At 35.3% G+C, this 144179-nt stretch overlaps 6 protein-coding genes and 1 long non-coding RNA gene across 9 annotated transcripts; 5 read left to right on the forward strand and 2 right to left on the reverse strand.

The window, feature by feature from the left end:
- Positions 1 to 30900: 30900 nt before the first annotated feature.
- Positions 30901 to 111504, reverse strand: LOC115715630 (transcription factor SPEECHLESS). 2 transcript variants are annotated; one of them, XM_030644289.2, is made up of 3 exons: positions 110634 to 111504; positions 109992 to 110540; positions 30901 to 31159 (listed from the first exon to the last, which is right to left on the reverse strand). In XM_030644289.2, exons 1-3 carry the CDS (start codon positions 111093 to 111095, stop codon positions 31094 to 31096), a joined length of 1077 nt encoding a protein of 358 aa, XP_030500149.2. In that variant the 5' UTR covers positions 111096 to 111504; the 3' UTR covers positions 30901 to 31093. The 2 variants fall into 2 exon arrangements, with proteins under 2 accessions (XP_030500149.2, XP_030500148.2); XM_030644288.2 differs by lacking the exon at positions 30901 to 31159 and adding an exon at positions 108619 to 108840.
- On the forward strand, positions 66882 to 68743 carry LOC133038536 (uncharacterized). Its single transcript, XR_009688057.1, has 3 exons — positions 66882 to 67210; positions 67857 to 67920; positions 68316 to 68743. It is a non-coding gene; the product is annotated as an uncharacterized LOC133038536 (long non-coding RNA).
- LOC115717653 (uncharacterized) lies at positions 77822 to 80182 on the forward strand. Its single transcript, XM_030646635.2, has 2 exons — positions 77822 to 77989; positions 78361 to 80182. Exon 2 carries the CDS (start codon positions 78371 to 78373, stop codon positions 80180 to 80182), a length of 1812 nt encoding a protein of 603 aa, XP_030502495.2. The 5' UTR covers positions 77822 to 77989; positions 78361 to 78370.
- LOC115719920 (uncharacterized) lies at positions 80591 to 85578 on the forward strand. Its single transcript, XM_061116001.1, has 10 exons — positions 80591 to 81809; positions 81894 to 82252; positions 82334 to 82759; positions 82840 to 83343; positions 83425 to 83712; positions 83796 to 84127; positions 84201 to 84377; positions 84459 to 84569; positions 84987 to 85158; positions 85334 to 85578. Exons 1-10 carry the CDS (start codon positions 81788 to 81790, stop codon positions 85433 to 85435), a joined length of 2493 nt encoding a protein of 830 aa, XP_060971984.1. The 5' UTR covers positions 80591 to 81787; the 3' UTR covers positions 85436 to 85578.
- Positions 111505 to 118921: 7417 nt separating the features above from the next.
- On the reverse strand, positions 118922 to 120091 carry LOC115717496 (uncharacterized). The gene is made up of 2 exons (XM_030646482.2): positions 119803 to 120091; positions 118922 to 119670 (listed from the first exon to the last, which is right to left on the reverse strand). The coding sequence occupies exons 1-2, from the start codon at positions 120089 to 120091 to the stop codon at positions 118922 to 118924; spliced, it is 1038 nt and encodes a 345-aa protein (XP_030502342.2).
- Positions 120092 to 130108: 10017 nt separating this feature from the next.
- Positions 130109 to 133512, forward strand: LOC115715582 (uncharacterized). Of its 2 annotated transcripts, none has more exons than XM_030644220.2 (4): positions 130109 to 130339; positions 130724 to 131311; positions 131699 to 132785; positions 133068 to 133512. In XM_030644220.2, exons 2-4 carry the CDS (start codon positions 130780 to 130782, stop codon positions 133249 to 133251), a joined length of 1803 nt encoding a protein of 600 aa, XP_030500080.2. In that variant the 5' UTR covers positions 130109 to 130339; positions 130724 to 130779; the 3' UTR covers positions 133252 to 133512. The 2 variants fall into 2 exon arrangements, with proteins under 2 accessions (XP_030500080.2, XP_060971302.1); XM_061115319.1 differs by having other exon boundaries at positions 130153 to 130339; positions 130746 to 131311.
- Positions 133513 to 141162: 7650 nt separating this feature from the next.
- LOC133037783 (arabinogalactan protein 41) lies at positions 141163 to 142531 on the forward strand. The gene is made up of 2 exons (XM_061115320.1): positions 141163 to 141445; positions 142224 to 142531. Exons 1-2 carry the CDS (start codon positions 141316 to 141318, stop codon positions 142295 to 142297), a joined length of 204 nt encoding a protein of 67 aa, XP_060971303.1. The 5' UTR covers positions 141163 to 141315; the 3' UTR covers positions 142298 to 142531.
- Positions 142532 to 144179: the final 1648 nt, after the last annotated feature.

Raw genomic sequence — 144179 nt, forward strand, 5'->3', positions numbered from 1 at the left:
TATGGCCAATAATCTTAATTTTCTATACAATACAAGCCACAGCCTCATATATGAATAACAAATTTTTATATTTGTATATGTTGCCTCAGATTTTTCCCAAAATACATGGCAACGGCTGCATGTGGCACGTGGATTTCAAGAACACCTCACCCACGAAAAATTGGCTAAGTCATGAATAGAAAGGAAAGTGCATCTTAAGGAGTGAGCCCCCAGAGAGGAGCATAAGGCACGCCTTTATTCTCCGGGAGCTAGAAATATAACAACGCATCTCCGAGAGAAGAAGAGCTCGTTTGAACAGTCATTTCACATTTAATGCGGCATGGGAGAAACGTATCAGAACCCCCATAAAAGGATTCGACAGATGGCGTAAGCCTCTTTTACGGTGATTACACGATAATCAACGAGTCTAGTGACGACTCCATTATGAAGAATCACATCAATCAAGGAAGGATAAAGATTACTTTCACCTAATCGCTAAGATACCTACAGCATAGGTCATGTATGTCCTATTGTATATCTAATAGGAATTTGTGTCCCTAAGGGGCTGACACTTAAAGACAAGTGATCCCTTTCTAGTGATCCTTACAAAACTCTATAAATACCCCAAAAATAGATGGGAAAGGGTCGATCGATCGATTGAGGAATCAAAGGGAGTAAAGAAGAGAGAGAGAGATTCACCAAGAACATTCTCTGTATAAGAACTCTCATAAATAACAAAGACTCGTGGACTACGGCTTGTTAATGCCTGAACCACGTAAAAATCACCTGCATTAATTATTCCGTAGCTCTCCTCATTATATCATTTCATTGGTTGCCAAAAACCTTGGTCAATATTTTGGTACTTTTATTGAGAGCTGAAGGAAGCATCGTTAAAAAGACAACAGTCAAAGAGTCAGAGGAACAATGGTGGAGGCTCGAAACAATACATGTTAGTTCCGTCCTCCCTAGGATGCTCAAAACCCAGAAGGCGAAGAAAGTGGCCTCACAAGTAAATGTTGGCTCTGAGGAACGAGATGAGGCGACCGATGAGGAATATGAAGAAAACTTCGAAGGGTACGACACATACGACGAAGGTAGCTATACTGAATTGCTGGTCCGGAGGCAAAAGGCGGGTGATGATGAAGCCGAACTTGCCACCCAAAAAGAGTAGAATAAGCGGATGCAAGAGGTAATGGTCGCCATGCAAAAAGCCATGGAAACAGCGGGGGATACATATACACCCCAAGGCCATCCCAGTGGGACCCGAGGAAACACCAGATGAATCCTCACCAAGTACTCAGAAGCCCAAGACCAGGGAACCAAGCCCTATAAGGTATCCTTCTGAGGAAAACCTTGCGAAAAATCCAACTTCGATCCCAGGGAGAAAGAAGAAGGCGCAGGATCTGCGAAAGGTCCGCTCAAATTTCCAAAAAGGGAAAGAGCCGCAGAGGGGTAAGCTCCCTCAAGCGAGTCTTGGCCCTCAGGATCGAGAGGACTGAAAGAGCGAATCCGTGCACCAAGAGCCCAGGGAGAGAGGGAGGAAAAACCGAAGGTACCCTCTAGCTGACCTAAGATAAAAAATTAATGAAAAGCATGGTGACTTAAGATACCATCTTGAAAAGAAGAAACACGCATTACCAATCTATGGAGACACGTTGAACGAGGGAATCCTGGCTGAGTTGGCAATACTACGCAAAGACATTGCTAGGGTCTCCCAGAGATATAAAAAGGGATGACTCGGACTCTGTCTACGAGGACCAGGAACCGTGCGCCCGGCACATATTGGATGTAGAAATCCCCAAGAAGTTTAAGATGCCCGAAATGTCAACTTACACCGGAGATTCGGACCCCACCAATCATTTGTCCCTATTTAACCGAGTGATGACTGTCATGAGGGTCAGAAATGATGCAAAGTATTTATGCTTTCCACTGACGCTGAGCGGTTCTGCTGAAGAATGGTTCAAGAAGTTGGAACCAGGATCAGTGGACTGTTGGAATAAGCTACAAGTCAGTTTTCGAAGATAATTTGTCGCGACAAGAAAAATTAACCTTGAAGTCAGCGCCATGACTAATATAAAACAATTGCCTTCAGAAACTCTAAAGAACTTTGTAAAGATATTCAAAGAAGAGGCTTCAAAGACCAAGAAGGTAGACGACGGACAACAGCTGGCCCTCCTCCAAGCTGGGATCTGCACGGGGACTCCTTTCTGGAATGAACTACAACAAGAAGGAGCAGCTAATCTCCAAGATTTCCATAATAGGGTCCAAAAGTACATCAACTTGGAAGAAGCCCAAATAGTGGCTTACGGAGGATACTACCCGACCGAAGTATCAAGATATGCACCTGGAGCACAGCTCCTGGGAGCCCCGTCTCCGGCCACTCCTCAAATGAGCAGAAAACAATTCTCTGCTACCCCAGGATATAATCAAAGCCTCGCCCTGGCTCCTGCATCATCACACTTTGGGGCACCCATGGGCAATCCCTCGGGGATGAGTGTCCAAACCCTGTCCCAATGTGCACCTGCCACCAACCTGGCAAGACCTCCTAACAGCTCCCGGAGCAAAAGGTCTTCAAAGGGCAGTACCCGGACTGAGGATAAGCGACAGCGAAGGGAGTATACCCCTCAATACACTCAATATAAGGAGCTCACGGATACGCTGGAACGTGTATATTTTTCCACCCGACAGAATACGCATTACCGGAAGCCTCCTCCACTGTATAGGGATAGCTCCCAGAGGGATCCCAATAAAAGGTGTGAGTATCACAACGACATTGGTCACAACACCAATCAGTGCAAAAACCTAAAAGACGAAATCGAGTACCTAATCCGATTAGGTCATATGTATGAATGGATCAAGAACAAATTACCCCATCTAAACCTACCTTCGGCAGGAGGCCCTTTACCTCAGGGAGGACCAGGCAGTATGCCCGAAGAACAAGTACCTGGAGTACCCCCTGGAGGAGCACTCTCATAACAGGTGCCCGAATTACCACTACGGTCAGATGGGAGAGTGACCATGATCTTCGGTGGGCCTCATATCGGAGGAACCACCAGAAATGTGTTAAAGCGCTACGCGGGGCCATAAAACACGATGAAGTATGGGAAGTCACTCAACTCCCAGCATAAAGGCCCCGACTCATGGACCAACCCATCACTTTCACAGAAGACGATGCAAAATCGGTGCGCTTCCCTCACCACGATCCTCTGGTTATAGAAACTCCCATCACCAACAAGGTCGTGGCAAGAATACTGGTGGATAACGGGAGCTCTGTGAATCTATTGTTCAAAGAAGCCTTCATGGCCATAGGGCTCACGCACAGGGATCTGTCGCCCAGCGGCTCCCAGCTCACAGGATTTAACGGAACAACGCTCATCCCAATGGGAAAGGTAAGGCTTCCTGTCACCCTATGCCCAGACACCCCACAAAGCACTTTCAAGTACTGCACCTTTGTGGTAGTAGATTACCCAAAAGCGTACAATGCCATCCTTTGCCGGCTGGTCTTGGTTGATTTTGGAGCGATCATCTCCATCCGGCACCTATGCCTCAAATTCCCTACCCAAGAAGCCGGAGTGGGAACGGTGAGGGGAAACGAAGGAGAGGCGAGGTAATGCTACAACGTTGCAATGCACCTGTCAGTATTGGTGGTGCACAGGGGTGAAGAGCCAAGATTGATGGAACAAGACGAGTTGGATCCCCGCGTGGGATCCAAAACAGCTGTAGAACCTATGGAAGACACCGAGGAAGTGAGCGTGTGTGACCTCGACTCCACTAAAGTTATCCGCCTAGGAAAGAACTTGGAGGCAGAGGAAAGAAGCACGATCATTGAAACATTAAAGGCAGTCATAGATGTTTTTGCGTGGTGCCAGGGGAATATGACCGACATAAGAACCCATGTGATCACCCATATCCTAAATGTTAACCCAGACATGCCTCCGGTGCAACAATAGAGACGTCCTCTTGATCTAGTAAAAGCAGACGCCATAGAGAAAGAGGTGGATAAGCTACTAACCAATGGCCTAATCAGGGACGTGTACTACCCAAAATGGCTGGCTAATCCGGTGTTGGTACCCAAACCAAATGGGACGTGGCGTTTTTGCATAGATTTCACTGATCTTAACACGAGCTTCCCAAAAGATTGCTTCCCTTTACCTCGAATTGATCAAATGGTGGATGCCACCTCAGGATTCAAGCTACTATCCTTCATGGACGGCTACTCCGGGTACAACCAGATGAAGATGCATGTCGCAGATCAAGAATGTACTAGCTTCAGGACTGACAAGGGAGTATACTGTTACCTGGTCATGCCCTTCGGATTAAAAAACACCAGTGCAACTTATCAAAGAATGCTTAACTTAATGTTTAAAGGCCTCCTTGGAAGAAATATAAAGGTATACGTAGACGACATGCTAGTTAAATCTAAGACATGCATGGGCCATGCCAATGATCTCACGAAGTGCTTCGAAGTAGTCTGAATGTACGGGATGAAGCTTAATCCTAAGAAGTGTACCTTTGGCGTCAAATCGAGAAATTTTTTAGGATTTATCATCAGCCAATGAAGGATAGAGGCAAACCTCGAAAAAATTCAGGCCTTACTGAGCATGCCTTCCCCCAAGAAACACAAAGATGTGCACAGTTTGACTGGGAAGGTTGCCGCCCTAAGCCGATTCATTTTCCGGTCAACCGACAAGTGCATCCTATTCTTTAATATTTTGAAGAAATGTCAAAAATTTGAGTGGACTGAAGAATGCGAGGAGGCATTCAAAAAACTAAAAGAGCACATGGCCAAACCACCGGTACTGTCAAAACCGCTTCACAAAGAAGACTTGTTATTATACTTGGCCGTCTCTGAAAACGCTTACAGTGCGGCCTTGGTCCGGGAAGAGGACAAGGTCCAGCATTCGGTGTACTATGTTAGTAAGCGCATGACAGGAGCCCAGACGTGGTATCCCTTAATCGAGAAACTAGTTTTTTGCCTCCTTATGGCTTCAAAGGAAATTAAGACCCTACTTCTAGGCCCATCCCATTAAGGTACTTACAAATCCACTTCGACAAGTCTTGCAGAAACCCGAAGCCTCAAGAAGACTCCTTAAATAGGCCATGGAATTGAGCCAGTTCGATATACACTACGCCCCGCGTATTTCCATAAAAGGACAAGCCCTGGCGAACTTCATAACAGAATGTAATGAAGTAGAGGCCAGCTCCAATATGCTAGCCCCGCGAATGCCGGCATGGAAAGTGTTCGTTGATGGGGCGTCAAATGAAAATGGATCCGGCGCCGGGATAGCAATGATATCGCCAGACGGACTCCGGCTCCAGGCCGCCCTATGCTTCGCATTTCCAGCTTCCAACAACGAAGCCGAATACGAAGCACTAATCGCAGGACTAAGATTGGCCAAAGCTGTGGGGCTACAAGGGTAGAAGTCTTCAGTGATTCACAGTTAATGGTCAATCATGTATTAGGAGAATACCAAACGCGTGGAGAAAAAATGGCCACTTACGTAGCGATTGTCAAAGAACTGCTCCATGACTTCACAGAATACAAAGTGGAAAGAATCCCATGAGAAAAGAACGCTCACGCAGACTGTCTGGCCAAGCTAGCCTCGGACAGTGAAATAGAAAAACTGAGGGTGGTACCCATCGAACACCTCACGGTGCCAAGCATCAAAGCCAAAGAAATGGTAGCTACTAACGAGCAAGGACCGAGTTGGATGGACTCCATCATCAAATACGTAACGAAAGGAGAATTGTCTCAAGAAAGGCCTGTATCCAAGAGGTTATAGTATCAGGCACATCGATACGTAATGATGGACAATATCCTTTACCTGAGAGGGCTCAGCATGCCGTACTTAAGGTGTGTGTCGGACTCTGAAGCTAGACGGATCATGCAGGAGGTCCATGAAGGGTTTTGTAGAGATCACACCGGAGGTCCGAGTCTCTCAAAGAAAATATTGAGACAAGGATACTTTTGGCCAACAATGAAGAAAGATTGTGTAGACTATGTCCTAAAATGTGATTCATGCCAAAAATTTGCGAACATACCGAGAGCCCCACCCAACAAAATTACACTAATGACTAGCCCCTCGCCCTTCGCGGTGTGGGGGATAGATCTCATTGGGTCCTAACCAACGGGAAAGGGAGGGGTAAAGTATGCCACAGTGCTCGTAGACTACTTCACAAAGTGAACGGAGGTCGAGCCTATGAAGACCATAACTGCTAAGAAAGCATTAGACTTTGTTATCAAAAATATCGTGTGTCGATATGGCTTGCCTCATAAAATAGTCTCAGACAACGGAAAGCAGGTTAACTACGAAGAATTCACATATTTCTGCAACCACCACAGAGTCGTCAAAAGCTTCTCCACGGTTGCAAGACCTCAAACAAATGGACAGGCAGAGGTTGTCAACAAAATACTAAAAGTCACCCTAAAGAAAAAGCTACTGGCTTGCAAAAATAACTGGCTCGAAGAACTGCCACGATTATTATGGGCCTACCGGACCACTCCAAGAACCACAACTGGACACTCCCCATTCTCGATGGTGTACGAATGCGAAGCTATGGTACCAGTGGAAACCTTGTTCCCATCCCACAGAAGGGCAACATATGATCCGGCAACAAACAAAGCCTTACTACAAGAAGCGCTGGATCAAATATACGAGCTCCAGGATGAGTCTCAGGTACGAATGGCAGCTTACCAAAGAAAGGTGGCTAAATACATCAACGCCTAGGTCAAAGATAGAAAATTCACCATTGGCGAATTAGTCCTACAACGGGTCTTTCCAGCCACTCAAGAACCTGGAGTGGGGGTACTTGGGCCAAATTGGGAAGGACTGTATGAAATTGAGGATGAAATCGGCTTTGAGACCTATAAGCTAAAGAGAATGGACGGATCCATAGTGTCTAGGGCCTAGAATGATGACCACCTCCGAAAATACTATAAATAGTTAAAAGAAAAGTTTATATTCTGTAAAAGAACCTGTGCCGGACAAATGTATGCAACCTCTTATGTGATTTTTAAAGACTAAGTGACCTAAAAATTTCTTTTCATGTCACTTAGAGGGGTATTAAGGCATATCATATGGGCAAGAAATAGGATAAATATAAACAGGATGAACATAAGAAAAGTAAAAGGCTAAATAATCCAAAGATATACCAAAAAAGAAAAGGGCCTGGGGCCGGGACATAAAATGTCTCCCCTTAAAAAGAAAATAGAATTGTTTTATAAGAAAGGGGAAGGATAAAATAAAGAAACAAGCGAATCACTTAGTCAACCCGGGGAGGAAGACGAGGACCCCTAAGTTCCTCCAAAAAAGCCTCAAGTTTCTTGTTCTTCTCCCAGAAACGGGCCAATACTTCCTCAGGATTAGGGTAGAAAGGGAGATGAGGTTCGAAGTTGTTAGCTTTCCAGCACATGAACACACCGTCATCAAAACGCTTTAGACAGTGTTGACAAGTGACTTGGGCCAGCAGAGCATCCCTCTTTACTTTAGCTGCTTCCTTCCGAGCCTGCTCCCTGAACTCATGGAGCTCCTATACTTCAACAGTCAAGCTAGATGTTGTTTCCAAATCAGCCCAGTGCAGCTCCTCCAAAGATTTTAGCTCGACAGTGAGTTCTTTAACTTCTTCCTTGGAATCTCGAAGATTCCTCCTTGCTGCAGCAACAACCTCATCCCTTGCCTTCAATTCCTCTGGTGGTTCTTCTCCATAAGGGCCTCCTTTTTTTGGGCTTCATCACAGATTGCCTTCTTCTGCTCCTCCGACTCCCAGAGACTATTCATCGCCTCCTCCATACCACCAAATTCAGACATAGTATGTCCATGATCAATTAACGTATTGGAGAGACGACTGGCCTCTACTGCAATCTAGCAGTCAACAAAAAAAAAATAACATATCATTAGAACCCTTGATTTGGTACATGAGGTTAGTAGAAGCGCAGGCCGCATATCTCTTCATGGGCAGTTGGGTCAGGCTGGCAACAAAGTGGCTCATCATCTTCGGGGCAAAAGGAGCTAGGCTAGGTCCCACAAAGCGTTTAAACCAGTCGGTCAAGGGATCTAAATTCAAATCCCAGACATTTTTGGCGTATTCACTTTGGACAGATCCATCCTGGGCATCCTTTAGTAATTTCTTCAGAGCCTCCGCCTCCGCGTTCCCTTGGTATGCTCCTCCAAGTCATAGTTGTACTTAGCAATCCAAAGCTGAACCCTTTCCTCATCAGGATGAACAGGAGTCAAGACAATACCCGGAGGCACATGATACTCATCCACCTCGGAAGGAATCCCCGAGTCAGCGCTGGGAGCTGGAGTATCCACTCTCCTCGATTTCTTAACAGCCTTTTTCTCCACCATTTTGCCTTTACACTTGCGGTCCAGGGAAGGGATGATCTCTCCTTCTTCCTCTTTTCATCAATAGGGATGACTTGGTCCTCGAGAACGCTGTCAGGATATCTCCTGGGAGTCACCACTACGTCGCATGACTCGGGCAGACCAGCCTCAGAACAATAGGTATAGGCAAGATGGTCGAGGAGGTCCTCCATTGGCTTCGCTGCTTAAGGAATAAACGAAGAAGTCAGAACATTGCCAAAAAAACCATGCGTGCAAGAATAACATAATGAGACTAATTCTACCCTGGTGATCTAATTCTTTCATAGCGAAGGTATATATTAAAAGGCTGGTGTAGTCGTCCCTTAGAAAGCTATCCGAGGGGAGGAACCAACTGGATGTCAGGTAAGCGGAATGATCCAAGAAGATAGGAACAGGAGGACCGAAACCCATCCGGGACCGGCTTATGAAATGATTAAGGTTGGAAAAATAAAAACTTTTGGCGTTATAACCCCATCGTGAATGGGGCATTTGAAATTTATGCAACCGATCATCAAATTCCACTGGCCTACAACCAAAGTAATCTTGAACAGAAGGAACGTGATGAATAGTCAATGGAGACTAACAAGTTAAGGAAGTGCTGACATCAGGAGCCTCAGAGTTAGGAACCGGGAAAGGGAATTTAGGCTGGGAGGACGCTTGTTCTTTCCCAGCTTCAACCCGGAGGATCCTGCTTGAGGCAGTTTGGGCATTGATGTAGGCCAACTCTTGTTCCTTCTTGAATAGGTATTTACTGTATTTGTCTTCCGCAGAGGATCAAGATGATATCCTCTCGAAGCACCTTCTCGGTCTTGGGGTTGCGGACATTAGGGCAAAGAACTTTGGATAAGTTGAAATCTTCTACCGACTGGCTTTTGGAAATCAACTTAGCCCTCCTGCAGTTAGCAGACGTGACCAAGTCCCCAACATTCAACTCATCCTTATCATAATTGGCGAAAACTTTCGCACGTTGAAGGAAGAGTTGGGTAGGAGCAATACGGTGCATAGGAGGGGCCCTAACCCACTCGGTGAGAAACTCTAGAAGCTCGACGACTTTGAAGCTGGAAGAGAAGAAGAATCGGTGACGCTACTCCTTTACATTCTTCTAAAAGTTGTAAGGCACCAGACCTTCATTGGCAGAATGGGCCTGGAGCTTGAAAAATCCATCTTTAAGTTTGTCCCCCTTCTTGGGGACAGATAAAAGTTCATAAAAGTATAAAATTTCAGCCGGACTGGGCGGGGCCCAATTCTTGGCAACACAAAAAATGTACAAGCCTGAAAGCAGGCGGTAACCTTGGGGAATAAGTTGGGCATCTCTTCGTCCCTCAGGAGGCGATGAAAAACCTCAGCCGCGGAAGGCTTGATCCCGACGACAGTAACAATCTTCTCCAATTGATGAGCGCATGTCAAGGTCGAGTGTAACTCGTCTGCCTCCCAGCTAGTGGACGGGCAAGTGTATTTCTCGTGGACTACCGAACCTTTCATTACTTCCTCCAAGGTGGCCAGTTTCTTGGGTACCTTATTTGAAGATTTTGCTTCGATTGAAGTAGGGGCAGACATGGTCTGGGTTTGATGAAGTTCTAAAATCTCTTCGTCAAAGCCAAAGAAATCGTGATCGTGAAGGTCGCGGAGAAACTCACTCATCTGAAAAAGAAATCTAGCAGTTAGCCCCCAAACCAAACCCTAAAATAAAAGAGGGGAATGGGGGTCCCCTAACTGCTGGAAGGAGGTCCCCTCCGGATGTCTGCCAAAGATGAGAAATCTAGAGATTCTCCTAGGCAAACATCGGGTGCAAATATCCAAAAGGAAATAATAAATAAAAAAAGAGAGGTGAGGAAAAAGGGAAGAAAAAGACAAAATCATGAAAATCGCTTCACACTCTCGACGGTCCCAAGGTGAAGAAACCAGTTTTTGGCCCTAAAAGGAAAACGACAGTAAACGCACAAAAAACTATGGAATACGACGGTCTTCACCATGACCATCATATATACCACAAAAATCAAGTACGATTTAAACGAGGACGCTGTTCTAAGTTTTGCCCTAACATGCATGTAGATAAATACTAAGATAAAGTACATTGAGAGATTTACACAATGGTGATGGGCGAGAAGTTGATGTGGTCTGATGGTAAAACTTGGACAGGAAACGATGGAGGAATATCAGTAAGAAGTCGATGATTTCTAGAATTTTTTTTCAAATGTGCTATCTGAGTCGAAATGGCAGAGTGGTGAAAGTAACCCAGCAAAGAGAAAGTGCTGGCTTTTATAGGATAGAGAGGGTGCAAGGCAGCTGTGATCAGGCCTCATCGTATGATGGGAATTGGTATCGATTCGCATTTTGTGATCCAATGAATGGGATGAATGGGTGTAACGAGGAGAAAGGGCGGTTAAAACATTTGCGCACCTCTCTGACACCAGCATTAAACGTCCAGGTCTATCAATAGATAGAAAGCGAATCGTTACCTGCAAAAAAAAGATAAATATCAATGATGACGGTCATAAATGCAACCCACGCGCCTAGGGCACGTGCCACTGTATTTATAAAAGAGACCGCAGGTCGCGTACAAGCCTCATTTACCATTTAGTAAATGAGACTTGGGGGTAAATGTTGCCTCGGATTTATCCCGAAATATGTGGCAATGGCTGCATGTGGCACGTGGATTTCAAGAACACCTCACCCACGAAAAATTTGCTAAGTCATGAATAGACAGGAAAGTGCATCTCAAGGAGTGAGCCCCCGGAGAGGAGCATAAGGCACACCTTTATTCTCCAGAAGCTAGAAATATAACAACGCATCTCTGGGAGTAGAAGAGCCCGTTCGAGGAGTCATTTCACATTTAATGCGGCATGGGGGAAACGTATCAGAACCCATATAAAAGGATTTAACAGATGGTGTAAGCCTCTTTTACGGCGATTACACGATAATCAACGAGTCTAGTGACGACTCCGTTATGAAGAATCACATCAATCAAGGAAGGATAAAGATTACTTTCACCTAATCCCTAAGATACCTGCTGCATAGGTCATGTATGTCCTATTGTATATCTGCTAGGAATTTGTGTAAGGGGCTGACACCAGGGCCGTCTTAAGGTTATGAGAGGCCTAGGGCGAAATTTGAAACGAGACCTTTTCTTTTTATAAAAATTTAAAATAAATTTTAATTAAATTTTAACACAATATTAATTTTTTTTTTATCTCTATGTAATAAATAATTTTTTGCAACATAAACTAACTCGATCAAGTAATATTTAATTACTAAGAACATTTCTATGAAAGTGCTATATATTTTAGCACATTTGAAAGAAAAAATAAATGTTTAAATTATATATATTTTAAAAAAATAGATAATAAATATATATTTTATTTATTATTAATATTATCAATAAAAATGTAAAGTGAAAGAACTTCTATATATTTTTTATACTATTCAATATAAATATTTTGAGTTGACTAAGGGAGGGATCGAACCCTTAACCTCGCTTCCCCAAAGAGCCCGACTTACCATTTGTGCTTTTTGTTTTTCATGTAAACATTGAGTTAAATATTTATATATTATATGTTTTTTTTATATGTATATATATATATATATAACAATTTCAATTTTTTCGGGGCCTTCGAAATTGTGGGGCCTGGGGTCGAGGCCCTGGTTGCCCCACCCTCTGGCCGGCCCTGGCTGACACTTAAAGACAAGTGATTCCTTGCTAGTGATCCTTACAAAACTCTATAAATACCCCAAAAACAGATGGAAAAGGGGTCGATCGATCGATTGAGGAATCAAAAGGAGTAAAGAAGAGAGAGAGAGAGATTCACCAAGAACATTCTCTATATAAGAATTCTCATAAATAACAAAGACTCGTGGACTACGACTCATTAATGCTTGAACCACGTAAAAATCACCTTCATTAATTATTCCATAGCTCTCCTGATTATATTATTTAATTGGTTACCGAAAATCTCGATCAACAGTATATAAATTATTCAATATAAAATATCAATAATTCAAGTATATATTAAAATGTTCAATTAATATTTATAATCAAAATGTCTTTACATAGGATATAAACTCTAATACTACTATTGTCGGTGAATCCTCTATCTCATTGCCATTATACCACTGCGAGAAAAATTATTAAACCACATCACACCAACCACACTATCTTAAGCTCAACCACTGCCTTTGAATATCTCCTCTTGATCTTGAATAACTTAACCACATTATAATGTTTTTGGTTTGATATGTTATTTTGAAATAATATTGGATTTGTGATATTTGAGCTGGATGTATAATTTAATGGATAGAAGCTAACATAACTAAAGTATCAAAGATATAGAAAAATGTAACCAATTTAAACTAGTTAAAAAAGGTTTGACACAATTGATTTATTATTATTGCCTGAAATATCTATTCCAATTAGTGTTTCCTAAATTTGTTTGAAGTGGGATGTATAAGCTTTGAAACTCATTCAAATCAAGCAATACTTGATGAGATTCTTGAAGGAAATTAGTAATTTTTAGAGAGCAAGAAAGAAAGAGGTTTTAAATCTCAACCAATATAAGATTATAGCATTAAGTTTGGCCTCAATAAAATTTGTATTATATAGAAACTAGTAGTGAATATTAGTCATGCGCCATGGTGTTTAGTACTAATATATATAACATGAACGAGGTGGGTTTATATGTACCTTCTCACACAGGTCACACCCGAGTTTATACTAACAAACTCGGCCAATGTGCCCCTTAATTACTGAAGCTCCAAATTTTTGAGAAACAATACATAGTGATCTCTACTTGTTTATCAAAAATAATACATGTATAGTCTATACACCATTAATTTTGAAGAAAACTATGTTGTTGATTAAAATTAACATCAAAATTGCGTGCTTCAAGTAAATTAAACAAGAAAAAAGTGTACAGCAACATCCATACGCCTCTGTACAATTTTAAATTCATGACGACACATACGTAAAGTTATCTATCAAATAATATTAAACACAAACCCATATATACGTATAGGTTTGGCGAACTATATATATGATAATAATTGTCATAAATTTGAGAGGGTAGCTAATATATTAGTGATGAGTTTTACTGCTTCTGAAGAACCTAAGCCTAGAGAAGGTCCAGCACCCTAGACTAGTATTATACTGAATTCCTTTTGGACCCGGCCTATGTATGTATACTCTTATTCTTTTTGTACCCTATATAATATATATACCATACTATAATACTACATAGCCCTAGTTTGCTATTAACTACATATTTTATTCTTCTGTGCGCCCTTTATATACTACATACTACAGGCTTCTCATCAGTGGACTAATTTGTGAGACAGCTACTGTTATATACTTATAACACAATTAAGAAGATCGATCCAGAATAGAAATTATTACTTAATTAATAACAGAGAGGAGACATAGCCTGCTATACCTGCAACTATAGTGCCCACTGCTTCAGACAGCCTCTCTGCAAACACAATCATCTACGATTTCATCTACTCTATCATAATACTCGACCATCGAAAACCTATTGGGTTTTATTTTTCAAAATTAATGATCGAACCCTCCTTGGTTGATCCAAACAAACTCTTTTAGAGGCAGAGTGCAAGACAGATGGAATAGAGCGAATTATCTCCTCTAGAGGTGTCGACACCCTGAGTACCTTCGTTTGGGATGATTGTTGCAAAGTGGCTCCTCAGCTCCATTTTCTTACTCATTGGTTTCAGATGAGGCAGCACCCAGTCTGCCAACCATTTACCGTCCTTCTTGATGGCTTTTTTGATCTCGTTTGCCACGATTTCAATTATGGCTTCCTTGACCTCCGCAAAATCCTTAGCAATGTCACGAGAAATGTATGGGTCGATGCTTTGATGCAAAGCGATCAGTCCTGTAAATAACTAATTTCTGTTATTACTGTTTATAACTGTATTGCTTAGGTAGTTAGTTAGTTAGTTCCTTTCTTTTCTCTCTGTATTAAAATTCTCTCTATAAATAAGATTGTAAGTCTAGTTGTTGATAAGCTTTTGCTTTTGGCTAATCTCAATTAGCTCTGTTTTTCATTCTTTCTCTGGTTCTATGTTCTTACATGGTATCAACCGCCATTGACTGCCGTCAATGTCTTCGACAACTGATCCTGCAACTGTGGCTCCTGCCACTGCTCCAATGGCTTCTGCCAATCAATCCGCTGCTACTGCACTCCCTCAAACCCCATGGAATCCGTTTTCAAATTCTCTTACTGCTTCCCTCACTTTGAAACTTGATAGATTCAATTTTCTCTCATGGAAATCTCAAGTCGTTCCAACTGTGATTGGACACGATCTTGATGATATCCTCTTCACTGGCGTTCCCCCACCCCGTAATCTTGTTACTGGTGCCCCCAATCTTGCGTATACTCAATGGCGAAAGAAAGACCAGCTCCTTCTCTCCTGGCTACGCTCATCTATGACTGAAAGTGTTCTTGCTTCTGTGGCAAATTATCAAAGCTCGTTCGCTGTGTGGCAAGCATTAGAACAAAAGTTTGCAAGTCAAACCAGAGCTCGTCTTCTTCAGCTCAAAGGGCAGTTCTCCCACATTCACAAGGGAAGTCTTTCAATTTCTGAATATATAGATAAAGTCCAATCTATTTCTGATGCTCTTCATATTGCTGGATCACCTGTTAATGACCAAGATTTGGTTTTACAACTTTTAAATGGTCTAGGACCAGATTATGATTCAGTTGTCTCAGGTATAACATCAAGAAGTGATGTTCTTACCATTGAAGAAGTTCAAGCCCTTCTTCTTGCTCATGAGAGTCGGCTTGAACATCATCAATCTATGACAGATCTTGCTGTCAAAATGCAAGCCAATCTCAGACTTGGCAATGGGAGATCAGGAGGTGCTCGACCAAATGCCACTTACAAAAATTTCACTGATTCTACCAACTCGACTACTGGCCGAGGCAGGGGATATCCTAGGTACAATCAGCAAAGAGTTATTTGCCAAGTTTGCCTTCGATCTGGACACACAGCCCCAATTTGCCACTATAGATTCGACAAAAACTGAGTTGTTCCAAGAAACAATCAGCCACCAAGAGCACATCTCACTGAAGTTGAATTCGACTATGATCCTCAAGCCTATTCCACCACTCTTGTTCAAGATTTTGGTGATGATTCTTGTTGGTATGCAGATACAGGAGCTACTGCTCATGTCACATTTGATGCCAACAATCTGGACAGTTCTCAACAATACTCTGGTTCTGAGACTCTAGCCGTGGGGGATGGTAAGAAACTTCTCATTTCTCAAATTGGTCATTCTACTATCCCTTCCTTTAATCCCTCTCATCCCCTTCAATTACAATCTGTTTTACAAGTACCTTCCATTACTAAAAACCTTGTCAGTATATCTAAACTTGTTGATGATAATGACATCTTTCTTGAGTTTCACAAACACTGTTGTTTTGTTAAGGACAAACACACAGGGGCACCTCTCCTCAAAGGAAAGCGTAAAAATGGACTTTACATGCTTAGTGAAGGACATGGCTCTTGCACTTTACCTCTACAATGTTATCACACTTCTCTACCCCCTTCTTGGTTGTCCTCTAGCAATAATTCTTGTACTGATATACAAACAGATTGTATTTCTCACTATTCTCATGTACCTGAATGTAATAATCTTGATATGAATAAAAAGAATTCATCTCTTTTTGATCATTCTGTTTTTCATTCCACTACTTCTCATGATATTAATGTTTGGCATTGCAAATTGGGTCATCCCTCCACATCTACCCTTGTCAAACTTCTGCCCTCATTACCTCATACTGGTTCTGTCAAAACATTGCAATTTTGCAATGCTTGTCACCAAGGCAAAAGTCACAAGTTGCCTTTTCCTATATCCACAACCCGTGCTAGTCAACCTCTTGAGCTAATTCACACCGATTTATGGGGTCCATCACATATTCCATCTAAAGATGGCTTTAAATATTACATTCACTTTATTGATGATCATAGTCGATTCACATGGATATATCCCCTCACCTTAAAATCCCAAGCTCTTGAGATGTTTCTTAAATTCAAAAGCATGGCTGAAAAGCAATTTGGTCTTCCAATTAAAGCTGTTCAAGCTGATGGTGGGGGTGAATACAAACCTTTTAAGAGATTTTTGAGTGACCAAGGCATTGTTTTCTCTCACCCTTGCCCCCATACTCATGAGCAACATGGTAGGGCTGAACGAAAACATAGACATATTGTGGAAATTGGACTAACACTTCTTGCCAAAGCCAAATTAGATTTTACTTATTGGTGGCATGCCTTTCAATATGCCACTTTCACCATTAACCGATTACCTACTGCTGTAATCAACAATGTTAGTCCTCTTGAATGTCTATTTCAGATGTCACCAGATTATAGCATTATGAAGCCCTTTGGTTGTGCTTGTTTTCCACATCTTAGGCCATACAATAATCACAAAATGGACTTCAGATCTGAAATGTGCTTGTTTCTTGGTTACTCATCTTATCACAAGGGTTTTCTGTGTGAAAATGCAAAAGGCAGAATCTTTATTGCTCGAAATGTGGTCTTCAATGAAGCATGCTATCCTGGTTCTCTTCTTCCCAAACTTCATGATCAGGTACAATCTAATTCCCATTGTGTTCCAACTGCCAGTTTTAATACTCAGTTTCCTATACTTAACTCTCATTCTACTTTGTCTCCTGGGGTGCAACCTGTTTATCCTGAGCCAATTTCCTCCTCCCAACTTCCCCCTACTGTACCTGCCATTTCACCACCAAATATACATGCTTCCCAACCCGAAATACCTATTTCTTCACCAACAAATGTCCCACACCAACCAGCAACTTCCCCAGCATCCAATACCCCTGTTATACCACATGCTACTGGTGTTTCTCACACAAACGACCCTGCCTTATTACCTGTCAATCTCTCCAATACCAGTACCACACCATCTGCAACTACTTCTGGTCTAGCAAATGTTCCCTTACAGGTTGCACCTCAGTCCACAACAGGTATTGTTTGTACTCATGCTATGCAAACCAGATCACAAAGTGGTGTTTTTAAAACCAAAGTCCTATTTAGCAACCAAGCATCCTTTATCTCAGTCATTACTGCCTACTGAACCAAAAAACTTAAAGGATGCTCTGCAAAATCCCAAGTGGCTGGCTTCAATGGATTCTGAAATTTCAGCTCTCAAAAAAGCTAAGACTTGGTCTCTTGTTCCCTTTATGCCTGGCATGCATGTTATTGATAACAAATGGGTCCACAGAATCAAACTCAATGCGGATGGTACTCTAGACAGATTCAAGTCAAGATTGGTGGCAAAAGGTTTCTTACAAACACCTGGTGTGGACTATGCTGAAACATTTTCACCAGTTGTCAAACCAGTGACTGTGAGGACAGTTCTTTCTCTTGCTGTTACTCATCAATGGCCAGTCAAGCAACTTGATGTAAGTAATGCTTTCTTAAATGGTACTCTTACAGAAACAGTTTATATGAAGCAGCCTCCTGGCTTCATTGACACCACCAAACCCGATCATGTGTGCCTCTTACACAAAGCCATTTATGGCCTCAAACAAGCACCTCGTGCTTGGAATGACAAGTTGAGATTTTCTCTTCTACAGTGGGGTTTTCAATGCTCAAAAGCTGATCCTTCCTTATTCACATATGGTTCTGGAGCATCTCTTATTATTTTACTAGTTTATGTCGATGACATTCTAGTAACTGGACCTCACCCGAGCCTCATTCACAAACTCATAAATGATCTGCATGCTGAGTTTGCTCTCAAAGATTTAGGTGAAGTTCATTATTTTTTGGGTGTTGAAATTTATAGGGACTCCACAGGCATGTATCTTTCTCAAACAAAGTATGTTGCTGATCTTCTTGTGAAACTCAACATGGAAGGTGCCAAAAGTCTCCCAAATCCTTCAAGTGCTTCTGTCAAATTGTCCTTAACTGATGGAGAGCCATTCTCTGATATAACGTTGTATAGAAGCACGGTTGGTGCCTTACATTATTTGTCTCTAACAAGACCAGATGTGGCTTACATAGTCAACAAGTTGAGTCAATTTCTCAAGGCCCCAACTACAAGTCACTGGAGTGCTTGTAAAAGGTTACTACGATATCTAAAGGGGACAATTACTCACGGTTTGGTTCTCAAACCTGCTACTGATATGGCTCTACACAGCTATTCAGATGCCGATTGGGCAAGCTGTGTAGATGATCGAAGGTCTACAGGAGGCTATGTCATCTTTTTAGGAGGCAATCTGATTTCATGGATGACTAAGAAACAGCAAGTCGTTGCCCGTTCTAGCACTGAAAGTGAGTTCAGAGCTCTTGCAAACACAGCTGTTGAACTTAAGTGGATCACTTCCTTGCTCTCTGAACTTCATGTTTGTCTCACTCGATGTCCTATAATCTGGGTAGACAATCAAAGTGTTGCTGCACTAGCTGCTAACCCAGTATTTCATGCTCGGTCGAAGCACATTGAAATCGACTTACATTTTGTTCGTGACCAGATTATTGACAAAAAACTTGCTGTTCAGTTCGTACCCTCACTCGATCAAGTTGCAGACCTTCTTACAAAGTCATTATCTACTGAGAGATTCAACTACCTAAAGTCCAAACTTCACATGGATGTTTCCAAGTTTAGTTTGAGGGGGGATGTAAATAACTAATTTCTGTTATTACTGTTTATAACTGTATTGCTTAGGTAGTTAGTTAGTTAGTTCCTTTCTTTTCTCTCTGTATTAAAACTCTCTCTATAAATAAGATTGTAAGTCTAGTTGTTGATAAGCTTTTGCTTTTGGCTAATCTCAATTAGCTCTGTTTTTCATTCTTTCTCTGGTTCTATGTTCTTACAAGTCCAACCAACCAGATATTTTCGATGGTGACTAATTCTTTTACCTTTAATGAATTTGGAGATAAGCTCTTATACAAGATCTCCCTTGCCAACTGGAAGACAGTAATTTGAAAGACGAAGGAATTAAAGAGAAAAGAATGGAAATGGTTGTGCTTACTCGAAACAGAAAATTCTAACGACATTGTTGGAACCCTCTTCAACCAAAAGTTAGAGGTAAAAAACCAGTAATCTCAAAAGCCTTGAGCATGCTTCAAACCACTACTACAATTTTACCTGACATTATTAGTGACACGCACAAAAGTGCAGGTCACAAAATAGTTATGATTTATGTTTAGTGACATGCATAATTAGACTTTAAATGTTAGGTGTTAGTCTCCCGTAATGCAGGTCACTGAAAATACGAATGGTCACTAAAAAGAAAAATCTATTTTTTTTTATTAAATGAAAAATACTGATATATAAAGACGCATCACGAGGAATTGGAAAAGCGTGTAGTGACCAGCCAGACGCGCCACTAAACCTACATAATTATCATATAGTTTTAGTGATGCGCAAAGTATGTCAGGACACGCTTTCCCAGTCCGTCATAGCATGACTCTATATACACTAATACAATAAATAATATTTATTTTATTTTTTTATATTAAATGTAGGATATCATATTTTTTTTTATTTATTTGTTGATCAAATGTATCAGACTTTTTTATTAAATAAATAATTTATAATAATACAATAATATATATAACAAAGTAAGAAACCCTAAATCGAACCACATCTCTTTCTCTCTCACCCTCATTTCGCACCTCATTCTTTCTCTCTCACCCTAAATCGAACCACAAGATACACCTTATTGATATAGGTAGTACCAATCAATCCATTTAAGCCCTCATCAACTGTGTAGTCCCATACCTACACAGTCTCAGAATCATCCCGCTTGACCTTCCCGAGGTGATGTGGGATTGCACAGCTTACCCAGTATTTCCCCTTACGGATCACGGAACTACAAACTGTCACAACCACGCCCCCCCCCCTTACGGGGTTCGATGCCCTTGTCGACCACACTTCTGGCTGGGTCAAAGCTCTGATTTCATTTGTAACATCCCCACTTTCAAGCCTATATTGGGTCCTTACACCCACGGAATGAATGGCTCTTATACACGAGTACATCACTCTGACTACTTCATGGACTAACGACTAACCCTACAGACCAACACGAGTGTTTCCAGCATGCTTTATCGTCACTCGCACGCTTCTTGGGAAAACTTTCGAGGAGGTCACCCATCCTTAAATTACTCGAGGTCAAGCACACTTAACTGTGGAGTTCTATTGAGATGGGTTACCGAAAAACAAGATGCACCTTGTTGATATAGGTAGTACCAATCAATTTATTTAAGCCCTCTTCAACTGTGTAGTTCCATACATACACAGTCTCATAATCATCCCACTTGACCTTCCCCAGGCGATGTGGGATTGCACAGCTTACCCGGTATTTCTCCTTACGGATCACGGGACTACTGACTATCACATGATAGTTATAATATTTATTGGTAATTTGATCCATGTCCCATGGAGATGAATTGTAAATCTCTTCCGTAGCAGCATCTCCGGCCTGCCCCTTGATCAGTTCTTCCTCCTTAAGATGGACGACGTCTGCCATTACAGTAACTGAAAAAGAAAAAAAACTAAGTAGTTAATAACCACACTAAAAAGATAGAAGGGGTATGGGAGAGTCCTCTCCTAAAAATGCATAGAGAGATCCCCTCCGAACCTGCCATTCAGAAGCAAAATCCAGAACGCATGAATTTGTAAGGAATTTCTCAAAGTGTTTCATCTGGAACCATAAGGGTCCCAACCAGAAGATTAGAATTCAGCCATTCACAATAATATTTTGCTAAGTTTGGTTTCCTGACAGAAAATCACTAAAATAGCAGAGTTTCACAGAACCTAATGCTTTCTACAACCCCAAAAGCCTAAATTCTATTCACTAATCTCTTACAATAGACATGCGAACAGACAAAGTTGACCAGATACATTCTCAAGAAATTTAACCATCTTACCCTAGACCTCAAACACTTTAAAACTCCATAAATGTAAAATATACTTATGTGATGAAGAGGAAGAGCTTGGGATTGTTAAAGACCTTGGGAAAGGAATTCAGACATTGTGCGATAGTTATAGCGATGGCATGATAATAGAAATCTCTTTAAGGCATGTGATTCTGGACCAAATCTTACAAGCTCGAGCTATAAGTCTGTCAATCTTTGCCTAAAAATCTAACAGTCTTGATGGGTCTTAAGGAGGATTCGTCAGGTCTGGGGTGGTGCTCTTGGGTTTTCTCATGTTAAATTCAAAGTAAAAGGCAAAAGCACTCGCCAAGATAGTGGATCATTCACCAAAAGTTATTTTTGTCTCTTTTCTCTTCTGAAAAAGTTTGAATTAAAAATGAAAAGTGGGTAAAAGTGGTGAATGGAAGTTTTACGCTCTATTTATAAGAGTAGAGTAGATGATCCATGCACCCCTTAAATGGATAGCCCATATTACATCCTAGAAAATATAAATTGAATCCAACAGTTCGGGAGTGGAAAGATCAACATTAAATGTCGAATAACGGGTTAAGGTAGTTTCAATGATTTTTATTTTCCTTGAAACACACGTTGACATGATTCAGTCGTCATCACTTGATCAAGGTGCCACGTGATTTTTCAACGTCCATAAAGCTCACGGACTAAGTAGCTAAGGCTAAGTGCAATCCACCCGTTAGAAACAAAAGGTTCACAAGATGTCCATAAGTAAAAGCATAGAAGCTAGAGTCAGTGTATTGTATGTATTTATGCTGTTAGTGGGCAAGGTTACACGCAAACCCTAGTCGGTCTTGGGTATATCCATACCCGGACCTTAGCCTATAAATACTACATTATCCCTTCAAGTAAAGGGTTGAAAAATACATTACTCAAATACTACAGAAAAAATTTAGGATTCTTAAGTTTGTCAAGAAAATTGATGTAATACTTCAAGGCTTCTTAGCCCAATACAATTGACTCATGAACAAGGTTTCGTTACTATACGAACCATGTAAGAATCTCTTTCTCTATTTCATTTACTTGATTGATTTTCTTAGTTCTTATTTTATTATATATAATGAGTTTTTAAAAATCTCTAAACAATTTATAATTCAAAATTGTGATAATTTTTTTATTGAGTATATTGAAGCTGATAATATGTAAATAACAATGAAAATAAATATTCTTAAAAAAATATTTAAGTTACTATCAATATTATGCTTGAAATTATTTCTAAATATCAATATCAATACAGAATCGTATTAAGTTTATATAAAAGATTACACAGTTTGATTTGGTTTGAACCATAAGTAAGAATTTTAAAATTATGAGCGAACTAGAGAATTATAAACGATCCAAATTGACTAAACTATCCTTTGGTCTGGTTTCAAATAGTTTGGTTAGGATTGATTGGAGTTTGGAACCACAGATTGCGGATTGTATGAGCAACCCTAGAAGGGGGAAATAGGATGGGCAATAGGTGAGCAACCTCAGGTTTCTCTCTCTCGCTCTCTCTCTATCTATTTCCCGTGGCCTCTCTCTCTCACAATTTTTTTTTCTCTCTTCCCCTCTATTCAGATTCGTTTTTTTTTTACAAGTTTCTATGTTCGAAAATTGATGGAGCCTCATCGTCAGTGGTCCCAAGTCTTGTCTCTCTCTAATCATCCTCACTTATATCTTAGATCGTTGTCCTCAAGCCTCTCCAATCGTCCCTTTCATCAATAGATGTAAATAATTAAATTAATAACATTTAGAGATTATTAAAAGTCTTATTGTAATCGAATTTGGGAATTATTGACACTAGATTTCTATATTTTGTTGTTTATTTAGTTTTGTTAATTTAAATCTAGACTCTTTTTTGTAGTTTATTTTTTCAGTTCAAAATTATAAATGGGTAGGTGAGATCTTGATTTTTTTTAAGAGCATTTTTTTCAAGGAAAAAAAGAATAACATGTACATTTAAATAAGTTCGATTCTTTATCGAATCATAAAACCTCAATAGTCGGTGGTTTTATAGGGTTGCCTATCAATAGTAACCCTTTAAAACTGAATGGAAAAATGCCAGCAACCATTTAAAATGCTTTGGAATGTTCATTGCCGACTGTTTGTAACTGATGCTTAAATTATTTCATTTTGCGTCGGTGGTATAGATTTTGGTCTTACGAACTAATGATAATAATTTATCCAACTTTTTAAAACAGTCCTAAACTCTTTTTCATAATAGTGCAATATAAAATAAATGAAAAATGTTTATAATTTAATGCAATAATTAAATTTAATAATAAAATATTAAAAAATATAAAAATAAATTTGAATAGACAACCCTATAAACCGACTAGGTAACAAATTTAGATGAACTTTTACTATGTGACAAATTAAATTAATTTTTGCCATACCATTAAAGCAATTTTTTTACAAAATAAGCTATATTTCAACAATAAATAACCAATTTTGAATTTTCACGGAGATACTCTTACAAAACAAAATTCAATATATAGCAATCAAATTAATGAAATCTAGATTATATAGCTGGAGGTATAGCTGGCTATGTCTCCTCTATGTTAATTAAGTGATAATCTCTGTTCTGGATCGATCTTTTTAACGTGTTATAAGTATATATATATAACAGTAGCTGTCTTACAAATTAGTCCATATATTGATGAGAAGCCTATAGTATGTAGTATATATAGGGCGCACAAAAGAATAAAATATGTAGTTAATAGCTAACTAGGGCTATGTAGTATTATAGTATGGTTTATATATAGGGTACAAAAAGAATAAGTGTATACATACATAGGCCGGGTCCAAAAGGAATCGCTGGACCTTCTCTAGGTTTAGGTTCTTCAGAAGCAATAAAACTCATATTATTAGCTACTCTCTTAAATTTATGACTAATATTATCGCCAAACCTATAGCTATACATATACATATATATATATATATGATCAGTGCGTGTGTGTGTTTAATATTATTTGATAGATACCTACGTATGTGTGGTCATGAATTTCAAATTGTACAGATAGGCGTATGGATGTTGCTGTACACTTTTTTTTGTTTAATTAACTTGAAGCACGCAATTTTGATATTAATTTTAATCAACAACATAATTTTCTTCAAAATCAAGTGTGTATAGGCTATGTATTATTTTTGATAAACAAGTAGAGATCACTATGTATTGTTTCTCATAAATTTGGAGCTTCAGTAATTAATTAATAAGGGGCACATCGGCCGAGTTTGTTAGTATAAGCTCGGGTGTGACCTGTGTGAGAAGGTACATATAAAAATCCACCCCGTTCATGAGCAATATTCACCATAGTCATTACAGCTAGTTACTATATAATGCAAATTTTATTGAGGCTAAACTTAACGCTATAATCTTATATTGGTTGAGACTTGAGATTTAAAATAACCTCTTTCTCTCTAGCTCTCTAAAGATTACTAAATTTCTTTAAGAAACTCACCAAGTATTGCTTGATTTGTATAGTTTCAAAGTTTATATACATCCCACTTCCAACAAATTTAGGAAACACTAATTGGAATAGACATTTCAGGCAATAATAAAAAATCAATTGTGTTAAACCTTTTTAACTACTTTAAATTAGTTACATTTTTCTATATCGTAATTATGTACTTTGATACTTTACTTATGTTAGCTTCTATACGTTAAATTATAGATCCAGCTCAAATTACACAAATCCAATATTACTTCCAAATAATATATCAAACCAAGAAAATTATAATATGGTTAACCTATTCAAGATCAATAGGAGATTCAAAGACAGTAGTTGAGCTTAAGATAGTGTGGTTGGCGCGTTGTGGTTTAATAATTTTCCTCGCAGTAGAAGTCCTCGACAATAGTATAGTATTAGGGTTTATGCCCTCAAAAGCATGTAAAGATATTTTGATTTAAATATAATTAGTTGAACATTTTGATATATACTTGAATGTTAAATTATTAATAATTTATATTGAATAATTTATATACAAATATAAATAAAAATATATTATTCATATATGAGGCTGTGACTTGTACTGTACAGAGAATTAAGATCATTGGTCATGAATAAAAATATTCAACCACGTATTAAAGTTATGAAATCTTTTATCAACGGTTGCTATAGTACGATTTACTGATGCTCGTTATTTGAAACAACAAATCTTGATTCAGATTGCTAATCTAGGAATACATCTAAGTGAAGGTATTGTATATAGTAGAGATTATATTGACATGGACTGATATGTAAATAAATTGTCTTTATCAAACATGTCATTTACTATAAAGATCTAATTCATATCACAATGATGATCAATAGTAGATCGGCATGGATTCCGAGTAATCATGAACTCGTGTTTATGTTGTTAGTTTCTTTGATTCACTCGTTAATATTTCTTAGAAAAGATGATCCTTACAACTTCTATTTTAGGAAGCTAATAATGTAGATGACTGGGAACTTAATGTATAATCATTATGCAATCCTGACTTTTCTAATGAAACAAATTTTGGTTCCTTTTAAGTGTTAATTCTAGAATTAAAAATTTTTGCAAAAAATTAAATTAGATTTAAATTATACTTTCAATTAGTGGTACTAAAGGATAAAGAAGTAATTAGAAAGGTAAAATGGTAATTTAACAAAAACTAATTACGATCTGACACAAGGAGGGCTAATCACTGAAATTAATTATATCAATGGATACTGTAAAATAAACTCATTAAATATAATTCTATAATTACTAAAAGTTCAATTCCATATTTATAGTGAAATAATCGTTAAATTAATAAATAAGATTATTTGGTTGATGTAATTCTATTGAGTGTGGAGCTCATCAACTAACTTGTTGGCCAGAAAATTAAACTTAACTTAAGAATAGATGAAGCATGAATGTAAGTGACTATCTCAAAGTAGAGAGAAAATAAAAACTTTATATTGCTCTCAATATGTTGAATGCAAGAGTGATTTTCCAACTACTTCTCACATCTGGCTTGAGATACATATTGGACCCAAGGAGATAAATTGTCACTTTCAAGATGTAAATCTCCCGTGCTAGAGGTGCCCTTGCACCTTGCACCTTTGTCTGGTGTTAGATAGTCCTGGTTCGCAAGAGTGGTGGTTGCAGAGTCTTGGTGGTTAGGGCATCAAGTATGCAGGAATGATGCTCCCACTACTCGTACCTCCTTACTTTCAGAGTTCGTAGGAGGCGTGGTCGCAGTCTCCTCGCATATATGCCTTGTCCTTGCGATTGTATCTTTGTCATTTCACTCTCCTCTTGCTTGGGAAAATTCAACTAAGTTTTTTCAGGCCATGGTTGAGTTACCTTAAGAAAGCCATGGTCAAGTGACCTTGAAAATATCAGAGTTGAGTGACATTGAGAACGTCATTGCTGAGTGACATTTGAAGGTGCCCTTACCGATTGACCTTGAGGATGTCATGGTTGAGTGACATTTGAGGGTGCTCTTACTGAGTGACATTGAAAATGTCATGGCCGAGTGACATTTGAGGGTTGCCGAGTGACCTTGAGGATTTCATGGTCAAGTGACATTTTTATGGCCAAGTGACATTTGAGGGTGCTCTTTCCAAGTGACCATGAAAATGTCATGGTCGAGTGAAATTGAGAATGCCATGGTTGAGTGACATTTGAGGGTGCCCTTGCGTAGTGACCTTGACGATGCCATGGCCAAGTGACATTAAGAATGTCATGGTCGAGTGACACTTAAGGGAGCATGGTCAAGTGGCTTCAGGAAGGCCGTGGCCAAGTGACCTTGGGAAGGTCATAACCGAGTGACTTTTGGGGAGGCCATGGTTGAGTGACATTCGTCACACCATCTTTCACGCCTCGGTTAGCTAACCTTGGAAATTACAAGTGCTAATTTTTGGGGTTAACACTGCCCCCATAGTCAACAAGAATCCTTTAAGTGTTCTTGTGGACTAGTTACTATGGTGTCCTTTAGGTAGTTTGTGGACTTCTTCCTAGACACGCACTTCAACAATGCAGTTAGTATATATAAGAGGTTCTTCCTTTCTCATCTTCACTTCACAACTCCTTCCTTGGTCTAGTGGTGAATTTTAATCCTCCTTATCAAGAGGTCCCAGGTTAAAATCTGGCCTTAGCCTTTTTTCTCTATTTTTCTTCTTCTTTTTTTCTTTGTTGATTACTTAAGAATAATATTTTTCCTCCTACATCTGAGTGACTTTAGTCACTTTGGGGACCGAGTGACATTAGTCACCATGGGGACGAGTTACATTAGTCACTCTTGAGCCAAGTGACATTAGTTACTATGGGGCCGAGTGATCTTTGTCGCTCTCGAGCTGAGTGACATTAGTCATGCTTAGGCCAAGTGAAATTAGTCACTATGGGTTTGAATGACCATGATTGCTCTCGAGCTGCGTGACATTTGTTTCTCTTGGGTTGAGTGACATTAGTCACTTTATGCCGAGAAATATTTGAGTCTCTCTTGGTCGAGTGAGGCTCACCCTTGGGCTGTGTAACCATCAGTCACTTAAGGCTTCGATCGAATGACTTTTTCAAATTCCTTTAATTACTTTCTGTTGCAGGCTTCCCACTCTCTATTTAGCGAACTTTGCATCTTATATGTTCTTCTTCAGCACTTCAAAGTAAGTCTTCCTTTTCTTGTTAAAGTTGTTGACGGTTTATTTATTTCTTATGTGTGCAACTCTTTTCTTCCACATGACTAGAGAGTCAAATTGCAGGCTGCCTCAACTTTCTTTGCTTAGCAGACTTAATATCCTCTCTTCTACCTCTTAGGTGAGGGTGTCATGTGATTCCACCTTAAGTTTTCAATGAGTTCTGAAAAATACCTCTTGGGACCGACTTTGTATTTCATCCTCGGACTCTAAAAGCCCTTGAGAGGATCCTTACAAGAGATATGTTAGATTGTTATCTGAGAGGAGTGAACATTTAGGTCGCATCATTAGCTGCAAGGAGCATGACAGATCTGAAAGTCATTCGGTCTTAAAGGGGGAATAAATTGACCAAATTACTGATCCCAAGGTGTACTTGTGTAGGCTTAGGATGTTGTTAGCCGATACTGAGAACGAGTTATTGCACTTTAAGAGTACTTTTCATTCGGAACTTATTTCTCCCCTTTCACTTGAGTCTGCCTGGCCAGATGATTGTGGGACGAAGTTTAACTCTCGTTCATTTCTTGTTGGGTACTTACCTCAAACTAAGACTTGAGCTTGTAGGAATATCGAAAGAAATCATAAATTAATGTGAAGCCCATGCTTACAATCATTTCCTTATGTCTAAAGGTATGTCTTCTAAGAAGTTAATGATTCCAAGCTTGCTAATGCTGGCAGACCTATTTTCTCTTGTCGATGTTACTAACTCTATCACCGTAGCTGACCTTTGTGACATTATGGTCACCTACATTATTTCTCCTAATGTCTCCTTTTGTTTGTCATTAGTTGGTGATAGGGAAATGGCTACTTCTCCAAAGGTTGGTAGGGTTGCTTATAGTGACCAATTATTGTTGTGTGGCACTACTCTTTCCCTTAATCCATACTTCGTAGAGGTCCTGGCCTACTTTGGTATTGCCCCACTCCAACTTGGGCCAATAAGCTATATTGTCCTATCGAGCTTTTCCATTGCTTTAAAAGGGGTGAACGACCGTCAGTTGAAATATATTTTATAAGGATTTAAATTTACTAACAAGTATGTTCATCATAAACTATAATCTAACACCCTAAATATGAATTCCTAATACATTGAAAATAAACATATATAAAAACCTTATATTGTTGGTAGCGGAATAATATGTCTCCTTTTATTCAGATCTCTAATTCTTGTTCCTTTCTGTTGTAGAGTATGAACAAGATCTGAGCTTGCTTCTCCTTCAAGTGTTGGATTCTTCACAGTTTTCCACACTATGATTGAGTACTTGACTTGCTATGAGTGGGCATGTACTCTTTCATTATAGGCTCTAAAATTATGAAGAGGGAGAGAGAGGATTTCAAAATTAGTAAAGGAAGGAGGATCTCAAGTTTTTCTAGTTGTCTAACAAAATAAAAAACTAGGTTAAATGCTTGAAAGCTTGGATGAGAATGATGGGCCATAGAATGATGGCCCTACTAGTCACAATTTTTGGAACAATATACTTATTTTTTTATTTTTCGTTTTTTTAAACAAGATCAATATACTCTTTTTATTGGTATAATCTTTTTCTTTTATTATAGATTGAAAAAGAGTGAATATATTTTCACCCTATAAATATATAAAGGCACCCCATTCATTAAAAATATTATACTAATTTGTATTTTAAAATTTATTTTTAATACTTTTTGTTTATTATTTTTTTACACTATTAATTTATTTTTCGTATTATATATACGTATTTTAATTTATTTTTCTTTTATAATTTTTTACAAAATAATGAATAGTTTTAACTATTTTTTCTTTAACATGCAAAATTTATTTTAGAATAATTAGTTTTTTAAAATTAAGAAAATAAACTAAAGTAAGTACAAATCTTAAAAGAATATTTTATGTTAATTATTAAAAATAGGGTGCCTTAATTAATTAATTATAGTAAACAATTAATATGTCCATCAAAAAAATATTAGCTTAAAGGTTAATTTTATTAATGTTAAAGATAAGAGTAAAATAATAGTTAGTTTGTCATATTGGGGCAAAATAATATTATATATGTCAAAACTCAGAGGATAAAATAAGAGGAAATTACACTTTACACTCTTTTTATGTTGTTCTCTTTTATTTTTACCCTCTTTTTTAAAGTCTATCATTTTTACTTCTTTTTCTAAATATTGTACCAATTTTGTCCCTATCACTTCAAGATACTCTCCATGCAATTCTTTCATGTCAGGGTATTTTAGGTATAATACACATAAAAAGAGGCATGTTTCAATTAAATATAAAATTAGAGGTAAATTTGATTAATTGATTAATAAAAGTGGTATTTCTCAACTTACCCCATAAAATAATACTTATTTTGCCATGGGACAAAATAAGGAATAAGTTGAAAAATACATTTTTTTTGTTTCCATGCATTAATCAAAAATATCTTTATATTATATTTTTTAAAAATATAACCACTTTTTTAAGTGGGTTGTCCAATATACTTTCACTCTCTACTTAAATATAGCATATGATTTGCATTAACTTAAGAGATTTAATGAGGATATTATTTTTAAAAGTGGATATATCTTAAAGAATATGAAAATTAAGGTAAAAATAAAAACAAATAAAACAAAATGGGTATAGCATGTAATTTCTTCACTCAAAAGTCAAGAATAAATTAATATTAATGGCAAAAGTCCGACGACAAATCCACTAATTGTTCTTAAGTTAATCTCTCATTTTCTTATAATTACCCATTTAAACTTAGAGATGGCCACGGTTATTTAAGGCTTCATTTATGGATTTTTGAGAATGTTTGCTCTTGTTTTTTTTTTTTTTTTTTTTTGGATGTGACTATATATATTATGGGTTTTTGTTGTTCAAGAACAAAAATTGTTCATGTATTTCTCATGAATTTAACTTTTTATATTTTCAAAATATTTATTTGTTGTTATCTTCTTCCTTTGAGAAAGAATTGTTTCTCTTCTTAAATGAAATTTAATGAGGCATGGAGTAAGAAGATCTGTATTTAATTTTATTGATTAATATTTATATTAATCAATAAAATGAAAATATGTTATAAAAATAAAATGGCTGCTCTAGTACTAGTACATGCTCCCCTTCTTATATTACAACTAATTAATAATTAAGCATAATAATAAAAAGAAAATGAAAGATCATGATTAAAGTGATCTAGCTAGTTAGATCAGCTGGAGAATATTATTATTGAAAAAAATGTATTATTAATTAATTTATAATTAGGAGAATGTTTGCTGGATTTGTTGTGCTAGCTCCTCCGCACTTAGTTGACATTCAATCCCAATCTAATAATAACAACAATGAAAAATACCAAGTCATTAGTCTCATTAATTAATCAATAATATATGTAATACTAATTAAGATAAATATATATATACTTCAAAGAATTATAATCAAATAATGATTTAACGTATATATATGACACACGTGTACCAACATTATTAACAGTTAATATTTACAGTTACAGACTCAGTAAATATACATGAGAAATTTTCTTTTTTACTCTATGTTTGGTAGGAAATAAGTGCTTAAAAAAAATGCAAATAATAAGTGCTCAATTAAAGAAAAACAAAAAAAATAATAATTAAAAAAACTAAATATACCTTAATGGTAAAGGAATAATTAAGCATGGTGTCATCAAGGGTGTTGATATTGATTTTAAGAATTTGTAGTGAAAGGTCTTCAAGAGCAGCAATTATCTTCACTGCTTGTCCTGGATATTAGAATATTTTATATATGGAAGTTATTTTCTAATTAAGGAAATGATTTTCTATTTAAGGAAATAAATAAATAATTGATTTTCTGATAAATGAATATTTTATATTCATTAAATCTGGACAAAATCAATTATGTAATATTCTATATATGGTCAGATTTCTATATTCATTACCTGATTTGATTTCCTGAATTAATTGTCAAAATATTCTGACAATTAATGTGGCACAGATACTGATGGAGTATCTCACCTATAAATATAGGGTCTCGGTCCCCGAGCTCCTCACTCATTCTGAATCCATTCAGCAAATTCCATCTAAAGAGAGTTGAGAGAGCGAGGAAGCCCGAACTCCAATACTGAAGCTATCGCAGGGATTGAAGCTCAAAGATCAATGGCTGGAGGTACATCGATCCTTTCATTGCATATATTGTTGATATGATTTCATTTTATTTTCCGCATTTCATATCATTTGTATATGCTATATTACATACACTATATATATAGTCTAACAGTTGGTATCAGAGCGGATTTATCTCTGCCTTGATTTTATTTGAGTTTCATATATATATATATACATACATATACTGTTCATATATATACATATTTGTTTCGGTTCTGTATATATATATATATTTATATTCATACCATTTATATTATATATACATTTTAATCAGTATATATATATATCTTTTATTGTTCATATATACATATATATTATATACTCATACATTCATACTCGTACGTGTATATATATATATATTTTATATGAATATATGTTTATATATATATCGTATATTATATATATGTTTTGTCACATAATAATAATCATAATATTCATTTTTTATTATGTGATATATACATGCATATATATATATATACATGCGTATATATAATCACGATCGGTCCATGGTTTTGTTTTTTCCTTTTTTCATTTTTCGGTGTTTATTTTGAATTCTATATACATTACTATATTCGTATAGTATTATAAATCGATCTAAGCATTGAAAATCCATTGAAAAACTTAAAGATGGAAAAAATTTTCAGTTAAAACTTTTTCGGACCCGATTAATTTCGTGATATTAAAGTATATATTTTTTCGTGTTTTTGTGCATAAAATCTATGTGGATCTCCTTTTTATTTGATTTAGAACCATTTAGATTTGAAAACACGCAATTTGGTCGTCGGAAACGCAATTTCCGATCGGGTTTGGGTCAGGTTCGACGGACCCGCGTGCAGAAAAACGGGTCAAAATCGACCCGGTTTGGCTGAAGAAGACGACGCAAACGACATGTCGTTTGCCAAAAAACGACGTGTCGTTTGCCCAAAAACGACGTGTCGTTTGTCAAAAAACGACGTGTCGTTTGAAAGCCTTCAGTTTAGCTGTCGTTGTTGAAAAACGACATGTCGTTTTTCACATTGTGGAAAACGACATGTCGTTTATAGTTTATGCCTCAGCCCTGCATTGAGTAAAACGACGTGTCGTTTTTCTGTTAGGGAAAACGACGTGTCGTTTTCTTCTTCATTATCAGCCCTTCAAATTTTGGAAAAACGACGTGTCGTTTTGCTCTTTGCAAAAACGACATGTCGTTTGGCGTATGGATTTTTCAAAAAAAAAAAAAAAAAAAAAAAAAAAAAAGGGAAAAATTCCGAATTTTTTTTTATAAATTTTTATTTTTTTGGAATATTAATTATTTTCCCATTTCAGTGTTAATTTAGTCAATAAATTACATTTAGTTAATTTTTCATTTTTGTTTAATACATATATTTAGTATAAATTGAAAATGGAAATTTGTTTAAATTTGGTAATTTATTACATGATTTATTTAGGCATGTAAAAATTGTGCTAATTTGTGCATTTAATTAAATATTACCAAATTTATGCAATTTATTGTCTAAATTAATTTTGAAAAATCTGCCATTAATTTCATATTAAGGAATTAGCATTTAATTAATAATCATACATTAATTGTATTATTTTGTATTTATTTGACAAATTTATGTTTAATGCAATTAATTTTGATTTGTATGATTTAAATGCTATACATAAATTCCTTTTATAGTGCTAGATATATTTAGAAATATTCAAACATTAAGATAGGTTGAATATTTTATTTAGCAATTAAGTTTCATAAAACTTCATAAAATTATTCATAAAACTTTATAAAATGAATAAAATATGAATAAAACGTAAGTAGTTTTGTGGTTTGACATAAGAAAACATGAACCTGGGACAAATGCTCATATCTAGAACGGTTTTTAATGATCTTCGGACGACCACACTAGGAGCACTAATCTCAGTGATTGTCTATTATGTTAATAACGAAATTACTTTTAGGTAGAGCCCAATACCTAATGTCTAAAGTGAAAATATAATTTTTTATAATTAGGGAGTAGCCACAGCATCTTTAATTATATAAAATTATATATTAATTAAAATTCACCTTAATGGACAAAACTTGTAATTAATTATTTGGATATAATAATTTTACCCCACAGGGATTTTATTATATTTTTATAATTAATTAGGATAATATATTAAGTTAAATTCTCTTAATTTACCCCACAGGGAGTTATGAGGATTTGATTTAATAGTGTTATCACAAATTTTAATTAAAGATAGATTTCATTCCTCCATTATTTCTAAATTAAATACTTCATTAAATCTATCATAAAGTTCATCTAATTTTATTAGATTTAAAATTTAGCCCACAGGCAATTTTAGATTTAATAAAATTTTCATCTTCATCATGTTTCTACATTGGTAAAACATGAATTCATTAAAGCCTCAATTCTTTTAAACATCTAAATTTTTTGTAATCCTACTCTTGCAGCTATTTCATCCACCTCTAAATATGCTGAAATCACTAGTGAAATCCCTGAGCTTAGGAGTGACAACTTCAAAATCTGGAAGGAACGAGTTCTTCTCCACCTAGCTTGCACTGACATGGATTATGCAATAAGAAAAGATGAACCAAATTTCTTATCACTGATACTAGCACTGCTGCTGAGATTGCACTACGTGAAAAGTGGGAGCAATCTAATCGTCTTTGCATCATGTTCATTATGTCCAGAATTCCTATGGGAATGCGTGGATCGGTGGAGCCACCTGAGAAGGTGAAAGACTTTATCAAAGTTATGGATGAGCAGTTTGACACTTCAGATAAATCCTTGTTCATCAACCTCATCCAAGAGTTCTCGTCCACAAAACTCACCGGTGTTAAAGGAGTTCGAGAACATATTTCTAAAATGAGGGACATCACTGCTCGTTTGAAGAAACTCGACGTTATCATTCCACGATACCTTCCTGGTTCATTACATCCTTCACAATCTTCCTTCACAGTATGGGCCTTTCAAAATTTCCTACAACACACATAAAGAAAAATGGACTATCAATGAATTGATGACCATGTGTGTTCAAGAGGAAGCCAGGCTCCTACAGGAGCAAGGAGAAAGTGTTCACCTGACCACTCAACCTAAGAAACGCAAGCCATTCAAGAAGAACAAAGGGAAAAAGCCCATGGCTCCCAAGGCTGCCATAAAGAAAGATTCCATCAAATGTTTCTTTTGTAAACAAAAGGGACATGCTAAAAGGGAGTGCAGCCAGTTCAAGAAATGGATGGATGACAAAGGTAATCCAATTTCCTTAGTATGTTATGAATCTAATATGGCTAATGTTAATCTTAACACATGGTGGATTGATTCCAGTTCAACAATTCACATAACAAATTCCTTGCAGGATATTCAAAATCTAAGGAAGCCAGTGGCAAGTGAGCAAAGCATCTTATCTGGAAACAAGATGGGCTCACATGTGGAAGCTATTGGAACATGCAATTTAGTTTTAAGTAATGGTTTTGTTTTAAAGTTAGAAAAGACCTTTTATGTACCAAGTTTCTCTAGAAACTTGATTTCAGTTTCAAGACTTATACCCTTTGGTTTTTCCTTTACATTTTCAGACAAATATTTTAATTTATATTATAAATCTGAATGTGTTGGAAATGGTATTTTGTCTGATGGTCTTTACTGCCTTAATTTACAAAATAATACCACTAATAATGTTATGCATGTTCACGCTGGCACTAAGAGATGTGTTATGAAAGAGGATTCCTGTACATTGTGGCACCGGAGATTGGGACATATCTCCATTGATAGAATTAAAAGGTTGGTAAAAGATGGGGTACTCAATACCTTAGATTTTACTGACTTTGATACTTGTGTGGATTGCATTAAGGGAAAGCAAACCTCCAAGTCTGTCAAAACTGGTGTCCATAGGAGTTCTGAAATATTAGAAATCATACATACTGATATATGTAGTCCAGATATGGAGTCACATGGTCAGAAATACTTCATCTCATTCATAGATGATTACTCACGCTACATGTATATCTACTTACTTCATAATAAAAGTGAAGCATTAGATGTCTTTAAGATATTTAAAGCTGAAGTAGAGAAACAATGCAACAAGCAAATTAAGATAGTGAGATCAGATAGAGGAGGTGAGTATTATGGTAGATACACGAAGATGGACAAGCACACAGTGCATTTGCGAAGTTTCTTGAAGAAAATGGGATTGTTGCCCATTACACCTTGCCCGGTACACCCGAGCAAAATGGTGTTGCAGAAAGAAGAAACCGAACATTAATGGACATGGTGCGGAGTATGCTTAGTAGCAACTCTAACCTTCCTAAATCCTTGTGGACTGAAGCATTAAAGACATCCGTGTACATATTAAACCGAGTTCCAACAAAGGCAGTCTCAAAAACTCCTTTTGAATTATGGAAAGGTTGGAAACCAAGTTTGAATCATGTACGCATTTGGGGATGTCCATCTGAAGTCAGAATATATAATCCACAAGAGAAGAAATTGGACCCAAGGACCATAAGCGGATTCTTTATAAGTACGCTGAAAAGTCTAAAGGTTACAAGTTTTATTGTCCATCTCATAGCACAAGAATTGTGGAATCAAGGAATGCAAAATTTCTTGAGAATGCCTTGATCAGTGGGAGTGATCAATCAAAGGACTTAGGTCCTGAGAAAGATCCTTCAGAACCTTCCACTTCAAAAGCAAGATTGATAATGGTTAACACTCCTGTAGTTCAAATGAATGTTGAACAACCATTACCAATCACTGAAGATCCACAAGTTGGTAATGATAATCCAGTAGATCAAAATGTTCAAGAGTTGCCTGCAACTGTTGAACAACCTGCTGAACCTGCTGCTGCTCCCCAAGAGCCTGTTGGTGAAGTCTCAAGAAGATCTACTAGACCTATCAAACCAAAGATTTACAAAGACTATGTTGTGTATTTATTAGAATTTGATATTGGAATTGGAAATGATCCAGAAACGTTTTTACAAGCTATGAACAGTAGAGAATCAAAATTGTGGTACAATGCTATGGATGATGAAATGAATTCTATGAGGTGCAACGAGTACGGGAACTTGTAAAGTTGCCTAATGGGGCGAGAGCCATTGGCTGTAAATGGGTCTATAAAACTAAGAAAGACTCATTAGGCAACACTGAGAGGTACAAAGCGAGACTTGTTGCTAAAGGATTCACTCAAGAGGAAGGAATTGACTATACGGAGACTTTTTCTCCTGTATCAAAGAAAGATTCCCTGAGAGTCATCTTGGCATTAGTTGCTCATTTTGATTTAGAGCTGGAGCAGATGGATGTAAAAACTGCTTTTCTGAATGGTGATCTAGAGGAGGAGGTATACATGAAACAACCAGAAGGATTCTCCTCTAGTGAAGGTCAGGATTTGGTATGCAAGCTCAAGAAGTCCATCTATGGATTAAAACAAGCATCCCGTCAATGGTATTTAAAATTTCATGATGTCATCTCTTCCTTTGGATTTGAAGAGAATGTCATGGATCAATGCATATACCTGAAGGAAAGTGGGAGTAAGATCTGTTTTCTTGTTTTATATGTGGACGATATTCTTCTTGCATCCAATGATAAAGGGTTGCTACGTGAAGTGAAACAATTTCTTTCAAAGAACTTTGAGATGAAAGACATGGGTGAAGCATCCTATGTCATAGGCATTAAGATTCATAGAGATAGATACCGAGGTATCTTAGGTTTGTCTCAAGAAGCCTACATCAACAGAGTTTTAGAAAGAAATTGTTTCACTTCACGTAGCAACCCTTTGACTTCCAGAAATTGTTTCAACAGAGTCTTTCTTAGGAGATACAGTCTTTAGAAGAACATTCGATCCAGAAAATTTGACTTCCACGTCAGCAAGGGCAGATTTGGAATTGGCAAAAAGATCATTGGTATTAAAATTGGATGAAGCAGAGGATGCAGTTGGAGAGGGTTCATTACTAAGATAGGAAGTTTGTTGTTGTTGAAGTTGGAGCCTTGGTGGTATGTATGGGCTACTTATTGACTGAGGTGTTCTTGGGCTATTTGGTAAGCTCATTAGTCGAGGGCTTAGTGGTGGTTTTGGGCTTAGAATCATTGGTGAACCTCTTGGACTACTTGAAACCAGTCTAGGGCTCAACACTTCACTGTAAAATTTCCTTTGCTTTTTGGCTTCTAATGACTGCAACACTTGTTGCAACTCGGTGATGTAGTCCACTACTCCACCAATAATTGATGCTTGGTCTCCCTAATAAAACAAAATATATATTTAAGTGTCATGAATGTATCCTAAAATGGTTCTCAGAAAAACAAAAAAAATGTATCCCAAAATAACAAAACAATTTATATATACGTTGGAAATTTAAAATTTCCCAAAATATTTGAAAACTATTTTTGGACAAGCAAAAAAAGTGATGCCCACAATTAACAAAGCTACTTATATAGTTTTAGACCATCTCTAATATATATCTTTTTCAATGAAAATAACTAAAATGTTAAGATAAAGAGTCATTGAACTCTCAATATCTTAAGAGCTTACTATCCATTTTCTATCATAGAGAGTTAATTTTTGTTTGGTCCAAGCTCATGTTTTTAAGTCTCACTCTATTTTAGCTAAAAGTGTATAATTTAAAGAGTATGGTTGAAAATGTTTGGAGATTTTTAGTTATAAAAAATTAATTAGTATTAAAATTGAAAAAGTGGGAGACCATATATAATATAAACTCACTCGCTTGACATAGAAACAAGGCATGAGAGAACGCAAAACAGTCAAATTCTCATTCATTTGTTTTCTTCGGTTTCTCTCAACTGCAATGTGAGATATCTTATTCCCTTGCCCATCTGAACGGTTAACCGTATCGTCCTCGGCTGATGCCGCCGCTGCCACCGTTGAAACCTTCAACCTTTTGCTCTTAGGCAAAGTGTCAGCCTCAATTTCTGATATAGCGCTGGACGACGTCGTTTGAGCTTGAATGAAACCGGCCGCGGTTTCATCCAACGGAGGAAAATGCACCACATCAGCCTCTAAGCTGTCGAGGATACTGAATAGGTCATCCCCAGAAGCTAAGTTGAAAAGATCATCATGATTATTATGATGATGGTTCTGATCAAAAATGTCTGCGGCACATAAACTACTAGTACTGCTCATTTTGGAAGAGGTAGTTATGTTGTTTGGATAGTAAGAAAATGGGTTAGTTGGGTAAAGAAAATACAGAAAATTAATGAAAGAAATCAAAAAAAAAAGTGTGTGGAGAGATGAAGAGAAAAACAATGCATGCAACTAAATATTGAGAGTGAAATAGGTAAAGATGAAGATGAAGATGACAAGGGAAAGCAGAGTGAAAGGGACTAAAGCATCAACATCAAATATTTGTTTAGATTTGTTTTCTTTTACTTAAAGATATATGTTTGGGAAGAGTAATGTATTTATTGTCTAAAAATATACAAAAATACAAAGAAAGAAAAGAGAAGAGAGCCGTTTAAAACTGAGAAAAAGACAAGAAATTAGGGGAGAGGGGGCCATGAAAGAGTGTCTATATTTATTTATATAAATAAAACAAGTATTTAATAGCTTTGTTAATAAATTTGCCCCTTCCTCCTGTCTTCTCTTTTACTATTATTTTATTTAGAGCTATACCAATATTTTATTGAGTAAAGAAAGCAGTGAAAGAATCAATATGTATATATTCATTTATAGATATGTGGTAGTGGCATATGTCTACAACTTTTCATTTTTAATTCTTTTCATCCATTAATTATTATTCCAATTAAACGATGATTTTAATAACCAATGTATATGAATGTTTATTTTGAAAGTTGCTATAAGAAAGTATTTGGGACATATGTCTACAACTTTTTATTTTAAATTCTTCCATTCATTAATTATTATTCCAATTAAATTAAACGATGATTTTCATAAGCAGTGTATATGAATGTTTATTTGAAAGTTGCTATAAGAAAGTATTTGGCTCATTACTTAGGCTTAAGGAGGAAAACACACAACAAAAATTTTACTTTTACTCACAATAAAACTTGAGATCAGTAAAAAAATTGTGACTAATTATAAATTATTATTCGTATGTTGTGATTAAAAAGTCTGTGGCAAAAACTATTATTAGTCACAAAAATTACAATTTGTTGTGGCTAAAAGTCACTACAAGAAATATCACTTTTACCAGCACATTTTTGTGCTGGCAAAAGTTAGTATTGCGTTGGTAAAATAGAATTTACTTGTGATGCGTTAGCAAAAGGGGGTTGGCAAATCAATGTTGGTATTAGAACTTTTGTCAGCATAAAATGAAAAGCGCTGGCAAAGATGACTTTTCCCAGCACGTAAATGCGGTGGTAAAAGTTAGATTTTAGCCACTGCAAATGTACGCTGGTAAAACTTTGACCTCTTTGCCAGTGCAGTTTACGAAATGCGCTGGTAAAAGTTACTTTTACCAGCGTAGTAGCGAACTGTGCTGGGAAAAGTGACATTTCTTGTAGTGAGTATTTTTAGTCACAATACTTGTTGTGAGTAAAACTAAATTAGTGACAACTTGTATCTAAAGACTATGTTTTAGTCATAAGTAACATTTTGTTGTGACAAAAAATTATGTTGTGACTAAAAAGTTATCACTAAAAGTACCAATTTTTGTAGTGACAAGCACCACTTCATCATCTGTCTTCTAGTCAACAATTTATGAACTCAAAGTCCACTTCAAGAGGAAAATGGGTTAAAAAAACAAGGTCGTCCAACAAAATTGGATCCTAAACATTGTGCAGAATGAGCAAGATACACTACTAAAAAAAGTAGTTTTTTTGACTGTTTTAAATAGTCGGGTAACCTTTTGCCATCTGTTCTTATGACCCACACCTTTGCCATCGACACAAAACTAGATAGAATAGACGTTGGCTATAAACAGTCGGCTATGAGCAATTGTTTTCAACCGACGGCAAAAGGGGGAGACTATAGGCGCCGTCGATTAGAACTGAAACTAACAAAAAAAATCAAATCTGGTCAGACATGAACCACTCGATCCGAGCTGGATCTTAAATAAGAAACCCATAATATTCAAATCAAAATATCTAATCTATATTATCATCCCAATCCAAAATACATGTATTCTCATCTAAAATCGAATAAAAAAAAACCAAATACACATGTTAGATCCAAAATAGTTTACAATCAGAAATAATATCCAAAAATAAAAAATAAAAAATTAAAGAGAGAAGAGAATGATGCTTGATAGTCTGGGCTCGACCACCATGCCTCCGTCGTCATTACCTCTATTACAATTGAAGAAAAAAAGAAAAGAATTGAGCGAGAGAGATGGGAGAGAGAGATCGAGAGAGAAAGACCAAGAATGCCTATTATCAACATTTTGATAGACAAGAATGCCTACTATTCTAGTATTGATATCTATTAGTTTCATATCAGAATCACGAGTGTAGAAATTGGATTCAAATTTTGAAAAATCATTTTGTTAAATCCGATATGAATGTTAAACCCCGAATCTCAACATAATATTACATAATTTAAATATAACTAATTATAATAGGAAAATACCTCTTGTTTTCTATAGGATTTCCTTACAACTTCTTGTATAAAAATTCAAACATCCAATCCAACGATAGGCCTGTTGAAGAAACGACTTCCAAACCAGCCTTAACACTTAGAACAAGATTGAGCTTATAAATTTGATATATGGACAAATTTTTGTGATCATTGCGTATTCTCAACTCACAGGACACTGTGATTGAGATTGAGAAAAACTCACACCGCACTCAAAGGTGAGAGTGGTGTGTGCAAGGGGTAGAGAGAGAGTATCATGTACGGTTTTAGAGAGAGAATGTGTGAAAAATAAAATTACTTTTTAACCCTAAAACTAATCTCTCAAAAAACTTACCGTGTATTTTCTTTGATATATTATGTATACATATTATTAATGCAGTTTTCCATCAACTAATCTAAAGAGATAGTAAAAAAATAAGAGGACTGCGATGAATTCATTTGACTAAATAAAACTGCAATAAATAAAAAAGACATGAGGGATTTGTAGTATTTCACTGCCCATTTTGTGATGGTAATGGGACTACGTCTACTTTATTTTTATTATTTGGACCCGACACACTAGAGTTATGTTCTCAAGAGTGTGTGGATGATAGTACAAAAAAGATCTCTAGGTGAAATCTGTATCGAGACTTATGAAGACAAGGCTCATGGGAGACCCAACATTCATAAATCTGATAAGGATGATGATTGGAAAAAGAGAATGGTCTCTCTTCCTTGATAAATGTGTTTAGGATGATAGTTTTTGTCAATGGAAGCTTGTTGTTGTGAAGAACACAAAGAAGAAGATGAAAAATACTCTTCAATGGTCTTTAAGTTTGGAAGCTCTTTAAACACAAAGAAGAATTTTAATCTCTTAAGGATTTGTCTCTCGCAAGATTTCCATCCCTTTAACCCTAGCATATCACTATCATTATATAGGCCTAGGGCTTGTTAGTGATCTCCCACATATCGTGATGTCTCACTTTTAAATCACGTAAGTTATTCACAATAATGATTAAAAAATAGGAACAAATAACTATCCATAAAAATATCTCTTATTCCTAGGCAAATATCCAATAAACATTGAGATTGTTGTTGATGTTGGTTATTCTCCTTATCTTGAATATTCTTGTGTGTCGTTGCGCTTCAAAACATAGGAGAGGAGTTACAAGGGATGTCACCTCTCGGCTAGAAATACACAAAATTAGAGAGGAGTGACAAGGGATGTCACCTCTCAGTTAGGAATTCACAAAATTAGAGAGAAGTGTTGGAGAGAAGTGTTTTGGGATGGCACTTCTCGGTCATGATGCTACATGAGTTGTGGCATAGCTCTCCAACACCCTATTATAGTTCACACTTAATAACACTAATCGATTTCTGAGTAAAGTGTGTCAGTCTGTCTTGTAAGCCAATTGTGAGCCTGATAACCTCATAATTGAGCTATGACTATGAGACTCACTTAGATCCATCTTGAAAAGATATTTCCAATGCAAGTTGAAATAAGTTATTTGGATAAAAATTGATAAAGTTATGCCTATTTTACCAAAGGAGCAGTATGTACTTTTCAGCTCCAAACACTACTAAAAAAACAGGTTTCAGTGACCTACGTTGAGTAACTCTAAAACTGTTTAGTGACCCTTTAATGCACATCACTATTGAGGGTGACTGAAAAATAGGTTTTTAGTGACCTTTCAGTGCGTGTCACTAAAATCTTTTACAATCACTCATTTTGCGTCACTGTAGGCGTTGAGTCAGAATTTGTCTGACTGAAAAAGTGACAGCAACCCCCCAAAAGCGTCACTATATTATTTTTTTTCCTATTTTTTTGTTCTTTGTTATTTATTTATTTATTTATTTATTTTTGCAGATATAGTCACTACTACAAAACCCCCTTTAGAGGCGGTTTTTTAAGCCCTTTCAGCGTCAGTTTTCGCGAAATTCGCTATCGACACTGATCAGGGCGACGTTGAAGGGTCCATATGAACCGACGCCATATGGACCCCTATGGCGTCGGTTCCTAGCAAAGAACCGACGCCATAGGGGTCCCTATGGCGTCGGTTCCTAGCCAAGAACCGACGCCATAGGTGGCGTAGCAACCGACGGTAAAAGGTCTCGCGAATTTCAGTTTTTCGATTTTTTTTTTAATTTAAATATATAATTTTAATTATATATTTACTAATTTATATATTATTTTATTTAATTTAAATTACAAATTTATTTTTAAAAATGTAAATTAAATATTATTTAAATTTGGGTAAAATACATAATTTCATTTCATAAAAGTAATTAAATATTACACAAACACTAATGTAAAATTAGTAAAAAATATTAATAAGTTAATAAATCTAACTACAAATCTAACTACAAGTTAATCTATAAAAATTACATAATGAAGGAAAATTCTTGGGCCTTTCAACCTCAATCGTCAACGTGAATCAGCGCCATCAATTGTTCTATCCACTTTCGCTGTAGTGGTAACAATTCCGTTTTTGGATCGTATTGCTTCTTACCCCCAAACTGTTAAAAAAATTAAAAATTTATATTAGTTTCTATATATGTATATTATATATTTGTTATTATAATAAATATATACTATAATCAATAATTAAAACTTACAGCTTTTTGATCTTGTATGTAACGGCTGGAGTTTGCACGTGAGACGATGTCAGTGATATATTTCAAAACATAAAAACCACATTCTTGGCTTTTAGGTTGTCTTGGACAGTTTGCTTGTGAAATTCCTAGCCACGGGCCAAGATACTCATGTGCGTCCCCTATATACATGAATGCCCTGTTTTGGAAAATTATATTAGCATTTCAATTCGTTAGTTAATTTAAATTTGTTACATAAGAAGTCATTAAATTATTACCTTCCGATCATTTGTTCTATTTCTTCGGGAATTGGGCAGCCTTTTACAGGGTTTAAATGAATAATTTTTCTTGGCGTAACCACCACTAGCGTCCAATGCATCCTAGAAAATTATATTGGAATATAAGTAAGATAGTATAAAAATAATTTGAAGTCATAATATAGAAATGAACAATTAACACTAAAGAATTTAATAAAGTTTACCCGATATTCCAAGGAATAAAGAACATTTGGTGGTTGTTATTCATTAATGATAACCAATTAGCCAATTGTCTTGCCGCATCGTCAAACGACTGACTCTTTTCTTCATCGGTGATCCCATGCACTACGAGAAGCTCTGGGTCGTAAAACTTGAAAATTTTCCTCAGACCGTTGATGCTCTCCCATATGTGCCTGCCAAAAAAAGTGTTAGTGTCTTATAATAATTTGACTATAATTTGATATAAGGTTAATTAGATTAAAGAAGAGTATACATCATTGCAAACAGCATTCCTTGGTTGCCGATGTAGTCACACGTAGCAACATGCTGCAAATCCTCTCCAGATAACGTGATCTGGGTATGCGGTGCAATGAATCCTCGGGGGACAGGAATTGTGATTATATCACGTTTATCTTTGAGCCTCAGGAATTCATGAATCATCCATTTTAGCGAATTAGGGATCAACGCCATCTTCTCTTCCGTGAACAAGTCATCTTCCCGTGCACCACGGCCTTGTGGAGAAAGCATCAGAGCTTTCCCCTTTGACGCATCACGTCTTGAGGGCGGTTGAGCGAGTGGACCCTAAACAAAACAGAACATAATATATGTATATATCAAATTTTATCCAAATTCTACCGAAATTTTGGCAGCATAACGGTTGTAATTGAATGACCCCAAAAATTTTAAACATGCCTGTATAACGACAAATAACACATATATAACAGTAGTTTGTTCATCCATCCCACCGCAGCAGATATATTCGCATAACCTACTTCACTACGGATGAATATTGAAGATATTCAAACTCCACTAATCATTAATAATTAATTTATAAGAGAAGTTACCTCGGTTGTTAGAATTAAGTGTTTAGGCCAAGGAAGGAACATCTGGTATACGTCCCTAACATATCTATACTCTTCAATTGGGACTGGGATTTCAGCGTCCTCTTGCAGGATTTCCGAAACCATAATCCGGGCATGTGAATCATCGTAGTTCTGGCAGTGAACTTGGATTATACCAACATGCTCGTACAAATACCCTCGGGCCACAATGTTGTCAATGTTGTCAGAGCAGAGATGTACTTGCTGATTAAGGGCCGCATGGTCATCGAAATTGTACTGGATACCTTGGTCGTTGAGGGAAATAAACTCCTCAGCATAAGTTTGTGGTTGTACCTCATCCTGAGGAGCGTATGGTTGTGGAACATACGCCTCACCAACCACCTCTCCTTCTTCCTCTTGTTCGGCAGCGTTTCTCTTCTGCTTAAGGGAGTGGACTTCGGCTTTTAATTTTTCAATCTCCTTCACTTGCCGAGCCACAACATCAGACACTTCCCTTTTCTTCCTGCCGAACAGTTGAGATGCCCTGGTCAGGAACCTACAAATCATAAAATGCAAATTAGCTACGATTTTATTTGTGTAACTAAATAAATAACATTTCAAGTAATAGCATACCCAGCAGCCCTGACACGTCCAGGATGCTCTGGTGTCCCGAGCGCCTGCGTCAGGATATCGTTTTGGCCCTGGACCTGAATTTGTCCCTGACTAAGCTTCTCTTCTAATTGAGCCTAATGCACGCATATATTCAAGCAATTAGTATATGAATTATATACACTAACTCATGAGTAGAACTCAATTAAGGATTAATATATACTTACTATCTTGTCTGCAATTTCCTTATCGTAATCAGTGACCAGTTTTCGACTCTTGGTGCGAGATTTAATCCAAACACGATGGCGGGGGGGATCTGCAACTTCGAGATCCTTTTTCTACATAACGTTATAACAATGAAATGAGTACCAATTAAATTTTATAGCACATTATAGCACATTAAATTTTAAGCATTACTTACAACAGCTTCCCGTACGTTCACCATTCCACTCCGACCACTTCGATGTCTGGATTGAATTTTCGAGGAACGTTCACGTTGCACCTTACTGAATTCCTACAATGCCAAAAAAATACATTAGATACATGTACTTGTATTTAAGAGTTTATCTTAGTGTTAATATATTAGCGTACCAGAAATTCAGGAGTTAGTCGACTTTCAACAAATTTGCACCAATCAGCAGCGTCGATCTCGGGGTGCTTTTCAGGGACTTGTGCCAGTCGTCCTAGATCCTTCTCTTTCAAAGCGGGCATTATGATGTCTTTTGTCATCCTATTCTTGAAGTCTTTCATTAACTTCCCAGCTAGGATGAGATAATCATGTTTGAAGGAGTCCGGCACAATGAACCCCGTCTATTTTGAAGAAAAATAAACACGGTTACAGTCAACATTTGAAGTAATAGAAAAACAAATCAAAATTCTAACAAATAACAGCTTACCTGTATGTCTTTCCAAACTTTATTTTTCAGAGTCGGGTTGACTTCTTTCAAGTTTTTATAGGCCAACCCTATCGTCTGCCGGCATCTGACTCCTAGAATGGATACGAGCTTCGCATAGCTTTTCCCGCAGTATTGTCCTTTGTCGTTAACCTCGAGGGCCACTCTTTTGCCCTGAGCCATTAGTTTGGATATTTCATTCATCTGCATCGGCCCTCGTGTAGGTATTGCAGTTGGACACTCATTTTCTGCGCCTGAATCAGATCCGGATTCCGAGTTGGCCATGTCTACACCATTAACAAAAAAACTTTAAAGTTAGCTATATATATAACAAGTAGTGTATATGAAATATTAAAAGCATAAACAAATTGTTAAGTATTCAGGAGCATTCACAACCACAATATAAAGTAAGCTATATCTAAAGTTACAAATTAGACACGTTTTCTTTTCTTTTTTTGTTTATGTTTGCGTGAATCACAATTGACCCATATTCCCTCATTGATATCGTTTCTAATGTATTCAGCGTCGTCTTCCTCAATGTTACGATCAATTCCCATAAGTTGCTCATGAATTGGTTGTCCAGCAATGAAGTCATCGTAACATAAGTCAGCATTCTCCTCATCCTGTTCAGTCTCTAAGAACCTCCTCTCTGGTGTTGATAAAACAATAGACCATTTATCATTAGCCGGATCAGAAATGTAAAAAACTTGAGCTGCTTGGCTAGCCATGATGAATGGATCATTCTTGCTTCCTCTCTTACTTAAATCAACCAAAGTAAAACCAAGCTCGTCAGTTTTTACTCCAACGTTATTGTCAACCCAAGAACATTTAAAAACTGGAATTCGGAACGCAAAATAATTGAGCTCCCATATTTCTTCAATGACCCCGTAATACGTCATAGTACCTAAAACAGGGTTTCTATCTTTTGCACTTGCAAAGTGCATAGTTTCTGCGACGATACGTATACCACTATTTTGAACCTCTCGAGCATCATCTCTTGACTTTGTATGAAAAAGTTTATCCCTTACAATGTACGCTTCATGCTTTCCAACCGCAAAAGTTGGTCCAAGGGCAATACGACTCAACACATCAGATACTCCATGATTCGGTTCGTTCAACTTTGATATAATGGTATTCCTTAACCACCCAATGAAAGTTTGACGATGTTGGTCTGCAACCCATTTTTATTTATTTTTTTGATTTCTTGGAACCATTGATTGTAACAGCTCCATATGGTCACTGTAAAACAAGTAAGGTAAATCAAGTTATTGTTCATCGTGACTTAAGTAATGTTAATAAAAAAAAGGTACTTACGTTATATATGGTTGAACCTCTGCGTTATTGTTCATCACGACTAATTGAGCTTGATCGAGTTCAAGCTTGGACACTGTCACCATTGTCCCTTTCCCCCTTAATCCTCTATCAACATCATCTGGGTCAGTTCTTGGTTTGCTAATTCCTATTGCCTCAACTCCAGCCATGTACTCTGAACAAAATTCCACAGCCTCTTCAGATATGTAGCACTCAACCATAGATGCTTCTGGCCGATAGTGGTTACACACATAACTTTTAAGTACCTTCATATTTCTTTCAAATGGATACATCCATCTCGCCCACACCAACCCACACAGACTTGCTTCTCTCACTAGATGAACCATTAAATGGATCATGATGTCGAAAAAAGATGGCAGAAAAAACTTTTCCAGGTTGCACAATGTTTTGACTACATGTTCATGTAATGCATCTAACTTATCCAATTCTAATTCCTTCCCGCACAGCCTATTAAAGAAAATGCAAACATGTGTCAAACACTCTCGAACATTTTTTGGCAAGACTGATCTAATGGCAATTGGAAATAGATGTTGCATTAACGCATGACAATCATGTGATTTCAGACCCATTAGTTTCAACTCAGTCTCATTCACCAAGTTTTTGATGTTAGACGAGTAACCATCGGGTACTTTCATATTTGCAAGTGATTTGCAAACTGTTTGTTTCTCTTTTTTGGACAAAGTGAAACAAGCAGGAGGCAAATATAATCGTTCACCTTTCTTCTCAGGTGCCAGAGATTGTCGTATACCCATTTCAACGAGATCTAAACGACTATTTAGACCGTCCTTAGTTTTGCCGGGAATATCAAGTAAGGTACCAATAATACTCTCACACACATTTTTTTCAATATGCATGACATCCAAACAATGTCGAACTAGTAGACTTTTCCAATATGGAAGACGAAAGAAGATTGACTTTCTTTGAAAACAACCATTAGTTTTTTTATTTTTTTGCGTCTTTCCATACTTAAAATCCACAAGTTGAACTTGTTGGAGAATTTGTTCCCCAGACAGTGGCAAATGAGCCATATCACCCTCTTCAGTACCATCGAATGCTTTCTTCTTCCGTCTATCAGGATGATTTGCAGGCAAGTACCGTCTGTGACCCATATAACACATCTTGTGTCCATTTGCCAAGCGACGAGCCGATGTGTTAGTGCAACAAATCGGACAACCTTCGTAATCTTTTGTGCTTAAGCCTGATAAATTACTATAAGCAGGGAAATCACTGACAGTCCACAACAACACAGCTTTCAGATTAAAGAATTCTTTTTTAAAACCATCATAGACCTGAACACCGTTCTCATACAATTCTATTAAATCGTCAATCAATGGTTCCAAATATACATCGATATTATGTCCAGGTTGTTGCGGGCCTGATATCATTAAAGAAAGCATGTTAAATTTCCTCTTCATCACTAACCAGGGAGGAAGATTGTACATAACTAGGAAGACAGGCCATGAACTATGACGACTACTTAGAGATCTATGTGGATTTACTCCATCCGCACACAGACCGAGACGAATGTGTCTTGGTTCAGATTTGAATTCAAGATTTATGTAGTTTACTTTTTTCCAAGCTTGGGAATCTACAGGATGTCTGAGTTTTCCATCTTTCACTCTCTTGGTCTCATGCTAAATCAAATTTTCAGAATGTTCTGCACTACGATATAATCGTTTTAGTCGCGGAATCAAAGGCATGTACCACATCACTTTTTGGGGGATAAGTTTCCTATTTTCCTTACTCTTGTTTACTTTATGGCGGGATAAACCGCAAGTCGGGCAATAATTCATGTCTGCATATTCCTTACGATATAAAATGCAATCGTTCGGACATGCATGAATTTTTTCATACTTCAATCCTATAGAATTTAACGTTTTTTTCACTTCATAAGTAGATTCCGGGAAGCAGTTGGAAAATGGTAAGATATCTTTAAAAGCAGCTAAAAATTGAGTAAAACATTTATCGCTCACTCCATTTTCTGCTTTTATGTTGTAAAACTTTACCATTGTTGGTAATCTTAGTTTTTTACAACCATCGAACAGGGGTTTATCAGCATCACTAAGAAAATTATCGAATTTCTCAGGATCATTAAGAAATTCCTCCTGTGCTTCGTTAAGCAAAGTCCAATGGATAATCATCGAAATCATTAACCTCGATATCATCTACCCCCCGCTTTCCTAATGGATATGGATCATTAGGTAAATGTTCGCCATGGTAATACCAATTAGTATAACTTCTATTGAAACCTCGTAAATACACATGGTCCTTAATCATTGTAATATTCCCTTTAGATACATTACAACAATCTACACACGGACAATGAATACGATCGTGATTTTTAGAATTCTTTAAGGCAAACTCTAAAAATGCATCGAACCCTACTTGAAATCGCAGTGTGTCTCTCTCCTCACGCATCCATGATTTATCCATAACAAAAATCCTATCCAAAAAAATTCAGTATTTAGTAACTAATTATAGCTAGTTACTATTACACAATGTAACTAACTAAGTTTCTCACAATTTATTCATATTAATTTATAAATTACTCAAATTCTCGTTTTAGATTAGTTCATATTATTATTAGGTTGTTTTGTTGATTAGAATGTTGGTAAAATGTTAAATATTTTTAATAAAAAAAGTTGAGGGGAAAAGTTTTTGGTAAAGCAATAAGGGGTATTAACTAATATTTTCCCCTTTTAATTAACTTTTGCTCTTTATTTTCTTTGAAAAATAAAAATCCACATTGAACCTCTCAAATGAAAGAAAAAAAAAATAAAAAAAGAAAGATTTTATATGTTTATTTTGTTAATGTATTTTGTAACTAATTATACTAATTACACAATGTAACTAACTAAGTTTCTCACAATTTATTCATATTAATTTATAAATTACTCAAATTCTCGTTTTAGTTGATTAGAATGTTGGTAAAATTGAAAAGTTCACATAAATGTGTATATAATTATTTTTTATGTGACCTAACTTCTTATCACTATATTATAATTAACTAGTTATTTGTGTTATGTAAATATTATGAATGGTTTTAGTAAGATTTATCCTAATTCTACCGAAATTTCGGCAGCATAACGGCTGTAATTGGACGTTCCCAAAAATTTTACAAGTGCCTAAAATAACAAACAAAACAGATAAACAATACAAAATTTATCCACCCATCCGACCGCAGTACATGTATTCGCAGAACCTACTTCACTACGGATGAATATTTAAGATATTCAAACTCAACTAACATGCATTGATAATTTATTATATCATAAGAAAAAGTTAGTTAAAGTATATACCTATAATTGCAAGCTCAAATACGCTACACACAAAATTATGCCGAACCTACAATATAAAGAAATACAACGATATTGCAAAATTAATTATTTCATTACTTACAACTAGTTATTAAAATTAGTAACAAGTTAATTAGTTACTAAATTATACATACATATATATATAATCAATTATATCTCACACTATTATCTCAAAAAAAAAAAATTATATCCCACACTAATTCAATTTTAAAATTTTATTTCTAAACTATACATACACACTAATATATACACACAATATATACACACATTTTATACACACATATTCAATAAAATATAAAAATACATATATATACTATATATTGAGGTTTAAATTTTTACCTAATAATCGCAATCCGACGAGCAATTCCGTCAAAACTCCGGGCACTATACACATACAACACAACATTAATATTACTAATAAAATTAAAAAATCAAAAAAATAATTTACAAAAACCAAAAATAAAACAATGTACGTTATAAAAATGAATTGAAACTACATTTATACCTTAAAGGAGGATGAGATACAATATTTTCTCAACAAAAAATGGTGGCCGGAGTTATACCCACTATTTTTGTATAGGTTCGGATGACAGTTATATAGGGAAAAAAATTAAAACTTTTTGGGTGTATAGAATTAAGTATCGAAAATAGAAGATTTTGCAACAAAAATGGGCTCAAATGGTTGAGAAATGGGGGAGAAAAGGGCTGGCGGAGAGGTGGTTGGCGAGGGTTTTCTCTTCTCTCTGGTGGTGGCTGTGCTCTCTGGTTTGGTTCGCGTGAGGAGAATGAGGAAGACGGCATAGGGTTTGTGTAAAGCCCGCTTAGTTAATTTGGAAATTAGCAGTTATTTATGTTAATCAGGAAATTATTTATAGATATTTAAATAATTTATTATTGATATTTATGGAATTCAGATATGCATAATTATGTCATCAGCAGTTTTTATATTTCGCATTTCCGGTGTCCGGTATTTTGGAACTCGGCGTTTGGCTCAGTAGAAATCACAACTTAGTATGTTAGTATTTTGGGGACGGGTTTTAGACATTGGGAATGTCGGGAATGGCCGGGAATTTAGAATGTCCCAAAAATACCCCTTTAGTATGATTTTTGTGATTTTATGGTGGAGGGGCAAAATGGTCTTTTTGCCCCATTAGTGTTTTGTCTTATATGAGTTTATTAAATGAAATAAATGTTTATTTATTTAATTGCTTTTGGCTGAAATGGGTTTAATAAAATGGCATTATTCTTCATTTCTTTCTTTTTTCCAACACTTAGTCATTTTGAAAAGAAAATTCCAAAAATAGAAAAAACTCTCTCTCTCTCTCTTTTCCTCTCTTTTCGGCTGAGCTTGGGGGTTCAAAGCTGGGATTTTTGGTTGTGAATTCAAGTCATTTTAGCAAGATCAAAGTGAATTTTCTTTAAGGTAATTCTTGGCTTTAATCTCTTACTTGTTTTTCTTGAAAAAAATGATGAAAATGGATGAAAATGCATGTAGTTTTGGATGTTGTTGGCTGCTGTGTTTTGTGATTATTTTGTGTGATTCAAGCATGTTAAATTGATAGGAATTAAGCTATGTTGAAGCATGTAGGTTAGATTGTTAAGCTTTTAGTTTTTATGTGAAAAAGTATGAATTTTGGAAGGAAAATGTTGTGATTATTTTCTGTGTTGTTGCTGTTGTTCTTGTTAGTTTGCAGAGGTGATATTATGCTTAGTTATGTTGAATTAAGTTGGTTTGCATGCTTGTTTAGGTGGTTTGCTCAAGCTTGAGTTTGGAACTCAAAGCTTGAGCTCCAATGGCAAATTTTGTATTTGTGGTTTCTGGGTAGGTTTGTTGCCTTGGATTTGTTCTTTAGGGTATTTAGAACAGGTCTGGAAAGTTTGGGACCAATTGGGTTTGAATTGGTCAAGTTAGGAGATTTTTAGTTGGTCGCTCGCGAGGAACCGGAATTCCGGTTGAGCATCCGGAATTCCGGATGGGGGTTCAGAATTTCCCAGAACCGGAATTCCGGTTGGGCAACCGGTCTGCCGGTTGGGGGATTTTTCAGAACCCTAGTTTTCCTCGTTTTTGGGTTTTTAGGGGTATTGCCATGCTTTTTTATCGATAGGGAAACTTTTAGTTTCAAGTTTTAGTCCCCGGGAGGTGATTTAGCGTGTCACTTATAGCGTTGTGATTTTTATGGTTTAGGAGCCAGTAATCCGCCGTTCAGCTTCGGTCAGGTTGACCGGCACACCTGAAATCGGAATCCAGGTAAGATTAGTATAACAGTATGCATATGTAGATTACATGTTTAGCGTGCATGTAGGAAGCCTGCTAGATTACATTAGATATGTATTTAGGCTTCGAACCATCCAACCCTGTCACGTCGGTACAGGCTGGAGTATGACCAAGAATGAGTATGACCGGTTCGACCGATCAGGCTGACACTTGGTTGGTGGTTCAGTGCTATTGACCTATCCCGTCGGTACAGGCTGGAGTATGACCAGCAGCCGGAGTATGACCGGTTCGACCGATCAGGAGGATACTTGTCAATAGTACCGTCCCCTGAACGTTCAAAACTCAGTACCATGTTGGACATGGCAGTAGTGCTCAGTACCATGTTGGACATGGCAGTAGCGGGACTCAGTATCGTGTTGGACACGGCGGATCGGTTTTATGTATGATATTATTATGCTTTTCTTACTGAGTCTGTCGACTCACAGTTTACGTTCATGTGTAGGTAAAGGCAAGGCTGTAGCTGATGGACCGTGACCGAGCATATGAGATTGTACATGTCGGGGCGGTTAGGCCTGGAGCGTACGATCCTCGGGACAGCAGGGCTGAGATTTTTTTTGTAACTGTCGTTAGACGACTTTATTTTGATGTAAAAAGTTGAACAGTAAAAACGTTTGTAAATATTTTTATAAATCGGGATCCCGAGACTTTTTGCAAAATGGTTTATAAGTTTAATGAAAAAGCAAAAATTTAATTAATCACGTTTTTCCATAAACCTCGTTGATTAGCAACGAGCTGCACAGTACGTTTAAAAAAATCACGTAATACGCCTAAGATAGTTAGGGTGTTACAATTTGGTATCAGAGCCGCCAGGTTGTCTTCCGAAGATCGTCACGACATGTACAATCATCATCAGCAGTTAGCTCGGTTCACGGTTCAGTAAGCCTTTATTGCTTTAGTAGTTTATTTTATTCAGTTATGAAAAAGAAAAGCCTGTTAGGAAGCATGTTAGTAGCCTGATAGTAGAATAGGCGCATGTTTCATTTCTAATTTCCAAATTAAGCGGCATTAGTAAGCTCGCCTTGAATACGACCTGATATGCCAACTCTTGGTTTCGCAGGCGGTTCTAACTAGATGGACGCCAGGCGGACTACCAGGAGTCGGGGCAACTCCGTGGGGTCGAATCAGGGAGAGGGAGCTCGGTTTCCCCCACCTGCTAGGGGCCGAGGTAGAGGTCCCCGAGGCAGGGCTCGTGGTCGGGGTGTTGAGAACCCGCCACAGGCTGCCCAGGCTCCCCCAGCCGATCAGGGAGCCCCGAACTGGGAGTTGCGGTTTGCGGAGATGCAAGCCCGGATCGAAGAACAAGACCTCGAGATTCAGAGGTTGAGACAGCAGGGTGCTCCTGCAGTTCCAGTGCCAGTAGTTCCAGTGGCACCTGCCCCTGCTGCCCAGGCCGAGATAGTGGTGGCGGCCCATAGATTGGAACCGTTGTATGAGCGGTTCCGGAAGCAAGCACCTCCGGTATTCTTGGGAGGTCCGGATGTATCGAAAGCCGAGCAGTGGCTTACGGTGATCACCAGAATTCTGAACTTTATGGGTGTCACCGGTAACGACAGAGTGGTGTGCGCCACATTCCAGTTCCAGGAGGATGCCCTGGTATGGTGGGACATGGTGTCTCAGATTCACGATGTCACCACCATGACCTGGGAAAGGTTCCAGGAACTCTTCAACGCGAAGTACTATAATGAGGCGGTCAGAAGCGCCAAGAGGAAAGAGTTCGTTCACCTGACCCAGCGGGAGAACATGAGTGTCACTGAGTATACTACTCAGTTTGACCGGTTGGCGAGGTTAGCCTCGGGAATTGTGCCGACCGACTTCGGCGGGGAAGGAGAAGTATCCGGACGGGTTGAGTCCCAAGATCGAGCATGACCCGATGATTACCATCGACGACGCACCACCTACGCTCAGATGGTGGAGAAGGCACTGCGAGCTGAGGGCGCAGTGGGGTGTATGTCGAATCGGCCCAAGTACTCGGTTAGTGGCGGAGCTCCTACCCCTCCGCATCGAGGCTTCGGCGGGGAAGTAGTGGTTCGGCCATTGATCAGAGGAAGAGGGCACCCACTGCTTCCGGCGGCTCGAGTCAGAACAAGAGGTTCCGGGGGAACCAGAACAGAGGGAGTCGTCCTGGTGGTAATGAGACCCGATTCTCCTATCCCGAGTGCCCTAGCTGCAAGAGGCACCATCGGGGCGAGTGCAAGGGGCAGGGATGCTTCCATTGTGGCATGCCCGGGCACTTCAAGAGGGAATGTCCCCGGCTCCGCCGGAGGCACCGAGAGCTCCGGCGGTACCCACTCCGCCGGGGTATTCGCGATCACGCAGCCGATGCGGATGCCGCCCATCGGTTGTTACAGTCGGCTTTTTATTAACAACTCGCTTTATTCGATCTTTGTTTGATTCTGGGGCTACACGTTCTTATGTGGCGGCCAGAGTCTTTAGTAAGTTGGGTAGACCCTTTGATAGATATGAATCAGGGTTTGGAACCCTGTTACCTGGCGGAGAATTGGTTATCTCCAATAGGTGGATTAGATCTATGCCGATCAGGATAGACGGTAGAGAGTTAAGCGCTGATCTGATAGAGATGAGCTTAGTCGAATTTGATATTATTTTAGGAATGGATTTCCTATCTAAATATTCGGCGAGCATTGACTGTAAGAGGAAGATGGTGGTCTTCCAACCGGAAAGTGAAGAACCGTTCGTGTTTGTGGGTTCGGTTCAGGGATCTCGGATCCCGGTGATCTCGGCTATGTCAGCGAGAGAATTATTGCACGGTGGGTGCTTAGGGTTTCTGGCCGTGGTGGTGGACACCACTCGGCCAGACACCATTCGGCCAGAGGAGCATGAGTTACATCTTCAGATGGTACTGCAACGACTTCGAGAACATAGACTCTACGCCAAGTTCAAGAAATGTGAGTTCTGGTTGTCTCAGGTGTCCTTTCTAGGGCACATTGTGGGCAAGGACGGGATCAAGGTGGATCCCGGGAAGATCGAATCCGTCAGGGATTGGCCGAGACCGAAGACAGTGACAGAGATCAGAAGCTTTTTGGGATTAGCTGGGTACTACCGCAGGTTCGTGGAGGGGTTCTCCAAAATTTCAATGCCCCTAACCGAACTTACAAAGAAGAATCAGCGATTTATCTGGTCAGATAAATGCGAAGCTAGTTTTCAGGAGCTGAAACAGAGATTGATTACTGCTCCGGTACTAGCTTTGCCTTCGGACGAGGAGAAGTTCGTGGTCTATTGTGACGCATCCAAACAGGGTTTGGGGTGCGTATTGATGCAAGCCGACCGGGTTATCGCTTATGCCTCCCGTCAGTTAAAGGATTATGAACAGCGATACCCGACTCACGATTTAGAATTGGCCGCAGTGGTTTTTGCACTGAAGATTTGGCGGCATTACTTGTATGGGGAGAAGTGTGAAATCTATACCGACCATAAAAGTCTCAAGTATTTCTTTACTCAGAAAGATTTGAACATGAGACAAAGGCGTTGGTTGGAATTAGTGAAGGATTATGATTGTGAGATCCTTTACCATCCCGGGAAAGCCAATGTAGTGGCCGATGCCCTGAGCAGAAAGGGTCCCGGGCAAGTGGCTAGCATGGTTCAGATCTCACCTCAGCTAGCAGAGGATATGGTTAGATCCAGCATTGAGTTTGTGGTAGGTCAGCTTCACAACTTAACGCTGCAATCTGATCTGTTAGAAAGAATAAAGGTTGCTCAGACGACAGATCCGGAGTTAGTGAAGATCCGAGATGAGGTATTGGCTGGTCAAGCCAAAGACTTTTCAGTGTCAGACAGTGGGATGCTGTTGTATAAAGCCAGGGTTTGTGTCCCGAACAGTGTGGACTTGAGAAACGAGATCTTTGAGGAGGCTCATTCTACTCCATATTCTCTGCATCCCGGCACCACCAAGATGTACCAAGACTTGAAACCGTACTTCTGGTGGAACGGTATGAAGAAGAATTTGGTAGAATTCGTATCGAGATGCCTCACGTGTCAGCAGATCAAGGCTGAACATCAGAGACCAGCAGGGTTGTTGCAGCCTCTAACCCTACCAGAATGGAAATGGGAGGATATTACGATGGATTTTGTGGTCGGGTTACCTAGGACCACGGGTTTGCATGATTCCATCTGGGTAGTGGTGGACCGATTTACGAAATCTGCTCATTTTCTGCCGGTCAGAACAACATTTTCTGTGGATCAGTTGGCAGAACTGTACGTCAGGGAAATAGTGAGACTTCACGGGGTACCGAAGTCTATAGTTTCGGATAGGGATCCGAAATTCACCTCAAAATTTTGGCAAAGTTTGCAACGGGCAATGGGTACAAAGCTAAAATTCAGTACAGCATTTCATCCTCAGACAGATGGTCAGTCCGAAAGGACAATTCAGATATTGGAGGATATGTTGAGAGCCTGTGTTATGGACTTTGAGGGTTCATGGAGTAAATATCTACCGTTAATAGAATTTTCATACAACAACAGTTACCAGAGTACGATAGGGATGGCACCCTACGAACTGTTGTACGGTAGGAAATGTAGATCCCCTATCCACTGGGATGAGACAGGGGAGAGGAAATACCTAGGTCCAGAGTCAGTTCAGCGGACCAATGAGGCAATAGAGAAGATTAAAGCTAGAATGCTTGCCTCACAGAGCAGACAGAAGAGTTACGCAGATCCGAAACGTAGAGATATTGAGTTCCGAGTAGGGGACCATGTGTTTTTGCGAGTGTCTCCGATGAAGGGGATTAAACGTTTCGGGAAAAGAGGCAAGTTATGCCCTAGATTTACAGGACCTTTCGAGATTCTCGAGAAGATAGGTCAAGTGGCATATCGGTTAGCATTGCCTCCAGCTTTATCAGCAGTGCACAACGTATTTCATGTCTCAATGTTGAGAAAATACGTTTCAGACCCCTCTCATATACTCAGTTATGAGGGCCTTCAGCTTCAGTCAGATATGTCTTATGAGGAACAGCCAGTGCAGATCCTGGATAGAAAGGATAAAGTCCTTCGGAATAAGACTATAGCGTTGGTCAAGGTTCTCTGGAGAAACAGTAAGGTGGAAGAAGCCACCTGGGAGCTTGAATCAGATATGCGAGCTCAATTTCCAGAGTTATTCAGGTTAGATTTCGGGGACGAAATCCTTTTAAGGGGGGGATAGTTGTAAAGCCCGCTTAGTTAATTTGGAAATTAGCAGTTATTTATGTTAATCAGGAAATTATTTATAGATATTTAAATAATTTATTATTGATATTTATGGAATTCAGATATGCATAATTATGTCATCAGCAGTTTTTATATTTCGCATTTCCGGTGTCCGGTATTTTGGAACTCGGCGTTTGGCTCAGTAGAAATCACAACTTAGTATGTTAGTATTTTGGGGACGGGTTTTAGACATTGGGAATGTCGGGAATGGCCGGGAATTTAGAATGTCCCAAAAATACCCCTTTAGTATGATTTTTGTGATTTTATGGTGGAGGGGCAAAATGGTCTTTTTGCCCCATTAGTGTTTTGTCTTATATGAGTTTATTAAATGAAATAAATGTTTATTTATTTAATTGCTTTTGGCTGAAATGGGTTTAATAAAATGGCATTATTCTTCATTTCTTTCTTTTTTCCAACACTTAGTCATTTTGAAAAGAAAATTCCAAAAATAGAAAAAACTCTCTCTCTCTCTCTTTTCCTCTCTTTTCGGCTGAGCTTGGGGGTTCAAAGCTGGGATTTTTGGTTGTGAATTTAAGTCATTTTAGCAAGATCAAAGTGAATTTTCTTTAAGGTAATTCTTGGCTTTAATCTCTTGTTTTTCATGAAAAAAATGATGAAAATGGATGAAAATGCATGTAGTTTTGGATGTTGTTGGCTGCTGTGTTTTGTGATTATTTTGTGTGATTCAAGCATGTTAAATTGATAGGAATTAAGCTATGTTGAAGCATGTAGGTTAGATTGTTAAGCTTTTAGTTTTTATGTGAAAAAGTATGAATTTTGGAAGGAAAATGTTGTGATTATTTTCTGTGTTGTTGCTGTTGTTCTTGTTAGTTTGCAGAGGTGATATTATGCTTAGTTATGTTGAATTAAGTTGGTTTGCATGCTTGTTTAGGTGGTTTGCTCAAGCTTGAGTTTGGAACTCAAAGCTTGAGCTCCAATGGCAAATTTTGTATTTGTGGTTTCTGGGTAGGTTTGTTGCCTTGGATTTGTTCTTTAGGGTATTTAGAACAGGTCTGGAAAGTTTGGGACCAATTGGGTTTGAATTGGTCAAGTTAGGAGATTTTTAGTTGGCTGCCTGCGAGGAACCGGAATTCCGGTTGAGCATCCGGAATTCCGGATGGGGGTTCAGAATTTCCCAACCGGAATTCGGTTGGGCAACCGATCTGCCGGTTGGGGGATTTTTCAGAACCCTAGTTTTCCTCGTTTTTGGGTTTTTAGGGGTATTGCCATGCTTTTTTATCGATAGGGAAACTTTTAGTTTCAAGTTTTAGTCCCCGGGAGGTGATTTAGCGTGTCACTTATAGCGTTGTGATTTTTATGGTTTAGGAGCCGATGTCCGCCGTTCGGCTTCGGATTCCGGTCGGGTTGACGCACACCTGAAATCGGAATCCAGGTAAGATTAGTATAACAGTATGCATATGTAGATTACATGTTTAGCGTGCATGTAGGAAGCCTGCTAGATTACATTAGATATGTATTTAGGCTTCGAACCATCCAACCCTGTCACGTCGGTACAGGCTGGAGTATGACCAAGAATGAGTATGACCAGGCTCGACCGATCAGCCGACACTTGGTTGGTGGTTCTCTATTGACCTATCCCGTCGGTACAGCCGGAGTATGACCGGCCGGCGGAGTATGACCGGTTCGACCGATCAGAGGATACTTGTCAATAGTACCGTCCCCTGAACGTTCCAAACTCAGTACCATGTTGGACATGGCAAGAGTGCTCGGCACCATGTTGGACATGGCGATGGCGGGACTCGGCATCGTGTTGGACACGGCGATCGGTTTTATGTATGATATTATTATGCTTTTCTTACCGAGTCCGTCGACTCACGGCTTACGTTCATGTGTAGGTAAAGGCAAGGTCAGAATCGATGGACCGTGACCGAGCATATGAGATTGTACATGTCGGGGCGGTTAGGCCTGGAGCGTACGATCCTCGGGACAGCAGGGCTGAGATTTTTTTTGTAACTGTCGTTAGACGACTTTATTTTGATGTAAAAAGTTGAACAGTAAAAACGTTTGTAAATATTTTTATAAATTGGGATCCCGAGACTTTTTACAAAATGGTTTATAAGTTTAATGAAAAAGCAAAAATTTAATTAATCACGTTTTTCCATAAACCTCGTTGATTAGCAACGAGCTGCACAGTACGTTTAAAAAAATCACGTAATACGCCTAAGATAGTTAGGGTGTTACAGTTTGTTTATATAACCCTATGCCGTCGGTTATTATAGAATAACCGACGGCATAGGATACACGTGTCAAATTTCACGTGTACCCTATGCCGTCGGTTGTTATATACTAACCGACGGCATAGGGTTATATAAACAAACCCTATGTCGTTTATTTCCAAACCGCCTCTAAATGGTATACCCCAATTTTATACCTACGGTTTTTATAAAAAAACCGCCTCTAAAGGTAAATTTTCAATAGGCGGGTATTTTCAGACCCTTTAGCTTCCCTTTTTATAAAATGGGTTCAAAAAAGAGAAGCTAAAGCCTTGTTTTGTAGTAGTGAGTGATCCATAAAATAGGCCACTATATTAGTTTTTTTTTTAAAAAAAAAAATAATATTTAATTCTTTTCTAATTCAAATTTTATAATTTTGATGAATTACTATTATTTTGTTTTCAAGAATATTTTTTATTTTTTGAACAAATGAACTTTCATTGAAAATAATAACCAATAAAAACTAATTTCCTTTTGGTTTACATTCGTTAACCAACGTACAAAATAATAGTCTAAAAAAAAATAATAGAGTCCAAAAAAAAAATACAATCCAAATAGGGAGAAAACATCAATAACACCATTATCATAAAACAAAATTATTCTTTAATTTTACATCACAAGCAACAAAATGAAAAATAAAATAATCTTTCAGATTACAACAACTTCATGTTTCAAGAGAGATCCGCAAAAAGAAAAATGAAATGTTAGCTGTTTTACCCATTTTATGAAAAATCAAAAAAATCAACCTTGAGATTTCGATCAAAATTTATAAATGTCAAATGAGTTAAAACATCTTTCTTGAAGCCCCATGGTACCTCTAGAGGACTCGAAAAAATTAACTAATCATTTGGTACTCACACACCCAAGTGTGTCCAAATTAGAGTTTATGGGCCCGCACAAGCGTTTTCACCTTAGAGGCTGCAATCTACCAAGAAAACTAACAAGGACTTACTCATTTTGACATAAAAAGGCTTAAATTTGTGCATAAATTAAGTCAAAATAGCATAAAATCTCCATAGAATAGAGCCTATGCGCCCACTGCCATATGGAAATGGCAGGGCTCTCCAATTGTTGGAATACACAGCCAAGAAATGGCAGTGGTCAGCACTTACAAAGCACTAAGGGGAAATTGTTCAGATATGTTCCCTCAACACTAAGGAATGCAACGAGTGTGAAAAAAACCATTTCACAATAACGAAAACATGGGAAGACCACAATTACAAGTCGTGATATAACTATATCATTAGCACACTAACAAAAAGATTAGACACCTTAATATTTTTTAACATCTCTCATCGCTAATTAGTTTTAAAAACCCCTTCTATCGTAAACACACACTTACCAAATTCTAACACTTCTGATTTATTCATATTCTTTCATCTCTATGTGTAAATCTGAAATAATTGGCATATAATTTTAAACAAAATCGATGCGAATCAAAACTTCTATTAAAACTTAAGAGTTTTGGGTGTCAAATTCAATAAAACAAATCAAATAAATCTATATATATATATGAAGAAACAGCCGCCATATATATATATAAATTCATGAATCAGTTATATATTCAAGTTTCACCTTTTTCACTGCAAATAAAAGAGGCTGTCACTGAGCATATGTTTAGGCTGGCATGCAATCTATTCGATGATCAGTAATTGAATGTGTCATGATTTTATGCTTCGTTTTGTTCTTTTCTAAAGATTTGTTATATTACTCGAGATGTGTATATAACTCCAACGTATATACACACATATATGTGTGATTTTGCGCCCTACATTTAATTATGATTGTCAGACTTTAAATAAATTTAAACGACAAGGAGATATCTTTACATATAGTGTATATCTGTGTGGGTCATTCCTCCACTTTACTAGTGCTACAGCTATAATTGTTTTTTTTTTCGAAATTTTTACACTGAAAAATGTGAAATCTGATCACCATTCAGTAAAGACACAGAATTTACTATAATTACATATTACTTTCACAGAGAGAGAGAGAGAGGTATCTTCTGATCTATTGGTCATTATAATAATTTGCAAATAACAAGAATAGTAGACGAATGAAAATAACTGCTACTGCTTAAAATTTTGTCTGCCAAAACTGGATGCATGCATGTTTTTCAGTGCAAAAAAAAAAAAAGGAAAAGCTCATAGTATGATACCTCTTGTCTATATGCTGATGAGGTCAGGCAGTTAATCAAATTAATTAGCTAGGTTTTATTTTATTATGTAATCAACTTAAATGATAATTATTACAAATTGTTACACTGGTTATTATTGGTTAAATTTAATATAATTATAGTATTTAAATGTAGTGTCTGAATTTTTTACTATTAGGTCGTTAATTTTTTTTTTAAAAATTATTAAAATTATTGGATTTAAGAGTTTTTATTCAATTTTACTAATAGATTAATCCTGACGTTAATGAAATTTAAGAGACACGATTTGATAAATATTTAAAATATTCAAAAAGAATTCGATAGATATCAAAATTTGGGAGTAGGATTTAGTACATATACAATTGCTACATTAGTAAAATTAAACAAAAATTTTTGAATTTAAATTTTTATCAGTTTTGGGAGTATGATTTAGTACATCAAGTCAAATTTTAGAGAAAAAAAATCATGCCTAGCCTATTTAAATATATATAATGCTCAATCATAATAACGTACGTTAGGCATGGTAGTTCTCAGAGATTGGAATGCATCATAGTTTTTGATTAAAAGTTCCATCATTTTAACTATTGACTATTGAGCCGTGATCTCTGTATATGTACTATTATGGGCAAAGCTGGTATAGTAGTTGTTATAGATGATCAAATTGTGTGAGTATAGAGAAATGAGAGAGTAATATATTCTATAATAAATGAGGAGACAACATGCAGAAACGATATATATAAAGATGGATATTGATCGAAGCCGCAAAGATTGTGCAAGTTGATTGTGTGTGTCCGTTTCGTACATATATATTATTTATAAATTGATATTACAATATTAATATTAATGAATATATATATGTGAAGCTGGTTGGCTTTCAATGCTCAGACACGGCATCTCCGTGTCTACGATGATCCCTAACTCCACACACAAACTCTATCAAAAACCAATATATTCAATTAATTACTAACACAATATTCTCTACATCTCTCTCCTTTGTAGTGGCCTACTATATGTATTTTATTACCTATTTATTGAAAGGGAGTGGGTCGAGTTGAGTTTTTGGATTTGAAAAAAGTTATATATATCACAATAATAAAATATATATATATATATAATTTGGTTTTACCACAAATAATACTAATCCCATATGAGAGAGAGAGAGAGAGAGAGAAACTACATTTTGGGGTTCAGCCGTCAATTTTCAGAGTTACCATCCTCAACCACCTCTCTGTCTCCATGTCTCATCTCTCATTTTTGTTTCTTGTATGATCTACAATCGAGATTTATAATATTAAATTATATACATCTAAGTAATAATATATACAGGTGTAAAAGATATATATATATATTTTTTTTTTCATTAATTCTTTTTATGTTTGACTCTGATACTTGAAGTATGGTGGACAAAGTTTAATGAGATTTAGTGTAGAGTATGATGCATGAGCGGAATTTTATCTCAAAATCAATTGAAAATAAAAAAAATTATGTTATGCGTGTTGATAATTATGGGGTTCCATCTCAAAATCAATTAACAATAAGTGAGTAGTCTATGTTTTTATATATGGCTCAATACTTTCACATTTAATCCATGTGGAACAATATTCTCCAATAATAGGTATTGTATATATTTAAGTGATAATATTTAACTTAATCTAGAAATAAAATAATTAATTAGAGATCAAGTTTAAAACAAAAATACAACAAAAAGATAGATCATACATATACGAGTCTGGGTCACGTACTCTCAAAATAATTAAGCCCTAGTACTTTACGTCATATATCACAAATATATGAATATATAATAATATTAGTCAAAAATTTATTTCCAACTACGTATACTAAAACAACTACCATATTAATTTTGTGAGTTTCTTGTTGTTTTCCTATTGTCGCATTTGTGAATATAGATAAATTCCTATGTACTTAGTACTGATCATCCAAATAAAGCCCTCTCTCTATCCCTATAATATAGATTCATCCAAACACTATACATATATATATATATGCTCTTTCCTTTAGAATAAATTTCCCCATTTAATTACATGGCAGGGCTAGCTAGTGATAATGAACAGTGAATAGTAATTACGTACGTGTCCCTCTCTTTCTGTAGTAGCTACTACTCTTATTTATATATATATATATATATAGCTCTGTAACACAATGCCAATCTATATATATATATATAGTCCTTCTAGCTTCTACTAGATCATAATTTTAATATAGAATTAATCATAACATTATTTTGATTAATTAACTGTATATATTGTAATCTTATAATAATATACTTAAATAATCGATTTGTAATTTATATATATATATTTATATAAGAAGAGTAGGAAATATATGTCGTGTACGTAAATAAGGTTTTCATTTTGTCCACAAATGAGAAAGAAAAACAGTACAGTTCTCATCATTTAAAGCCTTACTACATATTCCCTACAAATTAATAAAAATGAAAGGAATTCACAAATGTAGGACAAAATTCTAAAACAAACATTTAAAAAGTTGGGAAGATGTAATTTAATTGCATAAAGGAAAAAAGAGGTAGTGGAGTCCACACAGAACCCTAAATTGGGGGGGTCCTCTTCATAAAAGCTTCATTCACATGGAGAATCCAGATGAAAAAATTGAAAATGAATTATGAAAAAACAAAAAGAGAGAGAGAGAGACATCATTAAATTGAAATAGAACCCCACGAAATATACGAGTAAGACATTATTACTCCAAAAGAAACGTATATTTGTTTTTGAATTTTAATGAAAATATATAGTAAGTTAGGTAACAAAGTGTCCTTGAATGAGGTCGAGAAGTTCGGAAGTTCTTGCAAGGGTTGCAACTTGCAAATGATGCTTAATTAGATGTACAATCTCTCATTTTCCAAAGTGGGACCCAAATTCTCTCTTTTTATATGGGACCCATTGTGTTGAATGCATATGAGATACGTTCAGTCCCCATCCCCCTGTAGTTGCTGCACCCTAACTTAAGCCCTAAATATATTGGTGGTACACCTCCCTTTTCCATCTCTCTCTCTATCTTAATTTATGTTATTCATTTTACTCTCCTACAGATTTATTTTATACATGTACACTTCCTGAAATCATTCAATTATGTATATATATAAATCTATACAATAGTATAATATAGGAAAATTTACAAAAATACTGAAATTTAGGTTAACTTTTACAAAAATACTGTCACACGAAAATCTTTTCAAAAATACTGTGTTTTTATAAAACACCAGTAAAACACACAGCAGAACAACTCAAAACAATAGTAGAACACCAGTAAAACACTAGTAGAACACTAGTGAAAACTTAACACAGTATACTCACTACTACAAACCAAACTTTTAGAGGCACTTTTTTTCAGTAAATATTAAAGAACCGACGTCATAGGGTTGAAATCTTTTTGAAGGGATTTTGACACTACCTATGGCGTCGGTTTTTTGGAAATAACCGACGCAATAGGGTGTCCCCTATGGCGTCGGTTATTTCTAAAAAAACCGACGCCTAAAGGGTTTATAACCCTAGCCCAGCCCATCATCTTCCTCATTCGACCAGCCAACCCAGAAACCCCCAAACCAGAGAACCCCAAACCCTCTCCGCCAACCACCACGAAAAACCATCCCCATTTCACCATTTTTTCACCATTTTAGCTCATTTTTGTTTTTAAATCTTCTATTTTTCATACCTAAAACTATATACCTGAAAAGATCACATTTTTCCTCATTTTTTAGGGTAAACCGAAGGTAGAGGTAGTGGTGGTGGTGGTTATACCTCCGGCCACCGTTTTTAGTGGAGAAAACATTGTATTTCAACGTCTATTAAGGTATAAATCTAATTTCTACTAATTTTAGTACTGTACATTGCTTTATTTTTTATTTTATAAATTTTTTTAGGGTTTTTCTATATTATTAAATATGTATTGTGTGTATATATTGTGAATGAGAAATGTATTATGTGTATATATATTGTGAATGAAAAATGTGATATAGGAGAGTATATATGTATGTATTTTGTGTTGTATTAAATATGTATTGTGTGTGTATATATTATGAATGAGAAATGAGATAAATAGGAGAGTATTTTATATATTGTATATGTATATATTGAGTATTTTAAACAAATAGTTTTGTTAAATATTGTGAATGGGAATGAGATAAGAGAGTATTAAAATAAAAGTTTAGAAATTGTTTTCTAAAAAATTAGTTTAGAAACAAAAGTTTAAAAATTAACTCTATTTTGTATCAATTTTTTTCTATTTTCAATTTTATTCATGTGTTTTTATTTTTTTAGTAGCTAGTAGATTGTTAATTACAACTACTTAGCAAGTTACTAATTTTCATTCTATTCATGTATTTTTAACTAGTTAGCAATAAATTAACTAGTTAGTAACTAAATACTCATAAATTATATAACTAGTAAGTAGCTAAATAAAAAAAATTGTAATTTTGTAGTATTTCTTTATGTTGTAGGTTGTGAGGTCAATTTGCAAGGATCTGACTTATTTGGTATTGATCGGTTTCTAGTTAGCTCGAGGTATACACTCACTAAATTTTATTATAAATTAATTATGAATGCTTAGTAGAGTTTGAATATCTTAAATATTCATCCGTAGTGAAGTAGGTTCTGTAATATTTTGTAATGCGCCGGATCGATGGGTGAAATAATATGCATGTTAGATGAGTTTGAATATCTTCAATATTCATCCTTAGTGAAGTAGGTTCTGTGAATACATGTACTGCAGTCGAATGGGTGGTAAATTTTTATATTGCTAAATGTTGTTGTGATTTCATATTGTTTTGAATTGTGTTTTGTTGTTATTAATAGGTTTGAATTTTTCGTAAACGTTCAATTATAGTCGTTATGCTACCGAAATTTCAGTAAAATTAGGATAATATTTGATTTTAATTTCTCTTAAACTTGGTTGTTAGGATTTTATCGGAAGTGACTTTATCGGAAGACAAGTACATAATTTTTGGTATAAGGTATGCTTTTGTTAACCTACTTTTATAAGAATATTTTTCATATATATTTAGATAATCTTTAAATGCTTAGAGTAATTTTAGAATAATATTGATGTAATACATAGGATATATATTGTTGAGTGCTAAGGATAGATATAGTAAGCTATAAAAAAAATACAAAAAAGGTCTATATTGGGATTTGAACTTGTGACCAAAAGGATAGATTGATAAGTTTTTACCAATATACCAAAACACAATAGAATAACAAATACATTATAAACATTGATTCTAATACTTAAAATAAGAATTCTATTAGTTTATGTTAAGTAAAATAGCAAAATAAAACACAAAAAATACCCAAGTTCAAAAAAAAAAAATCGCCTCAAGCGGACAACCGGATCAAAAGTTATTAATAATGTTCAAAGTTTTTAAAAAATTTCATGCAAATTTTAACCCTTTATCTACAAAAATACAATACACTACAAAAACAATACTAATATATTAAAAAAAATTATAAAAATATACTAATATACTACAAAAATACAAACACATAATATAAAATATTAATAAAAAGATAGCTAATATACAAACACTTAGAGTAATGTAGATGTGTATTTATTCAACTTTTCAATTTAATTTGTATTTATGGTTATTATATATAATTTATACTTAATTTAATTATATTAATAATAAAATAATATATATATATAAATTATGCTAAAATACAAAATTGGAAGCTGAAAAAAAAACATAGGAAGACCCTATGGCGTCGGTTATTTCATAATAACCGACGCCATATGGGTCCTATGGCGTCGGTTATATGAAACAACCGACGCCATAGGACCCCTATGGCGTCGGTTATTATGAAATAACCGACGCCATAGGGGTCCTATGGCGTCGGTTGTTTTTAACCATTTAGCGTCACCCAGAACAGCGTCGGTAGCGAATTTCGCCAATACCGACGCTGAAAGCCCTTAAAAACCGCCTCTAAAGCCCAATTTTGTAGTAGTGACTGCAGTATGAAACTTATAAAAAAATACAATAAAAAAGTAAAACATACCGCCTGGCAGTATTTTTGTAAAAAAAATGACAAAAGTTAGTATACCATATAAATTTCCCTATAATATATACTATACTTTCATACATTACATTTATGTCTACCTAGATATCTATCCAATGTAATGTATAAAAGTATATGTAGTATATTATATGACTCAAATTTCAACTATCTTATAATATTTCAAAAAAAAAAAATCTTATAATTTTTAATATTCTATTACCCACATAGATCTAACAAAACTAGCTAAATTAGTTATTTATAAAATAAATATAGTCCCTCCTAACATATCAAACCATATAGACAGAAATGACATAATAACACTAATATTTAAGTAAACAAGTGGATGAATTAGAAAACTATAGTAGTATCGATTTTGAGGCTATTATATAGTAGCTGCATAGATTGAAAATGAACAAATTTAAGCGCTAATTTTTTTTCAGCAACTTTAGCAACGATAACCTACCACATATGATGGTGCAGGAATGAAACTCTTTAGAATATGAAAATTTATAAAATTGATGTAATTGTAAAAAAGAATTAAATATGATCTTAAGAGTAGAATTTAGAGTGTAATGCTTAAGAAAATGGCAAGGAAAAATTTAGAATGGTTTGAATAAAGTTGTGAACAATTGTAATGTGGAAGATAATCCATTTTAAACTAAACCGGTTTTTTCTCCAAATATGGTTGTGTTCAACTGATATTTCAGTTACAGACTTTCTTGTTTTAGTAAGTCGGTTAGTTAGTTATAAACCGATTTGGCTGAACTGTTAAGTGTTGGACATGTCAGCTACTAACACTATATAAAGCTCCTCATTGTATTCAATAGAAAACGCTAGAAAATGAGAAAGATACAGAGAGAGAGGCTGAGTGAGAATTATGCAGAAAGAAGGATCAAGTTCAGGATTGGCTAATAGGATTGCTCTAGTTTTGAGTGTTGGAGAGCTAAATCTAACTGTGATTGTTCTTGAATGCTTTGCAATATAATTGGTGTTTGTAATTGCTGATTCATAGTGGAGAAATCTCCTTGGGGGAGAGCTGGAGTAGGACTCAAAGTTTGAGATCCGAACCAGGATAAATTTTGTTTTTTCTCTCAATTTTTCATTGCTTATTTATCTTGTTTAATTTCTTATTCAATTTCTCATTTACATGTTGATTAATTGATCAATAATTGGTTTGAGTTTATGTTGTTAGATTACGATAGTGTTATCAAAGCACTAGGAAGAATCTAAGAATTTCTGGAACTCTAACCGTGTGATATCAAACCAGAGAAGCTGCTGCAATGGTTTCTTCATCAAAAAGTTTTGACTTAGAAAGATTTGATGGCAAAGGTGATTTCAATTTGTGGAAAGAAAAGATGCTAGCAATACTGATCTATCTGAAGTTAGACTCAGCCTTAGATGAAGATCTTGGTTCTGATGACATCAAGAAGAAAGGAAATGGATGAATCCCAGAAGAAGGAATCAGATACTATTATGAAGCAAGCAAGATTTGCCATTGTCATGAATCTTGCAGACAATGTACTGAGGCAGATGATTGGTGAGAAGACAGCTCTTGGAATTCAGAGTAAACTCAACCAATTGTACATGGCTCGATCTACTGCAACCGAGATTTTCTTGAAAGGGAAGTTTTATGGATTTAAAATGAATGCTACTGTTACATTAGATTAAAATCTTGCTGAACTTAATAAGATTGTGTTGGCGCTTACTAATATGGGTGAAACCATAAAAGAAGAGGATCAAGCAGTGATTTTGCTCAATGCTTTACCTGACCAATTTAAGGAAATGAGAACTGTCATCATGTATACCAGGGATACTTTAACCTTGGAAGATATTATGAGTACACTCAGATCAAGGGATGCTGAGTTCCATTGGCAAAGAGCTGCTAAGCTAGAATCAAAAACTGATGATGTTGTAATGGTTCGAGGCAGATTACCAAGAAGAGGAAGCTCGAGATCAGAGGAAACTCAAGGTCTAATTCAAGATTGAAAGCAAGACCTAGGGAAACAAGGAAGTTTCATCATTGTGGCAAAGTTGGACACTTGATTAGGAATTGTTGGGACTTAAGAGATAAAAGAAAGAAGAAGAAAGACAAAGAAGAAGAGGACAGTAACAATGATTCAAATGCAGTAATTGAAGATTCTAATGGAGATGTGCTTACAGTCATCAATAATGAAACTAAGGATGAGAGATCAACTGATGGTGATGCTTGCACCAGTTCTTGTCTCAAAGATCAAGATTGGATCCTAGACAGTGGGTGCACATATCACATGAGTCCAAATAGGGACTGGTTCATGATTACACTATCATAAATGGTGGCAATGTTGTAATGGGAAATGATCACAAATGCAGTGTAGTTGGAATTGGTTCTATTGTCAAAAAAAAGTTTTGATGTGGGACATTCAAAACCTTGCACAAGGTTAGGCACATTCCAGATTTGAAAAGAAATTTAATTTCTTTGGGAACATTAGATGATGAAGGATGTGATTAGAAGACAAGCAAAGGGATACTCAAGATTACTAAAGGTTCATTGCTAGTACTGAAAGGAATCAAAAGACATGGTCTTTATTACCTTGATGGAAAAAATGTCACACCAGCACAAGCTGGTGCTGTTGATAAGTGTAACTCAGAATCGAAACTGTGGCATGCTAGATTGGGCCACATTGGTGAACAAGGTTTAGTTGAGTTATCTAAACAAGGTTTACTACAGAACTATACTCATGCTAACCTACCATTTTGTGAAATATGTGTACAGGGAAAGCAACATAGGATCAAGTTCTCAAATAGCAATTACAGAGCAAAATCTGTCCTACAATATATTCATGCTGATATGTGGGGAGCTAGCAAGGTAAAAACTCAAGGAGGTAAACAATACTTCTTGTCCATTGTAGATGATTTTAGTAGGAAAGTTTGGGTGTTTTTGTTAAGACATAAGAATGATTGTCTTGAAGAATTTAAAAATTGGAAAACACTTGTAGAAAACCAAACTAATTCTAAAATCAAAGTATTAAGAACTGACAATGGTTTAGAATTTGTTAATGATGAGTTAACTGAATTGTGTTTAAAAATTGGAATACAAATTAAGACATAAAACTGTGATTAAAATGCCACAACAAAATGGCATTGCTGAACGAATGAATAAAACATTGCTAAATAAGGTTAGATGCTTGCTATTAGAATCAGGTTTGAAGAAGCACTTCTGGGGAGAAGCTTTGCACACTGACTGTTACCTAATTAACAGGAGTCCAAATAGGAAAATTGAGCTAAAAACTCTTGAAGAGCTATGGACAGGTAAACCACCATCTATGTCTCACTTAAGGATATTTGGTTGTGTTGCTTATGCACAAAATGTAGAAGACAAACTTGAGAAAAGATCAATAAAATGTATATTTTTGGGCTATCCTAATGGAGTAAAAGGCTATAGATTATATTTTCTTGAAACCAACAAAATTTTAACTAGTAGAGATGTGATTTTTAATGAAAATGATTTTCCATTTAAAGGAAGGTGTGGTTTCTGATTTTTCAGGCAAGCAAGGTGATGATCAATTCAGCACTCACATCGAGTTGGAAAGAGTTGTTCCTGACCAAGAAATAACACCAGAAAACTCTGAAGAATCTGAAGCAGATCCTGATGATGGAGGAGAGGCCTTAGATGATCTTACCAATTGGCTCGAGATCGAGTTAGGAGAGAAATCAGACCTCCTGCTAAGTATGCTGAAGCTGATATTATTGACTATGCACTTTCCATGACAATGGAGTCTCAAGATAAAGTGCCAAAGACATACCTTGAAGCCATCAACAGTAAACAAGCCAAGAAGTGGAATGCTGCAATGAATTCAGAAATGCAGTCATTAAAGAAAAAAAAGACCTGGGTTGTAGTTCTTAAACCAGAAGGACAGAAGGTAATTGGTTGTAAATGAATTTTTAGACACAATGAAGGAATGACTGATGATGAGCCTATATTGTACAAAGCAAGGTTGGTAGCTTAAGGTTTTACTCAGGTTGAAGGTGTTGTTTACTCAGAGATATTCTCTCCAGTGGTTAAAATGAAAACCATCAGAATGATGTTGGCACTTGCAGTACAATTTGATTGGGACATAGAGCAAATGGATGTGAAGACTGCATTTCTAAATGGAAGGCTTGAAGAACCTATCTACATGAGACAGCCTGATGGATTCAAGGTGGAATCCAAGGATGGTAAACTTGTGTGCTTGCTGAAGAGATCTCTATATGGTTTGAAGCAATCACCTCGATAATGGTATAAGAAATTCGACTCAGTATTGACAAAGGTTGGTTACTCAAGATCAAAATATGATACGTGCCTCTACTTTACAAATCTGAAATCACAAGCTGCTACATTTCTACTAGTGTATGTCGATGATATGTTAATCATGGGAAAGGACCAAAATCAGATTAACAAACTAAAGTATGTCCTCAATAGTGAATTTGAGATGAAAGACTTAGGAGTGGCTAAGAAAATTTTGGGGATCGAAATACTGAGAGACAGAAAGAACCACAAAATGACATTAACTCAAGGAAATTACATTGAAGCTGTCTTAAGGAAATTCAAGATGAATGATTCTAAAGAAACAAAAGTCCCACTTGCTGGACATCTTGTGTTTTCAACAGATCATTCTCCCAAGGATGACAAAGAAATGAAACAAATGGCAGAAGTACCATATGCTGAAGCAATTGGAAGTGTGATGTATGCTATAATTAGCACCCAACCTAACATTGTATATGATGTTAGTACACTCAGCAGATACATGTCTAACCCTGGTGAAGAACACTGGAAAGGAGTCAAGTGGTTGCTAAGGTATCTCAAGACAACAACTCATTATGGTTTGAAATTTAAGAAGGCAGGAATCAAGGTGGAACTTGAAGGTTTTCTTGATGCCGATTATGCATTGAATAGGGATACAAGGAAATCTCTAACAAGCTACTGTTTTCAGCTAAACACATGTTGCATAAGTTGGAAATCTCAACTGCAACCTGTTGTAGCTCTCTCCACCACAGAAGCTGAGTTCATGCCAACAACAGAGGCGTTCAAGGAAGCTGTATGGATCAAAGGAATTCTAGAAGAACTATAGATGATAAAAGGCAAAGTTATTGTGTTTTCAAACAGTCAATCCTCTATTCACCTAAACAAGAATCTTGTGTATCATGAGAGATCTAAACACATCGATATCAGAAGATTTTGGATAAGAGAAAAGATAGAGAATGATGAAGTTAATCTCGATAAAGTTCCAAGTGATGAGAAGCCTGCTGATGCAGGAACTAAAGTGTTGCTAGTGGGCAAATTCCGACATTGTTTGGATTTGCTTGACATAGGTCCTGACTAGTGCAACAAGATCACTCCCCCAAGTGTAGTAAGTTTTGTTAAGGTTCAGTTTAAATGGATTAAGGTGAAATTTGTGGAAGATAATCCATTTTAAACTAAATTGGTTTTTTCTCCAAATATGGTTGTGTTCAACTGATATTTTAGTTACAAACTTTCTTGTTTTAGTAAGTCGGTTAGTTAGTTATAAACCGATTTGGCTGAGCTGTTAAGTGCTGGACATGTCAGCTACTAACATTATATAAAGCTCCTCATTGTATCAATAGAAAAGGCTAGAAAGTGAGAAAGAAACAGAGAGAGATTGAGTCAGAATTAAGCAGAAAGAAAGATCAACTTCAGATTTGATTTTTATAATCAAATTGAAATCTCTTATCATAATCCAAAACAACCTTATTGTCCATAGCTAGAATTTGCAAATCTTTCCAAAAACTCTCTTTACCAATAGTCATTGAAAGCATAGATCACTACTACAAAAGGCCAAATTCGCGACGGTCCCAAAAACGCTTTTTTTGGATACCCGTCGCTAAAAAAATTATCTGAGTGTTTAAAACCGTCGCCTATATTGTACTATAGGCGACAGTTTTGAACACTCGTAAACAATAGGCGACAGTTAATAAATGTAGAGAAAAAATTAAAAAAAAAAATTGATGCACTATTCGCCACGGTTTAGAACCGTCGGGGAAAGTATTCGCCACAGTTTTAAAATGTGGCTCATTCTTTGCCCGACGGTTCAAAACCGTCGGGTATAAGGTTAAAGTAAAATTATATAATTTTTGCTTTCCCCCCATTTTGCCTTATTATTCCCTCCATTTATTTCCATCTCTCACCCACTCACTCACTCCATCTCACTCTCTCGATCTCACTCACTCTATCTCCCTCTCTTGATCTCACTCACTCTATCTCCCTCTCTTGATCTCACTCACTCTATCTCCCTCTCTCGATAATCTCCCTCTCTCGATCTCACTCATCTATCTCCCTCTCTCTCTCTCTCTCTAACGGTGACGGAAATCACACCACCGGCGACGCAGCTCCGCCACCCCTCCACTGCCGAGAGCCCCTCCTTCAACCTCAGATCCGATCATCGATTCTGCTTCAGCTCTTGATACTCTGGTATGCTTCAGCTCTTGCCTTTTGTAAGTTTTATCTTTCTAGATTTTTGTTTATCATTTTTTTATTGGGCTATCTCAGAAAGCTGATATGTACAACTTTGGTGTCTTGCTTTTTGAAGTTCTTACGGGAAGAGCACCTTCACAATACCCTTCTCTGGCCAGTACTTGGCCTAATCGCGTTGAGGATGAAGAACAGATTTTGGACCTCCCGAAATGGGTTCGATCAGTTGTGAAGGAAGAGTGGACAGGTAATGAATAATGCTCTGTTTTATTTATTTATAAATATCATTTTTTGTTGTTTTAAAATTCTGGATTATTGAATTGAATCAAGGTTGTTTGGATGCCGAGAAAACAGAGAACCATTGAGAATAATGACATGTTCAATTAGTTTTTGTTTTTAGTCATTTTATATATGAATTATAAAGATGAAGAATGAATCAAATCTGTATGTGAGTAATTTTTGTCAAAAAAAGAAAACTTGGAATTGTTTCTTATTGTTAATCCATTGGTTCGTAGCTGAGAAATTAGAAGAATCTATAACTGAGACTATATAATTTTGTCTTTACAATTGTTCTTTCTATCTCTTATGCTAAGTTTAATTATGATTGATAAAATTGTGTTTTATGATTACTTTTGAAATTAATAATAATAATAATAATAAGAAAGATTTTCATTTTGAAATTAACTTATCAACTCTGAAAATAAGAGCCCCAATTAGTATTTTATCTTAATAAAACATGACATGTTGATCAAAACGACAACAATTAATGCAAAACGACATATTCTGAATCTGATTTATGATATTCTGAAACAAAAAATTAAGAAAAGAAAAAACAGTGGAAATCAGATACATTTACATATGATTCATGTATAATAGAACTAAAACTAAAATATTTTAACAAGAACAATTTGTGTATTAAACTTACTAATTAATTTAGGAGAGACTCTGGAAGAAGAAGCTTTGGATTAAGAGCTCAGCAGGTCAGGCCATTGGAATCAGATTCGATGAGCTTTAAGGGCTTCAAAATATGAAGCAAATTTACACAAACTTTTTTTATGGCATAAGCAAACTTGTTTCTGCACTAGTTTCAAAATTTATATATAATATTTACACCAACCAATAGGATCATATTCTTGACTCATAAACAGATTTAAGAAGTAATAGGAATCCGAAGTAATTGGCCAAACTAGGTAGTTAGTTTGTAGATTAGGACAATTTGCATCTGAATGATCAAGTTTTTCTCTTCTTTTTCACATGAACAGGTAAGTTAAGTTTCTTCTTTTTTTTTTTTTGAATTAACTAGTTTTCTTCTAAGTAATTAATATTTGTGATCAAGTTTTGATTTTGTTATCTGTTTTGTATTGATTGCTTTGAGGGTTTTTGTTATACGTGATACCTAAGTTTGAATATTGACACTCTTTTTTTCGTCTCAAGTCAACTTTCGAATTTGGCCGTTAGCAATTTTAATGGCTAGTGATCTATTAATGCTATTTCAGTTGCGATTTTCAACTGTATTCTTTTGTTTATTGCTGGAATTTTTTCATGGGTTTTCCAGTGCATCGATTATACAAAGAGAATTTACTTTGTTATGAATTTTTTATTGTTCATCAGAGTTTTTGATCCATGAAGATCCGATTCAATAAGTCTAAGATTCTGTTTGACTCTTCCTTTTCTTACTTCTTGATAATATTTCATGTTAAATCTCGGGGTTTCTGTTTTCTATTTTTTCAGAAATAGTTTTAGTTATTATATATCACCGATAGTAGAATACAAAATCAATGCTTGTTTCAAATGTGGCTAAAGTTCTTGAAATTTTAATGGATGAATGACTTATTATTATTATTAATTTTTATTGGCAACAAAGATAAATCAAAATTACATTGTGTTGTAGCAGAACCTCCATCAGAAGGATTAAGATGAGCAACACGATCAACTAAGATTCTTTCTGCTTCTACTGTATATGAAAGAGGTCCAACAAAAGAAAAGTGTAAGTAACTCTGATCAATAATAGCTAAAAGAGTTAATAGCCCATGAAAAAGCAAATATTATTGATGCATATTTTAAATTTAATTTTTAGGTATCGAGTGGTTTGTGTTGATTGAAGAGTACACAAGTAGCTAACTTTATCGGAGAAAGGTATAATCACTAAAACTTTAAATTCTTAATTTAGTGGAGTTTGAATATCTTAGATATTCATCCGTAGTGAAGTAGGTTCTGTGAATATACATGTACTGCGGTCGGATGGGTGGATAGTTTTAATATTGTTTTGTTAGTTTTGTATTATTTTGTGTGTTTGTTTTTTGTTTTTTGCATGTTTAAAATTTTTGGGAACGTCCAATTACAGTTGTTATGCTGTCGAAATTTCGGTCGAATTAGGATAAATTTCATTAAAAATACATAAATTTTAGATAAAAAATGTAAGAACTTAGTGAAAATTTATATGTGTGGTGATTAATAAATACACATTCAAACAAATAATTTAATAAAGTTTTTTTTTTCTTTTTTAGAAGTTGCAAAATGGATAGAAATTGGATGAGTGCGAATAGATTATCAGCAGAGTATAAGGAAGGTGTTGACTTTTTTTTGGATTTTTGTCATAAGCACGCAAAAAATCCAAAGTTGATTCTTTGTCCTTGTCTTAAATGTGGTAACATGGAGCGTATGAATACTAGTAAAATAAAGGAGCATTTATTTAGGAACGGAATAGACAAGAGTTATAAGGTTTGGTGTTACCACGGGGAAAATATTAGAGTTCATGGCGAGGAAACATCTAAGTCTAAGAAGGTTAAGAATGTTAACTTGGATTATCAGGATGATCACATTCCAGAAATGATAGGAGATGCACAATTTCAATCAAATGTCGATCCATTGGAATTTCAAAATTTTGTAGAGGATGCTGAGAAACCTATTTACCCTAATTGTAATAGGTTTACTAAATTGTCTACGCTTGTTAGATTATACAATATAAAAGCGAAACATGGGTGGAGTGATAAAAGTTTTACGGATTTACTAGCTTTTCTAGTAGAGTTATTACCTGAAGGTAATGAGATGCCTTTGTCTTTCTACGAGGCAAAGAAGACACTGTCTTCCTTAGGTATGCAATATGAAAAGATACATGCATGTCCTAATGATTGCATTCTATATCGTAAGAGTTTTGTGGATGCAATATCGTGTCCCACGTGCGGTGAGTCTAGGTGGCAAAAGAAAAAGAATTCTGATGAGGTAAAGATTGGTGTCCCTGCAAAGGTATTATGGTACTTACCCCCAATACCTCGTTTGGTTCGATTCTTTCGAAATGTCAATCATGCAAAAAATTTGACCTGGCATGCCACCGATAGAAAACTAGATGGTAAGATGAGACATCCAGCTGACTCCCCTGCTTGGAAAACAATCGATGCTAGGTGGCCTGAATTTGCAAATGAACCTAGGAATATCCGTCTTGGTCTTTCTGCAGATGGAATTAATCCACATACCACCCTTAGTAGTAAGTATAGTTGTTGGCCAGTTTTGCTTGTGATGTATAATTTACCGCCTTGGTTGGTAATGAAGAGAAAGTTCACTATGCTCACATTGTTGATAGCTGGCCCTTCACAGCCTGGTAATAACATTGATGTGTATTTAGCTCCTCTAGTTGATGATTTGAGTCAATTATGGTATGAGGGTGTTCCTGCATACGATGCCTTTAGGAATGAAGACTTTAATCTTAAGGCTATATTACTGTGGACCATAAATGATTTTCCAGCTTTTGGAAAGCTTTCTGGATACAGTGTGAAAGGGTACAATGCATGCCCAATTTGTGAGGAGAGAACATGTTCTATGTGGTTAAAACACTCGAAGAAAATGAGTTATATGGGACACCGAAAGTTTTTGCCTACAGGACATGTATTTAGGACTTGGAAAAAAGCATTCGATGGTAAGCAAGAATTAGAAATGCCGCCGTCACCTTTGCAAGGAGAAGAATTGTTAGAAAAGTTGAATAAAGTTCAATTCCACCTTGGAAAGCGAAAATTGACTTCGAAGAAAAGAAAAGGTCAGCGTGAGAAAAGTGACGTTGCTGCAAGTGAACATCAGGGGCCATGGAAAAAGAAGTCAATATTTTTTGAGCTCGAATATTGGAAGCATTTGGCGTTGCGTCATAATCTAGACGTGATGCATATTGAGAAGAATGTGTCAGACAGCTTGCTTAATACCTTGTTCAATATTCCCGGGCGGAGTAAAGATGGAATTAAATCTCGCCTAGATTTGAAAGAATTAGGAATACGGGCCAATTTACACCCACAAGTTGTTGGTGGACGTACATTTTTACCACTTAGGCTTGTCATGCTCTGACTAAAGTAGAAAAACAATCTTTGTGTAGTTCTATCTCCAATGTGAAGGTACCGGAAGGGTACTCCTCAAATGTCTCTGACTGGGTAGATATGAGTAAGTTAATTTTGAGTGGTCTGAAATCTCATGATCATCATATATTAATTCAACACATTCTACCAGTGAGTATCCGTTCTGTGTTGCCTAAAAAAGTTCGATATGCAATCACAAGGTTGTGTTTGTTCTTCAAATCTCTTTGTTGTAAAGTGATTGATGTCACAAAGTTAGAGAACCTCGGGTTAGAAATCGTAGAAGTGTTGTGTTATTTGGAGTAATTTTTTCCGCCTTCTTTTTTTGACATAATGGTTCACCTAACGATTGCATTTGGTGAGAGAGGTAAAGTTGTGTGGACCAAAGGTGGCATGAGGTGGATGTACCCATTTGAACGATACATGAAAATCTTAAAGGGTTATGTGAGAAATAGAAGTAGGCCCGAGGGTTGTATTGTTGAATCATACATTGTTGAAGAGACGATTGAATTCTGTTCAGACTACTTGTCAGAGGTTACAACTATTGGCGCTTGTCCTACTCGGGTCAATAGTGAAATAAGTAAAGGGAGTAGGGGTGTTTCTGTTTGCGGTGTAAGTCGAGCTGATCGTGAAGAAGCGCATCGTCTCGTCTTGCAAAATATTGACGAGGTCCAACCATACATTGAGTAAGATTAAATCAACTATTCATACTTAAAACAAATTAATAATATTCAATTGAAACTAAAATCAATCGAATGCTTTATTATGTTGAAGGGAACATTTTAATTGGATTAAGAGTAATAATCCGACTAAGGCAAGGAATCAAAAATGGGTACAAGATGAACATTATCGAAATTTCAGTACATGGTTAAAAAAAAAGGTATTATATATTAACATTATTGTTTTGTTTCATATCTTATATATACACATGTGCTCACTATTTCATTGGTGCATATTAGGTATATGCTGAAAATTGTGAATCCCCAAGCAATGTATCCAACACACTGCTTTGCATATCACGAGGTCCTTCGTGTGATGTACTCAAGTACCAATCGTACTATATAAATAGTACTAAATTTTGTACCAAAGATCGTGATAAATCTAGAAAAACACAAAATAGCGGTGTCATGATAGTTGCTAGAGCTTTCCAAATATCTAGTTCAAAAGATAAAAACCCAATTGAATGTAATATGTCTTTTTACGGTGTAATTCAAGAAATTTGGGAATTAGATTACAGTAGTTTTCAAATTCCTGTTTTTCTTTGTGATTGGGTTAGGAGTGATAATGGGGTTAAAGACGATGAACTTGGATTCAAATTAGTGGACTTGAATCGAATAGGCCACAAGTCTGATAGGTTTGTAATGGCGTCTCAAGCCACTCAGGTGTTTTACATGAGTGACCCATTAGATGCACGCTGGTCAGTTGTCATGACAACGCAAGCAAAAGACTATGCTAACCAAGAGCATAATGGCGATGATCTTATGATAAGTGAGCAAATTCATCAAATCACTCCACCACCTATTGATGTCACCGTTGGGGACGATGTCGTATCATCTCGTGATGATGGGGAGGGGTTATGGGTGAATGAAACTATCAAGCCATGAGTTTTTCAACATGTGTTGGTATTCTTTTTAACATGTATTCTTTTGTGGCTATCAATTTGTATATTATTGTATATTCTAATGTAGATTTTTAAATTTGTGTAGGACTATTTATTATGGAACCAGCACCAAATGACGATGATGAGTGGGCTCAATATGAAGAATCATTCATGCCTGAAGAACATAATAATGAAGTTGAAGAACCTAATATTGAAGTTGAAGAACCCCCACCAAAGCAGAAAAATACTAGGGGTAGAACCAAAAGACTAGATATAACGAGGCTGGCAAGCGAGGGCAAAAAATTAGAAATTGAGTACAACAACCTCGGACAACAATGGGGAAAAGCAGCAACTGATTTAGTTTCCCGGATTGGGGTGTGGGTTCGAATTAACATACCACTTGTGAATAAAAAGTGGCCACAAATTGATAAGGAGCTGAAGAACAGATTATGGAATGATGTTAAGGTAATACTTATACTACTATTCTTGTTTTTTTTACTATTGATTATGATTTGTATCTATAACTATAATTTCCAAATTTTGCAGGGTAAGTTCGAGCTGGAAGAGGAGGCAAAGAGACGAACAATTCAAAAAGCTGGGGAGAGATGGCGGGATTGGAAAAACACCTTAACAAAAGGTATTTACAAGGTTAAAGATGTGGCTCCACAACTTCTTGAGAAGCCACCGAGATTGTACGAAGACATAATCGATGAGACCGAGTGGACAGAGTTTGTGGCTTCAAGATTAACTAAAGAATGGGGGGTGACAAGAAAGAATGCCCAAGCTAGCAGGGCAAAAAATATTTACCCCCACCGCTCTGGACGAGGTGGTGCGAGGATGGTGGAGTTACAGATGGAGAAAGAGTTAGGCCACCAATTGGTCAAAATTGATAGAGCCGATTTATGGAAGAGACTTCGCACAAACAGTAAAGGCGAGTTGGAAGGCCCAGCTGTGGAAGTTGCCCAACGCATTGTAAGTTTAAAGTCTAATTGCATTTATATTTTTATGTTTCATAATTTAATTCTAACTCTATTTATTTATTATGTTTGTAGGATGACTTGCGAAAGCAACTCGAAGAGGGAACAATAAGTGTGGAAGGGAAGAATGACATCTTGACCATGGCCCTTGGGACAGATGAACATGGTGGTCGAGTCCGGGGCTTGGGTTATGGTGTCACTCAAACCCAATTTTTCCACACTCCACGCCCTACAAAGAGGAAGAATAAAGATGAGGATAATGAAGCATTGTCAGATATGGATAAGCGACTCCGTGAGACAGAGGAGAGTAATAGACAGCTTAAAGAACAAATGGATGAACTCCTGCGTATAGTTCGTTCCCAGCATAGTGGTGTTGCGGGTACATCACATGCGTCTGGTTCGGGTGTTGGAGGAGAATCAAACAAACTAGCCCGTGATGATGACATTGTTTCTGCTCCTGAAGCACAACCACAAAGTCCTGTCCATGTCTCTGCTCCACGACAACCGAGTACACTGCATGCTGAGAAGGTAACCGCTCCACCAGCTCCACCGCCACATACCGATGGCATTTCAGAAAAGGTAATCTCAATATTACTTTTTAATTTGTATTGTCAATTTACAAATTGTATTGATTCCTTTTTTTTTAATTTTGAAATACAGAAATATCCATGTTGGCTGCATGTTCGGTTGGAGCCTAGTGGATTGTCATTGAAAGTTGCTAAGGGATTCATGGTGAAGGAGCAATATTTGAAGAATGGCAAGTTCTCAGTCCAGGGTTCTGATTTCCTCTACAAGGATTATCGTCGGGTTTTCATCGATGAAGTCTATGTAGAAAATGCCCGTCTTCCATGTCCCGTCGTTCAAAATGGATACACCACTGTAGGTCATGCTGTAGGACTTTATGTAGCATGGCTAAAGGACTACATTACGCCAGTTGGAGTAGAGTTGGTATGTTTTAATTAATTCCCTTAACTTAATATGTTTATTGATTAGTTAAAAACTCTAACTTAATTGTTTTGTCTTCCATATAGACGCAACGCCCCAATAACCAAATGCAGAAGAAGCCACCTGTGAGTGGAAAAGGACAAGTATCTGAAGAATTACTTGGTCCTCGAACACAGCCTCAAAAAATACCAGAGAGGCCAAGTAAAAAGGGTCGCTACGTTGCACCAAAAAGGACTTCAATAATCAACAACTTTTTTAAGTTACTCAACATGTGGCCAAAAACAACAACAATCCACTTTGAGGCCAGCAAGGATTTATTTGGGGTTGAAAACGACTCGATATGGCTTCCAACAATTGACATCAAGGAATTGTGCCAAATGGGATTTTTAGGAGCCCAACCTATTGCAATCTGGTGCAAGTATGATATCCAATTCTTATTAAACTTGAAAATTTGTTTTGAGAGCTTGTTATTAATTGTGTGTTTTTAACAGGTTTTTGAAGGAACGGTTGCTAGATGTTAATGGATTAAGCAGACTATATGCATTTTTAAATCCTGGGGCCATTGCCTCTGATGCTGGGGATTATAATGCCCGTTCTCGAGCACTGCGCAAACGTATTCTTGAAATTGATAATCCGGCTAAATGGATTATTGCCCCCTATAACAATTAGTAAGTAAATTTAAAATTTATAGTTTCATAATTTATAACTCTACATAATTTATGGTTAATCTAACATGTTTGTTTGTGTAGTAATATGTATCATTGGATGGTTGTACTTATCCAACCAAGTACACATACAGTAGCGTACTTGGATTCCAACAATGGATATGTACCAGAAGATTTAAAATACATTGTTAACACGTAAGTTCTATACATGCCTAAAATCTTAAGCAATCTGCTAACTTTATCCTTTTCTTTTGTTGTTGATTAGGACATAGTAACTGCATGTAGACATAGTAAATTTATCAACCAAGTGTTAAGAACCAATGCATATTTATTGTACTTAATATATGTGAAGATTGAATATGAAAAGTTTTGGAAAGAGAGAGTAAGAATGTTTGATTTCTTTTGTGGCTGTTTAATTATATATTGATTCCTCTAGTTATGAATGTGAGACTCATACAATACTCTATTTTTAAATTTGTAAGTAAAGACACATTAAATACCACCAAATTTGTTTTTTTTTTCTTTCTTTTCCTTATATACATATTAAATACAATTATATGTGTTCTGAATAAGTGTGTGATATTTTATATGCTAATTTCACTTTTTGTGTAGGTCGCTCAACATAGTTAATAAAAGCTTAACTAACCGCAATGATCGTCCCATTGAGTGGATAACTCCGATATGTCCACAACAACCAGACGGGAAGCAATGTGGATATTATGTCATGAAATTTATTGAGAGTTTCATGACCGAAGAAGATCCAATACGCCGAGTGAGAGAAATGGTAAAATTTATCTTCTCGTAGTCATTATATATTACACAATAATACGTAAACATAGTAATTATAGTCTATTGTAAGCTTCTCTTTCACTAATTTCGTGGTAGTTAGCTAGGACTTAGTATAATGTATAAGGTCTTTTACTAATTAATATGTAATTTCTTTCATTTTTTTTTTGCAGGGTAAGAGCGATCCGTACTCAAATGACGAGATGAATATTTTGCGTGATCAGTGGATTGAATATGTTCGAGCACAAGCAGTGCGACAAGGGCTTTTACAATGATCAATTTCTATTTTTGTTTATACTTTATCCTAACTAATTAGTGACAATATACAGTAAAAATTAATTAATGTAGGGAAAATTTTACTATGTAAAACAGGATCTGTTTAACTTTCACTAATGACAATATATATACTTTATCCTAATTATTTTTTTATTTTTTTTTTACAATCCAATGACTGGCAAAACCCGTCGTTGAAAAATACGAAATTTATAATAGATTGAAAACATTATATGCCACGGTTTAAATCTGTGCTTAAAACATTATATGTCATGGTTAAAAACAGTGGCCTATAGTATAGGCTATGATTTAAAACTGTGGCTTATACTAAAGGCCACGGTTTTTACCTGTGCCTACAACATTATAGACCACGGTTTTAAACTGTGGCCTATGGCCTATACTATAGGCCACGGTTAAAAACCGTGGCCTATAGTATAGGCCACAGCTTAAAACCGTCGCCTATAGTGTTTACTATAGGCGACGGTTTTAAACCGTGGCCCATACTATTTTCCCGACAGTTTTCAACCGTCGTTAATTTTACTCAGTTTTCGCGACGCTCGTATAGGCGACGGTTTTATGAACTGTCGGGAATTCTTTGGCCGACAGTGTAAAATCGACGGGAATTTGGGATTTTTTAGTAGTGGATAAAAATAGCTCAAAAGTCAATCCAACCTTAGGAGTAATATCACAATGTTTGGCCAGAGCATCTTTTAACATTCACATGATCTTATAATAATATGAAACTTGTTGGAGAATTAGCTCACTAAATCAAATGCCACATCAGTTATTTCTTTGTTTTTATAGTAACTCTCTTTACCAATAGTCATTGAAAGCATAGATAAAAATACCTCAAAAGTCAATCCAACCTTAGGAGTAATATCACAATGTTTGGCCAGAGCATCTTTTAACATTCACATGATCTTATAATAATATGAAACTTGTTGGACAATTAGCTCACTAAATCAAATGTCACATCAGTTATTTCTTTGTTTTTATAGTAACTCTCTTTACCAATAGTCATTGAAAGCATAGATAAAAATACCTCAAAAGTCAATCCAACCTTAGGAGTAATATCACAATGTTTGGCCAGAGCATCTTTTAACATTCACATGATCTTATAATAATATGAAACTTGTTGGAGAATTAGCTCACTAAATCAAATGCCACATCAGTTATTTCTTTGTTTTTATAGTAACAAAGTTAGTTGGCCAATTACTCTCTCTCTTTCTCGGGCCAACTACCTCCAATGCAGATAAATAGACACTAACACTCAAAACTCAAGTCAACATAACACCTACATGAATCTCTCTCGAGCTTAGAAGAAACTCTTCTAATTTAATTATTTCCAAGAAAACCAAAGTGAATGAAGGTTGTAAATGGATCATGTGTGTGTTTGCTCATATGTATCCCAATGTGAGATTTACGTAAATGGTGTTAATCACCATAGTCGTGTATGATTGAGTTGTAATTTTAATTTGTAGGTTCTTGATTCATGTCAATAAAGATCATTCAATTCTCCATTTATTCAAGCTAAGTTTTCTAGTTTTATTGATTTTCTAGTTTTAGAATTTTGATTACTTTATTTTAGTTTGAAGTAGTGGGTGTGTTCATGATCGTGGTTCTAATCAAACAGTGAATTGAATCCACTACAAATAATATTAGAGCTACAAGTTCCAAGATGAGGTTTCAAGACTAGTATTCAAACCTTCAAGAACCACATTAAAATTTTCAAGATTCATACTTAATCTTTCAAGAATCAAGACTAAGATAGCTACAATAAGATTTGAGAAAGACCAGTTCAATGGCTTGAATAATTTTAGTTTATGGAAGATTAAGATGAAGACATTTCTAGTTCATCAAAGCATATCAAAGACATTCGATTATGAGGCAATGAGTCTTACTGAAGAAAGGAAGAAGAAAATTAAAATTGAGGCAAAGGCACGTAGTGCCATTCTTCTTAGCCTTGGAGATGAAGTGTTGAGAGAGGTATCAAATGAGGAGAAAATCCTTGGGCCTTGGAACAAGTTGTCCACTATTTATATGAAGAAATCCCTTGCAAATAAGTTTTACCTCAACAAGAGACTTTATACACTTCGGATGGATGAAAATTGAGAGTTTAGGAAACATCTAAATGACTTTAACATGGTCATACTTGATCTCACCAATCTTGTTGTGAAGATTGATGTTGAAAACCAGGCTATCATACTGCTCAGTATTTTTTTCAAAGATTTACTTAAACATTTTGTAGACACGATATTGTATGGAAAGGATACCTTTACCATGACAAAAGTGAAGGTTTCTCTCAACTCCAAGGTTTGTTGATTGTTGAAGGAAAGTATCCCAACAAGGAATACAAGGGAAACTAGAATTCCAAAAGATACAAAGGTAATCAATCAAAGTCAAACACAATAAAATTCACATGTAGTTCAAACTCTTGAGGAACAACTAGAAATAGTGTTATTATTGTAAGAAAAAAGGCCACTTTAGATATGAATGTATGGCCTTGAAAGAAAAATTAAAGAGAGATAACAGTGAAGGGAAGAACAAGAACCAAGGAGATACTAATGTTGCAACTGGATATGAGTGTACAAGTGTTTTTGTTGCATCTAGTTTAGATCCACGTGGAGGGTGGATTATGGACTCAGGTTGCTCATTCCATATGACACCAAATAAGAAACTGTTGGGCTCATTCTTAGAGGAACATAATAGAACAATATTATCAGGAAAGAACAAAAGACAAAAAAATCAAGGGAATCAGGATTGTCATAATCAAATCTCATCGTGACAAATTTAGAACTCTACACTAGGTTAGATTTGTACCTAAACTTAAAAGAAATCTGTTATCTTTTAGTATGTTCAACAAACTTGGATACTCAATAAGTATTGATGATGGTACGATGATTGTTAAACAAGGTTCACATATCCTAAATGCAAGGGAAGTTAAATAATGGTCCATACTTCCTAGAAGGAGAGACAATGACAAGGTATGTTGCACCTGCTATTAGTATACCTAAGAGCATCTCCAATGGAGATGCAACTAAGTGATACAAAGCCAAAATATAGCTCACTTAGGAAAAAAATGTGCTCCAATAGTATGCCAAAATATGATACAAATATGGCACAATATTTGTTATGACATAAAATTTAGATCACCATAAATGCACAACTTTATTATTAACTTTTATGTCACTTTTATTATTTATTAGTATATATAGTTATAGCATTGATGATGAACTATACTTATATTCCTTTTTTTTTTTGTTGTTTTACATTATAAAAAATAATAATAATGATGATAAAGTTATTGTATTTTTATACTTTTAATTAAAAAAGTATTAAATTTTGTATTAAGTTTTATAATTGTGCATTGAATCACAATGCTAAAACTGATGCAAATATAACACAAAATATCTTTTCGTGCTAAATATAGCATAATTTTCACATCCCTCATTGTAAATTGTAACACCCTACTAGTTTAAGCGTGTTAACATGATTTATAATTCAACTGTGCATCTCGTTGCTAATCAATGAGTTTATTAAAAATCGTGAATAATTAAAATTTATTTAACTATCTATAATTATCAAAATAACATACTTATATTAACCAGGATGCCATTTACCAAAAATATTTATAAAATTTTCACAGTGCGTAATATAAAAGTTTGTCGCCTAGCGACCATACAAAATATGCCCAGCTGTCCCAAAGACCGTACGCTCCAGACCTAACTTGCCCGACATATACAATCTCCATCTACTTGCCCTCACGGCTGCTCAACCTTAGTCTTGCCTTTACCTACACATGCAAACAATATCTGTAAGTCAACAGACTCAGTAAGAAAAGCATAGATAATATCATAGCAATAACTCGGATTATAATCAGGCGCCCATACATCCAACCATACCCTATCACTGTGTCCAACATGGTACTGAGTCTGGATAGTTCCTACGACAGTACTATTGACCATAATATCAGCCTATACTCGATACTCTAGTCATACTCTAGTCGTACTGGTGTGATAGCGTCGATCCCGTACTTGAGCGAAACATGCATCTATTTGTATCCAACTTTATGTATACTGATACCGCTATCAATGTAATCTAATAGACTACATAAACATGCACGTTAAACATGTAAATACATATGCATATCATTATACTAATCTTACCTCATTGTTGAGTTCAGGTGTGCCGGCCAACCTTTGTGGAACAATTGCTCAACGAATTACAGGCCCCTAAATCACATTAGCCGTAAAACTGGTGAGTGACACGCTAAATCACTTTTCGAGACTTAAAATTGAAACTAAAAGTTTCCTTGTCGATGGATAACATGGCAATAACCTAAATGTTGCTAAATCTACCTATTCTATCTGTCCAGTCTGACTGGGGTAAATTTCAAGCTCTAGAACCTTACCTCATCAAAAATGGCATATCCCATAGACTATCTTGTCCCACCACTCATCAGCAAAACGGTACTGCTAAGAGAAAACATAGATATCTAATAGAAATTGGCCTTACATTACTTGCCCAAGCTTCCATGCCTCTTTTCTTTTAGGATGAAATTGTTATAACAGCCTGCTATGTGATAAATAGGTTGCCTACACTAGTTATAGCCAATGACACTCTGCACAAATTAATTCACAAACAACCTGATTACTCTACTCTCAAAGTGTTTATTTGTGCATGTTACCCATGTTGGAAATATATTACCAGGATCTAGATTTACTACCAAGTATGTTTCATTAACATCCTAATATGAATTCAAAAACAATGAAATAAACACATAAGAGTTTAAGAAAACCTTACATTGGATGCAGCGGAATATAATGACTCCTTTCGTTAAGATCTCTAGCCCTTGATTCCTTTCTGTAGCAGAGCATCACCAAGATCTGAACCTGGATCTCTTTCTCTCCTTCTTTGATGCAGATTCTCCACAGTCTTACACACTATGATTGAGATACCACTTGATGTGTGTGCGCACTACTCTATCACTCAAGGATTTCGAAATTTTAAGAGAAGAAAAGAGAGAGAGGGGCGGTTATGGCTTTCTCTGAAAGAAACAATGTGCAAGTCATGAGTTTCCTGAAGCCAACACTTTCTATTTATAGAATGCCCTCTAGGTTTAGGTTAGAATTGTATGGCATTAAAATAATGGAAAAATAAAATGGTAAACCTTTGCATAGTGGCTGGCCATATAAGGAAATTAGGCCTCACTTTGCAACTTTCCCATTTTGTTATTTTTCAATTCCCATTTTCTGAAAAATGCCAATTTTCCAATTTAACCATTTAAATCCCAATTCTAATTATTTAATAACTTAAAAATAATTATTAAATAATATTTTCATTTAATATTGTAAAGTCTTTTTTTGGCAAGTTAGGTGACAAAATAATTTTTCCTTTTTATGGTAAGATTGCTATGCATTCATTTTCGAAATCTTACCTCTTTTATTCGGGGGTAAGTTGCCATTTTCCTTGTTTGGAAAGTTGCACTTTCAGCTGAACTTTCCTTTGTTGAAAACTTCTCAAAAGAGAAGGAATTCTCTTTTGGAAAGTTGTCCTTTTAAGGGAAACTTTGATTATTGCCTTTTCCTTATTAATTTCGATTGTATCTTGATACAATCAGAATATCTAATCTGTTTTTGGCAGGAATCAAGCTTTGAAAGAAGATCGGACCCGATTTTAGTAAGTTTCCCGTTTCTGGGCAGATCTGCTTCGTCAGCAACCGAATCTGTTGTAGCAGATCATGTTAGTGTTTGGAAAGTTTTTGTACAGCTGCTAATTCGAACTTGTGGTTGCCTCTTTGGTTTCTATGATCTATAAATAGAGCCTAGAGAGCAACCATTCGAATTACCTCTTCCATTATTCATTTTTTGCATTTATCTTTTGTGAGAAGAGAGTGTTTCTTTGTTTTGTGAGAGCCTAGTTGTTCACCTAGGTTCTAGTTGTTCTATTTCTGTTCTTACTCTATCCTAGAGGTTGTGAAGAACTACTTGACTGAACAAGAGATTGGTCTTCGGGAGAAGACTTGATAAAGCCTTACTTCGGGAGGAAGTAAGCACTTGGTCTTCGGGAGAAGACTTGCTAAAGCCTTACTTCGGGAGGAAGTAAGCACTCACACTTCAAAGACGAAGGGAGTTCGGGCTTGAAGGTGTTTCAAGAAGTCAGATTCATAAAGTGGATTACAAAGGATTGCGGCAATACTTTAGAGGGAGTCTAAACTTGTTTAAGTCAATTGTCTTTGTAATTTTGATACTTTATTAATTGATTTCATTCTCTGGGCGTGGCCCCGTGGACTAGGAGTGTTCGTGAGAACACTGATACCACGTATAAATCTCTTGTGTCAAGTTATTTATTTTTCTGCAAATATTTTATATTCTGCCTGTTCATTTTTGCTGTAGCAGAATTACTTTCTGCTGCTGCAAACGCTTACGCTTTTATATTTTCTTATATATAATCGACATTTGCAAAAACACGGTTTTTCAATTGGTATCAGAGCGGGACACTAAACTCTTAGTGTGGTCCTATAACGTTTTTGTTAGAATGTCATTTTTTGCAGAAGGAAGTTCTATTTCTAGACCACCATTGCTTAATGACTCTAACTATCCTTACTGGAAAGTTAGAATGAGAGCCTTCATCAAATCTCAAGATGAGAAGGCGTGGAGAATGGTTCTATCAGGTTGGTCTCCTCCAGTTGAGACAGATTCTTCAGGTAATACTATTATAAAATCTGAACTGGAATGGTCTATTGAAGATGATAAACTATCTGCCTACAATAGCAAAGCCTTGCATGCTATCTTTAATGGTGTAGGTGAGGGTTACATTAAACTTATATCATCTTGTGTTTCTGCTAAGGAAGCTTGGGAGATTCTTCAAACTCAGTTTGAAGGAACTTCTGATGTGAAAAGATCTAGATTTATCATGCTTCAAACTAAATTTGATGAGCTTAGAATGTCTGATAATGAAACTTTAACTGAATTCTATGAAAAATTATCTGACATTGCTAATGAATATTTTGCTCTTGGAGAAAAGCTTGATGACTCTGTTCTTGTGAGAAAAATTGTTAGAGTTCTTCCAGAGAGGTTTGATACGAAACTTTTGGCAATGGAGGAAGCTAAAGATTTTAGCACTATGAAAGTGGAAGAATTGATGGGTTCCTTACGTACTTTTGAATTAAATCAACAGATTAAACAAAAGGACAAACCCAAATCCATTGCTGATAAAGGTAAAAGTATTGCTTTGAAAGTTAGCGATAATGAAAATTCGATAGTGAATGTGATGATGAGATTGCTTTATTAACTAAGAATTTTCAGAAATATATGAAAAAGATGGGAAATAAAAAGAATATTTCGAAAGGTTCAAAAGGTAATACTTTCATTAAACCATCTGTCTCTAACAAAAAGGGAATTCAGTGCAGGGAATGTGAAGGTTTTGGGCATATTCAATCTGAGTGTGCAAACACTTTGAAAAAGAATAAGAAAAGTTTCAATGTCACTTGGAGTGATGATGAAACCGAAAGTGATGAAGATATTACTGAAAATGTTGCCCTAACCTCTGTTATGACTAATGTGTTGTGTGATTCACAGTGAAAGATAGATTGGTATGTCTGAATAATACCACCAAACAAGAGGAATCGATTCGAGATGAGTCCGAAATCGTGAAGAATCTCTTGCCGAATCATACAAAGTCATGTATGAAAAATGGATTCAAAGTTGCTTCTGAAAATAGAGAGTTGAATAAATTGAATAAAAAATTGTCTCATCAGATTGAAATGTGTGAGTTGAAAATAAAAGAATATGAGACAAGTGTTTGTGATAAAGATGAAAAAATCTCTCTATTGAAGAAGGAACTTGAAAACTTTAAGAAAAATGTTCAAATGCTTAATCCTGGATCTTCTATTTTTGAAAAAGCTCAGAATGCAGGTCAGAGAGGTTTTGCGAGGCCTTGGTTCTAATGGAATGGAAAGTTCGGAGTCACGAAGTTTGTAAAATCAAGTGTTCCAACGAATCACCACGAGGCCACAAACTCGCCGTATCAATTTCACGGCTTATTGGCAAGCAAGAACAGCTTCGATGCGCAAAATCTCCAGGATTTTCGAAAAGGTAAGATCTCGGGTAAAAAGATTTGTTCCCATTTGTCATTTCGTGGTAGAAAAGGACATATCGTACCTAAATGTTTCACATTAAATAACCTGTTTAAAACAAATTATTTTGATAATTTGAAAAAATCTCAAAAGAAACATAAAGGTTTGAAACAAATATGGGTGGAAAAGAAGTGTCTAGCTGGTTTTTCTGATAAAACTGCTGCATCTCAAATGTGGTATTTTGACAGTGGTTGCTCTAGACACATGACAGGTGACAAGGATTTTTTGACTAACATACGGCCTATGCAATGTGGAGAAGTCACTTTTGGTAATGGCTTATCAGGAAAAGTTGTTGGTATGGGAACTCTAAATTTTGAAGGGTTACCTAAACTGAAAAATGTGATGTTAGTTGAAGGACCGAGGGCTAATTTACTTAGCATCAGTCAAATCTCGTGATCAAGGGTTTATCGTTTCTTTGGATAGTGATCATTGTTATGTTATGAATGTTGACAATGAATGTATCTTGCAAGGATTTCGATCCAATGATAAGCCGTTACACTCTAACCCCTGTGTTTACTTGTCACTCAGCTATCAACAACACCACAGATCTGTGGCATGCCAAGCTTGGGCATATTAATTTTAAAAACCTGAAAAAACTGTCAAATGCAGGTATTGTTCGAGGTCTTCCCAAGCTTGGTAAGGAAAGTGAAGGTAAGTGTGAACCGTGTCAACTTGGGAAACAATTAAAAATCACTCACAAGCCTGTGTCTGATATCAATACCTCAAAGGTATTGGAATTGCTTCACATGGATCTTATGGGTCCAATCCAAGTTGAAAGTTTGAATGGTAAACGATATATCTTTGTGTGTGTTGATGATTTCTCTCGTTTTACTTGGGTAGATTTCTTAAGAGAAAAATCTGACACGTTTGATGCCTTTAAAACTCTGTGTCTGAGATTAAGAGTTGAGAAAGGTTGTAATATTGGGAAAATTGTTCGAATTCGAAGTGATCATGGTAAGGAGTTTGAAAATTCTGTGTATGATGATTTTTGCAAGTCTACAGGTATAACTCATGAATTTTCCGCTCCCAAAACTCCTCAACAAAATGGAGTTGTTGAGAGGAAGAATCGAACTTTGCGAGAAATGGCAAGAGTGATGTTAAATAGCAAGAAGTTGACAAAGCGATTATGGGTGAAGCTATTAACACGGCTTGCTACATAATAAACGAGTGTTTATTCGTCCAGTACCTCAAAAACATCTTATGAAATCTGGAAAGGTAAGCGCCCCAATGTAAGTCATTTTCATGTTTTTGGATGTGTGTGTTATGTCTATAGAGATCGTGAGCATATTGGTAAATTTGATGCTAAAAGTGATGTTGGTGTGTTTATTGGATATTCCTTAAACAGTAGAGCTTATCGTGTTTATAACATGAGAACTCAAACTGTTTTGGAATCAGCTAATGTGGTTGTTGATGATTTTAGAGATTTTTCAGAGTTTTCCACAGAAGCCAAGATAGATAGTCTCATGGATATTCCTCCAAAAGTTGTAACAACAGATCCTGATGCAGCAGAACCCATTGCTGATGCTGCAAATGACGAATCTGCTGCTGCAACTGAAACTGGAGAACCAGAACCGTCTATCTTGACTCATCCAAACATCATCACTGACTCTATTCAGAAAGAACCAAGCACCAGAGTCAAACTGAATCATCCAAAAGATCTCATCCTTGGAAATCCTGAAGAAAGCATGGTAACTCGCGAAGGTATATTAATTTAATCAGCTTTCTTTGCTTTGTTTCTCAATATGAACCGAAAAATGTGAAGGAAGCCATGACCTTTGAGGAATGGCTCAATGCAATGCAAGAGGAACTCAACCAATTTGTTCGCAACAAGGTATGGATTTTGGTTCGAAGACCAAAAGGTATAAATGTTATTGGAACAAAGTGGTTGTTTAAAAATAAAAGTGATGAGTTCGGTACAATTGTGAGAAACAAGGCTCGTTTGGTGGCTCAAGGGTACACACAGGTAGAAGGTATTGATTTTGATGAAACTTTTGCTCCTGTTGCAAGATTAGAATCAATACGTTTACTTTTATGTATTGCTTGTATTCTCAATATTAAATTGTTTCAAATGGATGTGAAATCTGCTTTCCTTAATGGTATTTTGAATGAGGAAGTTTATGTTGAGCAACCAAAAGGATTCGAAGATCCTCAATTTCCAGACCATGTATACAAACTTGAAAAAGCTTTGTATGGACTGAAACAAGCTCCTCGAGCTTGGTATGAAAGGTTGACTCAATTTTTACTTTCTCATGGCTATCACAGAGGTAGTGTGGATAAAACTCTTTTCATCAAACATATAAAATCTGATTTTATCATTGCTCAACTTTATGTTGATGATATAGTTTTTGGGTCTACATCTAACCATGAAGTGCAGGTATTTGTTGATCAAATGAAAAGTGAATTTGAAATGAGCATGGTTGGTGAGCTTAATTTCTTTCTTGGTCTTCAAGTGAGACAAATGGAAGGAGGTACATTTGTATCTCAAAGCAAGTATGCTAAGAACCTTGTCAAGAAATTTGGCCTTGAATCGGCTAAGCAGGTAAGTACTCCTATGAGCACCACACTGAAATTAACAAAAGATGAGAATGGAGTAAAGGTAGACACTACACTCTATCGTAGCATGATTGGAAGTCTTTTGTATTTAACTGCTAGTCGCCCTGATATATGTTACAGTGTGGGAGTGTGTGCTAGATATCAAAGTGATCCTATGGAATCTCATGTATCAGCTGTAAAAAGGATTATTAGATATGTTAATAGCACTCCTGATTATGGAATTTGGTACTCGAAAGATACCAATTCAAATCTTGCTTGTTTTAGTGATGCAGATTGGGCAGGAAATGCTGATGATCGAAAGAGCACAAGTGGAGGGTGTTTTTTCCTTGGGAATAATCTAGTATCTTGGCATAGCAAGAAACAGAATTCCATCTCCTTATCCACTGCCGAAGCTGAGTACATAGCTGCTGGCAGTTGTTGCACTCAACTATTGTGGTTGAAACAAATGTTGATTGATTATGGGTTTGATTTGGGTGTTTTGACTATTTTTTGTGACAATACTAGTGCCATAAATATTTCCAAAAATCCTGTTCAACACTCTAGAACAAAGCACATTGATATAAGACACCACTTTATTAGGGAACTTGTTGAAAATAAATCATTGCAATTAGAATATGTTGATACTGAAAAACAATTAGCTGATATTTTCACAAAGGCCCTAGATGCAAATCGCTTTGACTCCCTCGAAAGTCTTTGGGAGTTTGCATTGTTTAATTTTATCTGTTCATCATTCGTGTACAATAGTGTTGTGTGATTCTTCTCTAGCTCTAATTCTTCTATCATTGTTTTTGACAAATCTTGTTTATGCTTTTGGAATATAATTAGTTAGGATCTCTGTCTGATCATACTTTGTGATGTTGTTTTAAAAGATTCATGTTACTCTTTATTTGTGTCTGGGATTAATAAATGTTCTATACAGAGTTGAGCAATTTTTGTTTCATGCTTGTCAGGCCCCTTGCAGGATAGAGCTACCCATACGAAGTGTGAAAGCCATCGATGAGTAAGCTGGAACATTGTAATTAGCAACTATGATGAGGATGCACTACCATAGAAAAGGGCTACCTTCGGTATGGTGTGAAAGCATCCGATTGCGGGATCAATTTGAAAAAGGCGAAAATGAAAAATCATGCCAAGGACAATGATCCTATTTTCACTGCACACACTTATGTCTGATAAGTGTGTTCAACTCTGTAAGTCTCCTCTATTAAAATTAAATTAATAATCCTGGTTCACAATTCTCAGTAACATGCATATCTTTTTCTTCAACATCAATTAAGTATGATCATCTCATGAGATTCTAATTAGTTATTTTCCTTGAAAGCATAACATGTAATCTACTTTGTCAATTGTCAATGATATTTGATTTCTCGGCTTGATTCGAATCACATATACTCACTGTACACATTTTTTTTAGTTTCGGTTTTATTTTAAAATAAAAAAAAAAAAAAAAAAAAAAAAAAGGAGGGAGGCGTGTGACATGCTTCATGGGTCAAGGAAAATCTTGTGCATAAATGATAAGTATCAACATTCATTCTTTCTTTGATTTATTATGATATTTTTCCAAGTAAAGATTAATCTTTATATGGTAATGTGTCTTTATTCTTGAAAGATTGCTTTATTTTTGGAAAAATTTGTTGGCATTTCTAGTTTCCTTTTATTTTTTTAAAAAAAAAAAAAAAAAAAAAAAAGGAAAGGGGAAAGGAGTTGAGAAGTGGGCGGTTTCCTGTTTTGGTTCATGGGCTGGCGGTTTCTCTTTGAATTTTCAAAATTGGTTTCCTTTTTCTTGTTTTGATTTCAAGGTTATATAAACCAAATTTTGTCACTTATTTCACCACCTACCCGAACCCCCTTTCTTGTTTCTCTGTCAAACACTATTCATCTTCTCTTTCAGTTTCAAAATGGTGAGAACCAAGAATCTAGGGCACTCAAAAAAATTAGAAGAAACCGTCCCAACTCCTTCTAGTGCACCCCCTGCTGCCTCAGTTCCTCCTCCTGCGGGTGCAAAGCCTGGAGATTCATCGCTTCCCAGCGTGAATCTCAAGCCGTGAAGTCAAAACGTCCACCCAAGCAAGTTGCTCGCAAATCTGTAAGGCCCTATCGCACCTGGACTTCGTCGTCTGAATCCTCGAAGGAATCTCCTCCTCCATTGGCTGTTCCTCCTCCTGCTGCATCAATGGCTGGCACCACTCCAACAGGCCCTTCCACTCGAACTCGAGCCCAGCAAGCCTCGGCTGAGAAAGAACTTCAAGCCTCTCAATCTCGAGAGAAGTCTGCTCCTCCAGCCAAGAAGAAACTCAAGACCAATCCTCCCTCGGCTTCCTCGAGTTCCAGTTCAGAAGAAGAGGATCCAATGGAAGTCTCTTCAGACAAATCAGTTTCTCTGCATACTGAGAAGGACAGTGAGGACACAGAACTCGAGCCAGAGCCTCCTCGTTCAAAAACTGCTTCTGCAGCAAAGGCCTCTGCTGCTGCCAAAGGCAAGCAGCCCATGGAAGATCCTCCATCTGGTAATATTCCTTCCTCTATCTCTGGCTGTCCAACTTTTTACTATCGAGACAATGAGCGTGACTGGAATCTTTATGCAACTCGTAAGTTTGAAAGTGAGAGGAATTATGATTTGCATGCCCATCGTGTATATGGTATTGTGAAGTTCATTCAATTTCATCAATGGGAACACACTCTTACTGGTTTTATTGGTTACATTGCTAACATTGTTAAAGAGTTTTATGCTAATCTTACTGATGATTTCCTTGATGAGAACTCTGTTGTATAGAAGAGTGTATGTTAGAGGTCACCGGTTCTCATTTTCTCGAAAAGGACATTGCTCGTGCTCTTGCAATTGCCTGAGAATGTCTCCAATGCTGTGATGTCCATGGATCGTGACTTGATGCACTCTGAACTCACTGGAGCTCGTTCAGAATTGAAACCAGGGGAGAGTCTTCGAATTACTCACCTCACTTTTGCTCATGCTTCCCTTATGCGGTTTGCACTAAGCAATTGGGTTCCAAATTCGAACAAGACCGTGGTGTCTCAAGAAGTGGCTACTCTCCTATACCGCATCACCTCTGGAACTTCCATTGATCTAGCCTCTCATATTCTCAACCAGATTGTCTCCTTTCGAAGAGGTAAAAAGCCAACCTTCAAACTTGTATTTCCAAATCTCATCTATAAGGTTTTATCTTCCCAGAAGAATGTGGCCCAAGAACATGAAACTCTTGAGCCTCCCCTCACTGGTCCCACTTTCCAACCTTCTGAATACTTTGATGGTGGGTTCCAAAAACGGCCAAAGGCTAGTGCTGCTGCTGCTTCTGCTGGTGCAAGTTCAGGCTCTGCTGCTGCAGAGCTCCTGGAAGTCAAGTCTGAACTTCAGAATGTGTACACTCGCCTTGAAGCAATGGCTGATGTCCAGCTTGACATGTCCAGGCAACTGACCACCTTGATTAAACTCTCCAAAAATTAAAGTGTTTAGTTTGTTTCTTTTTACTTAAACTTTGGTATATTTTTGTTCTTTGTTTACTTTGGCACTCCGATAAACAAAAAGGGGGAGAGATATTTATTTTTTGATTTTTTGCCCAACTCTGGACCCTCTTTTTCAGGGGGAGTTGTGGTTTGTTAGTACTTGTGAACTTAATGTTCCTTTTATTTAAAGTTAGCATGCTCTTTGTTGTTATTGTGATATTCGATTGTGTTGCTCAGGGGGAGAAGTATGTTTTGCTCTTGCTAACTTTGCATTGCAGGTACTCTATGGTAAAAATTATTTTGTTCATCTAAAGTGCCAAAGGGGGAGATTGTAAAGTCTTTTTTTGGCAAGTTAGGTGACAAAATAATTTTTCCTTTTTATGGTAAGATTGCTATGCATTCATTTTCGAAATCTTACCTCTTTTATTCGGGGGTAAGTTGCCATTTTCCTTGTTTGGAAAGTTGCACTTTCAGCTGAACTTTCCTTTGTTGAAAACTTCTCAAAAGAGAAGGAATTCTCTTTTGGAAAGTTGTCCTTTTAAGGGAAACTTTGATTATTGCCTTTTCCTTATTAATTTCGATTGTATCTTGATACAATCAGAATATCTAATCTGTTTTTGGCAGGAATCAAGCTTTGAAAGAAGATCGGACCCGATTTTAGTAAGTTTCCCGTTTCTGGGCAGATCTGCTTCGTCAGCAACCGAATCTGTTGTAGCAGATCATGTTAGTGTTTGGAAAGTTTTTGTACAGCTGCTAATTCGAACTTGTGGTTGCCTCTTTGGTTTCTATGATCTATAAATAGAGCCTAGAGAGCAACCATTCGAATTACCTCTTCCATTATTCATTTTTTGCATTTATCTTTTGTGAGGAGAGAGTGTTTCTTTGTTTTGTGAGAGCCTAGTTGTTCACCTAGGTTCTAGTTGTTCTATTTCTGTTCTTACTCTATCCTAGAGGTTGTGAAGAACTACTTGACTGAACAAGAGATTGGTCTTCGGGAGAAGACTTGATAAAGCCTTACTTCGGGAGGAAGTAAGCACTTGGTCTTCGGGAGAAGACTTGCTTAAGCCTTACTTCGGGAGGAAGTAAGCACTCACACTTCAAAGACGAAGGGAGTTCGGGCTTGAAGGTGTTTCAAGAAGTCAGATTCATAAAGTGGATTACAAAGGATTGCGGCAATACTTTAGAGGGAGTCTAAACTTGTTTAAGTCAATTGTCTTTGTAATTTTGATACTTTATTAATTGATTTCATTCTCTGGGCGTGGCCCCGTGGACTAGGAGTGTTCGTGAGAACACTGATACCACGTATAAATCTCTTGTGTCAAGTTATTTATTTTTACGCAAATATTTTATATTACTTTTCGTTCATTTTCTTTGTAGCAGAATTACTTTCTGCTGCTGCAAACGCTTACAGTTTTTATATTTTCTTATATATAACTGACATTTGCAAAAACACGGTTTTTCAAATATATTTATTAATTAGACGTATAAAGTCTCTTAATTAATAAATAAATCTAGAATCTCTTTTCTTTACAATTTTGCCTTTGCTTAGTGAAAATTCATAAAGTAGACATAGTCTAACTTTAGAATTATAATTGATTAATTAAAATCAATTAATTGAGTCTTACAAGCAGTATGGTCTCAACTAGTATGGGGACCATGGGTCTATATAACCGAGCTTCCAATAAGTCGAACCAAATTTACAAAGTAAATTCCCTAACTTATTATTTCCTTATTGAATCCACACTTAGAACTTGGAATTGCACTCTCAGTCATATAGAACGCTCTATATGTTCCACGATATAGATACGTCATTAGTTATCCATTGTTATAATCCTAATTTGATCAATGACCCTCTAATAGATGATCTACATTGAATAGGAACTAAATTACCATTACACCTTCAATGTATTTTATCCTTAAAACACTTAGCTCTGTATAAATGATATTTCAGCGAAGTGAAATGAGATCTCCACCAGTTATCTCTGTTTAGCCAAGCTCCAAGGATATCATCGTTTCACTTCTAAATTCCTATAGAAGTTATAGACTCCATATTTATGTTAGCGCTCCCACTCCATTATACTATCATGTTCCCAAAATGTACGTATCACCCTGACCCAAAAATAGGCTTAACTAACAAATCAAAGAACATGTATAGTACTCTTGAGATCGAACCTAATCATATCAGGATTAAGATCATTTGATCTAGGATCAACGAGTGATATTGAATTGAATAGATATTACGGTAAATTTTAATATATCTAATCAAAGTTCAATATCGGTCCCTTCCGATGTATACTCCATACATTCGATACTGGTAAACTTTGTCAATGCCCTGGAAAGGACATAACACTTATCCAAGGTGTAAGAATACCTATTGCTGATTATCATGTCATTCTAAATCCAGTGAACTGACAAATCAGGGAATAAACTTTCGAAGATATAATTAAGATTATATTCCACTGTGCTGACAACACTATAATCATTAACAAATTCATATGTTCTGGACTTAAATAGAATTCATACATTATATACATAATCATAAAATAAATCATGTGAACCATGCAACATAAAATGTTATTTCTGATCTTTATTAATAAGTAAATCTGATTATATTGAAATGGGTTTTATTTAGGGCACAAAACCCAACAACCCAAACACTAGACCCTACAATAAACATAAACTTGAATTCAGGTCTGAAAAATGTACTTTCATTGGTTATAGCTTGAAACACAAGGGTTATAAATGCCTTGCTGCTTTTGACAGAATTTATATATTAAGAGATGTTATTTTTGATAAATTTAATTTTTCTTTTCTTCATCTTTCTACTAATACATTTGTTCCCTGTGTTTATGTCCCCAATGATACCACCTCTGTGATACCTCTTGCTGGGTAAGCATCTCACCCACCTATACCAGCACCAACTCATCAGCCACCTCCTACACCAATCAACACCACAAATGCTGCTTCTACATCCAGACACTAATAGCAGCATGGTTTTGCTCAACCAGCACCACAACAGAAACTGTCTATTTCTCATCCATCAACACAACAACAGCAGCAACCTGCTGACACTCAAAGTGTTATCCAATAGCAGCCTCCTACTCCAATTCACTCACAACAGCAGTATACTATTCCTCAAAATGTTGCTCTTGTGCCCACACAACATCCTACTGCAACTGAGCATGATCAGGTTTCTCCACCAGCCATCTCCACTGCTGCTCAAGTGCAAGGAATCCCTGCAAATGTACATCAGGCTTAACCATCCTTAGTCAACAACAAGCATCCTATGGTCACTCGTGTTAAGGTTGGCACATACAAACCCAAAGCCCTGATGGCTTCCATAACTCCTTCCACTGTGGCTTCAGAGTCTCCTCAATGGAATGCTATCATGAACATTGAAATACATGCTTTAAAAAGAAACAAGACTTGGGTTATGGTTCCTCTTTCTCCAGGGAAACAAGCCATTGGTTGTAAGTGGGTGTTCAGGGAAAAAGAAAACACAGATGGTTCAACAACTCAGTTCAAAGTAAGGTTAGTTGCAAAAGGTTTTTCGCAACAATATGGCCATGACTTTACTGAAACTTTCAGTCCTGTCATTAAGCCTACCACTATCCGAGTCATACTAACAAATTCTCTATCTGAAGGATGGTCAATCAAGCAATTGGATATCAATAGTGCTTTCTTGAATGGGGAATTAGCTGAAGAGGTTTATATGACTCAACCCCCTAATTTAATTGACAAAGATTTTCCTGATCTTGTGTGTAAACTTAATAAAGCCATCTATGGACTCAAACAGGCACCAAGGGCCTAGTTTGATAAACTCAAAAGTGCTCTAAAATATTTTGCTTTACTTCTGCAAGGGCAGATCACTCTTTATTTACCAGAGTTACAGATTGTCATACCACATTTCTCTTGGTTTATGTGGATGATATCATCATCAGAGGTAGTCAATAACAGTTATAAATTCACTTATTAAAGATTTACATGCTCAATTTACCCTAAAAGAACTTGGTTCTCTTGACTACTTCTTTGGCATTCAAGTACATCAACTCTCCACTGGATTACATTTGTGTCAAAAGAAGTACATCACAGATCTGTTGTGAAAAGCCAAGATATGCAATGAAAATTATTTGCCAACACCTATGATTGGAGGAGAAAAACTGTCTACATTCAATAGTGACCCAATTGCTGACCCTAAGTAATATAGAAGCATTGTTGGAGCATTACAATATGTTGTCATAACTAGGTCTAAAATTTCATATGCTTTGAACAAGGTCTCTCAGTATATGCATAACCCTCTTGAGTCTCATTTAAAGGTGGTGAAAAAGATACTTCAGTATCTAAAAGGGACTCTTGACTATGGCCTCCTATTAAAATCTTGTCCTGCATTGTCCCTTATAGGGTTTTGTGATGCAGATTGGGCCTCGAATCTTGACGATAGGAGGTCCACATTCTGCTTTTGCATCTACTTAGGCTCAAATTTGATATCTTGGAGCTCTAAGAAACAGAAAACAGTATCAAGAATTAGCACGGAGGCTAAAGATCAAAACCTTGCCAATGCCACTACCGAGGTTGTTTGGTTACAGTCATTACTTGCATAAATTTTCTTGGCTAAACAACCTGTTCCTACAATATGGTGTGATAATCAAAGTACAGTTCTCATGTCTGCTAACCCTATCCTTCACTCATGAACCAAACACATCTAATTGGATCTTTATTTTGTTCGTGAAAGAATTCTGCAGCAGCAACTTCATGTGAAGCATACCCCTGCTCAAGACCAAGTTGCAGACATACTAACTAAGGCTCTTTCTGCACCTCGATTCAAACTATTGTGTGACAAACTAAGCCTGGCTTCCTTATCCATGCTTAATTTGACGGGTGTGTTAAGTAGTTAGTTAAAGTTAGTTATTTTGGTTAATTAACTGTCATGTTAGTTAAGCTTTTCTCTAACTAACTTCCAATATTGTACTTGTATATAAAGAGCTCTGCTCTTCTAAATCAATGCAATGAATTCTTTTCTTTCACTATTCTATATTCAATATCGCGGATCTACATATACGACTCCTTATGGCTTTGGTCGTGGATCTACATATACGACCCTCTATGACTTCAATTATTAGCTAAATAACTCCAGTCATAAAGTCTGTTTTGCCTTTGATTTTTTTCGACCCATTTAGTTATACCTGTAACGCTTACGATTACGAATTTCTCAAAAATTGAAGCTGAAGGGTCGAAAAAATCATAACTAAAGGAATATTAAACTTTCGTTAAAAATTGAAGTAATATATGTTTTAAATTAAAAAAAACAAGGAAAAAAATAAAAAGAAAAGAAGATGTCGATGTTCCAAAAGATGATCGTTGTTAGCTAGGTTGATATTTTTTTTGTATGTTTGATTTTAATGATCTAATTAAATATTGTTAAAGATATTAGTGAAAACCAAAGGTTTGAAATAGAATAATCCTTGAGATATGAATAAGTTTAGTTCATATTATAAATTCTTACAAATACTTTGAATGATGAACAAATAAAGAAAAAAAAAATTATTAAATTCGGTTTTCTGAAAACAAACAAGGATTCAGAAAGCAATAATAAATTAAAAAGAATAGGATAGATGCAGAGACTTAATGGAAGTTGTTCTAACAAATGGAGTTTGGCCGCATTAATCTGGATTTCTTCGATTTTTCATGAAAAATCAAAGAATTGTTGTGAATTAATTCTAAGTTGAAAAATGAATTGAGTATTCATTAATTAAATCAATTACTCCACATATGATAGATTTTTTGAAGACTTGATAAATCGGACGAGAATAAAAATAAAGTCCTTCCACATGTTAATATTAATAACAATGAAATTTATAGTAAGAGAAAAATTTGTCGATTTAAAGGGTTCAAATCTCTCTATCCCAAAAAGGCCAAATAATTTCCTATCAATGGTCTTGGATCAAAATCTCTTTGGGAAATTTGAAATTCCATGCTTTAAATACCCTATAATTTTTCCCCTAAATGTATAATCATTAAAATTGGTCATATATGACCACTTTAATGATTTTCCTAAACTACCCCTCACATTTCAAACCATCTCTCTCTCTTCCTCTCTCTCAGCCAAACTAAGAACCCATCCCAAACCCACTCTCAGCCGACGCCACCCATCCCAAACCCACTCTCACCGACGACCGTCCACGGTGTACCCAGCTCCGGCGTCGACGTCAACCCCGAACCACCCAAACGCTGCACCCCATCTCAGCCCCCTTCTCTCTTCATCTCTTTCTAACCGCAAGAAAAAAAAAAAAAACCACTTGGTCCGATGGTCGGACCATTGGGTCCGATGGGTCCGATTGGTCGGACCCCATCGGACCCAATGGTCCGACCATCGGACCAAGTGGTTTTTTTTTTTTTCTTTAGAAAGAGATGAAGAGAGAAGGGGGTCCGATGGTCGGACCATGGGGTCCGATGGTCGGACCATGGGGTCCGATGGTCGGACCATGGGGTCCGATGGGTCCGATTGGTCGGACCCCATCGGACCCAATGGTCCGACCATCGGACCAGTGGGTTTTTTTTTTTTCTTTCGGTTAGAAAGAGATGAAGAGAGAAGGGGGCTGAGATGGGGTGCAGCGTTTGGGTGGTTCGGAGTTGGCGTCGACGCCGGAGCTGGGTACACCGTGGACGGTCGTCGGTGAGAGTGGGTTTGGGATGGGTGGCGTCGGCTGAGAGTGGGTTTGGGATGGGTTCTTAGTTTGGCTGAGAGAGAGGAAGAGAGAGAGATGGTTTGAAATGTGAGGGGTAGTTTAGGAAAATCATTAAAGTGGTCATATATGACCAATTTTAATGATTATACATTTAGGGGAAAAATTATAAGGTATTTAAAGCATGGAATTTCAAATTTCCCTTATTTTGATTTTGCACTGCAGTAATTCCACTTAGTGAATAATAATTGAATAATCTCTTTTTAGAAATTGAGGACACATAACCCAAAATCTCGCTTGAACTACTTATATAAAACACTTTTGGTGTTTAGTATATTTTTTAGTATTATACAGTAGAACATCTATCCAAAAATACACTTAGGACCAAGTAAATTATATTTTGAGGTTATAACTAAATAGAGTTACACTAGAAAAAAAAATTAAAAAACCAAAAAATATCAATGTAATAATAATAACAATAAATAATCATTAATACTATATCATAATAGAAATATTTTAGAGTAAATATAATTTCATATATGTATTATAATTTAAAATAAAATTATTAATTTTACATAAATAAATTTACAAAATACATGTATATATTTTATTAAGATGTAATTATTCTTATATAGAGGTATACTTTGTTAATACGGAACTTAGAAAATGTATAACTAATTATAATTTAGAGGTTATTCTTATTTATAACTGGCCCAAATCGGGACTTGATTTTTTTTATAACAAATTAGAACTTATTCTTAAATAGAGTATTCATAAATAGAGAATCTACTGTAGTACTAAAAAGTGTGTCACTTATAAAAAAAAGTATTAAATCCTATTAATATTTAATAATAATTGGCATACAAATAATGCACACATTATTTAATTTGTAGTGCATGCATTTATTTATTTGATCTAGAAGATATCAATTTTATAATTAATATTACCTGGCAAAAAAAAAATTAAAGAATAAGGTTTGGACATTGCTCATATATAAATATTATATATTATATATGTATAGCTTCCTTCCAAAACTGCAATACATGTAACTAGCAGACCAGACCAGCAGGGACACTCAAGCAGCAAAATTAAAGAGTTGATCAGAGTTATTTTATATATATTATAATTGAATTTGTAGGCACAGGTCCCTTATGTATATATGACAAACATTTTTTTTTGTACACTACACTCATCAGTATAGTAGGTATATTAATGGCATTTTCCATATATTAACACATTAATTTTGTGCCTAATAATTATTTTTGTATGAATTAAATAATTGTAACAACCTACACAATAATGAATAGTGTTGTACACTAGGAATGCTTCTATAATAATTTATCCTCTAAAAAAGATATACATATGTATCTTTATTTATTTCGGTATCAACACATTTTTCTAGTTTAATTTTTTTTATAATTATATACATTATAATTATTTAAAATATTTTGTAAAATTTTAAAAAATTCAAAATAATTATAATAAAAAAAGCAGTATATATTTAAATATTTTCACACACTTATAAAATAAAAAAGTCACGCAAACAACGAGCTTTTAAAACAAAATTTCTCAAAATTTATACTATTTTTGGTGTGCTAAGTCTTTATAAATTTTTTAAAATTTTACAAAATATTTTAAATAAACTTATACATTTCAAGCAAAACTACAACAAATTCTCTAAAGTAGGTACTAAAACAAATAGAGATGCTTCGATACAATCCTTTTAAAAAGTGCAGATATGCTTTGAAATTCTTAAACAAAATATAATTTTTTTGAATAATAATAACAAAAACATAATAAATGTAATTTAATTTTTTAAAAAAAAAACGTGCACCTTTAAAACAATTATGTATAGGCACATATTATATATATACATATATGATATGATTGGATAAATCATTTTTTCCAACTTTTGTGAACATATATATAAGACAGAATATCTTGATGGGATATATAAGAGAATCATAATTAGAAAAATTAGAAATCAAGCTATATATATACTATACTTACCTTGCTATATAAGAGAATAGCACCTTTCGAAAAATTTTAGCATGCCTTAACAATTTAGTATAATTTATTTGTTACATGGGATCGGTTCAGTAACACATAATAAATTAATTAATAATAAAAAAATTATTTTATTTTCATTACCTATATATAGTTCTAGTACAGTCCCCAATATCAATTAATTAATGATGAATAATTATCATATGATTAACTGTATAATATAGTCAAAGATTAATAATATATATATATAAATAATTAATTGACAATACGGAATATTAATGGATATTGGATCTACATGTATGCATTAATTAATCGAAAGCAAATGAAAAATACTCAAATAAAAAGAAGACTAATTAACTGATCTACATTAACATGCATGCATGTTACATATGAATACTTGTCTCACTCCTCTTATTACAATTAATTGAGCTTATATATATATAAATGGAAAGATGAGAAGAGTGTTGTTAGAGCTGATGATTAAAAATATAATTGATAATTATAAGGAGAATGTTTGCTGGATTTGGTGAGCCAGTTCCTCCGCACTCAGTTGACATTCAATTCCAATCTAGTAAAAAAAAAAGAAAAATACCCAATCATTATTAGTACTTTAAACAATATTATATATATAATGTAATTAATTAATCATCATTTTCGAGGCATATTTACAGTCTGCACATATATGACAACGTTATTTTTATTTATCTTTAACACTTGGACTTTAATCTATATATTTAAAATAAATTTACTCTCTGTGCTAGCTAGCCAGTACCCAGAACTCATTAATTTTTTCAGGAATACTAATACATATTCTTCTTTTATACAGATTACAGAGAGAGGGAGAGGGTGGTAATTTTATTCTTTTTTTTTTTTTTGAAGAAATAGGGGAAATTAAATATTATGAAAGAAAAATACGATACAATATTTATGCATTTCCACGTACGACAACAAACTTTTGTGGGACAAAATATTTATGTATATGATATATTTTTTTTTTCATAAGAAATGTATATAATATAACTAATAAACCTTAATGTTTAAAAGCAATAAGTTAAAAATATATACGAACAATTATTAATAAGTCAGTACCTGTTTTTTTTAAGTATTATAACTTAACTACATTTAGATATAAGCTTTAAAATATAATTTGAATTATTTTATCAGTCTTTAGATCTTTTCAGATAAAATATTTTAATATAATAAAATATATTAAAACTGTAATAGTTAAATAATGTTGAAAAAAAAAATAAAAAATAAATAAAAAATAAAAAATTAAAAAAAAAAAAAAGAGAGAGATAATATAAAAAGTTGAGGTAAAAAAAAGAGAAAATTGGTAATATGTTTTGAGATAAAGACTCCAAAAGAGACACAAGTATATGGCCATTATTTTAACTAAATTTTATTTTAAAGCAAAATAATTTTTCTTTTTTGATTTGTTTAGATTGTTTTCAGTGATTTGTCTTAATCGTGTACTTCATATATATATATATATAAAAGACAGAATTTGACCAAACAGTAGAATGGTATGTCTGTCATTTTATTACCTATAATAATTACTAGAAAGAGAGAGTCCATCATCAATGTAGTAGATTAAATAACCTAACCTATAAATTAATAGTTGGACATTACTATATATTGTATATAATATAATTTTAATATAAAAAAAAAGTGCACAAAATAGAGTCAGAATTTATTAAGTATATAATTATATATGTATACCTTAATGGTGAAGGAATAATTAAGCATGGTGTCATCGAGGGTGTTGATATTGATTTTAAGAATTTGTAGTGAAAGGTCTTCAAGAGCAGCAATTATCTTCACTGCTTGTCCTGGAATCTTAGGAGATACAGTCTTTAGAAGAACATTCGATCCAGAAAATTTGACCTCCACGTCAGCAAGGGCAGATTTGGAATTGGCAAAAAGATCATTAGTATTAAAATTGGATGAAGCAGAGGATGCAGTTGGAGAGGGTTCATTACTAAGATAGGAAGTTTGTTGTTGTTGTTGAAGTTGGAGCCTTGGTGGTATGTATGGGCTACTTATTGACTGAGGTGTTCTTGGGCTATTTGGTAAGCTCATTAGTCGAGGGCTTAGTGGTGGTTTTGGGCTTAGAATCATTGGTGAACCTCTTGGACTACTTGAAACCAGTCTAGGGCTCAACACTTCACTGTAAAATTTCCTTTGTTTTTTGGCCTCTAATGACTGTAACACTTGTTGCAACTCGGTGATGTAGTCCACTACTCCACCAATAATTGATGCTTGGTCTCCCTAATAAAAGAAAATCACAAAGAAAATGTTAAGTGTTAAGACATTTCTCATCAAAAAAAATATATATTATTGGTAATGAGTGAAGTAACTCACTCGCTTGACGTAGAAGCAAGGCATGAGAGAACGCAAAACAGACAAATTCTCATTCATTTGTTTTCTGCGGTTTCTCTCAATTGCTATGTGAGACATCTTATTCCCTTGTCCTTCTGTGGTTTCATCCTCAGTCGCAGCTGCAGCGGCTGCGGTCATGGAAACTTTTGACTTTTTGCTGTTTGGCAAAAGGTCAAGTTCGGTTTCTGAAGATAATGAGTCTTGAGAAACTAGGGCTCTTTTTTTGGTTGTAGATGATTTCGTTTGATTTTGTTTGCTTTGGAGCTTTGTACATTCTTCCAATGGAGGAAAATCGGGCTCTAAGCTGTCGAGGATACTAAAAAGATCGTCTCCAGAAGGTAAGTTGTTGATATGATCATTGGAACCGAAGTATTCATTATCGTCGTCGAAAAAGTAATCAGATGTGGCAGACAAAGTAGCATCTTTCATAGTATTCATCATCATTTTGGTAATTTGTTTTGTTTGTTTGGATAGTGGGAAAGTGTGGAAGAGAGAAAAGGACCCAAAAAGAGAAAATTAATGAAAAAACAATGAAAGTGTCGAGATCATCAAGAAACAAAAGAAAAATGAAGAAGCATGCATGCAACTAAATATTGAGTGTGAAATAGAGAGATGATGATCGATGAAGACAAGTAAGGACAGAGTGAAAGGGACTGAAGCATCTACATTAAATATATATATATATATTTGTTAATCTTTCTCATTCTATTTATTAATTAATTAATTTATAAATTTTTATTTGTTTGAATTGAAGATTTTTTTTATAATATAATATATTTTGGGGGTGTAAATTATAATGAGCTTTTGGACAATCTAATTTATAGCGAAACTGGTAAATGCAACTACCACTAGCAGACCAGCAGGGAGACTCACGCAGCAAAGTGTTGAGAGTTAATAATCTCTAGACATGGGTCCCCTCCTTATACATTTTATTATTTGTACTCGTTTCACTCTCCTTTGTCCTTTTTATAGAAGATAGGTATATTTAAAAAGTTGCCATAATATAATATAATCAAGCTCAATTTTTAGCCCAAATTTTGATTTGCATGCTAATTTATGAAATAGTCAAGTTAGCATGTATTCAAGTTAGGTATGAAATATTTAAAATTGCATGCAAAATTCGAAGTTTATTATATTCTTGATGACTTATGTTAATCCAATTAATGTATTGGCTTTATATGCTTTTATAGTTAAACATGTGGTGATATGATTATGATCACCTATTTTTTATTTTTTTTATAAATCAGGAAGTTTATTATTAATCCACAAATCTTTTATAAACATTTACAAAGAAAGAGCATCATTGACAAAAGACCTCTAGAACAACTTTTTTACAATTTTTGAAACCATTCTCGATCTTGATGACTAATTTTTTGGCCAAAACAATTCTACTCTATATTTGACACTATTTTTAATTTTTTTTTTACAACTACATCTCTATTTTCTGTATGGTTGTTCTATATTTGGTCATTAATTTCTTACATGCTAAATCGAGTAAACCAGGAGGGCAATAGCAGCTGCCAATATTTTCTTTTTAAACTTACTGATCTTGGCTTTGTGTATCCACTTGAGCAACTGGGATAGATCTGATGCTCATTCTCTCCAGTTGAGCCAATCCTTTACCTGCTGAAGGCAGTAATGGGAATAAGTATACCTGAAAAAGAGATGCTCACTTGACTCAACCTGCTGCAAACAACATCATTAACCAGATTAAATCTCTACAATCTATCCCTGGTTTTGAGCCAATTCTGCACTGCTAACCAGAGAATAAAGCTATGTTTGGGGGTGTTGAATCTCCCCCAAACCTCATTGTACCAAGTCACCCTGTTTTGGATGGGACAAAGCATGTTGTAGCCATCACCTATTAATTATTTTATTTTTTTTCAAATTAGAGATTGCCTTTAAATTTTAATTTAAGGAGTATATATTATATATATAGGTTTTTTTTTTTGACATCTTGGTCAACAATTCTAATTAGCTAACTAGCTTTGATATAGTTATAAAAATGTATATATATAAATATATATATGTGCATTTTGTTAATTAAGAAGTTATGCAAATACATATGAATCAAAAAGATTTTGTGTGCAAGATGGTTCGGTTCTCAGTGAAAATCAAAGCAAGTTATTAATTAACAGGTCTTTATAGTGAAGATGAAGTTAAACATGCTCTCTTTTCAATCCTAACTGATAAGGTTCTCGACCGAATGGATTTAGTAATGGCTTCTTCAAATAAATTTAGGAAACTATAGGTGATAACTTCACAAACGTTAAAATTCATTTATGAATTCGGGCAAATTTCTCAAAGAGATGAATGCAATAACTTTGACTCTCATTCCTAACACATGAAGTGCGTTAGCAATTTTAAACCCATTGTCACTAACAAAAATATTGTCTTTTTAAAAAATTAAATGTAAATTTTTTAATTTGGTAATTATAGACCAAAATATAGAATAGCCCTCACAAAATTAAATAAATCTAATAAATTGTAATTATAATGTAGGTATAAATATTTTTTTAATGATAAATAAGTCCCACAAAGTAAAATTTTTGAGTCCATTACTGCTTATTGCAATGTGATTTATAAAGTCATCACCAAAGTTCACTATATTCGTTTGAGACAGGTACTTCCTAGTTTGAATAAATAATAGGTCGTTGTGTATGACCAAGATGGATTGGAGAAAACCTTACGATACAGTAGAATGGAGTTTCATTAAAGAAATGTTGACTGCTCTGAACTTTCCTCTATAGTTTATCAACTTAGTGATGGAGTGTGCTACCACTACAAAATTCTTGTTGATGGTGAATGGTACATTACATTGGTACTTTCATTCTAAAAATGGACTTAGATAAGGTGATCTGATTTTACCGTTGTTATTTATTTTGGGAATGGAATACCTTTCCTAATTTTTTACTGAAGTCTCTCAAATGAAGGAGTTTAAGCATCATCCAAGGTGTGCTCTTTGAAAATTAATCACTTACATTTTGCTGATAATCTCTTACTATTTTCTAGTAGAGATGTACAATCAATTTTGTTGTTGTTGTTGAGAGCTTTTTAAAAGGTTTTCCACAACCTTTGATCTTCATGCTAATAAGAATAAAACATCAATATTCTGCTCTGGGATGAATGCTACAGATATGAGAAGTTCATATTACAGTGCTTAAATTTTACCAAAAGCACTCTCCCCTTCAGGTATTTTGGGTAATCTAAGGTTGATTCTAATAATATCTTAAAGAAGATGGTAAATAAAATTCGAGTTTGAAGAACGACAAATGTGTCCTATGCAAAGAGATGTGTGCTCATACCTTAATTTCATTCCATTACTATTGGGATCAATTGATGATATTACCCAAATATATCATGGATCAAATGAATAAGATTTTTAGGGATTTTTGATGGAAAAGAACCTATGATTCTTGTGCTCCGAGGTTGGTTGCTTGGAATCAGGTGTGCTCTCCTAAGAGTGTAGGAGGTTTGGGTTTTCGCAATATAAAGTATTGGAATTACGATGCTCTTGAAAAATATGTTTGGGATATAGTCACTGACAAAGAGAGCCTTTGGGTTTAGTGAGTTTACTCAGATATATCAAATAGGACAGCATTTTTAAATCTTTGTATCGAACTTTGGCTAGTTCCAAACGCCAAAGATTTGGCATGATTTTACTTGGAACAGGTTTAATGCTCCAAAACATAAATTTATTATTTGGTTAGCTTGTTTATAAGCTGCAAACTAAGCATACACTTGTGATATTTGGTGTTATTGTTGATAATAGGTGTTGTTTGTGTGAGAATGTTGGTTAATCTTACCAACACCTATTTTCTCGGTGTTTCTATAAAACCAAGAAATTCTTACTGCCATAAAAAGAAGTGGACAGGTTTGAGTTTAAGACAAGAGACTTTAGAGGCTTTCTTAAAGAGCATCGAGAAGAGGAAAACCTCTATGTTCCGGCAGGTTGTGATGGTAGCTATTTTGATTGCTATGATTTATTTCATTTGAGAAGCTAGAAATATTTTTTTATGAGAACAAAAAGTGTATGTTGTAGATAATATAGTTAGGAGAATTAAAGGAAAAGTTTTTAATAGGTTTTCTCGTTTTAAAAGAGAGAAAACAAGAGTAGATGACAAAGGATGGTTTGAGGCTTTGAGTACTTGTATTGTAATTCTCTGCTAGTAGTTAAATAGTTGTTTTGGACATAAAATTCACTCATTTCTAAAAAAAAAATTATTATTAAACAAGTCACAAAATTAATTAAAAATCATAGAAAAATTTAAAAATAAATTCTAATAGTATTGGAAAAATAGTCGTCGAAAAAGGAGTCTGGAAACTACTGTACTCTCCCTCACTCTCCGGTAGCTGCAAGTGGGCTTTGTCCCAGTAACCCTTCTTCAGCCTCTAGTTGCTATAAAACGGGCCAGGCACGGCCCGGTTAGACCTAGTCGAATCTAAGGTGGTTTTGCGACCCAAAATGAGTGATTTTGAATAGAATTTGAGGGATTTTGATTGACTTAATTTCTACAATATATCTAAGGTGACTAATTTAAGCAAAGAACAAAATATAGAAAAATTTTGAAACTTTTAGGCCAACCAAAAAAGGTTCCATCATACAAGAACTTAAACTAAGCATGTAATATATCAATAAAAAGCTTATGATGAGAGGAACAAAAGTCCTAACATATTAGGATCAAAAAAAAAAAAATTAACATAAAATAATAATAAAATTAATATGTTAAGGAAAGAATTAATCTATATATTAAACAAATTATATGGGATAATGTACAATAAATGTGTCTATTAATTTCTTATTTAGGTAAACATAAAGATATGGGATCATGTTTATTGGTGGAGGAAAAAGAATAGAAAAAACATGCATATGCTATTTAAGAACACATAATAAGACACATATTCAGGACGTATTGCCTGCAAAATTGTGTTAAGTTGGGAATTAAATAGTGGGGATCACTTTACTGTATTGCCATTGTTTCTTTTACTATACAAAACAGAAATTTGAATGCAAACTCTATTCATTGATGTTGACCTGTATTATATATATAATAAAAATGCTAAAAGGTATTAGTGTTGTTAAACACTCTCTTATGTGTCAATAACGCTATTGATCTAATTTAGTATCGGGTCTCATATAGTTTAATATAATAGCTTTTAAGAAGTATCGCTAGTCAATCGCAAGGCGAAGTACTAGACACTACTGGTGTCCAATAACAATGCTCTAATAAAAAATGTTAAAAGACACCATAGAGTGTTTAGTTTTTTTTTTTATTATTATTATTGGTGCACTTAATTAAGTACTAAGTTTCATAAACATAAATAGAAACATTTAACGAATATCATTAATCAATCACTAAATCATGTTAAATTTTGTTGGTATCCAAAATAATAATGTTCATATATAATATATGTAGTTTTGTTTCGTATTATAAAAAGCGTTTTTAGAAACCAAGCTGTATGGTACGACAAGAATGTTGTCTCAAACATCTGGGTGTCTTAATTAACCATCGATTTTATTGAAAATTAATATATATTTGTATATTCAGTTTGGCAATATATACATATTCAATACTTTAATTTTAATTTGATCATGACAGTGTACTCAAATGAAAAAGTCAATAGGTGTTTGCAAAATGATAGTTTTCGTTAGATGATGCATTATTTTAGTCGATATCTTATAATCATTAATTTGAGCATTAAATATATAGACTTATAATTAATAAGATCTTTAAGAGATAGATGACAATTCTATTAATTTGGATAAAAGAACACATTATTATAGTATAATAAATATATATAAGTATATATTTATTTTTGGTTTGGTAAGATATGAATGACATTCATATTTCATTTGTGAAGAAGTATTAATATACTATATAGTAAATATATGTACAAAACTGAACTATATATAAAATATAACTTAATATAAATATATATATATTCTTAATTTATATGGTTTATGTAATTAAAATAGGGTCGTATTAGGAAACTCCGAAGAGCAAATATTAATTAAAAGGCAATGAATATAAATATAATTAAGAATTTGGTGCAGAAAGATAATAAATTCCCTGGCATATATAGCTAGCCATATTTCCAGTAATAATTACTATATATGTTAATCAAAACAAGTGGTGGGATATATTTATCAATTTTATATTAATTATTGTACATGCAAGTGTGGTCCTACGTAATATAAAAAATGGAGGTTAATATAAAAATAAATTAACGATAATAGAATGACCATAACGGTCAGTTGTATGTCTGACGAAATAAAACGCAGCCTTTTAGCGGCAGATGATCACAGAAAAAGAGGTGGATATATTGCCCACTTTTCAAGATTCCTTCTCTTAATTTCTATATTCTTCATAATTCAGATCATCCAAGCCTCACTTCTACCTTGTTTTCATTATCATCTCAAACAAAACATCATGATGTGGTTCACCAAAATATGAATTAGTGGATTTATATATATATATATATTTTTTAAAATAAGCATAGGGATATATTAAATAAAGTATTTAGACTTTGCGGTCATTACATAAAAAGTTCTCCAATAAGGAGTAGATCGGAATAGATCGATACAATTGGTGGGTGAATGCCCACTTTGCCACATTATGGGCAGCATAGTTACCATTCCTACTAATACTCGAAAAATTACAATTAATAAAAGAAAGAGATGACTTAGCACAAAAGGAGAGACATAGTTCTCAAGGCACAATGGACGCCTTCCCATTTAGCATTGATAGCTAGTCTCGAGTCACTCTCCACAATAACATACTTAGACCCTAACTCCAGCGCCACAGAAACAGCCAAACAGCAAGCCGCAGCTTCTCCACAAAGCAAGCCAGATAAGCCGATTTACATGAGAATCACCCATTACTCTTCAAGATCCAAACCCACCTATCCTTCCCCTGACACGAGGGGTTGCCACCTTTTAAAATTGCAGAAAATAGTCTCTTGGTCAAAAAGACTCTTTAGTTTACGGACATCCCAATCACCACTAGTTAACAAGAGATCAGCCACACTGTTGTTATCAGTTACAACATCACCAATTGGTTTCAGAATGAAACCTTTACAATGAGGAATCCAGAGGTCCCTCCAAATGCTAGTATCCCTACCATTCGCCACCATTTTACAGGTCATTTTTCTTAGAATTGCATTGGTTTTTACAATATTTTTCTAAAACCAGGAATCAGAGTCTTTATAACTACAGCTGAGGAAGTCATTTCCTTTTAGATACTTCGCCTTCAGGATCTTGCAACATAAAGATTGACAACCATTCAAGATTTTCCACCCCCACTTGGCCATAAAGGCAAGATTCATTTCCTTGGTTTTCCTAGTCCCCCTAAGGACTTAGGGAGACAGAGTTTGTCCCAAGCTCTTAGATGAAGACCATGATTCCCTTTCTTGAAGCCCCACCAAAAATCCCAAACCAAGCCATCGATCCTATTAACAAGGCGATTAGAGAGTTTTGTGGTTTACATAGCATAGATAGGCATCGACAGACCCACAGACTTAATAAGGGTAGCCTTACCCGCCTTGGATAACGTTTTTGCCTTCCAGCCCTGCAATTTAGAAGTGAGATTGTCAAGGATGAAATTAAAGTCAACATCTTTTTGTCTTGATCTAAAGAGGGGCAGTCCCAAGTATTTAATAACACCTTCCGGAGCATCAATACCCAAAGCTTCCTAAATTCATCTTCTCATCCCATTTAGGGTATTTTTGCTAAAAAAATATTGATGTTTTGAGCTTATTAACTTTTTGGCCAGACTAAGCGCAAAACCTCTCAAGGCGATTCTAGTAACACTTAGCTTCGTTTAAATTGGCCCGACCAACCAGAGAGGTTTGAGTACAACACACCCATTAGATGAAACTAAGCACTGAGTTTGAGTAAAACTTACAGAGAGGTTGTTGTCACACAGTTGACCGATGCTGATGAGATTTGCTTTGAGCCCTTTTACATACAGGAAATCTGTTAACTGATCTACTTCATTTAGATTTACATCTCCTTTGCCAACAATCTGCCCTTTGTTGCCATCACCATGTGTCACGACTCCCTCCTTTTCCTCTTTGTAATTAACTAGCAATTTTTTATTTCCAGTCATGTGGCGAGAACATCCACTGTCAAAATACCACTGCCCTTCAACAAAGGCAGACAGAGACAGCTTCGCCACCAATCCAACATTTGGACTTGGTTTAGACTTTATTTTCCATTCTCGACGAGGTTTGCGCCCTTGAGATTTGTTTGGTTGAGGAAAAATATTTGGTCAATTAATCATTGCTTTCAAGTAGTTCTGCAGTTTATAGCACTTAGGACGAATGTGACCTTCCCTGTTGCAAAAATGACATGTTGGAATGAATTTGTCATTTTGTGGCAGATTTCCTACATCAATCCTTCTTCCTTCAAACTTTAGTTTAGTGGGTCCAGATGGAACTTGTCTCTTGTTAGAGGAATCTAATTCGTTAATGGTGGTTGGGATGTCTGGTAACCCATCTTCCTTTTTCGTCAGATCGACATTTGAGGGGAGTGAATTCTCAACTGACAGGTTATTACCCTGTTTATACAACATCTTATAACCTAAGGAGGTTCGGTCACCATAAGGCTTCTGAAGTTGTAGGGTTTGATTGATAGCAGCTGTGCCTGTGGGAATGAATTGCAGTGCTTGCTTAGTTATAATCAGATCATCAGTTAGTTTATAAATCTCATTCTCCTTCTCATCAAGACGTTTGTTGAGGTTTTTGACCATGTCCTCTAACTTGCCTTTTTCAGTCTCCACTTGCTCTAGGGAGCTTTTTAGACCTCTGATCTGTTTAGTCATGTACTCCCTTTGGGCAAATATTTCCTCATATGCATTTTGTCTACCTACGCTGTCAGCTTCTGATGAAGTGGAGGTTGCATCATCTTCAGACTCAATTGAGTGACAGCTTTGGGCCATGAAAGCTAGTACCTGCTTATCCTCATCCGTGCTTTCACTGGCAATGGAGTTCTTTTCTTCTTCACTATCACTCCAAGTTGCTGCAAGGGCCTTCTTCTTTTTGAGTGTGTTTGTGCAATCGGCCCGGACGTGGCCATATCTGTCACACTCTCTGCACTTGATTCCTCGATTCTTTTGATCAGCAGATGGCTGTCCTTATTTGAAGTTTCCACCTTTGTTCTTCTTGAGAGCATTTTCTTTATCAGCTGGAAAATTTCTCCTGTAGTTCTTTTTCAAGAATTTTGCATAGTTTCTCATTAACAAGGCAACAGTCTCGTCAGTAATGCCATTCAATTCCTCTAAAACCGGTTTCTTGTTTTCTTGATGAATGAGAGCTATACTCGCATCAGATTTATCCTTGACCACATCCTTCTGTTTCTTGGTTTTCTTCCATCGTGACAACTCATAATTTTGCAAGGACCAAATGAGCTCATCAAGATCAAGTTCCTCAATGTTTCTCATGTCTTCAATTGAGGTTACTTTAGACATAAGTCTTCTTGGGAGAACTCCAAGAACTTTTCGAACCAATTTTTAATTTGAATAGGTTTTCCCCAGGGCATAGGACTCATTGGAGATATCACACAACTTTGCATGAAATTCAGCTACTGACTCGTCTTCCTCCATGGTCAGATTTTCAAAAGCCTTGGTCAAAGCACGCAGCCTTAATTTCTTTACTGAATCTGTTCCCTCATTTTTTATTTTCAGCTTCTCCCATGCTTCCTTTGCAATTTTGCAGTTAGCAATAACCTCTAACTGGTTCGTGGAGACAGCATTAAACAGTGCATGTAAGGCCTTTGCGTTGAAGTTAGCCCTTTCCATTTCGTCAGTGGTCCATTGACTCATGGGTTTATGAGTAACTATTTCATTTTCAGTCATAGTTGGTCTAGACCACCCTTCTTCTATGGACATCAAGACTCTTTCATCAACAGCTCTCAAAAACGCACGCATCTTAGTCTTCCAGTATGGGTAGTTAGCACCCTCCAACATCGGAGGTCTCGAGGTTAATCCACCTTCCTTAAACATTTCCATTCTGTATAGAGGAGAGAAAGAAACATGCAAACTCTTGTACTATAGTTCTTTGAGAAGAAAGTCAGAGAGGGTTAGTGGCAGCAAGATCAAATCTTGAACACGTATCAAGGATTAGACAAGTCTAGGATCTAACACAATTTTTTAGAAAATTTCAAGCTCTGATACCAAATGAAAGAACAAACTATTTAATTTTATAGATTCAAGTTACTGAGTTGTTCAAGATTAGATTGTTTTACTTCAACTCATGCATTCAAGAACTAGTTTGAAGATAAAGCAGTAAAGCACACAATGATTTACAAGCTTCATCTGCACTGAGAACAAATCTCAGCCGACTAGTGCTTGGGTTCCCCGAACCAGGGTAATAACATCTACTAAATCCAAAAGATTCGTACTACAATCTCCAGTTCACACTTAGGAATTTAATACAATCTTTACAGCAATTAGTAATGAATTACCAACAACATCCAAGATTCTTGATTGTATGCACACAATCCCTTGTGCTGCAGCTAAGTTCGTCTTCGACACTTCTCTTCAACCTGAAATTTCTTCAGATGTGATGTCGAAGATGATACTAAACTCCCTTCAGTCAGAACTCAGTGATACTAGGCTCTGATCTTTTTGCTATAGAACTTCATCTCCAAGCTATGGAATCAAACCTGAAAAACAATCAACGAGCAATACAAAATACCACACAAACTCTCACGATATAATAGAACTAACCCAAAAATATCAATTAGCTAACTCACTCATTTACAGACGAAATTAGCTATTTATAGGCAATAGTTCAACCGACCTAATAAACAAATAAACCAACTGTTAAAACATAACAGACCCACACAGACTTTAACAGAAAGCTGATAGGCAGTTATATCAGATTAGAAACACCAGATACGACTGGACTTACTATTAATATAATCTGTCAAAATAATGACACTTACACACTTTGTGAAATGAAAACTACTGTATATATATATGTGTGTGTAGAGTAGAAGTACATAGAGAGTAGGGTAGAATCTAATTATGTATATATATGTGTGTAGAGTGGCGCTTTGGCTCATTTATGTCTCACTTAATGTATAGTATAGAGTGGAAACTCTAGTAAGAATTTTAATAGCATGTAGAGTATGAGTTTATTGAATATATATATATGCATCTTTTTTTTAGATTGAAAAAGTCCTTTTGTGTAGGGTGGAACATGTTTCAATTTTTTTTTTTTTATGTAGGCCGAAAGTAGATTATATAATATTTTTCTCACTCATATGTAGTGTAGATTGAAATCTTGTATTTCATTTGCTTAAGTATTGTAGATCGAAATGTTGTGGGTCATTATCTAAGTAGTATAGATCAAAATATTGTAGGCCATTTATCTAAGTAGTGTAGACTGAAAGTAGCGTATAATTTGATGAGTGATTCACATATGTATGTTCTTTTTGCCTCTTTGCATGAGTTTATTTGTTGCTCACTTGTGATGTAGGTAGTAGGAAATTATCCTTTTACCTTTGGATTAGTGTTGTGTAGACTGAAGCAAAGGGGTGTAGCCTGGAAGCTGCTGCTTTCATTTTCTTGCTCGTAGTTTGATCATCTAGTAAGATCTAGCCACATGGCGGTAGGTAACTCACCTTTGGACCCTATATAAGAGGAGACATTTTTACTTTAATACTTGGGTAAAGGGGAGGAGGTAAAGGGAGCATAGGAGAGCAAGGAAGAGCTAAGAATTCTAAGGTAATTTCTATCTATTTTTTATTTTTTCTCCTTAAAGTGTTCTTGGTGTTCTTGAGTAGTAAAAAGTGTGTTTCTATGTGATCTATTGTTGTTTATTTATTTGCTTTGATCTCTAGAAACTAGAATTGTTGTGAAATTTGTGTTTATGGGCTTTGATGTTTGGCTTGAATGATGAGGTTATATATGGTAAAAAATGACTAAGTAGGTTGACAAGGCTTTTGATTCGCAAAGACTGGTATGATATAATGTAGGATGGAATTTTTTAGGTTAGATATTTTAACTTGAACTTGTAATCTAAGGTGTAGATTGAAATCATATAGGGTGGGAATGTTAGATGAGCACAATGTGACGATTGTTGGTTCTCATTCGTGTGATGAATAAGAAGAAGGTGTTATTCATATTCCATCTTCACGTGGGTCTCCAATCCCTACTGGTGTACGGGTTGCTGAGTCTTATGTATCCAGACAAGAGGTTTATTCCGCTCAGGAGGATGAAATATAGGTAGACCACAATGTACCTTGAGTTTGAACCCTTGTTCCATCCTTAGGGAGTGTGACTTAAATAAAATAAAGTCTTCTTGCCAAATTTTTGAGTCTACTAGTTTGAGATTACTGGGCCCATACGAAGGAATAATTGATTAGTGGATGGGAGACTGGATTTTTTTTTATGAGATAACAATCGTAGAAGGGCTTAGGCTCCTAATCCCTGATTTGGTAATTGATGTGTCAGATTGGTATGAGATTGGTACGAGTCAGCTTATGCCCAACTCGTGGAGATTGCTTCTAGCACTTCAACGTTTGGCTGAATTGCGTAGTTCGGAGGTTGGGTTGCATGAGATTCATTATTCTTATTTTCTCAAAGATCGTGATATAGATAAAGTTTGTTACCAGCTTATGATTTGCAAGTTTCAAAGTCATTTGATTACTGGTTTTACTTCCAATGTTCACGGGAGGTGGAAAGAGAGATACTTCTTTGCTAAAGGAAGTTTGATCTTTAGTGATAGGAGTCCTGGTGACATCCCATTTTGTTGGAAGATTTTCAGTACATTGTCAAAACACTTTGTTGTTCATTATGTTGCAATTGTTTTTTGAACTTATTATTATGTATTTTTCGTAGATCGAGAGTTCAATAATGCCAGAACCCTTAACACTGCAGTTAAGAAGCGAACTAAAAGTATCCTTGATATACAGTCGGAAGAGCGCTAGTGGAGAGCCATTTTGAAGGATTGCATAATTGACAAGTGTGAGAAAACTATAGACTAAAGTCTCAAAGGTATTGCTCCTCCTTCAAGAGAGTATGTGATCACCATTCGATCTATTGAGAAATTGGGATTTTAATTTTCATTTATCTCACCATTAACTGAGGAGGAACGACTTTTTGCAGACATAGTTGTAATGGAGGGAAATTTTAAGGTTCCATCTTCTAGGGATGCTAAAGAAAAGCTCTTGGAGTCTCAAGGTGCCAAAAGGGCTACTAGGCGTAGGTACCCGGACAGGGCTGCTTCGAAGAAAAGATGCCCCGAGCACCAGTCGACTAGTGAGAGATCTTGGTCTTAGTCTACTGGTTAGGGTTCCATTGCTTTTTTGTTCCTGATAGACACTTGTGTCTACTCGAGCCCTGGGTCCATTTTGGGAGAAGTGGGAAAATGTTTGTTTCCTCCAGACAAGGCTCGTCTGAATGAGATGGGTTTGGGTGCGCCAAACTACATGATTGAGAACCAGTTTAAGGTACATTCTTGAGCTGATAAATTTTTGTTGATTTGTTTATATAGTGTGCTAACAATTGCTTGTGTTATTGAACATTGTAACACCCTAACTAGCATAGGCGTGTTTACGTGATTTTAAACGTACTGTCCAGCTCGTTGCTAATCAACGAGATTTATGGAAATCGTGATTAATTAAAATTTTGCTTATTTAATTAAATACTTATAACATTTCATACAAAATACTTTGGGATCCCATTTACAAAATACTTTACAAAAAGTTTACTGTTCATTACAAAATACTTGTCGCCCATCGACTAACTACAGAAGCCCTGATGTCCCGAGGATCGTACGCTCCAGGCCTAACCGCCCCGACATGTACAATCTTCATCGGTTCATCCTCACGGTTCCTCAGCTTTGGCCTTGCCCTTACCTACACATAAACATAGCACTGTGAGTCGACAGACTCACTAAGAAAAGTATAAATCATAAAACATACATATGTCTCAGGTTATGATCAGACGTCCATACCCCTGACCACAACCCTAATCCCCGTGTCCCACACGGTACTGAGTCTCGAACGTTCGTACAACGGTACTTTTGACATAGTAACAGCCTGTACTCAGTACGCTAGTCATACTTTAGCCTTACCGATGTGTTACAGTATCAGCCTGTACTCGATACGCTAGTCATACTCTAGCTGCAAGTCATACTCTAGCCTTATTGATGTGATACGGTCAAAAGTACAGTACTATCGACCATAATATCAGCCTATACTCGGTACGCTAGTCATACTCTAGCCGTACCGATGTGATACTGTTGGATGGTACGAAGCCAACATACATATCTAATGTAATCTAACAGGCTTCCTAACATGCACGCTAAACATGTAAATACATATGCATACTGTTATACTAATCTTACCTCGATTCCAAATTCAGGTGTGCCGGTCAACCTGAGTGGAACGAACTGCTCGGCGAATTACAGGCTCCTAAACCATAATAATCACAACACTAATAAGTGACACGCTAAATCACTTCTCGGGGACTTAAACTAGAAACTAAAAGTTTCCCTATCGATAAAAAGCATGGCAATACCCTAAACAACACAAAAATGGGAAGAACTAGGGTTCCCAATTTTTCCCCAACCGGCAGACCGGTTCTACAACCGGAATTCCGGTTCTGGGAGGAACCCAGAACACCAACCGGAATTCCGGTTCCTACAGGCCATACTGAACCAGAATTCCGGTTTAGTGCAGGAAATCTTAAAAATTTCATTTCTCAATCAAAACAACCCCAAACTTCATGCAACCTTCCAGACCTGCTCTAAATACCCCAAATAACATAACCCAAGCAATAAAACCAAGCTTCATACACAGAAATGCATTTCACCATTAAAGGTTCAAGATTGAGTTCAAAAACTCAAAACTTGACTAACCCCTCAAACAGCCACTAAATCAAGCATAAATCAACTTATTCTAACATAATTTAACTCCAGAAAATACAATTAAACAATAACAACAACTATAGCAACAAAATTCATCATTTTACCTTGAAAACTATAGTTTTGGGTTCAAAACTCCATACTTAGTTAAAATCAACAAACACCAACAAAATCTTGCTTGAATTAACATATTAAAATATAATTAAGCTTCATAAATCACTAACAAACCCAAACAACAACCACAGCCACAAATTCTCAAGCATGCAATAACCATCTTTTTCTTAAAATTGAAGAAAACAAAGAGGAAGCTACAAGGATCTTACCAACAACTTGAGATCACTAAATCTTTGTTAAAACTAGCTTGAATCACCAAGGAAAATACCACCTCTTTGCTGCTCAAAGAGAGGCCGAAAGAGAGAGAGGGCTTGAGAGAAAAAAAATTGGATTTTACTTCTTTTCTATTTTTTCCAATTTTGAATAAATGATAAAATGCATAACCTTTTCTTTATTTCAGCTAACATAACATTACATAAATCACATTATCATCAAATATTAAGTCCACAAAAGGACAAAGGCTTACGGGGCAAAATGACTATTTTGCTCCTCCCACACTAAAAGGGTTAAAAAGCACTTAAGGGTATTTTTGGGAAAACTCTAAATTCCCGACTAATCTCGACATTCCCAATGTCTAAATAAACTGCCCCGCTATACAAAAATACTAAATTGTGACTCTACTGAGCCATACACCGTGTTCCATGTTGCCGGGCACCGAAAATGCAAAATTATGAAATTTCACTATATGACATAAAAATGCATTCAGAATTCAAAAATAACAACATAAATAATTATTTGAATATTTATAAATAATTTTCATGATCAAACCTTAAATATCTGCTAATTTCTAAATTAAACTAAGCGGTCTTTACAAACATGCACTTCAAGCTTTGATATATTTGCAAAGAAGAAGGAGGTGGAAATGAATTAGAAAAATCATCAGTCGACAGAGACGAATACTTCCTTACATCGAGAATTGGAAACTTACGAATTGGAGCATGGTACGAGCTTGGAAAAGATTAATGAAGATCAGAAGAAGGTACAAGCTAAGCTGGAAGTTATGACCTTATATCGTGACAAGCATCTTAAGTTGAAACAAATGTGTTATGATCAGCTTGGTAGTGTGGTCATGAAAGCAATTCTGAAGACAAGAGGTAGAGTTATGAAAGAATACAAGGAAAATAAGTACTAAGACTGGGATGTCAATGGTGACATAGAGGTGTATGAATTTTTTTTTGGCTTATGAGGGTATGGAGATTGATGGAGCTGCTCATGATCATGGGTTGTTGTCGCCATTGCCAGTTGATTTTGATCAGGGGGAGGAGATGGTGGATGCTAGTGGTGGTAGGTTTGATGCCATTATGTTTGACGTCAAGCAGTGATCTTTGATGCTATTATGTTGTATTTTGATTTCTATCTTCTGTAGGTTTGATGACATTATGTTTGACGTTAAGCAGTGATTTTTGATGTTGTTATGTTGTATTTTGATTTCTATCTTCTGGTCGTAGTTGGTACAACAAATCGACTTTATGTATTGTTGGTAGACTGGTCATCCCCTTTTTTGAATGGATGTGTGGTATTTTTATTTTATTGTAGGTTGTAGGGTGAACTTTTTTATGTTATATGAACTTTATATATTTTAGGGGTTGTTGAGATTATCGTTTGGATGAGCAGGAGCATGTTTGTCAATTTAAAACACCGGTTGCATGAATTGTGTTTTCAAATGATTCAAATGTCGTTATTTGATTGTGTAGAAATATGATTGTCAACTTAATGATTAAGTCGTTTGAAAGGTATTTTTTGGGTGAATTATCCAAATACTGAAAGGTATCAAATATCCTTTTTAATATGTAATGATTGAAAAATGAGAAATTTACACCTAGTGACCAAATTTTGAAATAAATATCATAATTGACACTGTTTATTTAATTATAGCATACCGTTTGTTTTTTATTAATTTTGTCTGTACACGTGTATACGTACACAACTTATTTTACTTTCAACATATATTATTTTGTTTTTCTCCCTCTTTCGTATTATTATTACGTTGATACACTAATTTATTCTTTTTGTTTTTCTTGAATATCTATCTACCTCTTCCCTATTATTCTTAGTTTTCATCTACATTTTCTTTTCCATATAATAATTCATTTTCATATGATGGGACATTTATCAAATATGTATATTTTTTTTTTTATCTTTTTATCTCTTAATAATTTTAAATATTTTTTAATTTAAAAAATGTTTTCTAACTGCACTAATAATGGTTTGTTATCAAATATGTATATTTTTTTTATCTTTTTATCTCTTAATAATTTTAAATATTTTTTATATTAAAAAATAATTTTAAAAATATTTTCTAACTGCACTAATAATGGTTTGGTCATAAAAGTTGCATTATTGTAATGTACTCTTCAATGTGATTATTTTGATATGTGAGAATTATATGTTTCTTTACTATCACTAAAAAAGATAATGGAAATCAAAAGTGATCTTTTAGTTTCTTTTGATTTAATTAACAAAAAGAAAATTAAATTTAAACAAAATAAAATATACCAACTAATTTAATTAGTTATTGAGAAATTATTTTGTTATTAAATATTTAAAAGTTACTAAATGTATGCTTTTAGACAATATTGATAAATTTCTAAAACATATTTTCTACTTGGCTAACAATCAAACTAACACAAAATTTAATATATAGCAACAAATTTGATTGGTTAATAAAAGTTACTAGAATCTTATTTTTTATATAAGAGAACCATATAGTATATTAAAATTTAATACAATAACCAACATTGTAAATTACTCCATAATTTTTATTATTTTATTTAAAAGTTACTAAATAATATATTTAAAACAAATCTGCTTATATATTTATTAAAAAAACTTATAAAGTAACCAAATAGTATTTTAAATATTATAGAATTAGTTATATTATAAAAATTACTAATAACAGATATATGGTGAATACTTATTCTTTGTTGTACCTTATTAAATTTTTAAATAGGTTTTGAAGGTGATGAAAATGTTGCTAAAAAAATAATGTAAAAGAAACAATAAGATAGTATATTTTTACTTGAAATAAAATTTTTGTAATGTAATTAATTTTGTGATGTTTAAGATATTATTTAGTTTATTAAAAAAAAAGATATTATTTAGTGTCTTTAAATAACGAAAAATTATATGAAATAATATAATTGCAAAATAACACTTATTGAAAAAAAAAAATAGTATATCTTAGTTATATTTTTAATGACATATAGTATATAAAAAAAAAACTAAAAAGTTTAATGAAATAGTATATAGAGATATCCATATTTATAAAAGAGAGAAATTTAAAGACATAAATAAATAATAAAAAACTAAACATCAAAACAATTGATTGGTATATATTATCTTGTCTTTGTGATTTACTTAAAAAAAATAGTTGGCTAGGCTACAGAGAAAGAGGAAAAAAAAAGTGATGCTGAGGAAACCGAGGAGGAAACACGGAAGTGTGGATGAGTATATATTAATTTGTATTTTCGGTAAAATAATGTATTAAAATAACTGGCGCTATACATATAAATATTATTAGTTTTATGTATATATTTAAAAAATTCCCTTGAAAAATCATAGAAGAACTCACCGGATGGGCTTTATCCATGTTAAATTATGTTAAGTGTTCAATTTGTATTTCAATTATTTCGGTAAGGGTAAATAACATTTTAGACCCTGTGTTGTGTAAAAGTTACTAATTGAACCATTTGTTTTGTTAAATGATAAAATAGACTCTGTATTTTTTAAAATAGTACAAATAGGATCCTGAATTGATTTTTTATCAAAATAAAATTTAATTATAATCTGATCTAAAAGTACTATGACAAAACTGTTTACATTTTTTATATCAGTTCGTATTAGGAATTGTCTTCAAGTTGGTTACATTAAAAAAAGTTGTCAAAAATTAAACTCAGGGTCCTATTTTTACCATTTTAAAAAATACAGAGTCCATTTTGTCATTTAAAAAAATATAGGATTTAATCAGTAACTTTTACAAAACACAGGCTCTAAAATGATAGTTATCCTTTTAATAAAATATTTGTACTTTTTTTTTAATATGATTGAAGATTTAAAACAAAAATTAGTTACTTTTAAAATTTATTTAAATAATATTTTTGTTCAGTACTTTTTTTGAAATAAATTTATTTAAATTTATCTATATTAATTTTTTTTATATCATTATTTTCTTTTACCTCTTTCTCATATTTACTTTTTCTCCCTCGCTTAAATAATAAAAAATTAAAGTTACCGCATTTCTGCTTGATGTTTATGAAATAAGTAACAAAAAATAGTTATGATTTTTTTTTTATTATTTTTCAAAAACAAAAATCAATTACATTTTAATAAGAAAAAAATTAAAAAACAATCTGTACAATTTTTTTTTTTATTTTTTTTTTAAAAAAATAAACCAACTTTGTGTATGACTATTTTATACAAGTTATTTTGTTTAAAAATTTATTTTAACTATCTATTCTATTTTTCAGAGGAAAAGATAGTATTCTATTCTAATTTTTTTTGATTTTATTTATATTTATTCCCAAAACTCGTCTTGTGCCATAAGTTACGTTTGTGATTGTTCTTATTCCGCCACTCTTGCTAAGCTCAAAACGGTCTTATTGTACGGAAACAAGGGCGAAACTCAAAAACCTCAGTCAACAGAAACAATGGAAAAAGCTTGTGATTAGTCCCACGGAAGAAACCTTTCTTCACATTATTTTGTAAGTTTCATTCTTTTTCTTTGATTTTTCACTCATGTAATAGTAGTTACTTATTAATATTAGTGTCATGAAAAAGGAGTGTTTTTTATTTTTGGGATTGTTTTCCAAATTATGAACAATATCTAGAAGACTAGGAAAGATGGTTCAGAACATTTTGTTTGTGTTTCCCTAGCTTAGTGTGTAGAATTAGGCATTTGGGTTTTGAAAAGTTCTTTTCTTTTTGGTTGCCAATTAATAGACACTGATAAATGATGTGTCTTGCTAACCTTTTTTCCCTAATTTCTTTCTAGGTGGGTTTTATGTAAAAGGAATTTTGTGAAATCTATATTTTGAGGAATATGATTATATGTTATATGTTATATGTTTGTTTGATTTGATGATCAGAGTTTGTTGCTGTGATCAAAAGAGCTTGTGGGTGTAGTTGTTTTGGAGCAAAGAATATGGGGACTAAAGCTGAAATCAGGTGTGTGGAGTTGGAGTTGGAAGTTAAGCAGAAGATTAACGAGTATGAAGCACTTGAGGCCAAATTCAGGGCTTTGGAAGCTGAAAAGGTTGCTACTCCGGAAAAGCTAGAAGCTTTGAAGAGAGAGTTTGATGTAATGAAGGAGCATAATTGTTGTGGCAAAGGTGAAACTAAGGAAGTTTGTGGAAGAGCTAAGAGGATAGAAAAAATAGTTGATCTGACTAACGATGATTGGGAAGAAGAAGAAGAAGATAAGATGGCTCTTCTGATGATTGAGAATCGAGTTTTGGAATGTGAGAAGAAGAAAGCTGAAAGAGATGTTAAGGCTTGGGAGAAAAAGTTTGAAGAACTGCAGGCATGGATCCTACATTCTCAAAAACCATTATTTTCAGGAGGTCCAATGGTTGAAAAGACAACAGGGAGTAAGAATAAAGCTTTTGATTCGGCGGTTGTTAGTTCTCTCTGCCGTCGTTCCCCTGGCATAGGAATTGACCATCCGAAAACAGCCGGTATAATCTTACTCTGTCTCTTGTACTCTTGAGTTTGAAAAAACAAAAAATGTTAGTATTCTTGTGTAACCGTAAAGCTTTAGGTGAAAACTAAAAGTGGCTGCAATTGTTATTATAATTGCTTATTCAAGTATTAATCCTCCTCTTTAAATTTGTTTGAGGAAAGTGTGATTTTGACAAGCACCTTAAGGACCAATCTTTATTTAGCAATATCATCTCTTATATTGGATTTTGTCTATTTGAGATCTGTAGAATCCTTTACGGTTATTGAAATTTTTATGTTGGAATCTCTTTTTTTAGCAAGTTGTTTATGTGATTATTAACTGTACCTTTCATAGTACAATTGGCATACAATATTATGATTTTTATCATCTTTGAATTGTGCAGGTTCAGCTTTTTTTCACACGCCATGTAAAAGTGATGCTTTTATCAAGGAAGAAGCAAAAGGGGTTAGTTTTGAGACTGGCATGGAGTTTACTGCTAGTCAACTTGTTAAAAGACAACTGGTACTTGAGCAAGAGAGCCCAAGTAAGAATATGGCTCCATCTACACCAGGTGGTGCTAGACTTTCAGCTCTCAACACTGTCGATATTTTGGATAGTGATGAGGAACCCGATAATATCAGTGTCAAAGTGTCTGCTGACAATCAGGGAAGTGGAAATGGAGAGGCTGTCAGCCCATTAGTAGGGAGTGTTACTTGTGCAATGGAGATGACTGGTGAGACAAAGTGTCGACAGAACAACATGGAAGATCTTGCTGCATGTAAACAAAAAAGTATGGATGTTTGTACTCCCAAAAGAAAACGAGCGTTAAATGTTGTTATGAGTGACTCTGATGAGGAGAGCAACAGTGATGATAATAAGCCAATTGCCAGACTTAAGAGGATAAATCACCAACGTATTCGCCCTGATCAAAGGGGCTCCTCTGAGAATGCTACTACTTCAGCTGTTAACAATGATAAAGGAGCAGTGACCCCTCGAAGAAGGCGTTTAGTACCATTGAAGGAATGCAGAGGAAGAGATGTTGCAAGAAAAGAGTCACCTAAAAATACAACCAAAACTAATCGTCTTCAAGGAGTTCCTACAAATGCAGATACCGAAACTGATGAGTCAGATGGGGTTTGCTCAGACAGTGAAGGTGAAAGCTTGGGTGGCTTTATTGTTAAGGACAGTGATGTATCTGGAGGTCATGAGTCTTCTAGTGAATCAGGAGATCATGAATCTTCTAGTGAATCAGTAGATCTTTCAGATGACAAAATAGACTTTTCTGAGATTTTATCTAATCTTCAAAGGAAAAAAGATAAAAGCTTTAAGTGGGAGTTTGAGGCAGACATGCTTGCTGATTTTGGGAAGGATACCGAATTGTGCATGAAGGCTGTATGTGCTCTCTACCGCCAGCAGACTGCTGACGAGAAGATCTGCAAAGGAACATTGGTTTATAATAATCGTGGATTTAGTAAGTTTGATGCTCTCAGGTACAAATTTGAGCCTTGTAAATTTGAGATTTATATTGCTTATAATGATTTTTGTTTTGTTCATTTTGAATGAAATGTTCTAGCTAGTGTTCTTTTGAATACATTTACTAAGTAATCACTTCCAAATACCATTATTCTCTTTCTTATAGGCTTATCTCAACTATGAATATTCATTAGCCACCTCTTTCTTGCTAGTATTCTATGGTGGATGATTAATTAGTATCCTTGGTTTTGTTAATCACACTTATTTTCCTGATATGTAAACCTTCATTTTTGGAACAGGGGCACGAATTTGGCTGTTTATCTTACTGATGGAGATAAAGAAGGCCATTTAACGAAAACTGTAGAGGAGTTGGAGAAGTATGATCCCAAGGCTGTCAAACTGTGTAGAACACTTGCAACAAACTACTCTAAGCAGCTTTTCGAAATATACAAGAACAAAGAGGATCCCCTCTTTCTCCCTTGATTTGCAAAGTAAGTTGCACTAATATTGTAGAGAAAATTAGAGATCTTAGAACATAAGAAATACTGACTAAATGGGGCTTTTTAGGGTATGAAGCTGGTCTTTTTAGTTTCTTTTTAGGTTTGTATATATAGTAGGATGTCTATGAAAGAAAGAAAGGGGAGTTTTGTGACAGCAGTCTTAGCACAAAATGTTCTTAACTTGTGTTTATCTCTGTAATCGCCTCACAATGATAATTTAATGAGCAGTGTATTTTGAGTGAAATTATTATCTTTGGATTATTGGGTTTCAATATCTTTGCCACTAGTGCCATTTAATTAAAAATGATGACACAATATTTGTGAAGTTTTCTACATTTGAGGCTATTTGAACTCAATTGGTCATGCCACTTTGGTTATGTCAGATCATGTAAGTTTGATCATCTCTAGCCAATGTGTATTTATATTTATTTAATAATGTATTGATCAAACATTAAACTAGTTTAGCAAATTGGATAGCACAGAGCCAAATCCATATTGGTGGAGAGATAACTTGAAATTTTGGGAAGGTATTTATGGTTTGAATACTCTCAATTTTAGAAAATTGCTCCAAACCCAGAATACACCAGCATATACAAACAACCTCTTGTGAATTGGGAAAAGAAAAACAAGGATCCACACTTGGAGCTAGCTAGGGCCTCCAACACCAAATTATTTAGTATGAAGGTTCATTTGTTTTTTTTTTTTAGCAACAGTAGAAGAAATGGTTAAACAAAGGTGGTTTCTTTTCGTGGCTCATAATGGTAGGAACATTTTCAAGAATAATTTATGTGGACCACATTTTTACTAAAGAGAACAGAGTAAAATTAAGAAAGAGCATTATATGAGTTAATCTTAATTAGGAGGACTAATTGACTTACTAACTAAAAATGTTAACATATTAGCTAAAACTATGACTAACTAATTCTAAACTAACAGTATAGTGACAGCACAAGTGGACAATTCATTATGCAACTCATAGTCTCAAACTTTCCCTCAAGATAGATTGGGAATACTTTGCAATCTAATCTTTATGTGTTAAGTACTTCAACTGTTGTGGAAACATTGTTTTAGTAAATATGTTTGCTGCTTGTTATTGCGAGACAATGTGGGTTGCCTTGATAACTGCATCTTGATTTTCTCCTTTACTAAGCGACAATTTATTTCAATATGTTTTGTTTTCTCATGAAAAATGAGATTAGTAGCTATGTGTAGAGCTATTTGTTGTCGCAATGGAGTTCCTGAGTATGTGTTCGATTAAGTTCTTTCAGCACATGAAGTAACCAAACCACTCTACAAGTGGCATTTGCCATCACCCTATATTTGGCTTCAGCTAAGAATCTTGATATAATATGTTTTTTCATGCTTTTTCAAGATATCGAGGAATCACAAATGAACTAACAAATTCTTGAAATATACTTTGATACACACTAATACTGTATTGAGTCAAACCAGAAAAAAAAATACAAAGTAAATTATTGAGGGAAACAGGGATATTTTATTGAAAATAGAAAATTGCTCAGAATATTCGAGAGACGTAGATTCTCTATAAACAGAAACAAATAATTCAAAATAAATCTTAATTCAGAAATTAATTATAAACTTCTATCAATATCTCATCTCAATTAGTGCGAGCTCTTCCGGCATAGGAGTAACAAATTGGTGGCATATCATTACCCGCCGCCCAAACTATCACCTTGTCATCGTGGTGAAAAGAAGGAAATTGATGTAAAAGGTTGTTGTAATTCTTCCAAGTAGCCTCAAAGACCGACAAGTTCTTTTATTTGATGAGCACTTCTATTTCTCCCCCTACCATTTGAGTGGGTGTTGCGAATACCCAATACTTTAGCAGGTTCAAACAAGAGCTCTAAATTGGAAGTTAACTGTGGAGGTAGCAAATGAGAAGAATCATTGTGACCAAATGCTCGACGAAGCTGTGAAACATGGAAGATAGTGCACTGAAGATGTAGGTCTAACTTCTTATCATTTAGCCTATAAGGCTTAGCTTTAGCTAGGCATCCCCAAACATGAAAGTGGTTAAGATTAGGTTTTCTACCTATCCAAAACTTATAAGGTGTTTTTGCAAGTACTTTAGTTGGTACCCTATTCAAAATGTAGACTGTTGTCTCAGGTGCCTCTCCCCAAGGTGATTTTGGTAAGGTTGAAAGACTAATCATACTCCTTACCATATCTTTAAGAGTATGATTTCATCTTTCAGAAACACCATTCATTCTAGGAGATCTTGACATAGTGAACTGTGGAACAATTCCACACTGGTCCTAGACGTTGTTCACCTGATCTGTCATATCTACCATAGTACTTACCACCACATTAGATCTGACTTGCTTTATTCTTTCTTCAACCTTAAAAGATTTGAACACGTCCAAGACTTGAGATTTTCATGAAGTATAGATAGGTATGCATATCTCGAGTAATCATCTATGAGTGATACAAAATATTGTTGACCATTCCAAGAAGGTGTAGGAAATGACCCACAAATTTTTATATGTATCAACTCTAAGACATCCGTAGCTCTTTTTGTACCCAATTTCTTTGTTTCGGTCTGTTTGCCTTTGATGCATTCAATGGAAACATTTAACTTTGAAAAATCAATTGAATTTAATATTCCACCAGACACAAGTCGCTCAACTCTATTTCTAGAAATGTAACATAACTATTTGTGCCACAAAGAACTTGATTTTTCATTATCCATTTAACAATTAGTACCACATGATTCCACATTTAAGGTTTCATTATAAGAAGCAATAATGTCAAGCAAATATAACTTGTCATAAATCATAAGAGAACAATTTTCAACAATATTTGAATTAATAGATAAACTAAAATAAGTATTTTTAAATGAACAACAATAATCAAATTTGTCCAAACAAGAAACAAAAACATAACTCCATACCGGTACAACAAAAGTATCTATTAAGTCTAAATTGTAACTAATACTTAAAACAACCTAAAATACCCTATTGCTTCCACGTTCACTGGCTTGCTGCCTCCCACTTAAATACTTCTTTCAATATCACTTGGCTTTCGGTAACTTAGGCAACCCTACATTGAAACACTGATGTTAGTAGTAGCATTAGAATCTAACCACCATGTGTTTCTTGGTACTGAAGCTAAATTTACCTCAGAACAAACAAAAGTAAGAAAAGTACCTTTCTTTGCTCGCCATGCAATGTACTTAGCACATTCCTTCTTCATGTATCTTTTCATGTTGCAAAAGAAATAACCATCATCATTATTAGTTTGAGTTTATTTCTTATGTACTCTGGACCCTTATCCTTAGAAGCCTCATTCTTTCTTTTCTTGCCCTTATCTTTAGAGGTGCTTGCCAAATGAGCACTTTCAAACTTCTCTTGCTTCAATCTTTCTTCCTGTTGAACACAAAATAAAATCCTCATTAAGAGTCCACTTCTCCCTTTGACAGTTGTAATTGACTTTGAATTGACTAAATTGTAGACGAAGAGAGATAAGCACTAAATGCTAGTGGGGTCAATATGCACATTGCTGGATTTTTATTTGGAGGAACTATACCACACTACTTTTTCTAAAAAAACTTATGACCAGGTGTATATCAATGCAATTTATAATACTTCTCTATATGTCCTGAGATTCCATAATTATGTGTATAGGACACCTTGGTTTGATTGTGTTCAGGAGATGCAAATGAATTAGAAGGATTAGGTTTTTGTTATGGAGTGTCTGATTGAACATGATTAAGTTCTATCTATCCTTCCTCTCGAATGTCCATTGCCTCAGCTAATTCTGGCTCAATCGTTCTATGTGAAAATAACGTATGACCTTCAATAAGCAGCCCCTTTTCATCTCTAGCAACCAGTCCCAACCCATACTTATGATCCGAATCAAATAAAGTTACATCAACATTGACCTTAATGTTATTTACCTATGTAAAGTGCAGTGCTCCGTTCCATCACCTGCCTGAAAACTAGGCCATGACGACTCAAAATCAGAGTTATGAGCACATCTCTAGTGATCAAGAAAAATTCTTGCTTTTGCAACTATATTCTCTTCTTTAAAAATTTTCCCATTCCAAACGATATCATTCCTAGCATTTGCCAACAAAGCATAGCTAGAGTGCATTCCTGAGTGCATTGAAGCTCATAATCCAGCAATTTAAAGGACTCCACACACCAGTCAAAGAAATTACCAGCATAAACTATGTTGGTACCAATACCGACTCTGTTCCATTTGGCAAGTGACTAGAATGTGCAAGATAGATTCATCATCCTGCAGGCAGATGGGACAAAGAAAATTAATAGCAACATGCTTTGTCTGAAGTTGAATTTTCGTAGGAAGGTAGCCTCTTGCAGCATGCCATAGCAGGTTTTTCACTTTGGGAGGAACCTTCAGTTTCCACATTTTTTTTCCAAAACACTACATCTTCACTATCAAAGTAGCGACCTCTATTCTTTTGGAGCAGAGAGTATGCACTCTTGACTGTAAATAAACTAGAAACTTTTAAGGACCAAACGTAGTGATCATTAGCATTAGACACACGAAGAGGAATATTCAGAATTAATTGTTGATCAGATTATCTCTCATATCCCAGATCAAGTAATCCATACTGAGAAAATTGGAAACTTGAGCATTGAGCAAAGTACGATGAGATGAAGAAACATATGGGTTCACTTTATCGAACACCAAGGTTCACCAAGAATATCTATGCCTGAACCATCTCCCACACACCAACAAAGACCATCCTGAACTACATTTTGAGCCTCTAAATGCTCTGCCAAACAAAACTTGGATTATTACCAAGAGAAGCATTGAGAAAAGTTCCCCTAGGAAAGTACCTTACTTTGAATACACGGGTAGCAAGCGAATTTGAACGAGTAAGCAGACGCCACCCTTGTTTTCCCAAAAGGGCCAAATTAAAATCTTAAAGGTCTCAGAAACCCATGCCCCCTCTGTTCTTATGATTACAAAGACGGTTCCAAGACAACCAATGAATACCCTGGTGAGGCGAGTTGGACGTTTGCCACCAAAGTTTTGCCACTAAACTTTCAATATCCCAAGTAATTTCTAATAGAAGGAGAAATACATTCGTTGCATTACTAGGTAATGACTGAGCTACCAATTCAACCAACACCTCTTTCCCAACTTTCAAAAGAAATTTTCCTTCCCAACCTTGTAAATGTTTACAGACTCTTTCTTTAAGGTGCCCCAAAATAGTTGACTTGTTACGACCTAAAGTACTCGGAAGACCCAAGTAGAGACTATTCTCATCAGCTGGCTACGTTTGGACTAGCTGGCAAAGATGGATCCTAGCATGCTCATGAGTATTAGAACTGAAAAGAATTGATGACTTATGAAGATTAACTTTTTGACTTGAAGCCGATTCAAACTTTCTCAACAATTCTTGAACTTTCAGAGCGCCTCCTGTACAGTTGCCTTGTAGTAAAGATAACTATCATCGGTAAAAAGCATACGAGAAATTTTAGGAGCTCCATTTGCCACTTTACACCCATGAATCCAACCACGTCTTTCATAATTTTTAGTAGCGCCGAGAGACCTTCCACACATAGAATAAAGAGATAAGGAAATAAGGAGTCACCTAGTCTGATATCAGGAGAAGGAATAATAGGGCCCATTGTTCTACCCCCATGTACCACCGAGTATCTAGCCGAGGGAAACACGCTTGAGAATCAATTGAACCCACTTGTCCGCAAAAGCAACTTTCTGAAGCATCGATTCTAAGAAACACCATTCAATTCTAATGGAAGCCTTTCTCATGTCAAGCTTCAATGTCATAAAAACTATGTAAACCTTGTCTCTTCCTTTTAAGATAGTGGAGGACTTCAAAGAAAACCATGACTTTATCCAAGATAAAACACTTGGGATGAAAGCACTTTGGGTCTCCGAAATAATATACTATCCATGAAAGGTTTCATACGGTTCGACATGACCTTTGTAATAACTTTATAGAGGACCAGAGTCGGCCATGTACCCATGCAAGAAGTGTTGATACACAGGGCCCCAAGCTTTTTTTTGATAACAACAGGTCCCAAAACTTAAAAAAGCCCAATATGTCATCTTTTTTTTAACCCAACATTCTATCATGCCAAATTAAAAAGAAAAAAAAAAGCAATATGATTTTTATTCCTTGATTTCTTTTCCTTATTTAATTCCCTTTTAATTTTTTTCCATAATATTTAATAATTAAATAGTAAATAGAATGTTGATATCTTGAAGTTGTATTGGAAATAATAACAATTTTAATAAAATTATTTGAGTTTTTGGGTGTTTAAATATGTAAAATATATTTTCGTAATATAAATATTTAAAATATTATTTGCAAATTATAATTTTTTTTGTTACATACTTTTTAAAATTAGAAAGGGTCTCCAAAATATTTGAGACGGCCTTGTAGAGGACATTACATAGCACAATAGGATGAAGATCCGCCATAAATTTTGGATTTTTCTTCTTTGGGATCAAGACCACATTAGCGTTTCCACAGTCAGTACTAGGAGTGTTCGCGGTGCGGGTGGTGTGGTTGTTGACTATTTTTTCAAACCAACCCGCACATGCGGTTTTTTCAATTTCCCAAACCGCACCCGCACCGCGAAACTAAAAAACTGCAACGCAAAAAATAGTGCAGTGCGGTGCGGTTTATGCAGTTTTTGCAGTTTGGACTATCACTAAATAATTAAATTATCACAAATACAACAAAATTTGAGCAACACTTGTCAAAAATACCATAAGGCTTGAAAATAAATATGAAAAAAAAGTTTCAAGTTTCAACAATACAATAATTAGTGGTGGGCTTAGGTTGGGCTTTCACATATTGAATCTAAATATATATAAAAATTGGTATTTTTATACTATTAACAATTCAAAACCGCAAACCACACCGCACCACGCGGTTTAAAAAAAATTCAAACCGCGACCGAACCGCAAAGAATTTCAAACTGTATTTTTTTTGCGATGTGGTGCAGTGCAGGCAGTTTGAGCGGTTTGATAAACACCCCTAGTACCGAAGTCTCAAAATTGAAAGAAATTCTGGACAATCCTTACCATATCCATTCCCACAATAGACCAGCATTTCTGATAAAAAGTTAGGGTCATCTGGACCTCAACTTTTATCTGGGTATATTTAGAAAACGGCCTTCTTGACTTCCTCATAAGAAACTGGTTGAAGTAGCTCAGAGTTAGTCAAATCTTAGACTGATCGAGCCACTTCATTTACCACATCAGATTCATCAATGCTTAAAGCAGCAAACAGATGAAGTCATCCGTAAGTAACAGCATTCGAGAGTCCACAGTCCCAATCACATAACACACCTTGATCATTTTTGAGACTCTGAATTTTGTGATATAAGTGTATGCTATTTAATATATATTGTGTAGTTTATTATTGTTTATATGTAAAATAATAAAATAATAAAATAATAAATAAAAACAATAAAACATGGAAAAGGTTGACCAAAGAGACCGGACATCCAAGTCAGGACATGATTGCAAAGAATAAAACATATATATTAATTTATCATGAATTATAAATTATAATCATAACTACTCTTTAAGACTTTTTTTTTTGTATGTGTACATAATCTTAAATAAAAATATATATAAAAAAATAAATTTCCCTCCTGGCCATCAAGTGGGCATATATACTATTATTATATGTAAATGCACACTCTGGATCACTTCTTATTACAGCTATGCCTTAATTTACAAAGCCTAAAAGAAAACACAAAAGATAGAAAAACAAAATGGGAGGTCACATGGGCATTCCCATATGGGACCCCTAAACAAACGGCTGAACCCCACTTTTTTTGTTCATAAAATAATAATAATATAATGTGCTGGTGAGGTGTCTATGAAAAGAAAATCTCTTCCTATATAAACAAAAGGGCATTGTTTCATTTCAAAACCTGGTCATTCCAAAATCATCAATAGTATTCATAAATTCCATAAGCACCACACCCATTTCACCCCAAAACTCTCTCTTCTCTCTCTCTCTTATTCAAGGATAAATTTTGTATAGACAAAAGAGAGAGAGAGAGATACAATGGCCTTTTCAAATGCGTCATTTGGGGTGGTGGTGGTGGCACTTGTTGCGCTCATGTACGCCCTTGTTTTGCCCGATGTAGCTCGCGCTGCGCCTCTTTCCGCTCCGGCTCCGGCCCCCACCAGCGATGGTTAGTTTTTATTTTTATTTATTATTATATATGTATAACACAATCATATTGTAATTATTTCTTATAGTTAACTACATATATAGTATAATGTTTCTCTCAATAATGTTTTTCTTTCCCTTAACTATTTATGTATAATCACAATATACAATATATGATTTAGACAAATAATTATGTGTATATTGTCATTTTTCATTATATATATTCAAATAGAAGAAATTCTTAAGTGTGTGTGAGAGAGACAGAATGAAATGGGAATTGAAGCAGTGAAGCTGGCGAGCTTATATGTTTGTCGTTGGTGAATATTTTACAAGACAGCTAAGATATTACCCTTAATTAAGATAGAATTATTTGAGAAATGTCAAAAGTCATAGCCTACTTTCTAGTATCCTCCTACATGTTAATATCGTTATTGATTCAACTAACTATCAAATTCTATATAGTTTAATGAAATAACTTTTAAAGAGTATCGCTAGCAAATTGTAAAACGACATATATAAAAGATATATACTAGGTACCACTCATACCCAATAACAATGTTTGGAGTTATTTATATCACTCAAAAAGTGAACCTATGTATATTTATTAATATGCATGTCATATATCATATTATAGTATGTAAAACTCATTGTATAAAATAAGTGTGCCTCTCTATGATTCATACTCTTTATACTTCATATTTGTTGATATATTTGACAAAAGAAGTAGTTTTCTTAACTTTTTATTAGAAGAAAAGATACATGTATGGATGATGGAAAACTAATTTGCATGTATGATGCAGGCACGGCGATAGACCAAGGGATTGCATACATTCTAATGTTGTTGGCATTGGTGCTCACTTACCTCATTCATTAAACATTAATTAATTATTATTTGATATCTTTAATAATTCCTACAATCAAATTCAAATGTATATGAAAGAAATTAAGGAGATTGTGTATGTGGAATTAATCATGGCAAGGAATGTTTAATTTTTATTTATTGTGTAGGGATTTTGTTTTGGACAGTTTTGTTCTCATGTATTGAATTTATTTCTCCATTTGTAATAATTTATTCCCTCAACTTTACAAATTCATGTCTTTTCCTCAAGTTTATTATTATTAGTAGCTTAAAATCCATAAATATACCTATTTAATTTCTTCTAATAAATTTAGATGCAAAAATCATACTTATTCAAAAATAAATAGATATTTCGCCTTGTCAACTTTATCTTTTGAATTATTAGCGCTGTTAAAAATTTACCCATCAGCATGTCAATTGACAATAAACACCAATCATTGTACACATTGATGTGTCCAACTATATCATTGATATGTGGTAATTTGAAAAAAAATTGACTTTACCATTAGAAATTGTATTTGAAAAAAAAAATTAAACAAATAGGAAACTAAAAAGCAAGAAATTAAAAAGAAAAAAGGACAAAGAAAAGGTTTCGTGGTGAAGAAGACGAAGGGAAAAGGTAGTATATTTTTCAGCCAATTTTCTGAAGTAAAATCTCTAGTGCGGCGCAGTTTATTGAAGGACGAAAATAGTTAGAGAAAAGAAAAATTAAGAGCAACAAGAAAGAAGAAGATACAATTTCTAAAGAAACCATTTTTTAAGATTTAGAATCTGGTATATCTCAACAAGGAAAGTGATACTGACATAACTACTTTATCCAGATTTGAGCAGTATAGGATTGCTTCAAAGGATTGGTTTGATTTTGCATAAAATATTTCTAAAAGTGTCAACTATATTATTAAAGTTGAGATTGTTGTTGTATATGAAACTATGAAGATTGATGATGAAAAGAAATCCAACAAGGTTGATGGAGGGAAGCAACATAGCAGAAAAAGCAAACTTGATCTTTAAGGGAATCAGGAAGGGAATGGTGTTAGAGATAGCGATAGAGATTTAATTTTGTTACTATTGAAATAGAAAGACTACAAGCTATAAAAAAAAGACTAGTTTACTTTACATAGATTAGTTGCACAAAATAACTAATTAGCAGATATATCCTAACTAAATTTTCTAATAGCTTATAAAAGAATTAAGATAGTTTAACTTACTTTTAACATCTCTTCTCAAACTTAGGATAAAAAGATTTTCTACTATAAGTTCATTTCAAAGAAGAATGAACCTTGAACAAGTATGTAAGTGACCACTACTATAAACTGTATTTTTAGTATCGGTTTTAAATTGACACCTATACTTTTAGTGTCGGTTCATGAAACCGACACTTATTTTACAGTGATAAAAAATAATTTTTTTGGTGTCTGTTCCTAAATTGAAACTATTGAGCATAAGTATCGGTTCTAAACTAACACTTAGTGTATGAAATATCATTAAAATAGCATATGTCAATTTTAGACTGACACTAAAATTAATAATAATAATAAAAAATAGTGCAATATATAACCACAAACCATTCAAGTCAGATATGAGATAAAAACTCAAAAATAACAAATATTCAAATCCAATCAAATAATCAGACCAAAACTTTATATACAATACCATAAACTAATTTATTGAGGCTCATATTTTCTCAAAACTAACCACAACATATATGCAATTATCAATGGTTGCCTAAAGTAAAGAACTTAAGTTTCTATATCTAAATGTGACACAATGATACGTATATACATATATATGTAGAGAAGACCAACAAACATCATGTGCGAACGCTTGGTGTGTGAATGCCGACCTGAAGACCAAACGAACAACGACGGGGTGCGACCAGGGTGACCTAGTGTGCGAG

The sequence above is a fragment of the Cannabis sativa genome, chromosome 5, assembly GCF_029168945.1.
Source record: "Cannabis sativa cultivar Pink pepper isolate KNU-18-1 chromosome 5, ASM2916894v1, whole genome shotgun sequence".
Classification (NCBI taxonomy): domain Eukaryota; kingdom Viridiplantae; phylum Streptophyta; class Magnoliopsida; order Rosales; family Cannabaceae; genus Cannabis; species Cannabis sativa.

Coding starts and splice junctions, on each gene's coding strand:
- LOC115717496 (XM_030646482.2), bottom strand. CDS start 120,091: ATGAGAAACATTGAGGAACTTGATCTTGATGAGCTCATTTGGTCCTTG. Junction 119,671..119,802: donor TGCTCTCAAGAAGAACAAAG/GTGGAAACTTCA, acceptor AGGCCCTTGCAG/CAACTTGGAGTGATAGTGAA.
- LOC115715582 (XM_030644220.2), top strand. CDS start 130,780: ATGGGGACTAAAGCTGAAATCAGGTGTGTGGAGTTGGAGTTGGAAGTT. Junction 131,312..131,698: donor TGACCATCCGAAAACAGCCG/GTATAATCTTAC, acceptor TGAATTGTGCAG/GTTCAGCTTTTTTTCACACG. Junction 132,786..133,067: donor AGTAAGTTTGATGCTCTCAG/GTACAAATTTGA, acceptor TTTTTGGAACAG/GGGCACGAATTTGGCTGTTT.
- LOC115717653 (XM_030646635.2), top strand. CDS start 78,371: ATGGATAGAAATTGGATGAGTGCGAATAGATTATCAGCAGAGTATAAG.
- LOC115715630 (XM_030644288.2), bottom strand. CDS start 111,095: ATGATGATGAATACTATGAAAGATGCTACTTTGTCTGCCACATCTGAT. Junction 110,541..110,633: donor CTTGCTTCTACGTCAAGCGA/GTGAGTTACTTC, acceptor TTCTTTTATTAG/GGAGACCAAGCATCAATTAT. Junction 108,841..109,991: donor ATTATTCCTTCACCATTAAG/GTATACATATAT, acceptor TTTTTTTACTAG/ATTGGAATTGAATGTCAACT.
- LOC133037783 (XM_061115320.1), top strand. CDS start 141,316: ATGGCCTTTTCAAATGCGTCATTTGGGGTGGTGGTGGTGGCACTTGTT. Junction 141,446..142,223: donor TCCGGCCCCCACCAGCGATG/GTTAGTTTTTAT, acceptor TGTATGATGCAG/GCACGGCGATAGACCAAGGG.
- LOC115719920 (XM_061116001.1), top strand. CDS start 81,788: ATGAGTTTTTCAACATGTGTTG. Junction 82,253..82,333: donor GATTATGGAATGATGTTAAG/GTAATACTTATA, acceptor CAAATTTTGCAG/GGTAAGTTCGAGCTGGAAGA. Junction 83,344..83,424: donor CCGATGGCATTTCAGAAAAG/GTAATCTCAATA, acceptor TTTGAAATACAG/AAATATCCATGTTGGCTGCA.